Below are 114,346 nucleotides of genomic sequence, written 5' to 3' on the forward strand. Positions count from 1 at the left end.
AGTAAGTAGCTGATGCTGTTGCTGTTTACAAACGTAAAACCCATAATTCTTTGCTCACACCAATGAAATTAAATATATAACTACCTTTCAAACATTTGGTCCAGGGTATACTGCTAGGTATTTTTCATAATGTATCTGCTTTACTTATAGCCTTAAGCACATCCTAATGATGAGTATGGTTGCAACGTGATCAGTTTAGCAATGACTGTAGGCTTCTACAAATAGCCCAAATGGAAAATGATCAGTTTCGTGAAGTCACACATGAGCATGCAGGTATATCAACCCTATTTTAAACATTTCTAATTGTAAAAAGTGAATACTGAAAAAAATTGACACCATTTTTGTGAATTTATTGGTTTATTCATTAAGTGAACACTTTGATTGAAAAACCATTTGCTTGGGAGTACTTACTGTTAGATAGATTTCTTCCTTTTGCATTCGGTGTGTGATAGCCATGGAAATCAGGAAGGTGAAAGTGATTTTGATTAATTATTGATCTCCTTCGAATATTACTCCTGTGTGGATCTCCTTCAAAGATTATTCCTGTATGATGGAGTAAACCTTTCACAGCAGGTAGCCAATGGTGGTCAATTAAAAATCTCCACTGGACCAATGCAAGATTACACCACACCAGGAAGTGCAGCTTATTACCTGTGTGTCACCAGAATTAAGTATATACAATATAAAGTACTCACACACACTGAACATGTCAGTTTTGCCTTCATTTTATTGTTCGTTTTTTATGTCATTTTTTGCATCACAGAAAGGCCATGATGAAGAGTGAAGCTTTCAGATGAACATGTGTTCTAGTTTCCATCTGGTTTCTCTTACCTCTTCCCAGAAATCCTGTACAATAAAATGAAATTGCAAATAAATTCTTCTGTACTGTTCTTATGTTCTTATTTTAACTGTGTGGTATTTCTGTCTCTCCATAGATATAAGCACCCTTTGGATAGATTCATGTTTGTCATTAATATGCTACCCTTCCACCTCCTGATGCATCATTCACATTTTCTCCTGTTGAGTTTTTCAAATATAAAGTTTTGGTGCCTTGACTGCCACAAATGTTGGCCCCGTTGAGGTCTGTTGTATCAGGATGAGCTGCAGGGGATATCTAGAAAACTTGTTTAATTAAAAATCATTTTATTTTTGAGTGAACTGCCCCCTTAACATGATGTAACTTACCTGTCTGAAATGAATCTAATATAAGTGTTACTGCAGCTCTGTTGATGTACAATAAAACTGAAATGCAGTATAACCCATGATCAAAGGATCATAATCATGCATTTAACAATCCTGCAGTCTACGACCTTCCAATGGAATTTCCATTACATTTTTTAAACTGAATCTATTAAGAAAAGCATGCCTTTTGCTGAAAGATTTGTGATCCTGAAATGCAGTCACACAGTTGAAGTGCAGTTATTTATATGTAACTACAGCACATCTTAATGGCAGTGTTTTATCCCTTAAAAAACAATTCATTGTCAAATTATTGAAACAATGTTGTATGATACTAAAAGAGATACTAAAAAAACATGCCATGCATATCTTGACAAATTCCTGTGTATTTTGTAACCAGTAAGAAAAATAAAATAGGACATACCTGGATAGCATTTATGCAATGACTGATTAGTACAAACAACAGGCCAGTGTTTAATGAGAGTGTATGCTGAGTGAGTCCTTACCTCCCCGTCTCTCCTGCTGCAATGATCTGGAGCTAAGCAGTGTCCCCTAGAGCAGGTCACCTTCAGGCCTCAGGGTGTCTTCCTGCAGTGGCAGAGCCTGTGTGAGCCAGCAGGAGCCACAGAGCGGAGGGGAGAGATGCTGGATACTAACCAGGGACTCAACGTGTCCTTTAGTCTCAATCTTCACACACCTCACTTACTTCTCACATTACACTCACCCTCAGCCTGGACTCTCCAGAGAAACAGACAGGTGTTCATTGCCACAGGGTAACAAGAACTGGACATAGCCACTAAATAGAGTGCTGGACCCTCCTGTGGAAACAAACAATTGACATTGAGAGACACGTGTTAAGGAGTGGACCACAACCTAACTATGCAGAATAGCTGGTTTGTTGGTTAACTACAGTGTTTTTTCTGTATTCTTCCTATATTACACTGATACCTCTTAAGAATATATCAAGCTTGGGAAAGACAACAGACATTGGGCATAAAAAGATAGGTCAATGAGAAGATGAGAAACATATTGTTTCCTTTCAATCAAGCAAGATGGAAAATAAGTCTAATAATAGGCTCCAGCCAGGGAAAGACAGAGATGGATCAGGTTTCAGCATCTGCCAAGTGCAAAGTCAAGTACCCTTGCATTAAGCTGGCAGATTACCCAACAGCAAAGTGTTGAACAGTGGAGGAACCTGGACAGCTGGGAATGGGACTGTTTTAAGTGTCACAGAAAAGCCAAGAAAGGAACGTAGCAGAGCTGTAAATAATTATGGTTCTCTGCTGGTCATTGAAAGGTTCAGTGCACCAACAGATCATTTAAGGCGTCATCAACTACTAACAACTTCACACTACTGGGTTACGATGCTAGAAATCTTTCAGCTTTCTTGACCTCCACTTAAAGCCCTGTCTCCTATATGACTTTTTGCCCTGTGTATTAACATTCCTTAGCAGCTCTCCTTCTCATGTTAAATGCTCATTAACAAAGGCATTATCACAGCTAAATCATTTCACAATTTCTTAGACCTGTGTTGGTCTTAAAGGGACAGTTCACCAAGCTATGTGTCTGTTTACCCAGAGTTATAACTATCCATCCAGACATTTTACTAAGTGTTCTAAATATTCACTGAAGCTCACCCAGATACAATGGACTTCCACGGGGAAGACACTATTTTCATTCGAAAAACTCAACAAAGCTCTTTTCAAATATATAATGACACGGTTACTCACAACCATCCACAGATCTTATTGTCTATGGCTTCATCAAAGACTAATTTCTTCCAAAGTGTACCAACTGTCATACTTACAAAGTATGCCAACTGTCCTCACAAATTCTCAGCCAAAGCACATGCATATTCTGTGGCGCAGTATCAACATTCGGATAATGTTGACACTGAGCTAAGAATACTATATGATTTGAGAGCACTTCACCTTAGTTTGACTAAGTATTTTAAAACTTTGCCAGCTGGGTCGTGCTAATTGAACATATTTTTCCAATGGTGTCTGAACAGAAACTGTTTCAATGTCAAACATTTATAGGCCCATATTTGCAAAGTTAATAATTCAAAGATCAATTTACCAACCTCGGCTGTTGAACAATATCTCAGACCAGATGTCGTAAAAACATAAAAATTTAGAGTTACAATTTATAGTTACCAGGACACAAAGACAACTGGTGGCTAATCATAAAGTTTACAGACAAATGGACATGTGTTTTATAATTAAAATGGCCAATGAAACTTTGAATACTTCAGCCCATTTCTTTCACAGTCATTATAAGCATTTAAATAATAGTGTCGAATTTTAAAGGTATCTGTCATAATTCTGGTGCACTGTCATACATCAAAAGAGAACACTGAAGCTATCATTAACTGATGGTTGGGACTGAATTGTTTACCTTAATTGGCTATGTAATATAAGTCCTTGATGCTTCAAAAACCTTGCGGTGTGGAAATATACCTCTGACTAAAGTCTTTATGTGCATTCAGACCTTTGCAAGCAGATGGCCTGTTGTAGTGATAATATGCTAGTGAAATGACTGGGGTCTAGACCTCACAGAGCCTCACAAGCTGTCCTTCTCAATCAGTGAGAGGCACTCACCAGGAATTTCACAGGGTTATCTTTGACTTCAAGGATAAAGGGAAGGAAACAATGCCGTGTCAACAAGATGGGGCTAAGGGTAGTTTTCACTGGCTGGAGGCAAACAGCTGGTGAGACCATTGTTGTCCTTTCATTTAGAGAGAGGGACAGCTTATGTCAACCCTTGCATTTTACTGTCTTTCAGTGAGTTTATATTTCTACTTTTGAACACTTATTTTTCTGATTTCAACACAAACTCTTCTACTTTTAAATGTAAGGCACCGAGCAATATGAAAAACCCACAGACTTTTTATGGGATGTGCATGAAACAAAAAAACGAAACATGATTTCTCTTTTACATTTAAAAAAATTCCCAGAATAACTTATTGACCACTCATACACAAAACCCTATTCTTTTTTCTATTTCCCATATGCACTGGGGAGTATACATTTAATTTTCACACATATATCACACTATGCTACATAAAGGAGAAAGATATACATGCAAGTTCAAATGCAAGAATGTAGTGCTCAAGTGGCCAGAAAAAAAGTGAAATTTTATTGTATGACAATGTATTACACACAGTGTACAGTATATTACTCATTCTGTACATTATATTATGCTTCCTGTATTCAAATACAATTTTGAAGGACAAATGATTATTTTTTAAGTTAGATTGCTTTATCTTTAAAGATTGTTTAAAGATTGCTTTATCTTTAAACATATTCATTTTAAAAAAATCAGTGAAGTTGAATTGGCTGCACTATCAATGGTTATCTACTCTATCAAACAGTTGAAAATAAATTACATTTTTCTCATTACCTTTGAAAATGCTGCATTTCCACAGTCACTGCCTGTCTGAAGTGTCAACTTCTCCATACACCATTCCAAAAAACGTATTCTGGTGTTCTGGCTCTGGTTATTCTTAAATGCTATATTGTACACATTTTGTTCTTTATAAAATAGCAAGTATAAATACAAACTCATTCACACATAATATGTTCCACTTCGAGGGAAGACAAATGTATTGAATGGAAAATCAATTTCTGAGGCAAAGGACAAATACAAGAATAACAACTGCACCAAGACAGAAAACCAGTGTGCATTATTGAAATGACTAGGAAGACAAAGGTGTCCATTTCCTTTGATGGACCATCTGCCATTCCCAAATAAAGACAGTGGCATTTCTGATTCCTGAAATGCCATCTCCACATTGGGGAGAGTTACTGTCTTTATAAACAGATCCAATACAGGCAGTCAGCTTAGTGCACTAAGGTAAGTGTAACGAGGTACAAGTGCCATTATACAGTTTAAGAAGCAAAGAATTATCTGAGGCACAATCTCAGCTGCAGCATTGAGGCTAACATATGGCAACATTAATACAGCTGAAATGATAATACATTTAGGCATTGATTTTTATTCTGCAAAATACATTACAGTTTATGTGGACAGTCTTGTGAACTGACAGTAGGTTTAAAAATAAGATTCATTTTTCATGTCAATGTTTTTGTGTGCTCTTTGTTTTTATAGATTCAAGAAGGTCAAGAGATCAAGCCTGTCCTCTCCACTGGGAAAATCCAAATCTGGTAGGAGTTGAAAATAATGTTAAAGAAAATGTCAAGTAAAAAATGTGTTACAGCCTGAGATTTATTGTAATGGTTTCAACATTCTCCAGTTTCACTGCAACAGCAGTGATTTCGGGGCATATTACAAAGTCTTACTGACATAGGATGCTTGGTTATGTATAATACACTGCACAATCATCTCAATACAGATATATGTGTTTGACAGATTGAAAGATGGGTGATGCACAGATGGCGGAGTTTGGGGTTGCTGCCTCGTACCTCCGCAAGTCAGACAAAGAACGTCTGGAGGCGCAGACTCGCATCTTCGACATGAAGAAGGAGTGCTTTGTGCCCGACCCCGTGGAGGAGTTTATCAAGGCTACCATCTCCAGCCGTGACGGAGACAAAGTCACCGCCACTACTTCGGATGGGAAGGTAGGTGGGGCTGGGACATGTGACCACTTAATGTCTTGAGGTTCACAAAGGTTGAGTTACGAATACATGTTAACAATACAGTACCAGTTTGTATGTTGTGTAACTCCATGTCTGAGCATGTCCAGATTTACTTACTGCCTGAAAGCTCTCTGTAGTGACAGAAAATTTTGCTGTTTAGCATAAAATATTGTACAACATTAAACCTTATTTTTTATCTGCTTTGGAAAGCACTTTGTGCTCTATGCTTGAAAGGTGCTATATAAACAAAAAATAGTATTATTATAAAACATGCACGCAAGCCCCAAGTGACAAGGTACCTAGCAGGCATAAACAGTACAACATCCAGTGTTCAACAACTTCAGAAGAGTATATTTCTCTCCGATAGAGTGCACATGATACCTGTTGAACTTGTGAGTTGGATTCTCAGGAAATGTGGATAATGTATAATGTAGATAATTTGTTTCTCAGACCGTAACAGTGAAGGAGGTGGACGTCCATCCTCAGAACCCACCAAAGTTTGATAAAATTGAAGACATGGCCATGTTCACCTTCCTGCATGAGCCCGCTGTTCTGTTTAACCTCAAAGAGCGTTATGCAGCCTGGATGATCTATGTGAGTACAGACCTGCCACACTCCCATTCATTTACACAGAAGTAGGGTAAGAAAATGTCCTGTTGACGTATGCTTCTTTCTTTCAGACCTACTCAGGGCTGTTCTGTGTAACTATCAACCCTTACAAGTGGCTGCCAGTGTATGATCCTAGTGTAGTTGCAGCTTACAGAGGAAAGAAGAGGACAGAAGCTCCTCCTCATATTTTCTCCATCTCTGACAATGCCTATCAGTACATGTTATCAGGTATGGTCTAATCATTTCTCTGTTATGGGGGCAATAGCCTAATTAAAAACCTGTTCCTAATTCTGCAAACAATCTCTTCACAGACAGAGAAAACCAATCCATCCTGATCACGTAAGATTCCTATCCTGTTACTTGTTATGGATCTGGGTCGCTTGTCCAGTCTTGTCTGAATGCAGTTCTTTGCTTCTTGAACTAGATATTAGCATGTTTAAATAGCATGTTAAATGCAAGTACATATTTGTAATTGGGAGTGAGCAGCCTAAGATCCTGGCTGTGACACAATAGCAAGTTCTTGTTTTCAGCTTAAGTGAGTGAGATGATTATGTACTTTATATACATACATATACTATGTGTGTGTGTGTGTGTGTGTGTGTGTGTGTGTGCGTGTGCGTATGTGCAGAAAGATGCAACCTATTTAAGTCTTGTGGGTATCATTTGTATGTAATCATTAGAGGTGAATCTGGTGCTGGGAAGACTGTGAACACCAAAAGAGTCATCCAGTACTTTGCCAGCATTGCTGCTGGAGGAGGGAAGAAAGATACAACTTCTGAGAAAAAGGTCAGTGTGCCCTGGTACAAAAATTAATTAATAAATAAGTTAGAAAATTAGTATTGAATTTTTAAAATCACATTATGCATGCTATAGTACACAGTAAAATTATCATATTGATATTAATTTCTTGTGTATGTGTAAATAAGAAATTATTTGGAAATTGGATCTTACAAATATATCATTACAAAGAGCAGCATTATTGGTAACTTGTGGCTAAAATACATTTTCTAGGAAAGCCCATAAACATATGCGTCTATCAACCAAATATTGTTATCCACATATGTCAACCTACACACCACTCAGTCTGTTAAATCCTATCAGCTGCAGAATGGATGCATATGTGGACAGAAGCATTGTGAACAACTCGCAGATTGCACTCCACAGTTTCTATAATTAAAGAAATAACCACAACACTGATTGTAGGTGTACTTACAATTAAAATATTTGTTTATAATAAATGTTTGCACAACTCATTCTCAGGGCACTCTGGAGGATCAAATCATCCAGGCCAACCCAGCTTTGGAAGCCTTTGGTAATGCCAAGACCATCAGAAATGACAACTCCTCAAGATTTGTGAGTCTCTGCTGCCACAACAGACTAAACTTGAGCAAAAAACTACCATAATAAGATGCAACAGCATTGATATATTTTTTAATTGATTATCAGGGCAAGTTCATTCGAATCCACTTCGCGGCCAGTGGGAAATTAGCTTCTGCTGATATTGAGACATGTAAGTAAATGCACAAATATATATTCACTTTATCTTTTAAAAAGTCTGTATAAGATTCTAAAACATGCAAAATTTTAATTGCGACTGTTTTGTGCAGACCTTCTGGAGAAGTCTCGTGTGACTTTCCAGCTCAAGGCTGAGAGAGACTATCACATCTTCTACCAGATCTTGTCCCAAAAGAAACCAGAGCTGCTGGGTGAGCACTGGTGCCTGCATTGCACTAAATATATACTACAATTGTATTTGCAAGGAAGAAATGAATGTCAACTATATTTATTTTTTATTAGAAATGATGCTCATCACCAACAACCCCTATGACTACGCCTTCATCTCCCAAGGAGAGACGACCGTAGCTTCCATTGATGATGCTGAAGAGCTTGTGGCCACAGACGTGAGTGAATTATCATGGTTAATATTAGATGATAATGATGTAACCCACTGCAACAGAGTTGCCTTTTGTCTCTCTCTTCTCTCTCCTGTAGGATGCCTTTGATGTGCTGGGCTTCACCCAGGAGGAGAAGAATGGCATTTACAAGCTGACTGGGGCCATCATGCACTATGGCAACATGAGGTTCAAGCAGAAGCAGCGTGAGGAGCAGGCAGAAGCTGATGGCACTGAGGGTGAGTCTTATGCCTGGCCCTCCTGATCTATACTGAAAGCACAGTATACAATTGGGAAGGCAGGTATGCCATCCACCAAGTTGCGGCTTGGTGGGGCATGCCTCATACCTATACAGCACCTATAGTTTGGTATTTTTCACGGTTTCAAACAGAAATAACCACAATAACCCCAGACCTTCAGCCCTTAGAACATTAACTTCTGTACCTTCTGTCCTCATGTAAACACACAGAATTCAGAAACAACTTCACATATCTTCACAATGATGCCGCAAACTTGGGTTATTTTGCCCCAAACTTTTCCTGCCAATTTCATCATCACAAATGCTCTAGTCCCACAATCTATAATTTTTTTCCTTGGACAATTAGTTAAATCTTCTGTCAATAAGAACATCTGATCAAAGTAGTCTGATCAAAGTAGCCAATTGCAAGATCCTCGGATACACAGGTAAAATGGACAAACAGTTCTTGCCCTGAAGTGGTACTCTTCCTTCTTTCAAATAAAGAGCAAACGATGACATTACAGAATGTCTTTTATTGCAAAAGCAAGCCCCTTTTTTTGAATCCTTTTGGGGGGGGGAAAAACAGCCACACTTCAGACAGTTTTGCTTTTGGCATTTTGACTGAGTTTAATTGAAGCTAGCTAGGTGCTAATAGTACCTGCTGTCACTTACTTTCTGGCCAAGTAAAATAATATAATTTATTTCAAAATGTAAAATGATAATATTGGGTAGTATTGCTTAGTAATAGAGCTTGTTTATTTGGGTGAGCTAAGATAGGCAATTTTGTTTGTTGTAACTCAGCCTTTTGGTATCAGAGCTTTTAATGGCAGACCTAGATTTAGCAAGTTTTAAGACTTATAGACAGCACTTTGTAGCCTTGAATAACTTGGCATATTTGTATGTTGGCAACACTTTTGTTGAGATAATATATACAATATGCCTGTATCATTGAATGTAGAAGTGGTCGGACTCACTGTTTTGACAGGAGTTTTCCTTTACTCTCTTAGATGCTGATAAGGTTGCTTATCTAATGGGCCTGAACTCTGCTGACCTCATCAAGGGTCTCTGTCATCCAAGGGTCAAAGTAGGAAACGAGTGGGTAACCAAGGGACAAAATGTCCAGCAGGTGAGACAAGTGGGCAGTAATTTAGATTTGATGGTGTATGTTGTATTTTACTTGTATCCTCACAATTCCACAGAATCCCACAACAGGGCTGACATTTTAAGCCTTATCTTCAGACTTATCTTAAAATGGTATCCATCTTTATTTTCACAGGTATCCTACTCCGTTGGTGCTCTGTCAAAGTCAGTGTATGAGAAAATGTTCCTCTGGATGGTGGTGAGAATCAACCAATCACTGGACACCAAGCAGCCTCGCCAGTATTTCATAGGTGTCCTGGACATTGCTGGTTTTGAGATCTTTGATGTGAGTTTCTAGGATTTGTTAACAGCTATATTTTCTAATGATATTTTTGTACTAAACCTGAAAAGATGTTCATATGAGGGTATTAATCCAAAATATATTTCTCTATTGCAGTTCAACACCTTTGAGCAGATGTGCATCAACTTCACCAATGAGAAGCTGCAACAGTTTTTCAACCACCACATGTTCGTGCTGGAGCAGGAGGAGTACAAGAAGGAGGGAATTGAGTGGGAGTTCATTGACTTTGGGATGGATTTACAGGCTTGCATTGACCTGATTGAGAAGGTGGGTCAGAGATATTAAACACATTCACACCTAGGGTAGTCAGAGGCATCTCATGAGCAAGTCGTTACATAGATAATAGCTGATTATCTGCCAAATAAATTTTTTGGGGGGGAAATGACACATCCTTAGAAGTAAATTGTAAAGGCAAAATTGCAATAGAAATACCAATAGTCTGCAAACTATAGTGCTTTTATGATAACATAGTTTCCCTCCACATCAGCCTATGGGCATCATGTCCATCCTTGAAGAGGAGTGCATGTTCCCTAAGGCCAGTGACGCAACATTCAAAGCTAAGCTCTATGACAACCATCTGGGAAAATCCAACAACTTCCAGAAGCCCAGGATTGTCAAGGGGAAACCAGAGGCCCATTTTGCCCTGGTTCATTATGCTGGTACTGTGGACTACAACATCTGCAACTGGCTGGTCAAGAACAAAGACCCCCTGAATGAGACCGTTGTGGGGCTATTCCAGAAGTCTACTCTCAAGATACTAGGAAACCTATTTGCAAACTATGCTAGTGCTGATGCAGGTAACAACTTTCCTGCCAGATTAACTGCTTCCTGTTTTAAGTTAGACATACTTTTCAATTATTTACTTAAATTTTCATTTTGATTATTTTAATTAAATGTAACAAGTTAGACATCGCCTGTTTCATACAAGTTTGTTTTGTATTATTTATTTTATATTCACCAGATACCAAAGGCAAGGGAACAAAGAAAAAAGGGTCTTCCTTCCAGACTGTATCTGCTCTCCATAGGGTGGGTATGAAGGGGCTTCCCTACACTTCTATATCTTTTAATGAAAATATGTTATAGCCTAGGGTGTGAGTATTCAGTCCATATGCATGCAAAACATATGGCTGATAATTTTATTTATTTTTCTACAGGAGAATCTGAATAAGCTAATGACCAATTTGAGATCCACTCACCCTCACTTTGTCCGCTGCATCATCCCCAATGAGACCAAGACTCCTGGGGCCATGGAGAACCCTCTGGTCATGCACCAGCTGCGCTGTAATGGTGTGCTGGAAGGCATCAGGATCTGCAGAAAGGGCTTTCCCAACAGGATCCTGTATGCTGACTTCAAACAGAGGTAAATCTTATATTGTATTTATTATATTATATATCTTCTAAACAGATACCCAGCCTGATCATTTAACAATCTGTCCTTATGTAGATACCGTATCCTGAACCCTGCTGCTATTCCAGAGGGACAGTTTATAGACAACAAGAAGGGATCAGAGAAACTGCTGGGATCTTTAGATGTTGATCACCAGCAATATAGATTTGGACACACCAAAGTAAGAATTCATACGTCTCATGATTCTGGTCAGTTTTACATGCAGTTTTTTGAAGGCAAAAACGATGTCATTTTTAAATCTGTATCAGGTGTTCTTCAAAGCTGGTCTACTGGGTCAGCTGGAGGAGATGAGAGATGACCGTTTAGCTCTCATTTTAACTGGGATCCAGGCAAGGTCTCGTGGTATTCTTGCAAGAATTGAGTTCCAGAAGATTGTTGAGCGCAGGTACTGACTCTTATGACTGAACTTGCAGAAAACTTTTATACATCAATGCCACAAATTAACTCTCATTTTGTATTAACAGGGACTCTTTGCTTGTGATCCAATGGAATGTGCGTGCCTTCATGGGTGTGAAAAACTGGCCCTGGATGAAACTCTACTTTAAGATCAAGCCTCTGCTAAAGAGTGCAGAATCTGAGAAGGAGATGGCCAACATGAAAGAGGAGTTCCTGAAGCTGAAAGAAGCCTACGCCAAGTCTGAAGCACGGAGAAAGGAGCTTGAGGAGAAGATGGTCTCTCTTCTCCAAGAGAAGAATGACCTGCAGCTTCAAGTTCAGACTGTGAGTTCACAGTTACATGTCTGTTGACAAAATGTATGTCGTCACAGGGTCAATGATAATTTTTCTTTCATTGCTTTATCTTTGCAAATATACATGACGATGATTTGCAGTGTGCTAGTCATAACATTTTTACTGCAAAATGTGTGCTATAACAGGAGCAGGATAACCTCTCAGATGCTGAGGAGAGATGTGAAGGATTGATAAAGAACAAGATTCAGCAGGAGGCCAAACTCAAAGAGCTGACAGAGAGACTGGATGATGAGGAGGAGATGAACTCAGAACTTACTGCCAAGAAGAGGAAGCTGGAAGATGAGTGTTCTGAACTCAAGAAAGACATTGATGATCTGGAGCTCACTCTGGCTAAAGTGGAGAAGGAGAAGCATGCCACTGAGAACAAGGTCAGGGTTCACCTGACTTCTAGTCTTTAACACTCACAAACACTGACTTTGTATGGTAGTTTACTGACTCTCTTTGTGTTTACAGGTGAAAAACCTGACTGAGGAAATGGCGGCTCTGGATGAAATAATTGCCAAGCTGACCAAGGAGAAGAAGGCTCTACAGGAGGCTCACCAGCAAACCCTGGATGACCTGCAGAGTGAGGAAGACAAAGTCAACACTCTGACAAAGGCCAAAGCCAAGTTGGAGCAACAAGTGGATGATGTAAGTAACAGGGATACAATTATTTCTTAGAAGAAAAGACAATAACTTATGAACAAAGTTCATGTCCTTACTTTTCTAGTACAGTCAACATGTATGACAGTGAAACCTACAGAATGGAAATACATTTACAATCATTTGGATATATAACTGTAACACAGGTGTGTAAAAACTAAAATGCTGAAACATGTCTCAACACAGTCCTTGTAAATAGTTGCAGAAAAATCTCATGATTTATCCAATTTCCAGCTTGAAGGATCCCTGGAACAGGAGAAGAAGATCCGAATGGATCTTGAGAGAGCCAAGAGGAAGCTGGAAGGAGACCTGAAGCTGACTCAGGAGAATGTAATGGACCTGGAGAATGACAAACAGCAGCTGGAGGAGAAGCTGAAGAAGTAAGACCATTCTTTTTAGAAATAAACCCATTCTTTATTGTCGTACTGATTAATCAAACATACATTCCCTTCCACAGGAAGGACTTTGAAATGAGTCAGCTAACCAGCAAAATTGAAGATGAACAAACAATGGGTGCTCAGCTACAAAAGAAGCTGAAGGAGCTGCAGGTATTAAACCTTCAATAAACTTCACAGTCACAGTTTGAGTAGTTATATGTCTGTATGAGAATTTCCAGACACTGTGCTCCATTTTGTGTGCAGTTAAAAAAGAAAATGATTTTGCATGTGTAGAATTCCTAAAACATACAACTGTTGCCTTGCTAAAAGCTCAAAACTGGAAGTTATGTCACTGATGTAAATCTACTAAATTGTTCAACCTACTACCAGACATGAAATACAATATAAACACACTAATTCTTCCAGTTTGTATTGAGTTTGTAATGATCTATGCTTTATTATGTCTTGCTGCATGTGATTTTAATATGAACGCATTGGTTTGCTCTTTTACTAGGCCCGAATTGAGGAGCTGGAGGAGGAGCTGGAGGCTGAGAGAGCTGCCCGTGCCAAGGTGGAGAAACAGAGGGCAGACTTGTCTAGAGAGCTGGAGGAGATCAGTGAGAGACTGGAGGAGGCAGGTGGGGCCACTGCTGCCCAGATTGAGATGAACAAGAAGAGGGAGGCTGAGTTCCAAAAATTGCGCAGAGACCTTGAAGAGGCCACACTGCAGCATGAGTCCACAGCAGCTACACTGAGGAAGAAGCAAGCTGATAGTGTGGCTGACCTTGGAGAGCAGATCGACAACCTGCAGAGAGTGAAGCAGAAGCTGGAGAAGGAGAAGAGTGAGCTCAGACTAGAGCTGGACGATGTGGTCTCCAATATGGAGCAGATCATTAAGGCAAAGGTAAATGGCAGATAGAATTTTCAGCAAAGAGTGCAAGCAAATGTGTTCTGGGAGACAATATACACACAGCATTGTCCAGATTATATTTTATAGTCATCAATACAACTCACTTTTGTAAATGAAAAAGGTTTTGTAGCCTGACAGTCAAATTTAAATCTGTATTCCAGACTAATTTAGAAAAAATGTGCCGAACTCTGGAGGACCAGATGAATGAATACCGTGCAAAGGCAGAAGAGGGCCAGCGCACGATCAATGACTTCACTATGCAGAGAGCAAAGCTCCAGACTGAAAATGGTACATATGTTCACTTTGAATACATTTCCAGAAAACTTGCATAAATAAACAAGAGGATGATACTGAATTCTCTGTGACATTCTAGGTGAGCTTTCAAGACTCCTGGAGGAGAAGGAGTCTCTAGTTTCTCAGCTGACCAGAAGCAAGCAGTCCTACACCCAACAGATTGAGGACCTCAAACGACAGCTAGAGGAAGAAGTCAAGGTAATGCATTGACAGTGTCACTTTGTAATTAATTGAAAGTACCAAGGCTGTTTATCCATAATCATTTCTGTCGTGTGCTCCATCACTCTCTCTCAGGCAAAAAATGCACTGGCCCATGCGGTGCAGTCTGCTCGCCATGACTCTGACCTGCTGAGGGAGCAGTATGAGGAAGAGCAGGAAGCAAAGGGTGAGCTGCAGCGCAGTCTCTCCAAAGCCAATGCTGAGGTGGCTCAGTGGAGAACTAAATATGAGACTGATGCCATCCAGAGGACTGAAGAACTGGAGGAGGCAAAGTAAGGAATTAGAAAATAAAAATATCACCTTCTTGACCTTGTTATGTTTTCATTTGAAAATATTGTATATTGGAAATTGCAACTATTAAAATGTTCTATAAGCCATTCCTTTGATATAAAGCATAAACCTTTAGTTTGTGTCATTCTCTAAGATGAATCATGAAGCTACTATTGCCAAAGAATTATATGTCAGTCAAGTGTTACCCGTATCACACCAACTATATCAACCATGTTGAATTAACCACCTCTTCATTCCAGGAAGAAACTGGCTCAGAGACTGCAGGAAGCAGAAGAGGCTGTGGAAGCTGTAAATGCTAAGTGTTCCTCCCTAGAGAAGACCAAACACAGGCTGCAAAATGAGATTGAAGATCTCATGGTGGATGTGGAGAGATCCAATGCAGCTGCTGCAGCTCTGGATAAAAAGCAAAGAAACTTTGACAAGGTAATGAGAATGACATTTACTTACAATTATGTCTTTAGATTTCTGAAGAGCTTGAGGTAAATAACTTCACTTTTACAATCAACTCAGGTCCTGGCAGAGTGGAAGCAGAAATATGAGGAGTCACAGAGTGAGTTAGAAAGTTCCCAGAAGGAGGCCAGATCTCTGAGCACTGAGCTCTTCAAGCTGAAGAACTCCTATGAGGAGTCCTTGGATCATCTGGAAACAACAAAGAGAGAGAACAAGAATCTGCAAGGTTAGCCCTCTACTTTTAAGTCACGTAAAGTGAACATCTAAGTCATACATGAATTGGAATTGACTGGTACTGTTGCTAAAAGTCTGAACATCTTATTACCTCAGAGGAAATCTCTGATCTCACTGAGCAACTTGGTGAGGGGGGCAAGAGCATCCATGAGCTGGAGAAGATCCGTAAGCAGCTGGAACAGGAGAAGGCAGAGATTCAGTCTGCTTTAGAGGAAGCTGAAGTGAGTATGGACAGCACTGAATTAATTATATACTATTATTCTATGGAGTGGTCCAGGGTCAAGGCTGAATGTGCTGTGTGTAGATTGTAGTGTAAAGGCAGTTTATTGATAATTTTGGTTTCCTATAGGCTACTCTAGAGCATGAAGAAGGCAAAATCCTGAGAGCCCAGCTGGAGTTTAACCAGGTGAAAGCTGATATTGAGCGCAAGCTCGCTGAAAAGGATGAAGAGATGGAGCAGGCCAAGAGGAACCAGCAAAGAATGGTGGATACTCTGCAAAGCTCCTTGGAAGCAGAGACCCGCAGTAGAAATGAGGCCCTCAGGCTGAAGAAGAAGATGGAGGGAGATCTCAATGAGATGGAGATCCAACTCAGCCAGGCCAACAGACAGGCCGCTGAGGCTCAGAAGCAGCTCAAAGGCCTCCATGCACACATGAAGGTAAATCAGATCTTTCTGCATTTCAATGCAATTAATTCATTTTCACACAAACAGTAGAAGGAATTGAAACCCACACACTAAAATAATAATATTCTTCCTTCCCATCTCATTTAGGATGCTCAGTTGCAGCTGGATGAAGCCCTTCGTGCCAATGATGATCTGAAAGAAAACATTGCCATTGTGGAGAGACGCAACAATCTCCTGCAGGCAGAGCTGGAGGAGCTGAGGGCCATGCTGGAGCAGACAGAAAGAGGCCGGAAACTGGCTGAACAAGAGCTGCTGGATGTCAGTGAGAGAGTGCAGCTGCTGCACTCACAGGTAAGGTAGCAAAGTACCACCTCTCCTTGGGGTGCTTTCATTAACTGTGAAAGTGTGTTCAGCTCCAGTATCTGCAACCTCTTTATTGCTATAGAACACCAGCCTGCTCAACCAGAAGAAGAAGCTGGAAGGTGACACAGCCCAGCTTCAGACAGAGGTGGAGGAGGCTGTACAGGAGTGCAGAAATGCAGAAGAAAAAGCAAAGAAGGCCATTACTGATGCTGCCATGATGGCAGAAGAGCTCAAGAAGGAGCAGGACACCAGTGCTCACCTGGAGCGCATGAAGAAGAACATGGAGCAGACTATCAAGGACCTGCAGCACCGTCTGGACGAAGCTGAGCAAATCGCCATGAAAGGTGGCAAGAAGCAAGTGCAGAAACTGGAAGCCAGGGTGGGTGTCTAATGTAACACTGTGCCAAAATGTGAATGTGAGATTCCTTAATGTCATTCATTTTATTTTTTTAATATGTCATGTCAGTTTTTTTAACAAATATATTAATAATAATAACTTTCTCCACAAACAATGCTTTGCAGAAATATTACAGCATTTATAAATAATACAAATATTGATTAAGTGGATTTTAATAGTTTTCTCTTGTTCTCTTTATTGAAATTTGTTTCAATAGGTCAGGGAACTAGAAACTGAGGTGGAATTAGAGCAGAGAAAGAGCAGTGATGCTGTAAAGGGAATTCGTAAATATGAGAGACGCATCAAGGAGCTCACCTACCAGGTGATTTCATTTTCCTTTATGTGGCATTATATGGTTCAATATCTCATACGAGCACACATACATTTACTGTGCGGTCATAAATGTGTGGCTTTGTGTACATACAGACTGAAGAGGACCGTAAGAATTTGGCCCGTCTGCAGGATCTGGTGGATAAGCTGCAGTTGAAGGTCAAGTCCTACAAGAGAACTTCAGAGGAGGCTGTAAGTATCAATCTATATTCTTAACATGGAGGTAACTGTGGCCTATATTACCAGCTATATCACAAAACTTTGTTTCTTATGTCAGGCTTTAATGATTTGCTGTGTGTTTGTGTGACACAGGAGGAACAGGCCAACTCTAATCTGACCAAGTTCCGCAAGCTGCAACATGAGCTGGACGAGGCAGAGGAGAGGGCCGACATTGCAGAGTCCCAGGTCAACAAGCTGCGGGCCAAGACCCGTGATGTGGGCTCAAAGGTCAGTGAAAGTCTTTTGAAGGTCATCAAAATATCTGCAGAATGAGCATCTGTGCATTCAAGTCGAACAGGCACAGGCACAACAGGCACAGGCACAACAAAGGGGAAAACAAAGAAAAACAAAGAAAAACACTACTGCTTACTGGGAAGAACGGCAAGTTTTTGTGTGCTAAGTGTGCTAAGCTTTCAGCCAGTCAAGTTCAGTCAACTTTAATTTCAGCCTAGATTAATTTACTATCTTACATATGTCACTGATAATTATCCAGTTAAGGAAACAGATAGATTAATGTCCAGATACAATTCAATTCTATGCATATGCATATGCATATGCTGGTAACATGCACTAGTTGTGAAAGCACATACAGTACAGCGTAATGGTGCAATATCAGTGTGTAATATTTTTATATTTATAATGTTAAAGTATTAACCACAAGTCTAGGGTACAGTAAGTGTTTTCCTCTTATAAGGCTTACAGTTTGTCGTAGTATAGTAGGTGTTTTATGCCAAAATAATTACATTTGCGTGCTCTGGCCGCAATAGATTCTTCACCTTGCACTTCTGTCCACTTACTCATTCAGCTCTCGACCAGTCATATGATAGCTAGCTCAACACTTTGCACCCCTTAACTTGTCATCCCCTAATTTCTATTTCTCAAAATTACACACATGTAGGTAATGTTTTTTTTTTTTTTTACATTGGGTAAGAATACAAAAAATTAGGAACCATAAATTTTGGAAGTTTATTTTAGTGCTAGTGTGATAGGAGCAGCTTTGTCAGCTTGACTATTTCTTCACTAATTCAGTTTTCACTGTTGCGCTTCCTTAGCAGTCATTGAAAAGTGTCACATGATGAAGGTGTTCCTCAGTTCAAGTGGAGAGCATACAATCTCACTCAGCAAATATGTACCATTGTTTCCTTTCCCTTTTTTGTCTTTCTCATCACAGAAAGGGCATGATGAAGAGTAAAGCTCTCAGATGGACCTTTCTAAAAAAATCTGCTGTGTGCTGTGCTTTATTTTCCCCCGTTTTACTTCCTGTAATTATGTAGAATAAAATGAATATTCATTTGAATACTTTCCACTCCTGTTTCCTTGGTATGGTGATATATTTTCAATATGATCACAGTTCTACATCAGTTTCCTTGTACTGCCGGCCAACTTGTAATTTATTATTGAATTGTTTTGCCCAAATCCCAAGCAAGCACCTTTATGTGTGCAACACTTTGCTGACTCCCAATAATACATCACACTTGAGTGAACCTATTGTGTTTACCCTATCCAGGAACCAGCTTTATCAGCTGGATGTAAAAAAAAAGTCAGTGTTGAATCTTAAATTTGTAGGTCTGACTTTCTTATCAAATTTCATATCAGTTGCTTAGCTCTAATTTTTTTTAATGCAGCAGCTATATTCTATATTTCTGCTCTTCAATTATCCATTTTCTTCAATCATGTGCCCACTGTAGCCTCTTCTTCCAGTTCTTAGCTGAAAGCAGTGGAATTGGAAATGTCTTCTGCTACCATTGTTGTAAACAGCTGTACACTCAGATTGCTTAGCCTCATCGATGGTGGCAAAGTGGAATCAATGACAATTGATGGAAATTCAGAAAATATATAACTTTTAATGATGTAATTCCATCTTATACAGGGATTTTTGTCTTTTTTTGAAGATTTGACAGACATTTTCAGTGCCTCTGACCTGGAACACTTTCACATTTAACATTTTACTGAACAAGTTAAAAATCTAATTTTATGGGTTAGTGCGCTTGGCTAATGCTAGCTACATCATACTAGCCACATACGGGTCGGTGATCAATAAGAGCAAGTTTTATTTGTTTTTTTGAGAAATGTCAAGCTCACATACACACACTGCTGTCCACATTCTAGAGAGCTCCATTTGCTGTCCTTTATAAATGTGCTTGTAATGCTAGCTTGCTAAGGTTAGGTGTGGATATAGCTAGCTGTACACGAGTGAAATCCTCAATACGGGCTAGCTACAACATATTTAGTTATTTAATATGACGCAGAAACATTAACTTTTACTCAACCATTCATTGCATACATTATTGAAAAACATTTGAGAAATAATTTATTTTGAACTGAAGGCCACAACTCATGGAACATAACCATTTTCTTATTAAATGTGGATTTTAAGAAAATGTAAAAAAATAAAATAAAATAAAATTGCTGTGCTTCGAAAGATTGATTTGAACGGTGGGAAACTGAGGTAGGCCTAGTCTTAGAGTGCCAACTTTTCCGACCTCAAGGTCAGTGAGCTCACATCATCTAATAAACACAACAGCATTCTAGCTCAGATACATGTTTTACCTGAGTAAGGGTATTGGAACTTTTAAAAATGCAGGCTACAGCTAAAACTACTGAAACTATTGCACTGAATACAAACTTCCAATAGCCTACAACTAACCTTACCACTAGCAATAATCGAAAAACATTGGGAAAAGCATTACAAAACACAGAACACATAAGCACAAGAATTTTCCATAATATTGGAAAACAATAACAAAACAAATTCTACAAAATGGGGGATTCTGGGGGAAGGGGATTGAAGTGCTTACTGTCCTCTTGACATTTTAATGCATATAAATCTTACCATTTGCGTACACCCATCCATCTGCTGTCATCAAATACAGATAGATGTCCATGGAAATAGGTCAAGGTCTGCTGTCTGCCTAAAAGTTCTTGCTTCACATTACAACCATTTTGCTCAGGTAAGCAGTGATTTTCATCTGTAGTCCCTGGGCTACATGCTTTGGCTATGGGAGGAAATCCACGTGAACATGGGGAGAACAGGAAAACTCTACACTGAGAGGATCTAGGCTGGCTGGGACTTAAACCCAGAACCTCGTTACTGTGCGGTGACAGTGCTAACCACTGTGCTACCTTGTGCAGATCTCATGTTGCTGTGCAAACTGAACTCCTCCCAGTCACCAGTGAACTACGATGGTGCCAGTCGGAGAGAACAATGACTCATGAACTCACCATGAAGGCGAAGACAGGGACCAAACTGTAAGTTTGAGCACTCTAACAATTGTCCTGCATGACAAGAAAGGAGGGGAACTGAGTTATAGTAAGCCAGTCAGCTACCCTTAAGACACAGCATGAATAATTTGGACAGGTAATTATTCAGGCAATTAATAAGTTTGGACTCCAACTGACAAACAGTTTCAGGGCCATGCTTCCATTGGAGAGATGAAGGCAACTTAAAAATGAAAGCAGCATATAATTAGAAAATGCCCACGCTTTCTCAATTAACCTTTTTTGGTGCAAGATTACAAATACATGATTAGATTGTTCTTAACTGAACATTCTAACATGGATGAAACTGCCACTACTGGTAATTAAATCAATGGAGTTCTAGAACACAGACTTTTGAATTTTGAAAAAGAATTCCACACTCTTCAAAGAGCACAACATTAAGTCAGAGATAAACTCCCATTGTAAACAGGGAACGTATGGTTTTATAATCTATTTCTGCAAAGTGTAGCATACCTTTCCTGGCTGTCACCTGTTGTCACAGATCTTCTAGAAACCCTGTGATGTGGTCTAAAATGGCATGCGGCTCACAATCTGTCCTAAATAATTAGTGATTGACACTTAGCTGGAATTTCACAGGGCTATTTTTGTCCTGAAGGACAAAGAAAACTAAGACCCAATCCATGAGAAGCAGAAGCGGTGAAGACTGCTGCTGTTGGTTATTGAGGGAAGACCTAGCTTTGGTCAACAATAGGTGAGAATGAGATCATAAGCCGCGTTTCCACCGCAGGAACTATACCCCGGAACTAGGAACCTTTTGAGGAACTCAGTGCGTTTCCACCGCAGGAACTAGGGTCTAAATTTAGTTCTGGGGGCTTTGTTTTACCCCCCAAAACGTTCCTGCTCGCGGGGTAGTACTTTCCGAAAGTACAGGAACCTTTTGGGTGGAGCTTGCAGCGCTGAACATTTCTGATTGGTCGAGTACTCGTAGCATTTTGTGTTGTATTTATTTTCCGCCATTACCCGCCATGTTTGAAAATATGCAGCGGCAAACCAATTTATTTTCATAATAACTTTAAATCAAACTTGTATATTATGCGGCGCAGTAGCCTACTTTTGGTTATAGCCTGTCAACGTCTTGGAATTATAACGTGTGCTCTTCTGTTCTTTTCTTGCTTTAGTATTCGTTTTATAAAATGCTAAGCATTCGTGCTGGGACAGCATATTACGTAGCTACCAAAACATTCAACGGATTAATTCGGTTGCTGAATATTTTCTTCCGGATTTTCTTTGTTAGCCCGTTGTAATTGACTCAAAACGTTTGATACAGTTATGTGAGGTATGCGGTAGTTCTGCATAATTAACATTGGTGATACAGTACAAGCAAACTGGAAATCACCTTCCGCACTTTTTATCCGGGTAAAATAACAGGTTAATTCTAGTAATCTTCCCTTTAGCTTTTCAGACTGCCGTAATTTTACTCAATTTTACTGCCATTTTTCAATTCCACGAAAAGACCAGGAAGACTATGGACTCATTTATGGTGCATGGTTCGCATCTGGAGGGCACACTTCGCTGCTCGGGTAGCAGTAACTTCGAAGGAAAGCAAACGGTGGCTGTACCACTACTAATTTACATTTTCACGCAAGTCCGAGTTTTCGTTCTATTCTTGTCATTTTGCGATTAGCCTATATGGAATTGACGACGAGAAAGTAATAAAACAGTAAATTGTTTACAACGTGTGCATGTTTTCTGCTGTTAATGAATGTGTTTGAGAGGATGTATGAAAATCAATAAATACAAAAGTAACCATATATAGTCATTGTTGGTAACCCGTTGTATATAAGTGGAATAAACCCCTCCGGGCTGGTTATTAGAAAATAATGTAGGCGGAGTAGTGGTAGTATGGGGTTACAGAAGAAATCATATGACAGATGGACCGACGACAACGTCAGTGGGCTAATTTGCCTAATCTTCGCGGTACTTTAGACCCCGGTGGAAACGCAGACAACCATTGGCTGAAGGAACCTTTTAGTTCCTGGTAAAGTAGTTCCTGGGACTGAAAGTTCCGGGTAATTTTGGTGGAAACGCGGCTATATTCTCTTTCCGAGGGTGGCTCAGACATATTTCATATCCATATTTTGTTCCACAGCTGGGACTTCACCTGGTCTTCAACTTGAAGGTTAATCCCTAATTATTAACAGTCTACAATGAAGTTGTTTTGCCATGGCAAACTAAAAATTCATGCCCAGGGCAAATGGCAAAAATGAGAACAGATCAAGGAAACAACCATTCTGACAGACTTAACGCATTACAGTGATCTCCACTGAAAGGTTCTGAATATTGATGCACATGGTGGCCAACTGTCTATTTGTCACCTTGTCAGGATAGAGAGTAAATCACACCCTTACAGAAACGGAATAAACTGAAATAGAATATACTGTTAATATGAGAACATGCATTTAAAAAATATTACAATATCTGAGGGCAGCAATAACTTCTATATTTGTCTATATTGTGAAGTGTTCCAATATCTTGATAATTTTATTTAAATATAACTAACTGTATAGGTATCTTATTGTGCTATATTTGTTTATTTGACTCAAAATAAGCTTAACAGAACTTACGGTTAATGTAAAGAACTACACAAACACACTTTTCCCCTTTTATTACATGAGTAATAGCACATCACTAGTTAACAATTAACTATAACGAACATCTCTTTCAAGCCAGACAATAAAGGTTCCACATCAAAAGAAAAAGAACCTGCATGACAGAATATACCTTACAAATCCATTGTCTTCTACATGCTCTTCTTATTTGTTCTATAAGTGTGTGTACGCACTGTCGTGCTGTAGTACCAACGGTATGAAAGGGATTCTCCTTACTGCTTTTTCAGGAACACATTGTATAACAGGAGATCCTCTATATAAACACTGGCAAACTGACAGAGGTTGTGAAAGGGCGTTCGTCTCAGACACATGAGAGCTACTGTGCATGTGTGTGTGTGTGTGCGTGGGGGAGGGGGGGTAAAATAACAAATACATCAAATCTAACCCCTGACCCATCTGGCCACATAATGTCCAAGGGGTCCTCAACTCTCACATGGCACACTGATATTATGAACTAATATCTATGTAAATTTAATTTAAAATGGGGTGTGAGGGGAACAGACTGTGGTGTGTTGCCAAAGCAGAGAGACAGAACACTCTGTCTGTTAGCCTCTACAATGAAACCTCACTCACATGTCCACCCTGTAGTGGCTGGGGAAAAAAATACATTACACATATATACTGTAGTGTATATCTACCTTGTTTCTCTAATACATTTTATTTTAAAAACATTCTTTTACTTCAGCCCTTTTTCAAAAAGGCAAACACTGATTTTCACTACACTCTCAAGAGTACAGAAGTAGTTAAAAATGAATGTTACAGCTGTACTTAACATACATATGGCCCAAAAAAGGTTTCTTTTTCCATTGTGATATAGTGTATAAATAAGACATACATTTATATACAACTGTGTGAAGTCAGTAAGAAGTGTGTAAGTCATTAGTAAAAATCAGGGAAGATAAATGAGAATGAAAATGGCCTGAGACAAGCATAAAGACAGACTTAGCACCAGGAGAACAAAGCTAAGTAACTGCTGCAGTGAGCACACCCACCACAAGGGAGAGCTACACCATACATTCAGCAACTACTCATGTTGTACTTGACATACTGCAGATATCTAAAAGCCTTCCCTGTCAAAGTATATATGAAAACATATAGTTTAAATAGGTTTTTAAATGTCCCTAATGTACTTTGTGCAGGCATGAATGAATACTTTACTACTCTGAAACAGTTTGGATTCTATTTTGTCGGTCACAAATGATCACCTTTACTGTATGTTGCTTTACAGACAAAAATGCATAACATTAAAACCTAAACAAAATTGAGATTTGTGTTGCAACAATTTTTCAGCATGTCCACCAGCTTTTGTTTCACTGACATGGTGACAAGGGGCCCACTACTATTATACCACTCTGTGTAAACAGGGATACACATTCTCCCAACAAAAGGAAAGCTCTTCATCATAACATACTATATGTCATATATTAGGTGCTTCTTTGTGATGATTTCAGGCACTAGCTCTGCATTATAAGCACTACTCTGTATAATGGTGATAATGGGGTCAACTGCTGATCTGGAGTGATTAAGGTGGGTTAAGTATGCAAACAATAGAGTATGCTGAAGTGTATTTTAAGGTTACTCTTTTACACTTTACTACACTTAAATATTACAAATTAAAGTGTATATAGCGATATACTTAGAGCATGCTGGCATATACTGTCATTTACTTTAGTATACTTAAATATGATTAAAGTGCACATCGTTATACTTAGAGCAAGCTAAAGTATGCCATATGGTCTCAGCAGCTACAGTAGCAGTCAGAATCAGTGGGAACAGGAGAGAGCAGGAGTCACGCATGCTCACGTGTACATGCACAGGCACGCACACACACACACACACACACACACACCCGCATGTTTAATCAGACAGTCCTGGGCTCCACCCCTTCCTCAGCCACTCCACCTTGTTTCAGCTTCACAGCCGGATATACTCTCTGTTGCTAGGTAGGCCAGTTTCTTTCTTGCTCTCGCTCTACTGTTCCTCAGTCTCTCTCAGTAGTTTTCCACAGCCTCTTTCCCCCTCTCCTCCTGTCTGTATTCCCCTGCCTGCTCATTTTTACTTCCCCCAGTTAGGCCCACATCCTCCCTCCCTCTCTCTGCCCCCAGCCAACCAAAGCACCCTCTCTCTCTCTCTCTCTCTCTCTCTCCCCCTCCCTCTCTTTCTCTCTCTCTCTCCCCCCCTCGAGGCAGCCAAGGTGGTGTATGCAAAAAAATGTTTTTTTAATATTAATACATGTGAATTTCAGATGAGAAAGTTCTTGCATACAGTCCATAATTAGTGTTCATTTACACACTGTGGCACATTTAGGTTATACAAAGGTGTCCCACCCTACTCCTTCCACAGTTGCAGGGTTACATCAATGACTAGAGGTTTCACCACTTTGCTACAGATATTCAAAGAGTACATAGGTCTGACTACTGGAACAAGACATGTGCAGGATACTGTAGATGAGGCAGCCCCCTTCAGCTTTATGGAAGTTATGTACCCATTGCTGCTCCCCACACACATACATCATTTTGCCTATTTTTCCCATAAGTTGATTCATTCAAAGAAAGGCTGAGCCCTAAAGCTTGGGCAAGAGAACCAATGCAATAGGTTAATACAGTTAATTAATTTAAATATTAAGCCTCAAAGGGTTATGAGTCTGCTAGGCCACTAAACGATAATATTGGCCTTCTGTCTGTTTGTCTTTTTAAGGACAGTCCCTTTATCTGTACAAGGAGGCCACACAGATCCCTTCATTTCTGCATTGGCATGGGACCAGTTCACTTTTTTCATTCAGTTACAAATATACATCACAAGCAGAATTAATCACTTTCTCAGAATTCTCATCCCCCCCCCCCCCCCCCCCCATTCACATCCCTCTCCATCCTGCTTCGAAGCTCACAGTGGAGGTAAGTCAGTCTGTGTAACTACACCACGGTGTCTGAGGCAGTGATGGGGAAAAGGCCATCCCTCCCGCTTTCTACTTACAATAAGGTCTTGGGAAAAGTCGGAGACATTTGACCGATGAGCTTACGCCAGGTCAGGTGGCCGTTTTCCCAGCATTCCTTCATGACACCGCAGTGTGTGTATGACTTTGTGTGCCCTCACGGCAAGGACTGATTTCCTTCATTAAAAAATAAAAGCAAAGTGCAAAAAAAAAGAGGTAAAGATATTAGAACACGGTTCATCTGTTACATTAATTATGCGAACATGGTCACCAAGCACACCAGATTTATGTGAGTCATACAGTCTACTGCTCAGATAATATAAACCTTTATATTATACGTTTGTGTATGCGCGTGTTCGTATGTATGCGTGTGTCAGTGTGTGTATGTGCATGTTTGTGTGTTGTCTGCATTTAGGTATGTGTATATCTTTGTGTGTGTGTGTGTGTGTGGGAGCCTGGGAAGACTGAGATTGATTCCTTGCTAGTGTGTTGTTGCACACCCCTGGCAGGTGCAGAGAAGGAGGCGATATGGGAATGGGATGGGGGGGTGGGGTGGGGTGGGGGTGGAGAAGCCGGTGGACCCAAGAGAATCATTGCAGGCGGGCGGGGCCAGGTTGTCTGAGCTAAAGCACAGCTTCTGTGCCTCAATCTACAGAGAGAAGACAGAGGCAGAAAACAGAGAGGGAAGAAAAGGAAAAAGAAGAAGAACACAGAGAAAAAAGGGGGAGAGAGACATGAATGGTAAGACTGATAACATGCAGATGCCTTTATCGTCTGAAAATGAAAAGCCAAAGCTTATCACTTAAGGAATTTGCAGTGGAACATTTGTAAAACCCATAGGAAATATTTTCAAGAGTATATAATTTACTCATTCAGGCTACAACCCTCTGTCACTCTTCTAATGATCAAACTTAGAGAAATTGTGGAAAGGAAAATACCAAGGAAAATTCAAAACACCTGCGGTATGCAACGGCTCTCTCCCTACTCTATAAAAGTGTAATAGGTGTCCCTTATTGTTTACGCCCAGTGAAGACAGAGCTCTGAGGGTGGGGCGTATTAAAATTGGGGAAGGAATCGGGGGGTGGGGCAAGGTTCACGTACTTGTCTCAGGAATGCGTGTGTCCAGGGCCTGGGGGTCCCAAAACCCATCACCCAGGTTGGCTGTCAGCTTCAGGCCGTTGTCCTGGACTGTGCTTTCTGGTTCAGTGTCCAGGGCACCACTAGAGGGAGCTACATCTCCCTGTTAGTAAACAGAAGAACCGCAGAGTGTTTTACTGCTTTCACACACAAAACCCGGGCTTGACGCAAGATATTGAACAGGGGTTCAACCCGCGTTTCACCCATTCATACCACACTACGGTCTCAGGTAAGTACCGGGTCCTCACCGTTAACACAATACCCAGGTCGGCAAGTTTAGTCTTCTACACACGTTCGGTTTTTTTCCTGGCTGGAATTACACCGGACACGGAGAGGTCGCTTAGCGCAAGCGGTGCAGAGCTTGCTTCCTTTCGCCACCCACGCTAGTGGGTTACAGCTGTCACACAAGCCGTGGTCAAGCTCAGAGTGGGCGCTATATGTAGCATATCTGACAAACATGCTTGGCTTCCACCACACAAACTCTCTGCGTCTAGAGTAATTCCGGCCTATACAGCTTGGTAGCCTGCTGGCTAGCGGATACACCGTAATTTTACATTACTCTGGCTTAACCCAGTATATTAACTCCTGAAAGAATAGCCCAATTATGTGCTCTGAAATAATGCTTTGCAAAAACAGTCACATGCTTGAATCACAACAGTACTCCTCAACTGTACAGCGCTACCTAAACAGTGGACTCTGTGTACATTCCGGTCCAGCTGTACAACTGTCTAACTGGACAGTGTAGCCCAACTAAACAGTGCTGTGAAGTGCACCTGACAGATGCATCCACAAGGAATGTTACACATCTCTGTTCCCTCTTTACTGGCCACTGCCCAATCTTGATGCTTTTATGCATCCAAGAACAGGAGCAGTATGTAACCCTGAGGACCTAACCCCATGACCTCACCTTCGCAAGGTTGTCCTTTGACTCATGGTTCATGTTATCCATTGACCCCACTTTGGATGAAACTTTGGAGTTGACCTTGTGGGACTGGATTTTCACATCACCACCTCCTACAGGAGACATTCGGTCATTACAACAGCAATAAAGCATCATACAGAAACACTAAAGGGCCTTTAATATATGTCTTTAAAACCTAACCACAGATTAATGTCATTCATATACAGTAAGAAGCCAGATCACCGATAGCCAGTAGCTTATTTTGTTGTTAGAAAAAACTGTGCAAGCCAATGTCATACTGTTCAGTGCAGTTACAACCCTTCACAGTTAGTCCTGAATGTCATGAGCTGCAAGTCAGTTCAAGAGAATTTCACCTGGTTTATGTTTGATATTGTCCTTGGAGCCACACTTGGAGGAAACTTTGCTCAGGTCAGCTTTCTTGTTGAGAATTTGGATCTGTGACACAAAAAAATAAATGAAATACTGCTGTGCTATAAAAGGTGCAGCGTATGTGAATAAATGAGCAAATAGAGAGTATCTGACAAATTGTTATGGTTGGTGTTAGATATGCATTCTGTGCATACTGATGAATAATGACCAAGAAGGCCGTTTCCGGCACCCTAATTTTAAACAGAATAGGAAGAAAACTTCTCTAAAATTTGAAAATGTGACGATTATCACAATTATATTATATAAAACTAATTTACGGCTGAGCTCCATAATGTTTGGGACAAAGACATACAACTTTTTTATTTTAAAAAAAAAAAACAAGTTTGTGAGTTAATTCTGCAGTTCGCTGTACAGTTTATGAAGAAAAAGTCTCACCATAATGAAGAAAAACCCCCAAACAGCTGTCCAATAGATCAGAAACACTTCAGGAGGCAGGTGTAGATGTGTCAGTGATTACTGTCCACAGAAGACTTCACAAACAGAATTACAGAGGCTACACTACAAAGTGCAAACCACTAGTCTGCCACAAAAACAGGATGGCCAGGTTACAGTTTGCCACGAAGCACCTAAAAGAACCTGCAGATTACTGGAAAAGGGTCTTGTTGAGACAAATATTCACTTGTATCAGAGTGATGGCAAGAGCTAAGTGTGGAGGCCAATAGGAACTGCCCAAGATCCCAAGCACCCCCAGCATCTGTGAAATGTGGTGGTGCGGGTGTTATGGTATGGACATGTACAGTATGGCTGCCACAGACTCTGGCACACATCTTCATTGATGATGTAACTACTGCTAGCAGCAGCAGAATGAGTTCTGAATTGTACAGAAGCATCATATCTGCTCAAACAAATTCTCTCAAGTTCAACCAAATGCATTGTATTCACTGTTGAGGTCTTGGCTCACTAGAACTGGCTTTCTTCTTAATGGTGTTCCAAACAGTTGATTTTGGTTGGCCTAAGGTTTGGCCAATGTTTTTTCTCAGCCTCATAATGGCTTCCTTGACTTTCACTGGTACTGTACAACTCAGGCCCTCATAGCGACAAACACCAATAACAGACTTCAAATGGCAATCAAAAGGCTAAAATCAAAAATAGATACTGAAAGCTGCACTAAGGAAGCAATTGAACACACCTGACAAATCACAAACACCTGTGATACCATTTGCCCCAAACATTATGATGCCCTGAAATGGGGGGACTATTTATAAAGTTGTAATTTCTACATGGTGAAACCAAAATGTATAAAAATTCTGTTAAATAAAATCAGAGAATGTGCATTTTAACCACATGTGAATGGTTTGATTACAAATCTAAAATTGCACCAAATCAAGAAAAAATATGTCCCAAGTGTTACAGAGCTCAAATTTCAAATTTCCCTCCCTGACAGGTAAACAAAAGCTGTAAGTCATTTCAGGGGAAGGACCAACATGAAATGAGAAGACTAACTATAACAGTCATATAACAGTACTAGTTATATAATTATATTTTTGTATCATGCTTGTTTGCTTTTATATTTTCTTCTTATTTGATCAGTTAATTGTCACTTAATTCTGTTAATAACTGTTATTCTTTGGCAATATAAACAATGTATATACATGCCAATAAACTGAACAATAACATTTACTAGCCAATAACTAACTGCGATTAAACTGCAATTATTTATGCTGTTGTTATTGTTGCTGCTGTTGCGTTTTTATATTTTTATTATGACTGATTGCTGTTATCATGTGCAAAATGTATTTTGAAACATGTCATCCAAATAAAGCATTTCAGTTGAAAATTGAGAAAGGGAGAGACTAAGAGAGAGGGAGAGAGCAGGGGAAAGGGAGAGAGACTGAGTGAGAGAAAGAAAGAAAGAAAGAGGTAGAGAGACCGAGACAGAGGGCAAAATGAAAGCACTGGACAGAGGGACAAAAATCTGATCTCTGCTGCATTGCAGATTACAGTACACTGTAATTGCTCTATGGGATTGATCTCTGTTGTGTTACAGATTACCGTATAATGGGATTTAGTATATGTGTTTAGTATATCAGTGAGAGGAGTACCACAGTCTGCCATGTACTTACATTCCCCCCCCCAGGAACATGCTTGATATTGTCCTTGGAGCCACAGCGTGAGGTGATATGGCTGAAGTCCACCTTTTTGTTGACTATCTGAACCTATAACACAGCATAGCAGGGGAGAGGGCAGGATCACCAGGGGACCCCGGGTTAGAGGGGAGGGGAGGATGGGTGCTGGGACAGGTTAGCAGAAGCTTCTATGACATGCACCGTTATACATGCACTCGCAAAATCCCAATCACACACTCCTCCCTGTGAGCTGAGATCAATCCCAATCACACACTCCTCCCTGTGAGCTGAGATCAATCCCAATCACACACTCCTCCCTGTGAGCTGAGATCAATCCCAATCACACACTCCTCCCTGTGAGCTGAGATCAATCCCAATCACACACTCCTCCCTGTGAGCTGAGATCAATCCCAATCACACACTCCTCCCTGTGAGCTGAGATCAATCCCACACATGCACTCCTCCTTGTGAAGTGAGATCCATCCCAATCACACACTCCTCCCTGTGAGCTGAGATCAATCCCAATCATACACTGCTCCCTGTGAGCTGAGATCAATCCCAATCACACACTCCTCCCTGTGAGCTGAGATCAATTCCAATCACACACTCCTCCCTGTGAGCTGAGATCAATCCCAATCACACACTCCTCCCTGTGAGCTGAGATCAATCCCAATCACACACTCCTCCCTGTGAGCTGAGATCAATCCCAATCACACACTCCTCCCTGTGAGTTGAGATCAATCCCAATCACACACTCCTCCCTGTGAGCTGAGATCAATCCCAATCACACACTCCTCACTGTGAGCTGAGATCAATCCCACACATGCACTCCTCCCTGTGAAGTGAGATCAATCCCAATCACACACTCCTCCCTGTGACCTGAGATAAATCCCAATCACACACTCATCACTGTGACCCCAGATCAAACCCAAACACACACTCTTCACTGGGACCTGACAGCAATCCCTATTTACAGTTGGCTCCTGACTTAAAGTCACATGTACAGCCATCAACATGTGAGTTAACTCAATAAATATACTGATAACATAAACATATGAGATAACTTAATACACTCACAGCATCAACATAAGATAATTCAATAAATCCACTCTTAAAAAATAAAATAATAATGATAAAGGCTATTTCAGTCAGGATGACTACTGAACTCAGGTTAAACACACTTCAGTCAGGAATTCCCACCATAACACAGGATTATGCACTGAGATTTCATGTTTGGTCACAGAACTGATTTCTGCTATTTATTTCTTTGAGGTGCTTGTAAAATACAGGGCAGATGTTTTGTAGCAGATGTCTGTTGGCAGAGAGGGAGCAGAGAAAGACGGACAGGCTGTGGAAGCAGAGGAGAGGAAGGGTGGAAAGTGAGAGGGAGGCAAAGAGCGAGGACGGACTGATAGGAGTCTACAGAAGGAGAGAAAACAACAGAATAAAATAAAGTGAGAGAGGGAGGGAGAGAGAACGAGAGATGGAATGGACTCACTTTGCCCTGGCTGGTCTCTTTGGAGAGGGAGGATTGTGCCAGGGCGTCAGTCCTGCCCTGTGCTGATGAACCCTGGGGAGACAACCACCCCCAGTCAATACCACACAGGAGAGGGGAGCGCTTTGGGGGCCGAGAGAGGGGGGGAGGCAGGGGTGAAGGGGGAGGCAAGAAGGAGCAGGCGGGGGAACGCAGATAGGAAGAGTAGAGAGAGAAAGAGACCGAAGAAGAGGAGAGAGAGAAGCACTGAGGAAAAGTGGAGAAAGAGAGAGACAATAAGGAAGAGCAGAAAAAGAGACTGAGGAGGGTAATTGTCTCTTCCTGGGTGAAGTGAAGCGTTGTTAATGTTTAATGTGGTGGAGAAATCCATCAAAATACACACACCTAACACTTCAGTTCTGTAACATTCCTATTGTATTCAAAGACAATATTGTATTTCGAACATGGAGAACCCAGTGTAACAGCTGCAGAAAGCATTGGCCTTTACATAGAGGAGTCTGGCTGACAGTTTAGACATTGGACATGAAGACAACAAGATGAGCCAAAGCCGCTGCCAGTCTAAAGAGAAGCAGAGACAGAGAAAGCAGAGAGGGAGCTAGCGAATGAGTAACAGCAGGAAGTAAAGGCCTGATGAATGTGAGTGAGTAAGACAGGGTCCAGCTGAAGACTACAGGTAAACCATGTGGTGTTCAGGTAAGACCTGGGTCAGGGAAGAGTGAGTTACTCAGGTCATCCGTTATCACAGCTACAGCTACAGCAAAGAAGAGGAAAATATAGAAGGCATGGCTATAATATGGAGCCAACACGGTGACAGCAAGCAGCCAACATGGCTACAGCACGAAGCCAAAATGGCTACAGCACAGAGCCAAAACAGGATGAAGCCAAAATGGTTACAGTATGGATCCAACATGGCTACAGCATGGAGCCAACATGGCCACAGTACAGACATAAATAAGTAATGTGCCAGCACTGCTCCTTCCCAATAGTGCTCATATTTCACACACGCACACACACATATGCACATGCACACACACACACACACACGCACACGCAGACGCACCCACACACACACACACACACACTCTCTCTGCCCTCATCCACCTTTCCCCACCTTGCCCCCACCAGGTTGGTGCTTCATATTGTCCGTGGAGCCGACCTTGGAGCGGATGTTCTTGATGTCGGGCGACGGGGCGGTGCTGGGGCGGGCTGAGGACCGCGGGGCCCGCGGGACGAGGGGCTTCCGATCGGGCGCGGCGGAGGTGGGCGTGGGGGGTTTAGTGGGGCGGGTGCGTGCCGTGCTGCTGACCCCAGTGCCAGGGCTGGTCCTGGGACGATTACTGTCTGCTGTGGGGAGGAGACCAGAGAGGGGGAGGGAGAGAGAGAGCGAGAGAGGGCGGGACATTGATATTAGTTAAGGGGTAGCACACAGTAACCAGTCAATCTGCCACACAGCAAAAGTTTAAAAGTGAAATCTACATTATGATACACAGTATTTGTAAATTCTAAGCACTCTTCATCCCCTTTGCACATTTTTACACTCATACTGTTAATGCTATGTATGCTATGCATCAATACTTTATGATTATTTCTTCAGTAGATTGATTTCTTCAATCTTCAGTAGATTTAACAGCAGGATCACAGAGAAGTGAGCAGAAGAGGAAACCAGCATCAGGCAAGAGGAATCAGAGTAGAGGCAGACAGACAGACAGATAGATAGATAGGCAGACAGAAAAACAGAGGAAGGGATAGAGAGACAGACAGACAGGCAGACAGACAGACAGAGAGCTGAGGAAGGGATAAGGGCTCTACCTGTTGTGCTCTTTAGAGTGCTGAGCTTCTTGGTCTCGCTTGCTTTGTTCTCTGTCTTGGGGACTGTGAAGCAGAGCACATTTTGGGGGGGGGGGGTGCATAATATGTCATTTCAATGACCCCACTGAGAATAATAATAATATTAGTAATAATAATTATAATAATCCTTATTTCACTGTACAAAAAGCAGCCCAAAGTGCTTTACACAAACATTGAAACATCAAACCTCTCCCATCTCCAACTCATCTCTTCAGAATATACCTGGACGAACTACCACCACTCCGTATATTTCACTTTAAACCCCCCTCCCCCCCTTTCATGACACTTGTTGCATGTACCCCCATTCCAGTACTTCTTGGTAATTTGTATTTGTCCTAATATTGTAGCTTGTTCTTCTGACTAGTTGGCTTGGCAGAGGTTAGGTCAGAATATTGTTCACTGTGTGAACTAAACTGTGTTCTTGGCTAGAAATAGCTGTACAAAATAAGTATTGTATCTTATTGAACCTGTGTTTAGTAGTTTTCTATGACCATGAAATTCACTTTTGTACGTCGTTTTGGGTAAAAGCGTCTGCCAAAGAAATGTAATGTAATGAAAAGAACAAGTAAAAACTTACAATTTTAAATAAAACCTTTTAGAAATAAAATATAAGTAGTGGTCAGCAGCATGAAATGCCACTGTTCCCACATCCAATGAGAGCACTGATCACTAAATAGACTAAACTGTGCTGGTCACCCTGAGCCCAAACGCTGGGCCAGTACGTTGAGTCGTTCCTTGCCACGTTCACCTCTCGCGAGGTTTGCGTTTGTGAGGGCTTCAGGCTGGGGTACACCGTGAATGTGCTTCACAAACGCATGTTGATTCGATGACTTTCTCACACACAATCCGGCGAGTACACCGTGGGCAGCACAGGGGGCCGGAGGGGGCAGGACACTCACGGGTGGAGCGCCGCAGAGAGGGGGCGCTGCCGGACGTGCGGTTGGACAGGGGCACGCGGGGGGCGCCAGGTGCTTTGGAGGCGGTGGTGCTGGAGGACCCGTTCCTAGGGGCTGAGGATTTCGCCGTGTTGGCCTTCGGCGCAGGGGGGAGTCTTTCAGTCTGTAAAAAAAAAAAGCAAAGTCAGAAAGAGGTGGAGGAAGGAATGCAGAGGGAAAGATGAGAGGTCATTGGGAAATGAGACAGTTAACGAGAGACAAAGAAAGCACCCCCCCCCCCCCCACTGCTCTCCTCACCGCAGGATCAAACTGAGACCGTAGCAACAAACTGGCCATGGGACATTTCTAATAGAGTCCTCAAACCATTATCCATGAAGCCTTGTTTTTCTGGTGTAGCTGACTCAGCCTTTCACACTAGGGCTTGCCTACCCTGTCTGAAGCCATGTGCAGCAATGCCACCGAACATGAAAACTACCTGTTGTTACAAATGTTCACCACCAGAGAGAGCCACAGCTTTATTTATCCAGTACCACTGATTCCATGCAATGTGCCTGAACATGAACAGATCAATGAGGTGGATTGCAGCACTTACTACAACATTAGGCTAATACAAGTGAAACACAATTTAAGCTCATCGTGTTTTCCTAGCATACATCGAGGAGGTCGTCGTTCTCTCTGCAGAACTAACCACGCCATGTTTTTTGCATCTTGAACTGTTCAAATATTCAGTAACTGGAACATGTTAGCACTGACACAAATCTAGGGGGGGGACCTATTTTTAAAGGTCTGCATTCACAGCAGGGTTTCATGAGAAATGTCACACGTCACCCCCCTGAGAGAACCTCCTCTGCGCCTCCCGCACGTGCACAAGCCCCACCTCCACCCTACACCTCCCCACATGCAGCCTCCATGTCTCAAGCTCCTCTCAGCAGCAACGGTTCCTTTCCTATGGTTGCCCGCGGTTACAGTTATAACACCATCATGTGCGTTAGTTTTTATTGTCAGAAAGGCCCCTTAAAGGTGAGATCCCTGGGTGAGCAGGACTGGCTCAGAAGGTCTTAATGGGGTGTTAAGCAGGGATTAATCGGGGGGGGGGTGTCAGAAACAGGACAGGGGCCACGACACAAGCATTGGCCCAAGGACCGCAGCAGGGGGGCAGGGTGCTATCAGAGTGAGGAAGAGAAAACGGAGAGTGAACTCCTGCACCCCAGCACTGACTGTGGGGGTGTGGCAGGACTCACCTTGGGCTTGGCTTCACGGGCGGAGGCAGTTGGGTGGCTGGCAACAGGCAAGGGCCGCTTGGTAACAGCGGTGGGGGTGGTGGCCTTGGTGGGGGCGGGGATTTTTTTGCTGGGGGCCGAGAGGGAGTTGGTGGAGGTAGGGGGTGGGCGTTTGGACGCGGGGGCCCCGGAGGGCAGCGAGGCTGGCCGCGTTTTGGCGGAGCTCGCCTTGGCCGGCGCAACAGAGGGCTGAGGCATGGACACCGTCGCCAAAAACAACAAACAATCAAACAAACAAACGGAGAAACAAAACAGAGTAAAAATGGAAAACAAAAATGCAAACACAGGTGATAATGGCAGCAACACAAGGCAGTAAAGCGGTTTGAGTCACAATCAGAGCACTGAGCAGCCAAATAAGAAAGCGCAATCACAGATTCACTTCAAAGCAGCACTTACACGCACATACACTCTCAAAGCTTCTGTGCTAGCAGAAGGAAATCCAGCTGCAATTTTTCAAAACAGATAACAGTATCCTTTTTCAATTTATTTTTAAAATTAATTTGGCATGTCCAATTCCCTCCCTAATTTGAAATGTCCAATTAACTATTTACAGTTGCATCCATGCTGCAATACCCCAGGCTGGGGGTGGGGGCAATCTGTGACTGTGGGGCTAATCCATGTACAGGTGCCTCAACTGGATGAGCAGCAGACCCTCAGTGTCTTTTTAAAAAACATGTAGCACTGGCGTTGGATTGCTTATATTTTTCAGGATCAAAGAGGTCTATGGTCATATCTGCAGCAAACACACACGTGTCTCACAGAAATCCACACGCACACACACGCACACAGAGCAAAGCGCACAGCACAGCACTGAATGGTAAGGCCCTCATTCTCCGCCTCCTTTCTCTGGCTCACCTTTGTCTTCTTATCAGAGCTGGGCAGGTCCTTGCCTGGCGCTGCTCTGGTCCCAGCAGCTGCTGCAGGTTTTCCAGCTGCTTTTGCAGTCACCTTCTCCGGTGCTTTGGAAGTCTTCAGGCCATTCTCCTTCTTAAGGGGCTTCTCAGTCGCTTTGCCCATCTTCTGCTGATCCACTTTCTCAGGCTTGTCTTTCTTGGGCTCACCTTTCTCAGTCTTGCCTTTCTCAGCCTTTTCTTTCTCAGTCTTGTCTTTCTCCGTCTTTTCGTTTTCAATCTTGTCTTTCTCCGTCTTTTCATTTTCAGTCTTGTCTTTCTCAGTTTTTTCTTTCTCAGCCTTGTCTTTCTCAATATTTTCTTTCTCAGTCTTGTCTTTCTCAGTCGTGTCTTTTTCGGCCTTGTCTTTCTCAGCCTTTTCTTTCTCCCACTTCCCTTCCTTATCTTCCTTTTGAAACTCACGCGCTTTATCCACCTTTTCCCACTCGCCTCTCTTCTCAAACACATCGACCTTCTCCATCATCGGGGAGCCGCTCATCTTTTCTGCCTTTTCTGGCGTGTCCATCTTCTCTGGCTCGTCTGTCTTCTCAGGCATGTCCAGCTTCTCCGTCTTCGGGAAGCTGTCCATCTTTTCCACATTTTCTGGCTTGTCGGCCTTCTCGGTTTTCACTGCGGGATGAAGCGAAACCATAAATGAACTCCCTACATGTGATATTCCATGAGAGCAAAACCACAGCTGAGAAAGCTATGAACAACCCTTTCATGTATACAGCGCAGTATCCAAAATATGAAGCAAATGGCGACCCATGTGAGCGACTAATTCAGTGAATGTGTGACTGAGTAAGTAAGCAAGCCACTGAGAGCAAGCAGGTGGGTGAGTGACCAAGAGACGGACCGACTGACAGAGTGAATGAGTGCCTGAACAAGCACCCGAATGAGTAACTGACTGACTGAGCATGCGATAACCTGACTGAGCATGAGTGAGGGAGGGAGTGACTGGCGGTAGCAGAGTCCAGGCCCGCGGTCAGACGTGAAGTGAAAATGGAGGCTGCAGGATATCACATGAGACAGGAGGGCCGCTTGTTCCACACAGAACTGCTGGACCAATCAGAGGGCCGCCACATGCGCGCACAGCCATGAGCTGCACAGCGTGGGAATCACAGGCTAGTAATGAATGAATGCTGAAGAACTGGCCCAATCCCCTGGCCACAAGGCAAGCCCCGCCCACAAGCAGCGCTATTGGTATGTCCCCATAGTACTGCTGCCCCCGCCTCCTGACAACACAGCTGTATCCTGCCACCTGGAGCACTCTCTCCATCCTGACGCTGCATGGACTATAGAGGGCTCTCCGGTGTCCACAGCTGAGCTGCATGCCACATCTTTGACTTGACCTTCTATAACTTTCCCAGAATTCCCTTCCTGTATCCTGTACCATGCTTATTGTGACACAGCCAAATGTAAATTAGATGTAAATACAAGACTCAAAAACAGCCAATGGCAATGCTTCAAGGGAAAAAACAAAATCAATTCAAAAAAGATAATGAGGAGATGTGACTATTGGAAGATCATGCTCTGATTGAACACTGCAATTCAGTGACTCTCTGATTGAGCACTGTCATTCGGTGACTCTCCAATTCAGTGCGTGATTCAATAACTCTCTGATTCAGCTGTGACTCTGTGACTCTCTGATTCAATGCTGTGATTGAGTGACTCTCTGGTTGGGGGTGTGGTGCATCCTTCCCTGGAGCCAAGGTATGTGGACACTGGGCACAAGCACAGCTGCCATTCAGACATGAGAGGGAGGGAGAGGGAAAGAGGGGGAGCAAGAGTGAGTGAGAGAGAGAGAGGAAGAGAGAGAGATAGGTGAAAGATAAAGAGAAAATTGAGAGAGAGACAGAGAGATGGAGAGAGTGGAGGATGAGAGAGAGTGAGCAAGAGACAGGAAGAGAGAGATAGGAAGAAGATATTGAAAAATAAAGGGAGAAAAATGAGATAGAGAGAGGGAGGGAGAGGAGGGTGAGAGAGAGAGAGAGAGAGAGATAAATCCAGACTGCTTCCACACAAAGTCTCTGTTGATGCCTGTCATTTCTGCTCTTGTCAGGGTGACAACTGCTGCGCATGCATGAGTGGGCAGTAATCCTGAGCTCACAGAAACACAGACACAGGCACACACATTCATAAGGAGCAGTCCCGCCGCAGGAACACAACTAGCTGAACTCCATTCGCTCTGAAGGAGGAGCAGAAGCCGCATTCTGCAGACCTAAGAGGGCGGAGCAACAATCTAGTTCCATTATGACATCACCTCAGAGCCACTGTCAGTCAGCTCATAAGACACCTCATCTAGACCACCAGCGAGAGGTGAACTAGACCCTGAGGCCAATGGCAAACACCAGACTGACTCCAGCCATTCAGTTCCTTAATGAATAAAGTAAAAAATTCCAAATATATTAAAAACAAAGCAATATTCCAGTTTCCAGACATAAAACATACTGATTGGAAAGGCAAAAACCAAACTAGTCATAAGACAAAAAACAAAGCAGTGATAAGCTCCTAATGGCGAAGCCACTATTTTTCATCCAGAAAGTAAGTGCCGTGTTAAATCCTGCATTAAGATTTACAGTTTAGTGCTCCATGTTCAGCCACATACACCGAGAAGCAGGCAGGCCTGTTGCCATAGAAACAACACAGAACATGGCAGAAAGGAGAGAACATGTGCATTTCAATCAGGGGAAGATTATCTTGCTTCATTTCAGGAAAACTGCTGTTATCATTACTGCATGCACTGTACACACAATGTGACTTGTATTATAGCATATTCTGTCACAGCATTTATAATGCAAGATTTCCCAATGAGGTATTGTAAGAGAATGACAGGTTTTGAATCAACAACCTCAGGTCCACAATAAATTGAAAATATACAGCAGTTTCGATCCATCGGATGAATGGTGATGGACTAAACATTAACCAGTTGCATGTGGAATAATTAAAAACACTAGAAAAAGAGGAATTCAACCTGTGCAAATACAGATAAAGAGTTACAACAGATGCTTTGGTTAAAAAAAAGAACCTAAGACTGGCTGTTAAAAACAGAACCCACACACTGTTTCATCTGAGGTATTCAACTCCAAAAAAATCAATGAAGCTTACTTGAAGAATATTATCATAACAAAAAGTAGTCCACTTCAAAGGATCGGTTCATCTCTGTCTCTGAAACCACAGTACACTTGGTACTGTAACCCAACACATTCCGTACTGTAGCTGGCGAACTCCATACTTAACGCAGAACTACTGAACTAAACATTTTATCTGCGGGAGTTCAATAGTTTGAATAGAGACTGAAACTGGTGCTGAACCAGTTGAAGCCCAATGGAAATGTGTTTCAAACTGGGGACACTGCAGAGGCTCTAGTGACCAGCTGAGCGTGTTTGGATCCGTCTCCGCGTGTGTGTGTGTGTGTGTGTGTGTGTGTGTGTGTAGCAGCGCACATGTACCTGTATGTGTGTATGTAAGAACGTGTGACGGTGTGAGAATACATGTCTATATTCTGCAGCTCACATGTCTTGCCTTCCCCTTGCCATTTCATGCTTGCTGCTCCACAAAACTATTTCAAATTTTTTTATTGGGCATCTCCAGTCCCACCCGAATTTGGAATGTCCAATTTGCAAACTATGTACAGGCAGGCTCATTCACAGCCCCTGCTGCTGGCTCTGGAGAGTGAAGGCAATCCGCGATTCTCTTCCAAAACACAAGCCTGCCAGCCAGCTGCTTCATTTCACATAGCAGCCGCAAGCCGCGCACACAGAGTGAGCTAGCCAGCAGCACTGATCTCCGAAACTTTAATGAGCACACATTAGACAACTGGTCAGCCAGTGGGCAGGGCAAGGAGTCTGTAACTTTAAAAAATCACTGAGCACAGCAAGGGCCTGGAAATGACAAATGCTTTTGTATATTTGCATCTGCTTCATTCTGGTCAAAGATGCTCCTACTTTTCACAGAAAACAATTAATGACACAATGAAAAACAGGTGTGATAATTTTTACTGTCCCAGAATCAGCTACCAATTGTTTCTCTGCTCAGAAACCCCATACCTGCCATCAACTAAAAGAGTATTGCTTTATTTAATATAATCCCTCTGCAATTATAAATTAAATAATTAAATAAATTATCTTGTGTGCATGCATGTGTTTCTGCGTGCCAGTATCAGTGTTGTGCATGTGTTTGTGCGTGTGAGTGTTTGTGTGCATATGTATGTGCGTGTGTGCTTGCGTATAGCAGGTATGTTTACATGTACGCGTGTATGACAAAGGCTAGACGCAGAGGGCAAAAATGCTGAGACACCACCAGCCAATCAGATTGGGTCACAGGGACAGACACAGCACATTCTCTGGCTTACAGTGCTGCCTCTTTCCCACTGTGAACAGAAAATAGAGCCGTTTCTCCCAAGTTACTGTGACATCACCGCAAAACCCTTCTCAATGGGCCTTATTACATAAGAGCGGTGGACAACAGATTCCCCTGTTTTACGCCAGACAATGCACACATTCTGCCTGAATAAAGCATGAGCTTACAGTACAACTGAGAAGTTATATTAAGAGATTAATTAAACAAACCATGTCACTCATGTATTACTTTTTATTGTGACTGAGCCTTTGAAATGGACTGATTCCAGTCACACACATGGACGGATCCCTTATGAGTGAGAGTGCAAAACCAGTGCAATTATAGAAAGTTCTCGCTGGCTGTGAACCAATATTCCCTGGCAAACCTAAACATAATCCTCAGCAGTCCATCTGCTATCTTTATGGGTAAATCCTCGTTCGGGGGACTTAAAGCACCATAATAACAACACCGAAAAAAAAATAAACTTATCATAATTTAACAACTAGAGAATAACTGTTCAGTTTTCTCATCATTCTTACAGGTAGACTCTTCATTGTAGACAGGCCTAGTGGCCGATGTAAATGGTGCAAATACAGTAAAATTAGTTTTACTGAAGGAATGAATGTGACAACTTTGCCTTAGTAGTGCACCAACTGAGGTAGAACTACTCTACTCTAATTACAATGTGCTTCCTCTTCAGCTTTGAGGATTGAGGAAGCATTTAAGGGGTTCTTTTATTTTTATTTTTGGGCAGGGTTTACAGCTTTATGTAGGCAGTCCCTGACATAAAACACACATATAAATTAAGTATGTGTTGCTTTCATAAGCCAAAACAAATCACACGCCCAGCTTAACTGTGTTAGTCAAAGTGAAGAACGAAGGACCCTGGATAATGATAGATCAATGCTATGGTTGATCGGTGTTGAGAGATCTACTGAGATAGTGAAGCTGGGGCACAGAGCAGATTCATGGATGGAGAGTCTGTCATTGCATTTGAATTCTAATCTCCCCCAATGTCACATCCCGTTGTTTTCCTGACAGCCCCTAGTCCTTATATATCCACAGCAACCCCCTCCCATTTCTGGAGCAACAGGATGGCTATGACAGGGGCTGCATCACTGGAACAACAGGCACAAACTGAGGAAATGGAAGGAGAGAGATGAGAGGGAGGGCTGGACAGAAAAGAAAAGGGGATCTGACAGCATGAAGGGAGCAGGAGTGCGGAGAAGGAGGAGCCAGGGCAGAAGCTCCGTGTTCCACACACCACAGCTACAACAATGAGCCAAAGCCATCAAGCTGCTGATCAATATGAGACTGCAGTCAGGCTCTACCAAGTGCTAAGAGCCTGAATTCTCCAGGTCCAACCTATCCCACAATCCTCTATGTGTGTGTGCGTGCGCGTGTGTTTGTGTGTACACATGCAAAGAAAATAAAAAAAAATTTTAAGAAGAGCTTACCTGTTTCCAAGAATCACCAGACGTTCAGTTACCATGACAGGCAGCAAAGAAAGAAGAAATGATCATGTCATCAATTCAGCATTATATTGGGTGACATAAATACAACAATTTGGATTAGCATTTGCTGTGTGCACTGGTGGCTTTGACGTTTAAGTAGTAAACATTTACCTGCAAGAAAAACAAGAATTATCAAAACAAATTATCATTAAATGATAATGTGTGAATGAATTGCTGATGAGAAACAGACAATCTGCAGCTAGCCCATGTAGAAAGAATGTTAAAAAAGAGAAGAATGTTAGCAAATGGTTAACAGGAATAAAGAGGAACATGTAATGACAAAAGACAGCACAGGTCCAGACAGAGGGACCTAACAATGGCCCCATAGACACACAGCTTGGATTAGTAAGTCTCTTTCGCCCACACATGCTTAATTACAGACCAGCAGGTCCCTTTAGCCTAAACATGCTTAATTACAGACCAGCAGATCACATGAGGCCATCATACTGCACTAACCAGAAATGCATTCTGGGATGGGAAGTGGGAGCAAGAGAGAGAGAAATCCCACCCAAAGCCTTCCCAGACCCAGAGACTCAGCCAGCCAGAGATGCAGTGTGGCCCGAGAGTCCAGCACCACCCTCTTTTAAACTGCCATGCAGTGTGCAGTCACTGCCCCCTGCCCTGACCGCCCCAGGACCCTGTATCAACTCTCACCAACCTTCAGTCACTGAGGGGTCTGCCGGCCCCTCATCCTCCCTCCAGCCCTCCAGCTGGGGCTCCTGGTACTCTGACTGGCTGGGAAAAAAGGGTGGGGCTGCAGGGTTCAGGGCGGAGCTCACCATGGGGAAGGAACCAGAAGGTGCGCAGGAAGAGCTGGTAATGGGAGGGGTCTGGGAATAGGGGGGTGGAGTATGGGAGGGGCTTACAGGAACAGGCTCGTTGTGATTAGCGGACGCAACAAGATCACCTTTGGGAACTGGAGCCTCTGCAGTGGTTGAGGGAGGGGAATATCCAACCAGTGGTTCCAAATGGGGGCTGTCCTTGCAGGGTGTTGGAGATGGGGGTGGGATAGGGGCAGGGACTGGTGTTTCAGCAGGTGAGGGAACCTGGAAAGGATTAGGTGACTGGGAGAGGGGAGGGGCAGAGGGCACAGGGGCATCCTTTGTGGAAGACTTTTGCAGAGAGCTGGAATTGGAGGGGTCCTCCACAGACACAGCTTTCTCAACAAGCCCCTTCTCCTGCAGGGAATCTGGGGGGACGGCAAGGTCCGAGCGGAGGGGGGCGATCTCCGTCTCCATGCTGGGGTCACAGGAATCTGCCCCTGCAGCCAGGTAACTGTCCAGGCTGGCAAGTACAGAGGGGGGGGCTTCAGAGCTCAGGGTGGAGGGGGTGGTGGGCGATTCCTCGGCCCCTGCAGGCGTGGGGCTGTTCAGCGGGCTGAGGGCTTCATGGGTGGAGCTCTCCTGGGACTGGGTGCTCATGGACCAGGGGTCCCCGGCAGGTCCCTGGGGCGGGGCTGTCAGGGGCGGCTCCTGGAGGGCACTCCACTCCTCTGGGATTCTCTTTCGGCTCTTGCCCTTCTTGCCCCTGGCCCCAATTCTGCCCCCATCATCGAACTCCCATTCCATGCCTGGGTAGACTCCGGTGGGGCTGTGGTTTTCACCCTGGGGTCCCTGAGACTCCAGGACGTCATACATCTCCTCCCTCTGCCTTCTCTTCTTCTTCTTTTTCTGCCTCCTGCCTCCTCCTCCCTCGCTCCCCCTCTCCTCCTCAACCCCGCCGCTCTGCTGGTGGCACTCGTCTGCACCCGGGGGTTCAGGGGAGCAATCTGCCATCTCATCGGCATGGCAACTGATCGCCGCAGAGTCACTGGGTGTGAAGGAAAGGTCCGTCTGTAGCCCACCCTCGCCCGCCCAGGGGCCACCCGGGACTCCTCGAGCACAGAGGGAGAGAGAGAGTCACGCTCTGTGCAGGCTTGCACCTCCTAAAGCCAACACTTGGCCCCTGCAACACTACAAATCCCACAATGCACTATCCAAAAAGAGCCCCAATATAAAAACTAAATACACCAATAGCATATTGCACATCTTACATCCAAAATATGAAAAGCACATATTTAAATAGGAAATTAAACAGTCATGGCATAGATTATTCCCACTTTAATATTCTGTATACGATTTTACGAGCATATTATTGATGATATTTTAAAATGTATTATTTCAATATATTAACCAACTCAGGCATAATGTTGACACAATGTTTTAAAACAATATTGACGCTGCACCCCAGAATACTTCCGAGCTTTGGTTGACACTTTGGGCAGACACACACAGATGGCTGTTGCTGTTGAATTTTTCGAATGTAAATTTTTTGGTGCTTTGAGCGACACAAATGTTGGCATTGTTGAAGTCCACTGTGCCAGGGTGAGCTGCAGTGGATATCTAGAAAACTCATCAAATCTCAGCGAAACTATCTGGATGGATAGATAGCACTCTGGATAAGTGTAAATACAGCTTTATTAGATTTTTGGGAGAACTGCCCCTTTAAAGGATCTACCCCCAACAGAAAGGGCGACTCCCACTGGTGGATGAAAGCCTATGAAATCATAGTTCACTATGGAGGTTGGGAGGTTTTCCTATTGGGAGTGTCCAGCTGTAATCCCCAATCCTCTGTGAAAGCTGGAAAGGAGGGGCGGGAATGTTATGACATCATGTTGTGACATCATGTTTATCTACAGACAGGGCGGCCTGGTCCTGCTCACAGCTCTCAGGGGAGGTGCCTGCTTGCAGACTCAAGACCACTGCCTTTTGCCATGCAGTTTACCAAAGCAGTTTACACACATGAAGTCATTGCAGAGGTCATCCTGGTGAAGAGAGCAACTGATCATTTCAGGCACTGTGAAGGTTTAACCCCTGATGTTAAATCAAAATTAAATAAAACTCTCACAGTCACCCAAAATACAGTGCACAAGAATATATGCTGATTGGTCAAAATGTGACTACGGGGGGTAGGCTAGTACTGACTCAACCAGCTCTGAAGACCAAGAAGCCTGCCCAGTTCCCCCCTTACCTGCAGTGTTGTCGGGGGCACTGAGGATGTCCAACGGGCTCTCAAAGGGATTCAGATCATTGGGCTTGTTGGGCATCTGGGCCAGTTTTGGGGGTACGGAGGCAATGAGAGGCGATGGCTGCTGGGGCTCTGCCATGCTGGGGGGCCTCGCAGTGGAAAGGGGGGCCATGCCCACATCCATATTCATTATGTCCATCCCCTGCTGGGTGAATCCTGTGAGCACACGGACACTGTTACTGTGGAGGTACTTAAAGACACTCAACACTGACACAAACTTATGACCACTTATCACTGCCTCAAACTTACAGACACTCAACACCGACTCAAACTTACAGCCACTCAACACTGCCACAAACTTATAGCCACTCAAAACAGACTTAAGCTGCATCATCACCAATTCCAGCGAGGATGCATTGGGATGCAACGGACCCCCAAACTTGGCAGAATGCAAACAAATGACATAGCCCACCATGGAACACTGCCAGCACCTGATTCGACAGACAAACCCTGTTCTCCAAACCGGAACAATATGGCACATCATTTACAAACTTTCTCCACCTAAACAGTCCACTAAAATATGTTTCTGAAAATGCTTGAGGCGGGAAATAGGAAATACAGTTGCCGAATCTTGTTATGCGATACCGGATTGATTTGCATAGAATAAGGTACATCCAATGTAAACACAGGCCGATACATAGAAAATGAACAGAATGCGCAGAGTGCCTGAATTGTTGAGAATGCCCCATCACAGGGCTATACTGCAGCAGTCAGGTAACTCACACTCATAATTATGACAGATAGAATTTCAGTTAAACACTGTGCAGCAGTGTACAGCAGGAACATGTGATATTCTGGCTTCAAGGTCAGTTAACCAAAAAGTATCCATATGCTGGGCAGACACTGCCTTGTCCTGGAGTGAAGGAGGCTAACAGAGGCAGACCTGTGAAGGGGTCTGTGAGGCTGCTGGCCTTCACCTCAGGGACCATGGGCTGGGTACCCCACTGGCCTGGGAATCCACCCACGGAGACTGGGCCTGCAGAAAGAGAGAGAGAGGTGCATGACATTACATTACATTTATTTAGCAGATGCTTTTATCCAAAGCAACATACAAAAGTGCATATCAAGGTTATTGGAACAACTACAAATCACAGGTTCGATAAGGTACAGTACTCATTTTGCACAGTTCTTTATAGCCAAAAACAGAGGAGAGAGAGAGACACATGAGTGAATGAGAGTGAGAGAGAGAGAATCTTTCTGAGAGTGAGAGAGAGGAGAGAGACAGGTGAGTGAGAGAGAGAGGCACGTGATAGAGAAAGAGAGAGAGAGAGAGAGTGAGGGATCAAATCTCTGATAATCCCTGCAACTGTGCCCATGAACAAGGTGTTTAATCAGATTGGGTTTAACACAAATAATCTGCAAATAATTTGTGTCAACACCAATAAAGTGTGTTTTTAAACTCATAAACAAGAAAAAGTTTCTGTTCCATACAGTGGAGGGAATTAGGGAGCATAGTTTATATTACACATAGGCATTTAGTAGATGCTGTTATCGAGAGAGATTTACAAACTTTATGATGGCAGTGCCCCACCTGAGATTAGAACCTGCAACCTCTGAGTTACAAGTCTATTTTCCTCACTGTTTTAACATTACACTGCCACCCCCATTAGAGGGGTATCAAGCCCAGCACAGCATAGGGGTATGAAGATACAGACCCCAAGCGAGCTCACCTGACAGGAAGTCTGCGTTCATGACCTGCTGTTCGGCCTGGAAGGACCACATGTCCCCCTGCATATCCTGGTTCTGTGGTGTCTGTCCCGATGGCATCATCCCAGAGCCTGCCAGGCAGGGAAACACACCGTGTCATATTAGGATATCCCATCATCCCCCTCTCTCGCTCAGACCAACCACTGCCCAAAGGGCCCACAAGTTGACAGGATATCAACGTAAGCGCAATGGACACACACCTTTTCAGCAGGGCTGGGCAATATATCGATATTATATCGATATCGTGATATGAGACTACATATCGTCTGGGATTTTATATATCATGATATGGCATAAGTGTTGTCTTTTCCTGGTTTTAAAGGCAGAATTACAGTAAAGTGATGTAATTTTCTGAACTTACCTGACTGTTCTAGCTGTTCTATTATTTGCCTTTACCCACTTAGTTATTACATAGGCATTACTGACGATTATTTATCAAAAATCTCATTTTGTAATTTTGAAAGTACCAATAGTCATCCCCAAAATATCATCACAATATCGATATCAAGGTTTTTGGTCAAAAATATCCTGATATTTGATTTTGTCCATATCGCCCAGCCATACTTTCCAGTGCAACTTTAGAGCCTCTGACATTGTCTGAGTCAGTGGACTGTGACAGGTTCCCTTTTCTCCCGTCTGTTCCAGCCTGTGATTGACAGGAGGTTTGTGAACCAAATAAAATGATTCACTCCCTGGCTGCTGGTGATAACTTGTGACAGCTTTCTCTTCAGAATAACTAATGGATGTGCAAGATCCAGGCCTCTGCTTGATCTAATGAGGTAGGGGGGTATGTAAATCACACACCCTCAGTCACACTGTCAGACACACACCCTCACACAAACGGTCACTCTCAACCTCAGTCACATGGTCAGAGTGACAGTGAATCTCACACTGTTTCTCTTTGGCTTGAGCCATGAACTCCCTGACCTACTTACTTCCTCTGCTGGCTCTGTTCTCCTGTCAAATGCTCACTGCACTGAGGATGAATGGATTCAATTCATACGAACTGTGCACACATGCACACACCTTCACACACTTACACACGCTCTCGCACTTACAGACAGCCCTCAGCAGCTCCTCCATCACAGTGAAAATGAAGCTAAATTTGACAGCAGACACACTGGCACCCTCTGAAGCATGCGTTACACCTGCCATCATCAGGGGCATCCGACAAGTCTCAGGTGGAGATGTGTTACACAAACACAGACTCCCCATTGTTCAGTGATGTTTTATTTTGTATATAAAAACGCTAAAGTAAAAGTTTCCCTAGAACAGCACTCAGTGTTATTCACACTGCTATGTGAAGCCATTCAGCCCTGGTGAAAGTTCTGCCTTTATTTTATTCCCATAACCGATCATTATTTATGCAGAGCTACGTCGATTTCTCTTTTTCTAGAAGAGCAAATCTGTACGAGCGGCCTGCAGGGACCTCGCCTCATCACTGCAGAAGCTGCAGCCTGGTCTGAGCGAGAGATTGCAGGGCTCCACCCACTTTTAGCATGCTGTCAAATCAGCAGGCAGAGAGGAATTCTGCTGACATCAGCGTGTACACCCACACACAGAGAAACACGGTTATGCGGCACGCGGAGAAGCACGCACTTGCATAAAAACACGCACACGTGCGCGCGCACGCACACACACACACACGCACGCACACATGCATACTGCAGATGTTTCCCCATGACATCACAACCTCTTTCTCACCAGCCTGTTATGGGGGAACCAACATTCAGCAGTCACCCCGTAATGCAGAGCTCCCATCATGCACTGCAGATGAGTCCGGCTGCCTCCGTACACAGCGCTGTGCTATTATGAAAGGAACAGCTCTCAGCCATAGGGCACAGAGCTGCACTGTGTACTTTAGCAACAGCGACGCTGAACTCCTCCCATCAAACCCACGTCTGCGGATGCAGGCTCAGGAGACATCTTACACAGCCAGGCACAGGCACACAGCACTGTTTGGTGTAAGGGTTATGGTTTGGTTTAAAAATAATATAATTTTAATTTATGATAAATTTAAACCTTTAAATTGACCCTTTTTTATTACTAATTCAGTGTCTGCACTGAAGCTTTGAGTTTGGAGCGCACACAGCACTGAGATCACTTAGATACAGTATGTGTAAAACAGAATAAAAGTAAATTCATCAATTTGATCATGAATCAATATCAAGCTCTTTGTGTTCCGTCTTATGATTTTTTGACGTAGTACAGCCTAAGAAAGATACCATTGTAAGTTTTTGCTTCATATGCATTTACTGTATGACAGCTAGACAGCCTATTCCAATTCACATTAGTTGAGCAGTGTGCTCACAGGGGAAACCTGTTATCCTTCAGTCACTTGGCCCAAATCTGTTTACTTGGGCACAGAGACGTGACACCATGCAACAGCTGTGTAATGTGGTTTTAAATGGCTCGTTAGAAAATTCAAGGACATTTACTTGAGCAGTACAGTACTGTGCAAAAGTCTTAGGCAACTGTAAAAAAAAATGCTGTACAGCTAAGATGCTTTCAAAAATAATGAAATGAAAGGATATAAATATCGAAAAAATAATATAAAGAGCAGTAAATAGTTAAAAACTAAAATAAAATCAATGTTTGGTGTGACCACCCTTCACCTTTAAAACTACATCAATTCTCTTAGGTACACTGTCCTGCAGTTTTATAAGAAAATCGGCTGGTCGGTTGTCCCAACCATTTTGGAGTTCTTCTGCAGATTTTGGCTGTTTCGCTGGCTTCTGGTTCTCCAGGTAATCCCAGAGACCCTTGATCAAGTTGTTATCCCAAAAGTAGCCTATTACTTAAAATAGTACTTCATTTAACAAAATACAAAAATGTATCTGTAAAATTTCATTTTTTGGAAAATTCATGTTTGGAAATCTCAAATTTGAGCTTTTCTACTGACACACTAATTCAGAAAACAAAAAAAATAAACATCTAAGGCCAAATATATACTATATATCATATTTAAAAATCTAGGGTGCCTAAGACTTTTGCACAGTACTGTACTTGAGACGGACAAGGAAGTTACGAGCCGTGTGTGCTGACTGTGTCCGATTAGCAATGGGAGAATGAGGATTCCTTAATCTGAGAACAGATGAAGCTACCATGTGTTGTCAGTAGCAGACATTTTGTTTTTTTTATTGATAGCACAGCCTCACCCATTATGAGGTCATAAGGCTTCATACTCAATTACTACTTGTCTTAACAAAAAATGCTCTATCCACTGAAATTTCATTGGCACTTTCATTGGCTAGTCATACTCCGCAGATTAGCAATCCACTACGATACTAGAGAGTTGAATATATCACATTGGGTTTGCTCTGCTAACATTTATTTAACCAAACATGAAGTATTATTTGCATATCATGTCAATCAGTATGCGCCATGCATGTTAAAGTACTAAAATGCAAAACTTGAGTAACGTTAGCTAATCACCTCAGATGACCCTAATTTGCACTCATGTTATTGTTACTATTGGCATTAGTAATCTAGCGTTAGGAGAACCAGACTAAGGCCCAAATTCAGACAAACATACAGCTGCTAAACTGCTACTGGACTGGGTGACCCTACCACACTAACACTCTTTAGACTTCCCCCTCCACCTCTACCTCACATTCTTACCTGGCAGAACCTCACTCAGGTCAGATAAAGTTGAATGCTCCTACCGGCCCACTACACTGCTGTTCTCCTTACAGCACAAACAGGTGGGGATTAACTGCCAACCAGCTGCACACATCCTCTTAAGAAAGCCATCAGAAACCCGATATAGGCGGCTCAGTTCACTTGAATGCATCTGAGAAGCTCGCTCACAGAGCAGAGAAAGGGTTGGGTGTCACACTCACGCCCAGCGAATGGTGGGTAGTGAAAGTGGAGATTTAGTTAACTCTCGCACTGCACAGGCCCTAAATGAAATTCCTGGACCTGTAAGGTGTAATCTTGTCTAAGCGGTTAGAGGTGAGCAAAACTCATCAAACCACTCACAGTGATGGGGGCCACAGTCTGCATCCCCTCTTTCTACTCTTCAACATATTTCACCACTCTTCATTCACAGTATCATTGACGGAGACTAAGTCACCTAAGTCATTACCTGCTCTGGGATCACCCAGGGAGTGAGGGTTTTGACTTGGTGCTGTTTTTCTACATCCTTCACACACCAGCAACTCCTCCAGGCAACCAGGCAGCAGCAGTATCCCAACACACTGTCTGCGCAGCTGAACAGGCATCAGAAGTTTGAAGACATGCTGTCTGCGCAGCTGAACCGGCACCAGCAGTCTGCTGACACGCTGTCTGCACAGCTGAACAGGCACCAGCAGTCTGCCAACATGCTGTCTGCGCAGCTGAACCGGCACCAGCAGTCTGCCAACACACTGTCTGTGCAGCTGAACAGGCACCAGAAGTCTGAAGACAGGCTGTCTGCGCAGCTGAACTGGCACCAGCAGTCTACTGACACACTGTCTGCGCAGCTGAACTGGTACTAGCAGTCTGCCAACATGCTGTCTGCGCAGCTGAACTGGCACCAGCAGTCTACTGACACACTGTCTGTGCAGCTGAACCGACACCAGCAGTATGCCAACATGCTGTCTGCGCAGCTGAACTGGTACCAGCAGTCTGCGAACACACTGTCTGCGCAGCTGAACCGGCACCAGCAGTCTGCTGACACACTGTCTGCGCAGCTGAACTGGCACCAGCAGTCTGCTGACAGGCTTTCGGCGTGATGGGAAATAGTGGGGGGCCGGGTCAGGGTTATCGGCGCTAAAAGCACAAGTGTCAGACAGAATGGACAAGAGCATGAGCTCATCTCTGTTCTCCAAGAATGAATTAGAGACGGGAACAGAGTAACCGACTTACAAATACAAATAGGACATCGAAAAATAGGAGAAAAGAGAAAAATTGCTCAAAAGCTGCCCAAAACACAACCTTTCCAACTCCCAGAATCCTGTCCTGCCTCCCGTGTGCATGCCCCCTATAACCCACCAGCTTACCTTCCTTTTTCCCATCATTGTCCAGCAGGGGGTGGTACTCTGTCTTCCCAATGGTCTCCCCCACTTTGTCATCGTAGCTCTCTGCCTCTAGAGCTGCAACAAAGTCCCTCTGCAGCAGGTTCTCTGAGCCAGTCTGGGGCACGACGCCATCGGTCAGAGCATCGGTCAAACTCAGATCCATTGTCCTACAGAGAGAGGGAGGGGGACGGGGGAGAGGTGGATAGGTACATTAAAGGTGGAGAGAGGGAGAGGTAGAGAGGAGGAGAGGTGGATCAGTAAAGGTAGAGAGGTGGAGAGGAGCAGAAGTGGAGAGGGAAGAGTTAAGATCTCCTAGGCAAACCCAGTTACTGTAAGCTGGTAGACATCGGACCGAACACGCCGAGGCCTGGGCGGGCCTTTAACATCACGTTTCATCTTCAGGATCTTTGGACGTTCAAGACGAAACCAGCCTCCTTCAGACTGCTGGGGAAGTCAATAAATATTTTCAGGGTATTTTTTGTCGTATCTCAACCGAAGTGGAAAAAACCAGTCCACAGAATTCAGTGGAAGCTGTCCAGCTTGGTGAGGCCCAGGAGTGGCTGGAGGAAAGCCAGAGGCACTGCCTGCCTCAGATTTTGGGGACAGAGCCAAGGTGCGTGTCTACAGGGCTTGGGGTGGGTCCCGATGGGGACGGGGACAGGGCGCACCTCCGGAGCTCGGTCTGGGTCCCGATGGGAACGGGGACAGTGACAGGGGGCGTGGAGGAGGAGGACGAGGGGGTGCGAAGGGTTAGGCGGCACCTCGGGTTGCCAGGAGTAGGTGTCTGGTTGGATGGAGCACCATCGCTAATTACTATCCACTGAACAGCCAGCTCAAGCACAATGTCAGACCACAGCCCCGCCCCTCCATCCTGTTTATTTAAACATCCAGGCCTATTCTTATGCAGTCATGTAGGGTGGGGTTCCAACCGTATCCTGGAGCTGGTCCATTAGGAGAATGAAACCACAGTGCTATACAATAAGTGCCATAATATATGCCCTCTCATGCCAGCCAAGTGATGTGGTTTAGGGAAATGGACGTACAGCTAGAAGGTTGAAGGAATCCTTGATGTACTTAACTCAAATGGCTTTAGTAAGCATCTCCCTTCATAAATGTAAGAAACTATACACAATTCTCAGCAAAAGGGTTTTTTTATGACTGTACAAGTAATCTAGCAACTGCACCTTAAAGGGCTAGTGATCATATGCTGTAAAGCTAGAACATGAAGTAATGCATACAGGTGTGTGCGCGCATGTGTGTGTGGGCGAGGGAGGAAGGCAGGGAGGGAAAGAGACAGAAACTACGATAAGGGGATGTGTTAGGGCAGAGGACAGACGTCACATGTTTAGGTAAGTGACGATCATAAACAGCATTTCTCTCTCTCACGCACACACACACACACACACACATCGCTGCACTCAAAATGTACTGGGCTGAGAGCAAAAGCCCCCGATTCAACACATGAATACACCCACTGAAACATTCCCAAACATCTGCCCCTGCAAAACTTACACTCCAACAAGTGCATCTCTGTGTGAGGAGCTGTTGGGTGTGGGGCAGAGAAGACTTGGGGACAGGCACGGTCAAACCCCCCCCCCCCACTCTCCCCATGTGTTAAAGTTCACCATATAATGAATCACCACGCTAAGAGCAGCCATCTTACATCATTTACGTTCCATTAATTAAGCTTTCCAAAGTTTCAAATCAAAGAACACGCTGTACAGATCATTACAAATCGAAAGAAAACTCCACACACAATGAATCAATGAATGAATCATAAAATGAAAGCAGTTAAAAACCAGTAAGCATGGATATTTGAGAAAGAACACTGCTCATTATGGAAGAATCCAGACTGCAAACCTACCACAGGTCATTACGTTTATAATTAGTAACAGCATGCACAAAAGAACCAAAGGTCAGGGAGAGGTGCAGTGAATGGGTAGCGAGAAACCCATTTACACAGCCGGATATTTACTGAAGCAATTCAGGACAGGTGCTTTGCACAAGGGCACAACGGCAGTGCCCCACCAGGGACTCGAGCCTAAAACCTCAGAGCTACAAGCTCAGTACGCTAACCATTATACTGTCCTCCAGAAAACAAAACAAGGCTGAACGTTCAGTCAAGTTCACGCCAAGTAAAATGTCACTATTTGCAGAGATTTTTACCATACGGAGGAACCCAGTGCTGTTAATCAGAAACGTGGATTCTGAAAGAGGAGGGGAAGTGAGTGTAAGGTAAGGAAATGGCCAGATGAAGCTGAGTAAGGATTCTATAAGAGGTCATATTTCTACTCTTATCCTCTGAACATACTCATTCCTATGCAGCTGTGTTGTAGATGTAGAGAGCAATTAGTACAAAATGCCTATACCTATGAAGTGAGAGGAAATGTGGCAGCGGTTACGCAATTAAAGCAACAGGTTGAAGTATCAGACTGCTAACAAGGCCACACAGGAGCAAACAGACTGTACTTCAGTGAATATCTAAAGAGATGAGGGTGCGTCAGGATCTCTGTACACATTCACAGTCTCAAGAGAAGAAAACACAGGTATGGCTAGAAAACTCTAAGCGTGTGCTGCTTTATTCCACCACTAGGGGTCGAGGTAAGGGGAGAGGCCAGCTAAGGGGAGAGGCCGACCCAGCAAAAGTTGTTACTGTCAATGGCAGTATATAAATGAACGACGGGACGTTGCTGTTTTCAACAGACGAGATTGGAGGCCAATCATATCACATGATCAGCTTCTCGTGCAATGGATACTGGGAACACACAAGATTGTGCAGTCACCAAGTCTCTGGTTTGTAATACAAAAGATGTAGTCCTTGTAGTGGCTGCTCTGTAAAATTAGATTAGAGCATTGACGTTAGAGCACAAAGTCATCCCGATTTTCAAATCATCCTAGACATTTTGATGCATGAAATTATTCCTCATATTCTCTAAATAACTCGCTATAATATGTAGTGTGGATGATAGTTTTCCACTTTCCACACAGCAAGCCTCCATTGCAGTTTCAGGATTTTTATAGAGCTTCTTCAAACAATACAGCACAGTCCTTTGAGGTTGCAGGTTTATGATGTCATTATTTGTACTGAGAAGCTAGGAGACAAATCCAGGCCCCCTGGCTACTGCTGGGTTGCAGGTGGGAATACGGCAATAGATGAGGTTATTTCTCACACTCACAAATTCTAAACCATCTGACCACAGCAACCTATCTGTGCTTCTGAATTCTCATCAGAATTTTCTGGAAACAAAACGCGCACACATATAAGAAAAGATACTGTCAGGGCACAGGAATTTGAAATGTTTAGCAGAGGGTTCAGTGTCCTGCGACACTGCGAGCAACACAGGCCTCCTCAGCAGTTTTGATTGGTGGCGTCACAGTGGCCTCTTGTGAAATACCTTTCAGATGAGCACACTCCAGCTAATGGAATGCTGACAAAGCTCGAACTGTCTTGTCCAATGAATCACAAGCTCGCATTGTAAAGCCACACAAGCATACATGTCACAGAAATCACTGATTGACATTTTTGTGCAAAGCCGCTGGTCCAAAACAAACTGATTTCTTCAGAACTCCTTCATTTTGAAAAGATGTACAATTTAAAAGAGCTAAGCAAGAGAAAAAGAAAATCCATCATGATATACGGATACAGAGAAAACAAGAAACAGATTTTCTATCTCACAGTGTTGTTCCAGCCTGGTTATAGTCACTTGAAAGTCCCTCTGGAAAAGTGTATACCTAAATGTAAATGAAAAGTGAGCTGATCTATGAACGTCTTCAGAGGAAACTACTGCCAGCAATCCTTTTTGGGTTGTTGGCAAATACACGAACAAGGTCCCTCATCAAATCTGTTCATTTGCCAACAAGCTTACGTCAGACAGAGAAGTGCTGAAGCTTGTGCTTTGGTTCTTCCCATTTTGGCCAGGCCACAAGAGAAAGATTAGAATGAAGCACGTTGATTATGTACGGGAACAGAGTGCAACACGAGGGCGAAAATATGTTTTATAAATGATGACATCTTCCAGCAGCCATGTGCAAACTCAGGCAGGAGCTGGGGGTTCCCAGCCCCAAAGCGAGGCTGATGCGTAAAGCATAAAGACGCATTCCGACCGCCACGTTCGACACGTGACAAACAGGCCTCTCTGCGGACAACGTCCCAGCCGGGAACTCCCAGAATTCAACAGGGGGGTGGGAGGGGGTGGGCAGGGCTGGCTGCTTATAGGTCACAAAGGAACTGGAGGCTGAAAAACCGCCTGTCATTCTGGAGGGGCAGCAGCTACAGGCTAACGTGCTGTTGAATGGCTGCTACTCGTTAAGCCAGCTGGGGAGAGGACATTTCAAGCAGGCCTGGTGCACCTACAGTGACTCACCCAGGGGGAGGTCACTGAAGCACAACAAAATAAACCTTGTCATAAGATCTGGAACAACAGCATACTGATCATAAAAGCTGGTTATAAAGTGTTGTGAACTGAGATTTATGACTTGTCAATCATGTGACAACTGAAAGATAACACAACAAGATTACAGTAGTGTTGAAATTAATACTTAAACCGTCAGTACAGCCAGTTGAACTCGTACACACAAGTGAAAGTAAAACAGAGGCCATGCTGTAGAGTATTTTCACACAGCAGGTGATACAAACAATGAACAGGTTTCTTAGACCAGCACTGGAAAGTGCCAACTTCAGTTGACTGAAAGCACTGGCAATACACAAAGAAAGGGTAGAAACAGGAAGTCTGGTGTTTGTTTTTGGTGTTAGCCATCTCTGGGATCGACCAGCCGTGAAGCCATGCACTGCACAGTAGCACAGTACACCAGGAGTAAGGGGCTCTGTAGTGTTTTGAGATGTGGTCGAGGTAGAGGTTCATGATTGATGACTGAAGTCTTCGGCACTCTCAGATTTCAGCACGGTAAGTGGCAGGGGACAATGGAGCCACCCGCACACCTGCGGATAACAGAGCTCTCCCTCAGGGCTCTCCCTCACTCACCTCCAGGAGCAGCAGCTGAAGCCGCTTTGGACTCTTTAGCATAGCCGCTGCTGCAGGGTACAGCAGGGTGCTACTGGTTTGTTATTCACAACAACTGCTCTTCTCTGATTGGCCTAAGACCCTGAGGGACAGGTCATAAACAGGTGTGCACTGTGTGTAGTTCCACCCCCGACCCTCAAATATATACCTCCTCATTCGGCATTTCATTAGCTTAGTTGGTCACCTTACCGAGGAGTGGTTCCAGTTACATTTCAGTCCCCCCAGAGAGATGCTCACCCCATTGTGAAGCAAGTTCCAAACAAGTAGTGCCTGATACTGGCTGATCTCCATCTGTTACTGTTGTTATTGCAAGAGCAGTGACATTCCACACAGTCTTGACCTTGAAGGAGTGGCCCTGCCCAGACATATGATCTCATCTCCTGTGTAGGTGGATGATTACACAAGCCAATGAGACTGATGCACTGCAGAGGTGATGTCCAATGGGGGTGCCAGTATTACACAGAGTACTGTTTTATGCGTCTGCATTGTGCGTGGAGGGAAACAGATACATGCAGTGAAAGTAATAAGTGTTAGCGTGTTTAAGTGTGCCTTTGTGTACTTCAGTTTGTGACGATTTGTGTGTGTTTATGTGTATACACTTGCATATCTCGCCTTTTGCACATTTGCTTACCATGTGAAATACACTTTTATAAGTCACTTTAGCTAAAAGTGTCTGCTGACTGAACAGTAAAACGTAAGTGCATGTGTATGTACCGGTTAATGTGAACGAGCGTGCGGGCATGTGGTTGTGTGTGTGTACGTGTGTATGCGTGTATGTATGTGTTTGTGTTGGGAGTGTATGTTCTGCAGCCAGTCAGCCCACATTCCCTTACCGCACTGCTCACGACAGCCTCTCCTCACGTTCACTCCCGCCCCCCCCCCCCACCTTCTCTGTACCTCTGTCAGAACCACTCTGCGGTTAGTGGATAAAACAGGAGGGCGTGGCCAAAGGAGTGTGTATCATAATATGCAGCTAGATGCATAAATGTTCGATGCCAAACGCAGGCAACACATACAAATGCAAGCTCGTGCACACACAAACACACACACACACACACACACACAATCACAAACACACACACACAGAAGGGGAAAATAAATCTAGGCTCAGCTTTTATTTTTATCTGATCTCCACCATAAATCCCATCATAGCATAAGGTTATGTAATAGCATTCCGAGAAGCGCTTATGCCACTGTCTGTAACTCCTCCAGGTCTCTCTTTCTCTCTACACCTCTCCCTCGCTCTTGCTTTTGTCCCTTTCTCTTATGCATGCCCAAGGATACAAGCACTCAAAGCAGTTGTTTTATAATGACCGAAGTTAGACTATTCAGCTTATGCAAGGCATTACGGACATTTCAAAAAACAAGATGGCATAAGAAGCAGACTGAAAAAAATTAATTAAGGTCATTTTTTAAAAATACCTCATCTTTCTCTCTTTCTCCCCAGTCTCCTTCTAGTCAGAGATCTCCTTTCCATTTAAATCTTGAATGATTCTTCATACCCTCCTTCAACCATCTTCCCTTCCCATCCTGCACTCCTCTCTCACACACTCCACCTTCCTCTCATTTTTTCCTCTCCCTCCATCTCACTTTCTCCAATATTATTTACATGTGACTCCACTCTGTCTCTTGCTCTCCCTCCTGCCGCCTCTCTCTCCTCTCTTGTCTCTCCTCCCCCTCATTCCCTCTCCACCCCTCTCTCATAGTGCAGATATTGTGATACTGGATGCTTACGAGTCAATGTATAACTCTAATGTGGCCTGGTTGTCAGTAATGCCCTGCAATCCATATGATATTGTTGGCGATTACAGAGCCAACTCTTCCTTTTCCCCAGAGCCTGGTCACTCCCTCCCATCAGGCAACTGCAACACTAAAAACAGCCACCGTGACCTTGGCCAACGGTTCGCCAAGGTCACGATCACATAGTGCCACTTTGCCAGCATTACATGGGTCCAGTTCTCTTCCACACAAATCCACCCCCCCCCCCCCCCAAATTTCAAACTTTTTTTTAAAAAAGTGCACAGTCCTCATCTGCCCACAGCTGCCTTTTTAATCCATTTGTTTCTCCAGGTGGTTTTGCCATTACCCATAATTCCATGCAGAGGAGGAACAGAGGCCCGTATTCACAAAGCATCTAGCAGCAGGGTCTAGGATCAGCTGAGCCTTTTGGCTCCAAATGGATAAGGGTCGGATGTGGACAAGGGAAGCCTGACTCCAGATCAGCGGTCCGACCCAGAGGCGCTTTGTGAATACAGGCCTGAGTTCCATAAACGCGCATCCAAATGATTGCCAATGGGCTGACAGAACAGGGCCAGGTAATTCCAGTCCAGGAAGCATCTTAGCAGGTTTCAGAGTTACTGAATTCAGGTAACGGGACAGGGGACAGAGTGAGTGCATGCCGCAGGCGGTATGCTAGATCTGGAATATTTGGATCAATGCATACTGGCACAAAACAACACCACATTATGAGTTATGACCACTGCAGTAACAATACCAACAGGCATAGCAGTGTACCATCTGAAACCACCATTTAACTATTGCAGGCTGGAGGTGTGTGTGTGTGTGTCTGTGTGTGTGTGTGTGTGTGTGTCTGTTTGTGTGTGTCTGTTTGTCTGTATGTGTGCATGTGTGTGTGTGTGTGTGCCAGCTAAGAGGAGACTGAATGCAGAATATCAGAAATATGTATAAATAGAGGGGACTGCCATGGGAGATACTGGTCCCTTAAATTTAGTGACATAAAAGAAAACAGAGATGACAAATCCCATCAGTCCATCTGCCGACAGATATTGCACTGGATGGTCCTGCATTTCAGCTTCCCAAGACCTTCCAGACATATTTGTCTTTTCTGACTATCAAGCTGAGAACAAAATTGTCCCCCCTTCAAAGCTGACATTTAAGGTGACTTCAAAGGACTTTTATAGGTTTCTCAGTAAAAAGCACTAGTGTGTGTGGCCTGTAACACGCCCTCCAATGGTGGAAGACTCCACCATTACGCTGCTCTGATTCCACGCGTTATGACACAATGTTCTCCCCACTATCGCTGTAACACTGACAGGACAACAACTTAAAAATCACCATTTTCAGTTACAGATCGTTTTCATATCAAATCTTTAAATTTGCAGTCTGTCTGACAACGTCTTCGAGACCAAACTCTGTTGGATGCTTTTGTAGAGTTTTGTAAGGCTTCATTAAAGAGTTGCAGTCACTGGTTGAGAGGAACTTTTGTTGAACAACTGTTTCAAGGCAAGTTCATTGCCATGTCATCATTTGGTCATTCTTATTTTTATTACTTTTATATTCATTTCTGGTATTTTAAGCCTGTTGGTCAACTGTGGTTGTTGTAAATGAGCTATATAAATAAACTTGTGACTTGACTTGCCATGTGACTACTGCATGTAACTCCATTCTAATTTATTCCAGCTTGAGACAGTTTAACTGAGCAGGTTACACATCAGTCCTACTGGAAGTCAACCTCAGCTCCACACATCTCATGCTTTGAACACAAGGAATTGATGCTACTCTTTTGTTGCTCTTAGGGTTAATATGCCTTATTAAAAATTCAGAAACACAGAAAGCAAAATGGGATAAAATAAAATAAAGCATCATCTAAAATGTGTGGATCAGTTAGTTTACAACTGGTGTTCTGTGTAATTATTCAATCTCTTTGACTGTGTATTTTAGGCCTACTTCCTGTACAGTAAGTATGGTACTTACGCAGGACAATATGTTTATTACAGTACTATTTTTTCAATGATGCTTTGCTTTGATAGTTTGAGTCAACATGTGTGCGTACTTTTATTCCTCTGACCTTTCTGCACTGCGCTTTAAGTGGCTCTGCTAAACAGTGTTATGAGTAAGCTGGGCTGGCAGGTGGTTAGCACTGACATTACCTATTATTACTCCTACTGATGACTGGCAGTGCAGTGAATGGGGTCAGTATTTCAGGGCGCCATATGTATTTGCACGAGTACACAAACAATAGCCACAAAGGAACAATGAAGCCCAAAGCCACAACCCACACACTCCTGGTCTTAACAGGACCGTCAGTCTGCCTGTCTGGAGAAGCACCCTGGCCTTGGTTACGGTGAAAAGGCAGGGGAGAGGACAAGCGAGAGGACGGAGGGAGAGAGGAAATGGGGCAAGGCGAGAGAACGTCTCCGCTGATCAGAATCCGCTCGCGTCTCTGGCGGCAGTGCAGATTGTGTGATACGGGCTAGACGTGAACTCCATACCCAGACGACACAGAGGATTAACATGGCGCACGCTAAATCTCTGCCGATTTACACCTGGATTCCAGGGTCTCTGCAAAGGACTCCTCGCCTACACCTGCTCACCACAAACAGCTCTCCATTTCATAAAGAGTGGTCACTGCCCATAAACTGACCAAAGAAGACCTATATTACGATCAAAGCAGACTTTCCACTTGTGACAGAAATGGTGGAGAAAAAATGTTTTCACCACACTTAAACTCCGTCCCTGATGTCTTTACATGCACCAATGCAGACATGGACACACACACACACACACACACACACACAAAACTAATATTCAGTCAGAAAATAAATATTTGTAGCCTTTTTTTATTGGCAAGACAAGCACATGAGAATGGTAAATAAATACAAAACATTCCACAACTGCTGCTTCTGTTTTATCCGAGCAGCATGGCTATGAATGGCATCTCCCAGGCCTTGGAGGGACACACAGTGCCCCCTACCTCAGGGCATCCTCAGAGGTGGATGGGTTAGTTTAAGCTGCTAGCCTGCAGATGTGTTTCCCAGGGTCGCTCACACAGGGCAGAACACATGGAGCTACGCTAGAGGCTCTGCATCGTTTGGCACAACATCCGTAATACTAATTAAGTATTAGTAATTAGTAATTCTTTAAAACCCACAATTTTTTTTTCTCAAAGGGGAACATTAATACATGTTCAGGAAACCAAAGCTAACCATTTGTTACTTATAAGAACTACATTTCTTTGCTTTTTTCCAAAGTAACTTGATGCTTAATTTCTTTCCATTTTGAAGAGGTCTGAAGGTGACTGAATTCAGCACAGCCATAGCTGGAACATTTCACATAAAATCTGCGCTTGTTCAATGCTTCGAAATACTCTGCGCACCTGGAGTTAAGCAGCCTTGCAAATAGGCAGACAAGTGTTCCTGTTGTCCCCTAGTTTAGACAAGGTAACAGGACAGTATCATTTGAAATGGACCCCAGGGAGTGATCCCGCTAAGGATGCCTGGCCCAGGCCCGCTGTAGATGCTGGACAGGGTACTAGCAAGCAGACGGTAGGAGGACAGTGCTCCCAGCTTCCTTACTCTCACATCACATGACAAGGATTTCACATAAATGGAAAAGAATGAAAAAGACACAGAGTGAGAGACAGTTGTACATTAAAATAATCCTTGTTCAGCAACTCCAGTTACTCTCATCATCATACGTTTATATTCATAAATGCCATTAACCAGGTGTGTAAAGATTCACCGCTTCGAACAGATGCATTGATTTAAGTGCTGAACTTGCATAAATGCCACACAAGTACAAATTAAGAGAGAAACTGGTCAAAAACTTTTGCCAAAATAACATGAATCAAAGTTTCTTTAGTGTGACACTGTGTGTGCACAGCATTGTGTAATTCTCTCGTTTATAATGAGTAACGTCATTAGACTACCCCGATAGGAAAAAGAGAGAAAGAGAGTAAGCAAGCACATCTTTCAGCTAGCGGAAGCTATTTGCACCAGCTACTACCAAAAAACGAACAAAAATTTTTTTAAAATGTTAACTGCATTTTTATTAAATTGAACATAATATTCTGTCTTTTGTTTTTTTTTTTGTTTAGGCTTACGTTTTGTTTCATTCCAACATTTTACTAGAAGTTGCCTCACCTCCATTACGTGCACTCCCACAGAACAAAAAAAAAACAAAAACAAAACATCTTGGCTGTCAGAAATATTCAATGCTCCCACCAACTTTGATTCTATGGTTTGGAAAAACTGGCTTTTACAATGCTTTTTAAAAGTGACTTAACTGATTAACATTTTGACCTTTATTTCATCATCTAGAATAAATAATTTCAACTGATAGCAAAGGCAACACAAGTTAATTTAAACTGAATTGCATCACATCTAAATTTAACAGGAGCTAAAATGAACTGACTCAGAGCTGAATCAAATCAAATCAAATCAAATAAAATCATTGCATTTGTAAATGTAGGCGTTTAGCAGACATCAAGATGTGTATCAAATATCCTGAGAGGGAAAGATTCACACTCCCAGTATCTTCCTTGCTTTAAAGTGGCTAAAAAGTTGTTGTAATGTTGTACTGTGATACGATTTGTGGCATCTCGTCATTTCATCACTGATTAACCAAACATGGGAGTAAACTAGAAAGCCATTGGATTCTGTTAATAACACTGCGGAGATCTAGTGTGGCAGAGAGCAATTATGATTATGAAAGCAGACTGAATAAGTGGACAGAGTGCACTGAAAACCGAACGTAGACTGAACGGCTCACAGACTAGTGTTCACATTACAGCATGACTGCGTACAGTAAAATAACAAAGCAAGCGCACTGCTTAGAGTACCAACAGAAAGGAGAATTACTCACTGCGTTTAGACTGCGTATTGGGCGTATATCAGAGGCTCCAACTCTTTGCCACAATGGCAGTTGTACATTGTGTCCACAGCCAGACGTGTAGCCGACCAGTGATAATTTGACAACCTTATCAATAGCATAAATAATCGTCTAAATCTGTCAGTCACACGCGTTGCTGCGGCCCCGAAACTAAATCTCAGATACGCGACTGGGACAACAATTCGCCAGTTAGCTCTACAAATACGACAAAATCACAGCAGGACACTGAAATTATTAGCAGCAGACACAACACGTAGGCTACTGCTGTACCATCGTGTCGACTTCGCCCTGGAGTTATCGTTTCCACACGCGCACAATGAACGTAATGTAAAATGCAGGTCACTTCATTGTCTGGTAAACCTCTGGGCCGCTACTATCAAGAGTGATTATAAGTCCTTGATACCCTCTCCACGTGTCCATAATAAACAGCAGAATTCCAGTTACACTTACCTTTCTCTGTCTATTTATTTGACAGTTTTCAAGGGAGTCGGGAGCGTCGCTGACTTTGCTATGATCCGCCCTCCCGTGCGTACTACACACACTGACCGCATCTCACCCCCGCCCCCCGAAAATTTTCACCACTCACAGATCAAACAGGCCATCTGACTGTTGCTTTATCCAATGGTTTTGTAGAAGCAATAGTCAAGCACAACCATATTCCAATCATTACACAGAATTTGGTCCTGAGAAACGCCTTTTCCTTCTTGTCCACACGGACCGTACAGTCCCAATAATTGACGGACAGACACAGTGCACTATAACAGGTTGCGCTCCTTCAACGGGACAGGGTATACGCCCAATGGGTGTGAGGCAGTTGGCAGTCTGGAAACTACGACAATGAACCAATGATGAATGACAGTTCTATCTTGAAATGTATAAATAAATAAATAAATAAATAAATAACATTTCACCTCACACGAAGTGGAAAACGCCCCGGGGCTGACCCTAAGGCTTTGGGCGATCACTGTGGCGTCCGTGCATCAAAATGCTCGAAGAACATTACATTACGTTAAGTTGCAATCAATACGCAGACGGTCTTATCCAGAAGCGGAGAACTCCAGGGTAACTGTCTGGAATACAAAAAATGCGATATCACCATAACGAAAATTAGATCCGTTTTACAAATTTAATTTGACAGGATAACACTAATCGGATTGGATTAAATCTGAAAATTGGGCTTTCCAAAACGAATAAATTACATTTGATCTCTCAGATTAGGATGTGATCCAATCCTACCTGTAATTGATCTTAATTGTTCTTTTTGGGTTTTTTAAAGCTCAAAGGCAAAATTAAGATTTCATGCTAAAAATTTGGATAATCTTGATCCAAATTGATTCAGGTTTGATTTAGAGAAATTATGGCCCTCATTGTTCAAGAAACTGTGTTCTAACTGGTAATACTTTGGGGGAAATACAGCTAATGTGCCTTAAAAATGATAAAGAGCGAAAATCGAAACCTTAAAGACCAAAAAATATCCTTTTTTATAAGCAAAGTATACTTTACTGTACATCAAATAATGATTCACTATGATTCGATTATCCTCAGAAAGGTTTCTATTTGAACATTTATTTTCAATGTTTCTTGAATAAGACTAAGCAGCATGATCGGGAATGCTGTTTGGATTTATTTTCCAGACTCTGATTTGTATTTTTAAAATTCTATGGATTGTATACTTGTGCAAATAAATAAATGATAAAAGTAACACATTTTAATGTGGTTCTTTTATTTTTCCTTCAACAAGCATGCTATTAAAGCTTGAACAAGCTTTTTTTCTGTGTCATTTGGTCCCAGGGCCCTAAGATAAACATTGGAGCGTTTATGCCACGGGCCAGCCCTGTTTGGTCCAACAGAAGGCAACAGGTTTTTCAGTGTTTAACCACTGCTAGCTGTTCGGAGGCACCTTGTGTGTTTTTAAGTTATGGTCTTGGTTCTCTCAGCAGTAACTTACTCTGTTGAGACTTAGGGAGAGATAGTGAGATAGTTACAGAGTTAAAAAAAAAAAAACCTGTATGAGGGTTACAGGATGATTACACTTCTGAAAAGAGTTCATCTGGCACTGTTGCCGGCTTGTCGAGCACCTCCAGAGCAAGATTCTTGATCTTGAGGGCCAGCTTGCTGGACTTCACAGGTCAGAACTGATAGAGTTCCAGGACCTAAGTAGTACATCCTTTAAAGAGCTGGTGTGCACACCACAGCTGGTAAGGGGGGACACTCCAGAGCACACAGGGAGAGAGAACTGGATGACAGTAAGGCGCAAGTACAGAAAAAGGCATGCATACCACACAGGGGCGGCATCTCCAGAGGTTGTGCTGTCCAAGTGATTCCTGCTGGAATTGGATCTTGCCCCTCACCCTGAGATTGGGAGGACTGATGAGTCTCAGGGTGATCTCCTAGAGTGTGCGGACAAGCTCCTGGCCAAAGCAGGCAAGGATGGCAGTGGTCATGGTTCATGTAGGAGCCAATGACATTGGTAAGACTAGGTTTGAGGTTCTGCAGGACAAATCTGTGGAGTTAGCAGAAATGATTAGGAGCAGAACCTCCACAGTAGTCTTCTCTGGAATTCTACGGGTACCACATGCAAGCAGAGGGATGCAAAGCTTTATTACACATGGCTACAAACCTAGTGTGGAAAAGAGGGGTATATGGAGCACTGGGGCTCCTTTTGGTACAGGGGTGACCTGTACAAGCATGACAGGCTGCACCTGAACCAGAGGGGTACTACTACACTGGGCCAGCGTATGCTTAGTGTAGCACAGGATTATTTAATAATGCACCCTTTCTCCCTCAAATTTAAATAAAGCCTTATAATTTTGAGGCAACACACCCCAGAGACAATTATGTTCCCGACCGTCAGCTTCAGACTGTAGTATGTTCTTTGGAAATATAAAATAAGCTCATCAAGAAGGTTAGACTATTATTATGGGTGACATTAATTACCCCACTATTAATTGGGAATTGATGACAGGACAAGGAAAAAGTAAGGAAGAATTTTTAAATGTTATAAATGACCATTTTTAGCACAGTAAATTGGTCAGTCTACAAGAAGCAAATTGATTCTGGATCTCGCGCTATGTAATGATCCTAACAGAATTTGCAGCATCAAGGTAGTGGAGCCACTTGGGACAAGTGATCCTTCCTCACTTAGTTTTGATATATTTTGGCAAATGAAGGTAGCCACCACTAAGTCCATAAGTTTTACACATGCCAACCTTAACGAGATGCAAGCAAATTTAAGTAATATAGACTGGGTACAGCTTCTTGATTGCAAGACTGTGAATGAAAAGTGGTGGTCTAAAAGCTGGAAAGGTCCAGTAGGATTAGAACGCAATAGCTGAGTGCTCCCCAAAAGTAAACACATGGTTAGGAGAATGCTCATCAGATGAGTACTTAAAATGTAAAATATGCTTGCCAAAATTAAATGTGAATGCAGGACTGAGAACTTGGGCTTCATGTATGAATGTGGCAATGGGACCAAAACTTCCTAGGTAGATGTTTATTTTTTATGAGAAAGTGCTCTTTGCCTGGTAGATGTTTAACTCGAAAATGAATGGATTTTCTAGTCTGTGAAATACCTAGAATTCCACAGATTTTTATTCCACATACCAGTGATCCTCCATTCCAAGTTTCAGATACCTAAACATTGACTGCATGAACAAAAGGATTAAAAAATATGGACTATTCTTTGAGAACACATAACATGTGCTTCTACTGCTAGCATAACTTTAGCATGGGAAGGTAGCTTAGGAGCTTTTCAAAGAGGTGGAAGGATATAATACGTTACTATGCATGTCATAAATGTCATATATTGTCAACTATGCAAATCATACATGGTATATATTATCTTCCCAGGATTTTAAAGTCAACTAATGCTTTAATTTAATGAGCTGTATGGAAAAGGGTTCCTAACGGTACAAATATTTTATTCTTTATTAGAATATAAGGAAAAGTGACAAGTTCCTTCCTTACTTCTCTCTAAACTGGCCAATGGAATCTTGTACCATGGTCCTATTAGGGTATGGATTGGGTCTCATGAACAATACGTACATTGCATTTATCTAAGTCTAGGTAGATTGCCTTCAACATGTATGGAATGATAATGTGTGCTAGATGTGTGGAAATGCCTGCTGTACATCACTGTGTCGGGTGTTGCCTCCTGTGTTGAATGGTAGCAGAAGTGCTCTGAATCCGGGTACTTCCCGTCTTTCTTCTGTGGGTGTGTCTCACTTCCCAGTACAGTGCTGCTCACGCAGCAGTGGCTGTGGCTAGTAAACATTTTCCTCTATTTTCTTCCAGACACCTGTACCAATAAATCAGTCATTTCAACAAATGCATGGATATATAACATCCACCCAACCACACACATCATGTATATGCATACACGTTACACAACCACACACACGTATGCTAATGGATACACAAATCATGCACTCAAATGCATGCATGTACTCGATATAGGCCTGATGCCTTCGCCCAGCTAAAAAGACTTCCTTTAAGTCGTTAGCCTCCTGAAGATTCCACTGTGGATTTGTTAACGGTGATGGGTGACGCAGGATTTATTTCAGATTTGTATTACTTGGCAGCTTGTAAATGGAACAGGCTCTCCATTGTAATGGGACAGCTGGTCAGCTCCTGATAGCCAACACAGCAAGACATATACTCTCTCCGCTGCCAGAGCCACTTTGGATGTTTTACTTTTTTCAGCACAGAACAGTAAATTCAGAAAATAAGATCAAAATGATCTCTTTCCTACTGATATTTATAAGCATTATCTAACTGAACAGAAAATAATATTTACATTTTTAAAAAATGTAGTTTTAGTTTACACAATTGCTTAACTGTACTGTATGTATGGGAAAGAGGAGAGAACAGCCTATCTGCTGAGAGGATTCTGCTATTAGGTAACCAGAACATGCTGAATGATGCTCCCTTCTGCCTATGGCTCCAGTTGCTGAAGAGTACAACCTCCTCAGTAAACTGGCGCCACCTGCTGGACACACAGAGAGATTCCACATGGGAGCCCAGAGAAAATAAAGGAAGTACTTTATTTGAGACTTGATGTGAGAAATATTATGAATGAGGTTGGACTGCAGACTGGGAGAAGCACAGACCGACAAGTAACGCAGACGCCATGAACCATGCACAAACCAGGGGCTGCAGGTGGATGTGTGATAACTAGCTGTTAAGCTACTAAGAAACTATGAATAAAGTAGAAAAAATATTTGTTTGACATTTCATAAACATCTGTGTGTTGTATTGCCATTTATTGTGTTGGAAAGTTCAATATGACCAAAAAAGCTACATCATCCTACATCAGAATGATAAGCCATATGTAATGTAATCTAAAGACAAATTCCATAAACCTATCAGCCTGTGATAATATATTAGCCCAAATAATGAAGAATGCGCAGAAATGACGTCAGCTACAGGCCTACACCAGCACTTGTCAAAATGTGAATCCAAGTCTGCTATGCACCAGATTGGGTAATACTTTTGCCTAACATGAGATCCAAGCACAGCTTAGCAATGATAAACTACAAGTGTGATTACTCCAATTAACATTTTGGTGATAAACCCTATCTGAATGGAATTAGTTTTACTGGGGAATGGGTAGTAAATGTAGTCTTTAATGGATCAAATGAGTAATTTCTGTTCCAATTTCACAGACTGCACACACCATATTCCAGACTGATTTACCAATAATCATTAAGAGCCTAATATATATTGACCCCAGTTGATTTTCAGTCCACATTGGAATCCTGGTTATGAGCATATTCTCCACTGTCACATCAGAAATGGATTGTAGATTGTCTCGATGTGATCTTTCTTTTGTAGTGGTTCTACATGAACGTAAACTGCAAACTTTATACGATGGTTTTGGTTGCATTTTCCATTTAGCCTACAACCATTATCACGGTGGTCTACATACAAGACAATGGCTGGCTCTTAGCCTAAAACATGATCAAGTGTGTTCATTAGCTGTAATTATGTATTTAAAATGCTGATATTTTTGCACCGGCAAAAACTGCCAAGTGCACAGTGGCCTATGACAGTTCCCCTCATCTTCATCTTCTCTTGGTGTTTTTTAATGGTTTGCGAAAAACTGATGTTACAAAACTTAAAATCTTAACAAACTTCTGACTTTCGCAGCATATTCTGTGTCTCGCCTAAGGTTTTTAAGCAGTTTGGCTGCCAGTCCACTAGAGGGCAGGCGGGTCACACAAACTCTGCAGTGACATTATCACCATATTAGTGATTTGCCCATAAATTCGCTCTACTGAGCTGCGCATGAGTCTTCCAACAATCAAGAATAGGAAATATCACTTTAGAAAAGGTAAAATTATTTACTTTGTAAAAATGGATTATGTGAGAATGCTGTCAAGGGGAAGCTGCAGACTGCTCACAGAAAACATAGACAAACTTAATGTATATTATACAAGCTATAGGTGCAGCAGCTGTAGCTATAGCCTGTATAACCATATGAGAGAAAAGCATCCAATCATAACCAATACAGAAATGGTGCTCAACAGTCATCACTGACCTCATTTGTACAGAGGAGACAGGGTCCATTCCACAGTGTTCTGAGCTAATTACAGACAGGGTCGGCAGTATGACTGCCAAATATACAGGGCCATGAAGAGGTATTTCCTGATATCCCCTATTACTGCATATTTGTTACACTGAATGGTTTCAGATCTTTAGACAAAATGTAATATCAAACAAAGGGAAACTGAATAAACACAAAACATATTTTTTAAGCGATTTAATTTATTAATGAAAAAAGTTATCAAACACCCATATCACCCACATGAAAATGCAACTGTCCCCTTAATTACTCAACCAATTAACCAAATTTAATTTATAATTAGATTCTGATGATTGAACACAGCCAGGCTTGATTGCAGCCAGCCCTATTGAATCTGAACCTTACTCATATTGACCTTTTCAATCAGTAAAGTAGTTACCACAAAGTTTCTTCAAGCACATTTTGTCATGATCAAAGGAAATTTCAGAAGAGATTTTAAAAAAGTTGTTGAAATATATAATCCTGAAAAGAGTTACAAAGACATTTCTAAGGCTTGGTGACTCCACCAAACCACAGTGAGAGCCATTATCTCCAAATGGAGAACACTTGGAACTGCGGTGAAACTTTCCAGTTCAGCCTGTAAAAAAATTCTCCAAGGGCACAGTAACAACTCACCTAGGAAGTCACAAAAGATCCCGGATGAACATCCAAAGAACCACAGGCCTCTCTAGCCTCAACTAAGGTCCAAGTTCATGACTTCACCGTAAGAAAGAGACTGGGTAAAAATAGAATTATTGGGAGAGTAGCAAGACAGAGACCATTGCTAACCAAGAGAAACATCAATGCTCTTCGCACATTTGAAAAAAAGTACGTAGGTGATCCTTAGGCATTTTAGGATACTGTTCAAAGGACAGATGAGTCAAAAGTAGAACTTTTTAGATGACACAGGTCCCACTATGTCTAGTGTAAAGCACATACAGCATTTCACAGTAAAAATATCATACCAACAGTCAAACGTGGTGGTGGTGATGTAATGGTGTGAGGATGCTTTGCTGCCTAGCATAGCATCATCATGTAAATATAATTAAACATTAAATGTAGACCCTGGGGGATGTGCGTAGAAGCAAAACCAGCAGGGTGATGCCAGAAATAGTTAAAAACTGAGGGTGCATTGACAGGAAACCCTGCCGAGAACGCAGCAGGTTGCATTTTGCCATAGATTTGCATTTCCTGCAGAATCTTTCTTACGTTTTCTGTTGTGCTCATTGCCTGCGAGACAAATTCCCTTTGGAGCAATAAGTTTCGTTTACTCATTAGCTAGTTATTAGCATTGTTAATTGAGTAAATTAAGCTATAGCTTCCTGGCTAGCTGGTCCAAAGTAGAACTGAAAAAGATGTTAACTATAGCTAGCTAGCTAGATACAAAACTATTTTTATATACTGATGTATAAGTTTTACCAGAAAAGAAACTAATTACTTATTTAGTTTACTTATGACAACATTGTGCTGATGCCTCTGTGAATAACATCTGTATTTTCTTCCACAAGATACTACGATATACATAAAACAAGTGAAATTTTATTTTGTTTCCTCAGCGCAGAAGTTTGCTATAACCTGCAGCAAATCGTTGCAGCAAAGGAAGGGAGTAAAGATTCACCCTTGAGTGGCGATGCTCTGTCAGACAGATGAAGGAGAGCTATGAAAATGGCGTAATTCTCATTCTCAGTTTATCACTACACAATCTTTTGAACAACTTTGAACAAGTAGGAATGAGTGCAGAAGTGGGTTCTGCAGTAGTATTAGTGGGAATTGCAGCCATTACAGAAATAACGGGCAATATGGGGCAGGAGGGGAATTAGTGGGAATTGCAACCATTCTAAAAAGAAGAGGCAATGGGCCAGTGGAATTTAGGGTTATGGTTATTTCTGCATAATGTGTCTGGCACCGTGTTAGTCTAATCACTAGCACAAATACAAAACATCCTGTTTATGACTGATACATGCCTACCTTTTTGCACCTATGTATCATAATTTCGTGACGCTTCTATTATGTTTTGCATGATTATGGTAAGCTAAAATGTAGGGTATTCGTAACCGCTTCAAATCATTAGACAACATTTGTCTACATAAGGGATCACCAAATTCACGATTGGTTTCACAACTCCATATAACACTAAACCAGAAGGAGCCGACCCAAAACTCGCCTACTACCATATTGACCATATAATTTCGGGGGAAGTATCAGTGGGGAACTTAACTTAGCCAGATAATGACCTGTTACGCGGATAATGACGGCTTTTTGGTGGGAAATGTTCGGTGTTATTTACAAATGAGGTTAGGCCTGTTTTGCGCTTGTAGACAAAAACTGTCAACAGGTGGACTGGTGTCTAAAGAAGTAGAAGAAGAAAACAACGAAACCACAAAGCCTCATATCTTAAGTGGGCCTGGTAATAATTGCACCATTTATTTCTGCCAACCACATAACCGTCAGGAGATCCGGACTCCGCCTTTAAAATGCAGCGTACTAGAATTGTCAGACATTTGAGTGAGTTGAAAGGACGCTTGCTGCAGGCATGTTTAAGGACGCAGCGGTTCACGTATGCGTGTTGTACCATGTGCTCGGTGAGATTATATTTATATACCTTTATACAATAATAATAACAAAAAGAATACGTTTGTTTACAATATTTAAAGTTTATGAGACATGGATATTTCACCAAAAATGCAAACAATTCGCCTTTTCTTCCATTTTAGGTTGTACATTGGCGCAGATTACACACCCTAAATCGTGGCTGATGGCTAAAAAAGCAAGGAGTGCACGAATTGAATGTGTAGTGGATAAAAATGTTGATTTGGCAACTACACCTATCCACTGGTACCAACATAGAGAGGGAGACGCTTTTCGGCGTGTTTTGTATATACCAGCTGGGATAGCGCGTGGGAAGAATGACGAAGGCTTTTCAAGGTTTACAGGATCTATGATTTCAAAGGACAGAAAAAGTGTTCTCACCATAACAAACGTGAATACGAATGACGCTGCATCATACCACTGCGCTTACTACGACGGCCACTGTGATGATTTTAAGCGGAAATGTATACCAAAACTTCCATTACACATACATATCAGTATCGGGCACGTAAAATATGATAAATAAACTACAGATGTTCTCATTATGAATTAAATTTAGCCTAGATTGAAGCCTGCGAGGAAATAAAGTTTACTAAAGTTAACGTTTCTGTGTTTGTAGCAGATTTCCAAGTTACCAAGTGTCAATCACTGTAAAAAAAAAAAAAAGTTGGCAGTTTTTTATTTTAGCTTTCAAAAAGGATTTTAAAAAAAACTTTTATGTTCTGTATGAATAATGGCAGTCGTTCAAAATACACTCTAACCACTAAAGCACAGTCTAACTAACAACAAAAATGCGAGTTCCCTCATTGCATACAGTAGCACAAATTCAGGTTTTGTTGTGTATAAAGAGGATTTGCTGTTTAATCCATAAAAAATGGAACTACGAAACAGGCACCATGATCAACATTCAGTAGACACAATAGTTTTTTCTGCTGTAGATTATTATTTATTTATTTTACAATGTTCAAATATTGTACTGTTGTTGTTCTACAGTTTAAACTAACAAAAATAGTCGAATACATTCACTGACAAACAGAATATTTAGTTGTGAAAACACTACTGTGTGCCAGCACTCACCATGGAAAATTCAAGAGTAAACACAATGATGTGTACCTGTACACCAAAGGGTTCATTACCTTTAGACTTCAAAAATATTTAAATCTGTTAAAAACTGCTATATATTTTGTTGTGCAAAACTCCTTGCTCCATCTTTTGCAGAAAAAGCAAAAAATAAAAATCAACATTTATAATTACTGCCTTGCTGCTCTTTTTTTTTGTTAACCCTACCAGCTGTTCCTGTTTTACTGTTTCACAAAAAATATTTTGGTTATACATATCAGCAGGTACTTGAGTTTAGTATTTTTACTCATTCCAGGTTAGTGAAGGTTAATACATCTCTGAATTAATCAAAATTTTTCTTGAATACAGTGTTTTTCATGATGTTGCTGCATGGTATACATGCTGGTTTTCTAAAGTTTTAATGTACTTCCACATTTTTAATAGGCTGGACTCTTCACCAAGAAAAAACATGGGACCAACTCTCTGATCTTATATTACAGAACTGCCTTGCTGTTCATCGATGGGAACCTCTCTAAATCAAGGCCCAAATTCATGAAATAAATAAATATACCAGCCATTTCAATGTGACTCTTGGAAACAGACTGGTGCTTGAGACACCCTGAGACATGCATGGCTGTGCTGCATTACCAAGTACAGTGGAAGTTTGTCACTCTGAGAAGCACAGGTACCTCCAGAACAGAAGAAAGATGAGCATTACATCTGTATCAGTGCATCCAAAGTACTGTTCAAAAGACAATTACAATCCCAGAATTTTAACAAGCTGTTATTTTTTCAGGTATATATGAGGTTTCATATTTAGAGGGATTATTTACCCTCTTAAGCTACACTATGTCAGAAATAGCTATGCATACTATGAAAAATAAAAGTCCCATATTCACATTGTGCTATATTGCAAATTATTACATAAAGATAATTTTTGATCAGTTAAAAAAATGTTTTAACTGGTCAAATTAAAGACTGAAGCGAATCAGCAGGCTCTAGACAATCATCACAGCTCTTTTATGAAGACTGTACTCCCTAACAGAAAGATGGGCAAACCTGTTACTGTAATGGACACTTCATACACTGCAAAATGAGCTATAGTGCTATGTATAACTCTCAATATATACCAGCAATAGAGCTCTGAGGTACAAAGGAAAGTTTTTTGAGTCCTTCAGGAGTCACTGATTCATAACACGATGCAGTGTGTTGTTAGGGGTTCCTGTAGCCTGCGTCCCTGCTCTGTGTTTCAGTACATACTTGCTGGCTCACATTCCCCTTATAAAATCTGATCTCTCTTTGGAACATATTTTTCTGACATAAGCTACAGAGACTGAGAAATCCAGTTTCTCTGACCTCAAATTTATCCTCACTGTAAGCAGACCCCTTGGCATCCTGCTGCTGGTTTGTAAGTTTGTTATGCACCCAGCTGTCAGAGGGAAACTCCAGAGGTTTTTTTTTTTTATCCCTCTGGTTCAAGGTAAACCTGATATTCGTATTGGAGTTGGCAACACCATTTCCTCTGGAATAAAATGCATCTCTGTGTTAACCGAGATTGCATTCTGTAATAAATGAAAAACTCCTACACATTAAAATGTCTACCGTTAATTCAACAGATAACATCTGGTCCCACTTGGTCCCACATTTTAAATATTTGAATATTGATTCCAACTTTTTAAAAAATCTATTTTTAAAAAAGCAAGTAAAGATGGTCTACAATAATGTGAAACTCAATTTGAATACCTTTAAGTTATTTTTTACATTCTATGATTTTCTCATATTTGTCATATTGCATAACCAGTTAGTCCCAGGCAGTCACTCAAAGCACTGTATAACCTTTATAATAAAACACTGAAAATTGCTATTTTATCTTTCTGTTGTATTACATTGTTGTTTTGTATTGTACTTGATTGTACTTTCTGCCCAGGGGCTGCACATGTAAGTTAGCTTGAAGCAATCTCTTATGCAAGGTCTCAACTAAATAATAAACTAAATTATACTAAACTAGCAAGTGCTTAAATCATAATATATCATTATCAGTCATTTTATTATTATATCCATGAATTAAGATCTTACTGGAGCATTGGTTTTGATTTCTCCCAGTTTTCCTTTAGATATTGTTCAACTTGTTTTGCTTGAAATTTCTATGTTGAAAAAACTGAATAAAAACCTAAAGGTATTTGCAATTTCCTCAGCATTTATATAGTATTCATAGTCTTCACCCAGCAGACACTGTGGTTTCACAGTCCAAAATCAGTTTCATAAATATTTTCTTTTTAGTAGAGTAAATTCTCATCTTGAGCCAGGAAGGAACATTCAGTTCAAGCATAGCCAAGAATCGCTATATTTGGCCTGTAAAACATTTTGAAATACATCTTAATTGTCCAGTATTCAGAGGGCGCAAATGGCTTTTTTGTTTCTTTCTTGTGCTGGTTTCCTGGTCCATAATTGCGGATGTCCAGTGTTAAAACAACTCTGGACTCATATGTACTTTTGTTAGACTTGAATTATCACTGGACATTGTACTGTGTACCTGTTCTAAAGACCAATCACTCTGGCACCTACTATTGCGCCTGCTGGGTTTTCCACAGTAACAATGATGCCACAAATTTTCAACAAATAAACTGAGAAAGCAACTTTTTTATGAAGGGTTTTATCAAAACCATTGAGAAACCTTTACATGTGTGTCCCAGTAAACTGCAGTACCAAGCAGTATAAAATAAGTTACTGACCACACGTGAGGTGAGGTGACAGGAAAAGAAAAAAATTTCAATGCCTCATAATGTTCATGGCAACATGAATTGTTACAGAGGACTGCAGTACTGGGGGAGACGTGTGTTGCTAGCCATAGGGCAGCCAACTGTCTTTTCAATCAGTAAAGTAGTTACCACAAAGTTTCTTCAAGCACATTTTGTCATGATCAAAGGAAATTTCAGAAGAGATTAAAAAAAAAGTTGTTGAAATATATAATCCTGAAAAGGGTTACAAAGACATTTCTAAGGCTTGGTGACTCCACCAAACCACAGTGAGAGCCATTATCTCCAAATGGAGAACACTTGGAACTGCGGTGAAACTTCCCAGTTCAGCCTGTAAAAAAATTCTCCAAGGGCACAGTAGCAACTCACCTAGGAAGTCACAAAAGATCCCGGATGAACATCCAAAGAACCACAGGCCTCTCTAGCCTCAACTAAGGTCCAAGTTCATGACTTCACCATAAGAAAGAGACTGGGTAAAAGTAGAATTCTTGGGAGAGTAGCAAGACAAGGACCACTGCTAACCAAGAGAAACATCAATGCTCTTCGCACATTTGAAAAAAAGTACGTAGGTGATCCATAGGCATTTTAGGATACTGTTCAAAGGACAGATGAGTCAAAAGTAGAACTTTTTAGATGACACAGGTCCCACTATGTCTAGTGTAAAGCACATACAGCATTTCACAGTAAAAATATCATACCAACAGTCAAACGTGGTGCTGGTGATGTAATGGTGTGAGGATGCTTTGCTGCCTAGCATAGCATCATCATGTAAATATAATTAAATATTAAATGTAGACCCTGGGAGATGTGTGTAGAAGCAAAACCAGCAGGGCGATGCCAGAAATAGTTAAAAACTGAGGGTGCATTGACAGGAAACCCTGCCGAGAACGCAGCAGGTTGCATTTTGCCATAGATTTTCATTTGCTGCAGAATCTTTCTTACGTTTTTGTGCTCATTGCCTGCAAGACAAATTCCCTCTGGAGCAATAAGTTTCGTTCACTCATTAGCTAGTTATTAGCATTGTTAATTGAGTAAATTAAGCTATAGCTTCCTGGCTAGCTGGTCCAAAGTAGAACTGACAAAGATGTTAACTATAGCTAGCTAGCTAGATACAAAACTATTTTTATATACTGAGGTATAAGTTTTACCAGAAAAGAAACTAATTACTTATTTAGTTTACTTATGACAACATTGTGCTGATGCCTCTGTGAATAACATCTGTATTTTCTTCCACAAGATACTACGATATACACAAAACAAGTGAAATTTTATTTTGTTTCCTCAGCGCAGAAGTTTGCTATAACCTGCAGCAAATCGTTGCAGCAAAGGAAGGGAGTAAAGATTCACCCTTGAGTGGTGATGCTCTGTCAGACAGATGAAGGAGAGCTATGAAAATGGCGTAATTCTCATTCTCAGTTTATCACTACACAATCTTTGAACAACTTTGAACAAGTAGGAATGAGTGCAGAAGTGGGTTCTGCAGTAGTATTAGTGGGAATTGCTGCCATTACAGAAATAACGGGCAATATGGGGCAGCAGGGGAATTAGTGGGAATTGCAACCATTCTAAAAAGAAGAGGCAATGGGCCAGTGGAATTTAGGGTTATGGTTATTTCTACATAATGTGTCTGGCACCGTGTTAGTCTAATCACTAGCACAAATACAAAACATCCTGTTTATGACTGATACATGCCTACCTTTTTGCACCCATGTATCATAATTTCGTGACGCTTCTATTATGTTCTGCATGATTATGGTAAGCTAAAATGTAGGCTATTCGTAACCGCTTCAAATCATTAGACAACATCTGTCTACATAACGGATCACCAAATTCACGATTGGTTTCACAACTCCATATAACACTAAACCGATAACACTAAACCAGAAGGAGCCGACCCAAAACTCGCCTACTACCATATTGACTGTATGATTTCGGGGAAAGTATCTTTGGGGAACTTCACTTAGCCAGATAACGACCTGTTACGTGGACAATGACGGCTTTTCTGGTGGGAAATGTTCGGTGTTATTTACAAATGAGGGTAGGCCTATTTTGCGCTTAGAGACAAAAACTGTCAACAGGTGGACTGGTGTCTAAAGAAGTAGAAGAAAAAGAAAACAACGAAACAACAAAGTCTCATATCTTAAGTGGGCCTGGTAATAATTGCACCATTTATTTCCGCCAACCACATAACCGTCAGGAGATCCGGACTCCGCCTTTTAAAATGCAGCGTACTAGAATTGTCAGACATTGAGTGAGTTGAAAGGACGCTTGCTGCAGGCATGTTCAACGACGCAGCGGTTCACGTATGCGTGTTGTACCTTGTGCTCGGTGAGATTATATTTATATACCATTATACAATAATAATAACAAAAAGAATACGTTTGTTTACTATATTTAAAGTTTATGAGACATGGATATTTCACCAAAAATGCAAACAATTCGCCTTTTCTTCCATTTTAGGTTGTACATTGGCGCAGATTACACACCCTAAATCGTGGCTGATGGCTAAAACAACAAGGAGTGCACGAATTGAATGTGTAGTGGGTCAAAATGTTAAATTGACAGAAACACATATCCACTGGTACCAACATAAGGGAGACGCTTTTCGGCGTGTTTTGTATATACCAGCTGGGTTAGCGGTTGGGAAGCCTGACGACGGCTTTCAAGGCAAGTTTATAGGAGCTTTGAATTCAAAGGACAGAAAAAGTACTCTCACCATAAGAAACGTGAATACGAATGACGCTGCATCATACTACTGCGCTTACTACGACGGCCACTGTGATGATCTTAAGCGGAAATTAATACCAAAACTTCCATTACACATAGCCTACATATCAGTATCGGGCACGTAAAATATGATAAATAAACTACAGATGTTCTCAGTATGAATTAAATTTAGCCTGCGAGGAAATAAAGTTTTGGCTACTAAAGTTAACGTTTCTGTCTTTGCTGCAGATTTCCAAGTTACCAAGCGTCGGTCACTGTAAAAAAAAAAAAAAAATTATTGAATACAGTGTTTTTCGTGATGATGCTGTATGATATACATGCTGGTTTTGTAAAGTTTTACTGTACTTCTACATTTTTAATAGGCTGGACTCTTCACCAAGAAGAAACATGGGACCAACTCTCTGATCTCATGTTACAGAACTGCCTCGCTGTTCATCGATGGGAACCTCGAATGCGAAATCAACGCCCGAATTCATGAAATAAATAAAGATACCAGCCATTTCAAGATATTACTCAGTTAAGAATAAAACTAATTAGTTTATAGTTGTAGCTACAGCCACCATTATTTAATATGTGTCTCTTGGAAACAGGCTGGTGCTTGAGACACCCTGAGACATGCATGGCTGTGCTGCATTGCCAAGTACAGTGGAAGTTTGTCACTCTGAGAAGCACAGGTACCCCCAGAACAGAAGAAAAATGAGCGTTACATTTGTATCAGTGCATCCAAAGTACTGTTCAAAAGACAATTACAATCCCAGAATTTTAACAAGCTGTTATTTTTTCTTAATGAGGTTTCATATTTAGAGGGATTATTTACCCTCTTAAGCTACATTATGTCAGAAATAGCTATGCATACTATGAAAAATAAAAGTCCCATATTCACATTGTGCTATATTGCAAATTATTACATAAAGATAATTTTTGATCAGTTAAAAAAATGTTTTAACTGGTCAAATTAAAGACTGAAGCAAATCAGCAGGCTCTAGACAATCATCACAGCTCTTTTATGAAGACTGTACTCCCTAACAGAAAGATGGGCAAACCTGTTACTGTAATGGACACTTCATACACTACAAAATGAGCTATTGTGCTATGTATAACTCTCAATATATAACAGCAATAGAGCTCTGAGGTACAAAGGAAAGTTTTTTGAGTCCTTCAGGAGTCACTGATTCATAACACGATGCAGTGTGTTGATAGGGGTTCCTGTAACCTGCGTCCCTGCTCTGTGTTTCAGTACATACTTGCTGGCTCGCATTCCCCTTATAAAATCTGATCTCTCTTTGGAACATATTTTTCTGACATAAGCTACAGAGACTGAGAAATCCAGTTTATCTGACCTCAAATTTATCCTCACTGTAAACAGACCCCTTGGCATCCTGCTGCTGGTTTGTAAGTTTGTTATGCACCCAGCTGTCAGAGGGAAACTCCAGAGGTTTTTTTTTTATCCCTCTGGTTCAAGGTAAACCTGATATTCTTATTGGAGTTGGCAACACCATTTCCTCTGGAATAAAATGCATCTCTGTGTTAACCAAGATTGCATTCTGTAATAAATGAAAAACTCCTACACAGTAAAATGTCTACCGTTAATTCAACAGATAACATTTGGTCCCACTTGGTCCCACATTTTAAATATTTGAATATTGATTCCAACTTTTAAAAAAATCTATTTTTAAAAAAGCAAGTAAAAATGGTCTACAATAATGTGAAACTCAATTTGAATATCTTTAAGTTATTTTTTACATTCTATGATTTTCTCATATTTGTCATATTGCATAACCAGTTAGTCCCAGGGAGTCACTCAAATCACTGTATAACCTTTATAATAAAACACTGAAAATTGCTATTTTATCTTTGTGTTGTATTACATTGTTGTTTTGTATTGTACTTGATTGTACTTTCTGCCCAGGGGCTGCACATGTAAATTAGCTTGAAGCAATCTCTGGAATTTTATTTTATTTTATTTTATTTTATTTGATTTATGCAAGGTCTCAACTAAATAATAAACTAAATTATACTAAACTAGCAAGTGCTTAAATCATAATATATCATTACATTTTATTATTATATCCATTAATTAAGGTCTTACTGGAGCATTGGTTTTAATTTCTCCCAGTTTTCCTTTAGATATTGTTCAATTTGTTCAATTTTAGGATACTGTTCAAAGGACAGATGAGTCAAAAGTAGAACTTTTTAGATGACACAGGTCCCACTATGTCTAGTGTAAAGCACATACAGCATTTCACAGTAAAAATATCATACCAACAGTCAAACGTGGTGGTGGTGATGTAATGGTGTGAGGATGCTTTGCTGCCTAGCATAGCATCATCATGTAAATATAATTAAACATTAAATGTAGACCCTGGGAGATGTGTGTAGAAGCAAAACCAGCAGGGCGATGCCAGAAATAGTTAAAAACTGAGGGTGCATTGACAGGAAACCCTGCCGAGAACGCAGCAGGTTGCATTTTGCCATAGATTTGCATTTGCTGCAGAATCTTTCTTACATTTTCTGTTGTGCTCATTGCCTGCAAGACAAATTCCCTCTGGAGCAATAGGTTTAGTTCACTCATTAGCTAGTTATTAGCATTGTTAATTGAGTAAATTAAGCTATAGCTTCCTGGCTAGCTGGTCCAAAGTAGAACTGACAAAGATGTTAATTAGCTAGCTAGCTAGATACAAAACTATTTTTATATACTGATGTATAAGTTTTACCAGAAAAGAAACTAATTACTTATTTAGTTTACTTATGACAACATTGTGCTGATGCCTCTGTGAATAACATCTGTATTTTCTTCCACAAGATACTACGATATACACAAAACAAGTGAAATTTTATTTTGTTTCTTCAGCGCAGAAGTTTGCTATAACCTGCAGCAAATCATTGCAGCGAAGGAAGGGAGTAAAGATTCACCCTTGAGTGGTGATGCTCTGTCAGACAGATGAAGGAGAGCTATGAAAATGGCGTAATTCTCATTAGACAACATCTGTCTACATAAGGGATCACCAAATTCACGATTGGTTTCACAACTCCATATAACACTAAACCGATAACACTAAACCAGAAGGAGCCGACCCAAAACTCGCCTACTACCATATTGACCATATGATTTCGGGGGAAGTATCCGTGGGGAACTTAACTTAGCCAGATAATGACCTGTTACGCGGATAATGACGGCTTTTTGGTGGGAAATGTTCGGTGTTATTTACAAATGAGGGTAGGCCTATTTTGCGCTTGGAGACAAAAACTGTCAACAGGTGGACTGGTGTCTAAAGAAGTAGAAGAAGAAAACAACGAAACCACAAAGTCTCATATCTTAAGTGGGCCTGGTAATAATTGCACCATTTATTTCTGCCAACCACATAACCGTCAGGAGATCCGGACTCCGCCTTTAAAATGCAGCGTACTAGAATTGTCAGACATTGAGTGAGTTGAAAGGACGCTTGCTGCAGGCATGTTTAAGGACGCAGCGGTTCACGTATGCGTGTTGTACCATGTGCTCGGTGAGATTATATTTAAATACCTTTATACAATAATAATAACAAAAAGAATACGTTTGTTTACAATATTTAAAGTTTATGAGACATGGATATTTCACCAAAAATGCAAACAATTCGCCTTTTCTTCCATTTTAGGTTGTACATTGGCGCAGATTACACACCCTAAATCGTGGCTGATGGCTAAAACAGCAAGGAGTGCACGAATTGAATGTGTAGTGGATAAAAATGTTAATTTGGCAAGTACACATATCCACTGGTACCAACATAGAGAGGGAGACGCTTTTCGCCGTGTTTTGTATATACCAGCTGGGTCAGCGGCTGGGAAGAATGACGACGGCTTTTCAGGGTTTATAGGATCTTTGATTTCAAAAGACAGAAAAAGTATTCTCACCATATCAAACGTGAATACGAATGACGCTGCATCATACCACTGCGCTTACTACAAAGGCCACTGTGATGATCTTAAGCGGAAATGTATACCAAAACTTCCATTACACATACATATCAGTATCGGGCACGTAAAATATGATAAATAAACTACAGATGTTCTCATTATGAATTAAATTTAGCCTAGATTGAAGCCTGCGAGGAAATAAAGTTTACTAAAGTTAACGTTTCTGTCTTTGTAGCAGATTTCCAAGTTACCAAGTGTCAATCACTGTAAAAAAAAAAAAAGTTGGCAGTTTTTTATTTTAGCTTTCAAAAAGGATTTTAAAAAAACTTTTATGTTCTATATGAATAATGGCAGTCGTTTAAAATACACTCTAACCACTAAAGCACAGTCTAACTAACAACAACAATGTGAGTTCCCTCATTGCATACAGTAGCACAAATTCAGGTTTTGCTGTGTATAAAGAGGATTAGCAGTTTAATCCATAAAAAACGAATGGAACTACGAAACAGGCACCATGATCAACATTCAGTAGACACAATAGTTTTTTCTGCTGTAGATTATTATTATTTTTTTTACAATGTTCAAATATTGTACTGTTGTTGTTCTACAGTTTAAACGAACAAAAATAGTCGAATACATTCACTGACAAACAGAATATTTAGTTGTGAAAACACTATTGTGTGCCAGCACTCACCATGGAAAATTCAAGAGTAAACACAATGATGTGTACCTGTACACCAAAGGGTTCATTACCTTTAGACTTCAAAAATATTTAAATCTGTTAAAAACTGCTATATATTTTGTTGTGCAAAACTCCTTGCTCCATCTTTTGCAGAAAAAGCAAAAAATAAAAATCAACATTTATAATTACTGCCTTGCTGCTCTTTTTTTTTGTTAGCTGTTCCTGTTTTACTGTTTCACAAAAAATATTTTGGTTATACATATCAGCAGGTACTTGAGTTTAGTATTTTAACTCATTCCAGGTTAGTGAAGGTTAATACATCTCTGAATTAATGAAAGTTTTTCTTGAATACAGTGTTTTTCATGATGTTGCTGCATGGTATACATGCTGGTTTTCTAAAGTTTTAATGTACTTCCACATTTTTAATAGGCTGGACTCCCCACCAAGAAAAAACATGGGACCAACTCTCTGATCTCATATTACAGAACTGCCTTGCTGTTCATCGATGGGAACCTCTCTAAATCAAGGCCCGAATTCATGAAATAAATAAATATACCAGCCATTTCAATGTGACTCTTGGAAACAGACTGGTGCTTGAGACACCCTGAGACATGCATGGCTGTGCTGCATTACCAAGTACAGTGGAAGTTTGTCACTCTGAGAAGCACAGGTACCTCCAGAACAGAAGAAAGATGAGCATTACATCTGTATCAGTGCATCCAAAGTACTGTTCAAAAGACAATTACAATCCCAGAATTTTAACAAGCTGTTATTTTTTCTTAATGAGGTTTCATATTTAGAGGTATTATTTACCCTCTTAAGCTGCATTATGTCAGAAATAGCTATGCATACTATGAAAAATAAAAGTCCCATATTCACATTGTGCTATATTGCAAATTATTACATAAAGATAATTTTTGATCAGTTAAAAAAATGTTTTAACTGGTCAAATTAAAGACTGAAGCAAATCAGCAGGCTCTAGACAATCATCACAGCTCTTTTATGAAGACTGTACTCCCTAACAGAAAGATTAGGGGCAAACCTGTTACTGTAATGGACACTTCATACACTGCAAAATGAGCTATTGTGCTATGTATAACTCTCAATATATACCAGCAATAGAGCTCTGAGGTACAAAGGAAAGTTTTTTGAGTCCTTCAGGAGTCACTGATTCATAACACGATGCAGTGTGTTGATAGGGGTTCCTGTAGCCTGCGTCCCTGCTCTGTGTTTCAGTACATACTTGCTGGCTCGCATTCCCCTTATAAAATCTGATCTCTCTTTGGAACATATTTTTCTGACATAAGCTACAGAGACTGAGAAATCCAGTTTATCTGACCTCAAATTTATCCTCACTGTAAGCAGACCCCTTGGCATCCTGCTGCTGGTTTGTAAGTTTGTTATGCACCCAGCTGTCAGAGGGAAACTCCAGAGGTTTTTTTTTTTATCCCTCTGGTTCAAGGTAAACCTGATATTCTTATTGGAGTTGGCAACACAATTTCCTCTGGAATAAAATGCATCTCTGTGTTAACCGAGATTGCATTCTGTAATAAATGAAAAACTCCTACACAGTAAAATGTCCACCGTTAATTCAACAGATAACATTTGGTCCCACTTGGTCCCACATTTTAAATATTTGAATACTGATTCCAACTTTTAAAAAAATCTATTTTTAAAAAAGCAAGTAAAAATGGTCTACAATAATGTGAAACTCAATTTGAATACCTTTAAGTTATTTTTTACATTCTATGATTTTCTCATATTTGTCATATTGCATAACCAGTTAGTCCCAGGGAGTCACTCAAAGCACTGTATAACCTTTATAATAAAACACTGAAAATTGCTATTTTATCTTTGTGTTGTATTACATTGTTGTTTTGTATTGTACTTGATTGTACTTTCTGCCCAGGGGCTGCACATGTAAGTTAGCTTGAAGCAATCTCTGGAATTTTATTTTATTTTATTAAATTTTATTTGATTTATGCAAGGTCTCAACTAAATAATAAACTAAATTATACTAAACTAGCAAGTGCTTAAATCATAATATATCATTACATTTTATTATTATATCCATGAATTAAGATCTTACTGGAGCATTGGTTCTAATTTCTCCCAGTTTTCCTTTAGATATTGTTAGGGGTCCAAGCATCGAAGCTGGTGGAACCCTATTGTATCTGTTAGGATTATTATTATTCTTATTTTTTTCCGCTAAAAGTGTCTGAGGCTCAGCAACCATAGGTCCTGGAGCAACCAAATTTGGCAGGTGGGTTCCTATGAGCCCCCACTACTCAGGCACTAAAAATCACGTACGTCGGCCAGATGGTGGCGCTATAACAAAGGGTTTTGCGTAAAAGGCCATAACTCCCACACCATAAGTTAGATGAACACAAAACTTCATCGACCTATGCATCTGAACGTGCTCTACAACTCTGCCATTGGCACTACCTATGTCCGCCATATTGTTTTCCCGCCATTTTAACTTTATCGTTGGGGCGTGGCAGCTTTCTCGGCTAAAATGTCTGAGGCTCAGCAACCATAAGTCCTAGAGCAACCAAATTTGGCAGGTGAGTTCCTATGGCCCCCCACTACTCAAGCACGAAAAATCACCCATGTCGGCCAGATGGTGGCGCTATAACAAAGGGTCATACTTTTAAAGGCCATAACTGCCACACCGTAAGTCCGATCAACACAAAACTTCATCGTAATGTAAGCGTTAGTGTAATAGTTTTTGTGACCCATGGAACAGTGATGACGAGAGTGTTGGAACGTTGCTAAAAATGGTGGACGGTTGAAAATTATTTTCGTCCCATCTCCATCCGTCATTAGGCTATGCTGAGAAATAGCTAAACCATTTTTATTGATAGTAATTGCGTTTCTCTGCAAACGCGCGAAAACACGCTGGTATAATAAAACAATGACGGTAAATATAGCCTATATATGTACTCCGCCTCGTTCCGTTGTTACCATAATATAACAAACTTTCTTGTGTCTACAGCTGCAGTTTCTCGCTGCAATTACTATTGAATATAAACAAAAGACGCAAATGCTGTAGTCTGTCAATGTCTAAATAAATAATAAGGGATTCTTCGCGCAGCACGCATGCTAGCAGGAATGTCCAGTTGATTTTTCGTTTCGTTTTTTTTAATGTCGTATTTATAAGGCTATATGAAATATGTATTATTATCCTATCTGTCTCTGAGGCGCTCTGAAATGTGCATTCTCTGCTAAGCTGAGCAATGGATTGGTATATGTGTCTGACGTAGTGTTGCACAGTACACCGACACTTCAGCACTTTTTCGGTACTTAAAAAAAAAAGAAAAAAAAAAAGAAACGGTTCGGTATTAGAATTTTCCGACGTTCGGTAGTTTTGCGTCAAATGTAAAAGCCAGGGACATGTGTCTCCCGCATTACCGATTGAGAGGATGAAAAGTTATGATCTTCGCTAGATGGCAGTAGCAACTAAGGTTGGCAAGTGAGGTGACCTGTGCTTGTTCATTTTTTCGTGGTTGATACAGCGCAAGCTTAAACTCAGTTCACTTCAGTAGCAATAGCTGTTCTAATTTGTAAATATTTTATTATAGGAAGATGCTGTATTGTTATTGAAATGTGCTGTTTTTAGATATATTTTAAAGTGAAAGACCTGTTTACAGATAATTTACTTTACAATTGTTTAATTTTTGAAATATATTTAATATAGTTTTCTATGGTTTAGTGCTGTAACACTCTAGTCCTATGCTTATTGATATGTTGAACAGGCTTCAACTTAAAGGTTGTTAATAAACCGGGTTTTTAATAAACCGTGAATTCGAAAATGAGGTCATCCCTTGTGGACATTAAGGTAATCTATTAAGGTAATTTCAGTATCGTTAGGTACCGAGTATTGAATCAGTATCATTTCAGTATCAATTATCGTGATACTACACCTGGTATCGGTATCAAAGTCAAAATTTTGGTATCGTGACAACACTAGTGTGACGCCTTTTTTAGTTGCGGCACAGAAACACTGCAGCTGTGCATACACGCTGGACCATCTAAGTGTTACGACATGCCATCTAAGTGTTACGAGTTTAACAAGTGTAAAAGTGTAAAAGCCTTTACGGGAAGCGGCCAGGACACATCCATGGCGACGTAACTAAGTCATCCGACAGCGTCTCTTAGCACAAAATTGGCCATAAGTCATCAATATTTTATACGATCATCATGATATTCAGTAGATATGTTGGGTGAAGGCATATGATCATGAGGACAAAGCCATTTTAAACTCGTTCCATAGGGGGCGCGATGGTGCCAATGCTTGGACCCCTCCCAACGCCGCTTGCGGCTTTAATTCAATTTGTTTTGCTTGAAATTTCTATGTTGAAAAAACTGAATAAAAACCTAAAGGTATTTGCAATTTCCTCAGCATTTATATAGTATTCATAGTCTTCACCCAGCAGACACTGTGGTTTCACAGTCCACAATCAGTTTCATAAATATTTTCTTTTTAGTAGTGTAAATTCTCATCTTGAGCCAGGAAGGAACATTCAGTCCAAGCATAGCCAAGGATCTCTATATTTGGCCTGTAAAACTTTTTGAAAGACATCTTAATTGTCCAGTATTCAGAGGGCGCAAATGGCTTTTTTGTTTCTTTCTTGTGCTGGTTTCCCGGTCCATAATTGCGGATGTTCAGTGTTAAAACAACTCTGGACTCATATGTACTTTTGTTAGACTTGAATTATCACTGGACATTTTACTGTGTACCTGTTCTAAAGACCAATCACTCTGGCACCTACTATTGCACCTGCTGGGTTTTCCACAGTAACAATGATGCCACAAATTTTCAACAAAAAAACTGAGAAAGCAACTTTTTTATGAAGGGTTTTATCAAAACCATTGAGAAACCTTTACATGTGTGTCCCAGTAAACTGCAGTACCAAGCAGTGTAAAATAAGTTACTGACCACACGTGAGGTGAGGTGACAGGAAAAGAAAAAAATTTAAACGCCTCATAATGTTCATGGCAACATTCATTGTTACAGAGGACTGCAGTACTGGGGGAGACGTGTGTTGCTAGCCATAGGGCAGCCAACTGTCTTTTCAATCAGTAAAGTAGTTACCACAAAGTTTCTTCAAGCACATTTTGTCATGATCAAAGGAAATTTCAGAAGAGATTTTAAAAAAAGTTGTTGAAATATATAATCCTGAAAAGGGTTACAAAGACATTTCTAAGGCTTGGTGACTCCACCAAACCACAGTGAGAGCCATTATCTCCAAATGGAGAACACTTGGAACTGCGGTGAAACTTCCCAGTTCAGCCTGTAAAAAAATTCTCCAAGGGCACAGTAACAACTCACCTAGGAAGTCACAAAAGATCCCGGATGAACATCCAAAGAACCATAGGCCTCTCTAGCCTCAACTAAGGTCCAAGTTCATGACTTCAGCATAAGAAAGAGACTGGGTAAAAATAGAATTCTTGGGAGAGTAGCAAGACAAGGACCACTGCTAACCAAGAGAAACATCAATGCTCTTCGCACATTTGAAAAAAAGTACGTACACCTACGTCCTTAGGCATTTTAGGATACTGTTCAAAGGACAGATGAGTCAAAAGTAGAACTTTTTAGATGACACAGGTCCCACTATGTCTAGTGTAAAGCACATACAGCATTTCACAGTAAAAATATCATAACAACAGTCAAACGTGGTGGTGGTGATGTAATGGTGTGAGGATGCTTTGCTGCCTAGCATAGCATCATCATGTAAATATAATTAAACATTAAATGTAGACCCTGGGAGATGTGTGTAGAAGCAAAACCAGCAGGGCGATGCCAGAAATAGTTAAAAACTGAGGGTCCATTGACAGGAAACCCTGCCGAGAATGCAGCAGGTTGCATTTTGCCATAGATTTGCATTTGCTGCAGAATCTTTCTTACGTTTTCTGTTGTGCTCATTGCCTGCAAGACAAATTCCCTCTGGAGCAATAAGTTTAGTTCACTCATTAGCTAGTTATTAGCATTGTTAATTGAGTAAATTAAGCTATAGCTTCCTGGCTAGCTGGTCCAAAGTAGAACTGAAAAAGATGTTAACTATAGCTAGCTAGCTAGATACAAAACTATTTTTATATACTGATGTATACGTTTTACCATAAACAAATTACTTATTTAGTTTACTTATGACAACATTGTGCTGATGCCTCTGTGAATAACATCTGTATTTTCTTCCACAAGATACTACGATATACATAAAACAAGTGAAATTTTATTTTGTTTCCTCAGCGCAGAAGTTTGCTATAACCTGCTTCACAGCTCAGTTCATCACTACACAATCCTTTGAACAACTTTGAACAAGTAGGAATGAGTGCAGAAGTGGGTTCTGCAGTAGTATTAGTGGGAATTGCAGCCATTACAGAAATAACGGGCAATATGGGGCAGGAGGGGAATTAGTGGGAATTGCAACCATTCTAAAAAGAAGAGGCAATGGGCCAGTGGAATTTAGGGTTATGGTTATTTCTGCATAATGTGTCTGGCACCGTGTTAGTCTAATCACTAGCACAAATACAAAACATCCTGTTTATGACTGACATATGCCTACCTTTTTGCACCTATGTATCATAATTTCGTGACGCTTCTATTATGTTTTGCATGATTATGGTAAGCTAAAATGTAGGCTATTCGTAACCGCTTCAAATCATTAGACAACATCTGTCTACATAAGGGATCACCAAATTCACGATAGGTTTCACAACTCCATATAACACTAAACCGATAACACTAAACCAGAAGGAGCCGACCCAAAACTCGCCTACTACCATATTGACCATATGATTTCGGGGGAAGTATCAGTGGGGAACTTAACTTAGCCAGATAATGACCTGTTACGCGGATAATGACGGCTTTTTGGTGGGAAATGTTCGGTGTTATTTACAAATGAGGGTAGGCCTATTTTGCGCTTGGAGACAAAAACTGTCAACAGGTGGACTGGTGTCTAAAGAAGTAGAAGAAGAAAACAACGAAACCACAAAGCCTCATATCTTAAGTGGGCCTGGTAATAATTGCACCATTTATTTCTTCCAACCACATAACCGTCAGGAGATCCGGACTCCGCCTTTAAAATGCAGCGTACTAGAATTGTCAGACATTTGAGTGAGTTGAAAAGACGCTTGCTGCAGGCATGTTTAAGGACGCAGCGGTTCACGTATGCGTGTTGTACCATGTGCTCGGTGAGATTATATTTATATACCTTTATACAATAATAATAACAAAAAGAATACGTTTGTTTACAATATTTAAAGTTTATGAGACATGGATATTTCACCAAAAATGCAAACAATTCGCCTTTTCTTCCATTTTAGGTTGTACATTGGCGCAGATTACACACCCTAAATCGTGGCTGATGGCTAAAAAAGCAAGGAGTGCACGAATTGAATGTGTAGTGGATAAAAATGTTGATTTGGCAACTACACCTATCCACTGGTACCAACATAGAGAGGGAGACGCTTTTCGGCGTGTTTTGTATATACCAGCTGGGTTAGCGGCTGGGAAGAATGACGACGGCTTTTCAAGGTTTATAGGATCTTTGATTTCAAAAGACAGAAAAAGTATTCTCACCATATCAAACGTGAATACGAATGACGCTGCATCATACCACTGCGCTTACTACGACGGCCACTGTGATGATTTTAAGCGGAAATGTATACCAAAACTTCCATTACACATACATATCAGTATCGGGCACGTAAAATATGATAAATAAACTACAGATGTTCTCATTATGAATTAAATTTAACCTAGATTGAAGCCTGCGAGGAAATAAAGTTTACTAAAGTTAACGTTTCTGTCTTTGTAGCAGATTTCCAAGTTACCAAGTGTCAATCACTGTAAAAAAAAAAAAAAGTTGGCAGCTTTATATTTTAGCTTTCAAAAAGGATTAAAAAAAAACTTTTATGTTCTATATGAATAATGGCAGTCGTTTAAAATACACTCTAACAACTAAAGCACAGTCTAACTAACAACAACAATGTGAGTTCCCTCATTGCATACAGTAGCACAAATTCAGGTTTTGTTGTGTATAAAGAGGATTAGCAGTTTAATCCATAAAAAACGAATGGAACTACGAAACAGGCACCATGATCAACATTCAGTAGACACAATAGTTTTTTCTGCTGTAGATTATTATTATTTTTTTTACAATGTTCAAATATTGTACTGTTGTTGTTCTACAGTTTAAACTAACAAAAATAGTCGAATACATTCACTGACAAACAGAATATTTAGTTGTGAAAACACTACTGTGTGCCAGCACTCACCATGGATAATTCAAGAGTAAACACAATGATGTGTACCTGTACACCAAAGGGTTCATTGCCTTTAGACTTCAAAAATATTTAAATCTGTTAAAAACTGCTATATATTTTGTTGTGCAAAACTCCTTGCTCCATCTTTTGCAGAAAAAGCAAAAAATAAAAATCAACATTTATAATTACTGCCATAACACTGCAATCTCTGTGTTAACCGAGATTGCATTCTGTAATAAATGAAAAACTCCTACACAGTAAAATGTCTACCGTTAATTCAACAGATAACATTTCGTCCCACTTGGTCCCACATTTTAAATATTTGAATATTGATTCCAACTTTTTTTTAAATCTATTTTTAAAAAAGCAAGTAAAAATGGTCTACAATAATGTGAAACTCAATTTGAATACCTTTCAGTTATTTTTACATTCTATGATTTTCTCATATTTGTCATATTGCATAACCAGTTAGTCCCAGGCAGTCACTCAAAGCACTGTATAACCTTTATAATAAAACACTGAAATTTGCTATTTTATCTTTGTGTTGTATTACATTGTTGTTTTGTATTGTACTTGATTGTACTTTCTGCCCAGGGGCTGCACATGTAAGTTAGCTTGAAGCAATCTCTGGAATTTGATTAGATTTTATTAAATTTTATTTGATTTATGCAAGGTCTCAACTAAATAATAAAATAAATTATACTAAACTAGCAAGTGCTTAAATCATAATATCATATCATTACATTTTATTATTATTTACATTAATTAAGATCTTACGAAAAAACTGAATAAAAACCTAAAGGTATTTTCAATTTCCTCAGCATTTAATATAGTATTCATAGTCTTCACCCAGCAGACACTGTGGTTTCACAGTCCACAATCAGTTTCATAAATAGTTTCTTTTTAGTACTGTAAATTCTTATCTTGAACCAGTCCAAGCATAGCCAAGGATCTCTAAATTTGGCCTGTAAAACTTTTTGAAAGACATCTTAATTGTCCAGTATTCAGAGGGCGCAAATGGATTTTTTGTTTCTTTATTGTGCTGGTTTCCCGGTCCATAATTGCGGATGTTCAGTGCTAAAACAACTCTGGACTCATATGTACTTTTGTTAGACTTGAATTATCACTGGAGATTTTACTGTGTACCTGTCCTAAAGACCAGTCACTCTGGCACCTACTATTGTGCCTGCTGGGTTTTCCACAGTAACGATGATGCCACAAATTTTCAACAAAAAAACAGAGATAGCAACTTTTTTATGAAGGGTTTTATCAAAACCATTGAGAAACTTTTACATTTGTGTCCCAGGAAACTGTAGTACCAAGCAGTGTAAAATAAGTTACTGACCACATGTGAGGTGAGGTGACAGGAAAAGAAAAAAATTAAAATGCCTCATAATGTTCATGGCAACATGAATTGTTACAGAGGACTGCAGTCCTGGGGGAGACATGCGTTGCTAGCCATAGGGCAGCCAACTGTCTACCTATACATGAATCCCCCAATGCAGCAGTTTCTCTGCTGTGGCACTTTCTGCACTGTGACTGCAGCTCTATTTTTAACCCCCTCTGTTTCCCACTGTCTGAGTAAAGTGCAAAAGGCATAAAAATGGCAGGGTGTCCGCTCGTCTTTCAAAAAAAGTGCTTCCAACTTGGAATTAATTATTTAAGCATGCCACAATCTGTATGTGACAATCTGAGTTCAGCATATGATTTACCAGACTGTTGCCACTATCATTTTGTTAGTCTCCAACATTAATTCAGACTATTCCTACATGATCTTTCAACCACAAAATAAATACAGCAAATTGTAGTGAAAACGCTTTCTCTCTCCTTGAGGTGCATGTGTGTATGTGTGTGTGTGTGTGTGTGTGTGTGTGTGTACGCGTGTATTCTGACATCTGTAATTAAGTCAGGGTAGCATGCAGTATGCCAGAAGCTCTGTGATTGGTTAACTGATCACAGGCACTTCCACTTTACGCTCTGGCAAATCATCCTAACAGACACCCTCTACCCTGAGGGGGCAGAGTGCACAAAACTATCAACTGGAGAAAAGATGTTCTTGGGCTTTGGGATCATTCTTCTCTCCGTTTTTGTAGGTAAGTGCCAATGTGTTTCATGGATGTGTGTGTGCGTAAATGTAAAATTGCAGATGAGCAGAAATATGGATGTGTTTTTCTCATTTCTTCTTGACTTCAGTGGCTGACGCAAAGAGGAGATTGCAACAGAAGACTATATCTGTGACAGCAACTGTGGGCGATACTGCTGTCCTTACCTGCGAAGCCTCTGGGCTGAGCTCGGGTGAATATGTCCATTGGTACCAGAAGAAAGACGGGGAACCTTTCAAAAGAGTGCTCTACATTAACTTTGGTAGCCATAGTAAAGTACTTGACCCCTCTCATGCACAAAAAGATTCTTTCTCTACTGAAAAATCTAACCCTCCTTATGATCTGAGGATTGACTCTGTAGAAATGGCCCATGCCGCCACCTACTACTGTGCCTGCTGGGACAGCCACAGTGATAATGATGCCACTAACTGATGTGCACAAACTTCAGCCCCACCTGCATCACATATTTTCAGAGAATCAAAAACAGAATCTAGAAAGCTGCTTTTTTCCTGTATCATACCATGGCTCAGCTCAGAATTTAAATGTACATTTACCAAAACAAAACAACTGGTTCTTTTATTTTCTGAATATCACATACACAATCACATTGATCCCGTTGAGCACCCTCCATGATACAGAATCTCCAGATGTAATTTTATTATAGATTATTCATTTAGTTTTTTTATACTGAAATATGACTTTTCAGTTGGCCAAATTAGAGTTCAACATCTTGTAGTAATTTCAGTTTCATCAATTATTTTATTAATTAAGCATATGGTTTCTGAACATGAATCACAGTGTAAAAATACATGAAAATAAAAACACATTCCCACAATTGCAATAGAATTACCTGAGTTCTTTTCAGTTTCTTCTTGTATCAGAACATCAGTCATGCCTTTTTAAAAGTCTTTTTAGAATTCCAGATGGGAAACAATTGGTTAAAAGAAATGTTGATAGATTTAGCCAAGCAAGAAAGACATGGTGCACTCATGGCACGGATCTTACTAGTGCTATGGATATATTTCTTCATTCCCTATTGCCCATGCTTTTTACTATAGTATTATACCATGATATTTACCAAACCACGGTCAGCTCAATATCATGTACATTGTAAGTTCTACACCTGACTGTTCATATAAGTGAAGCTACTGCATAGCTCAAACACATAACTTCCTGGTGCCAATTTTAATCTCAGATAAAAAATGAGCACAAAGTGCCTATGCTTGTCATATCTGTTTCATATCTCATACTGCGAATACCACAGTCTACCTGCATCATAATTTGTATTTAGCTGCATCCTTAATGCATTCTCGAGTCTAGAGCATACATATGATGCAGTTATGTCTGTTCAATTGCAATTGGTCATTCACTGATTTTGATGAAGCATGAAATTCATGAATAAACTCATGTTAAAACAAATATTTTCTTTATAAACTGTAACTTAGGGGCAATTGGCTAATAGCACTCACTCACTCAGAAATATAAATTAAAGGCAATATTAACACAGCATGAAAGCTGAAATATGATGTAATTATTGTACTGTGTTGTATGCTATTGTACGTTGTGTGGTGCAACCCTCTTGCCAGGGCTCCCTTAAAAAAGATGATTATTATCTCATTGGAAGTCATCTTAATAAATAAAGGATCGATACAAATAAAACATCAGATGTCAGTTAGCTTGAAGTTAACTCTGGAATTTTATTTTATTAAATTTTATTTGAATTATGGAAGCTCTCTCCCAAATAATAAACAAAATTAAACAAAAAGTGCTTAAATCTTAATTAGTGGTTATCATAATAATAATAATAATAATAATAATAATAATAATAATAATAATAATAATAATTTTTTATTATATCCATTAATTAAGATCTTACCGGAGCATTTGTTTTAATTTCTCCCAGTTTTCCCATATTGTAAAAAATATATATATTTTGCTTGAAATTTCTACGTTGAAAATTTTTTATAAAAACATGAAGGTATTTAAAATTTCATCAACATTTACATAGATTATTCATAGTCTTCACCCTGCAGGCACTGTGGTTTTAGAGTCCATCTGGATTCACAATCAATTTCATGAATATTTTCTTTTTAGTAAATTCTCATCTTCAGCCAGGAAGATACTTTCAGTCCAAGCATAGCCAAGTATCTCCGTGATTGGCTTGTAAAAAATTTTCAAAGACATTTTAATTGTCCAGTATTCAGAGGGCGCGAACATCTTGTTCGTTGCTTTCTTATGCTGGTTCCCAGTCCGTAATTGCGGATGTTCAGTATTAAAACAACTCTGGACTCGTATGTACTTTTGTTAGACTTGAATTATCACTGGACATTTTACTGTGTACATGTCCTAAAGACCAGTCACTCTGGCACCTACTATTGTGCCTGCTGGGTTTTCCACAGTAACGATGATGCCACACATTTTCAACAAAAAAACCGAGAAAGCAACTTTTTTTATGAAGGGTTTTATCAAAACCATTGAGAAACCTTTACATTTGTGTCCCAGGAAACTGCAGTACCAAGCAGTGTAAAATAAGTTACTGACCACATGTGAGGTGAGGTGACAGGAAAATAAAAAAATTAAAATGCCTCATAATGTTCATGGCAACATGAATTGTTACAGAGGACTGCAGTCCTGGGGAGATGTGTGTTGCTAGCCATAGGGCAGCCAACTGTCTACCTATACATGAATCCCCCAATGCAGCAGTTTCTCTGCTGTGGCTCTTTCTGCACTGTGACTGCAGCTCTATTTTTAACCCCCTCTGCTTTCTCACTGTCTGAATAAAGTGCAAAAGGCATAAAAATGGCAGGGTGTCCGCTCGTCTTTCAAAAAAAGTGCTTCCAACTTGGAATTAATTATTTAAGCATGCCACAATCTGCATGTGACAATCTGAGTCCAGCATATGATTTACCAGACTGTTGCCACTATCATTTTGTTAGTCTCCAACATGATCTTTCAACCACAAAATAAATACAGAAAATTATAGTGATAATAATTATATAATTACAGCTTTCTCTCTCCTTGAGGTGCATGTGTGTATGTGTGTGTGTGTGTGTACGCGTGTATTCTGACATCTGTAATTAAGTCAGGGTAGCATGCAGTATGCCAGCAGCTCTGTGATTGGTTAACTGATCACAGGCACTTCCACTTTCAGCTCTGCCAAATCATCCTAACAGACACCCTCTACCCTAAGGGGACAGAGTGCACAGAACTATCAACTGGAGAAAAGATGTTCTTGGGCTCTGGGATCATTCTTTTCTCAGTTGTTATAGGTAAGTGCCAACGTGTTTCATGGATGTGTGTGTGCTTAAATGTAAAATTGCAGGTGAGCAGAACTGTAAATGTTTATTTCTTATTTCTTCTTGACTTTAGTGGCTGATGCACTAAGTTTGGTACAGAAGACTATATCTGTGACAGCAACTGTGGGCGATACTGCTGTCCTCACCTGCGAAGCCACTGGGCTGAGCTCGAGTAACTATGTCCATTGGTACCAGAAGAAAGAAGGGGGACCTTTCGAAAGAGTGCTCTACATTAGCTATGGTGGCAATAGTAAAGTACGTGATTCCACTCATGCACAAAAAAATTCTTTCTCTGTTGAAAAATCTAACCCTCCTTATGATCTGAGGATTGACTCTGTAGAAATGGCCCATGCCGCCACCTACTACTGTGCCAGCTGGGACACCCACAGTGATAATGATGCCACTAACTGATGTGCACAAACTTCAGCCCCACCTGCATCACATATTTTCAGAGAATCAAAAACCGAATTTAGAAAGCTGCTTTTTTCCTGTATCATACCATGGCTCAGCTCAGAATTTAAATGTACATTTACCAAAACAAAACAACTGGTTCTTTTATTTTCTGAATATCACATACACAATCACATTGATCCCGTTGAGCACCCTCCATGATACAGAATCTCCAGATGTAATTTTATTATAGATTATTCATTTAGTTTTTTTATACTGAAATACGACTTTTCAGTTGGCCAAATTAGAGTTCAGCATCTTGTAATAATTTCAATTTCATCAATTATTTTATTAATTAAGCACATGGTTTCTGAACATGAATCACAGTGTAAAAATACATGAAAATAAAAACACATTCCCACAATTGCAATAGAATTACCTGAGTTCTTTTCAGTTTCTTCTTGTATCAGAACATCAGTCATGCCTTTTTAAAATTCCAGCTTGTTCGTTGCTTTCTTATGCTGGTTCCCAGTCCGTAATTGCGGATGTTCAGTGTTAAAACAACTCTGGACTCGTATGTACTTTTGTTAGACTTGAATTATCACTGGACATTTTACTGTGTACCTGTCCTAAAGACCAGTCACTCTGGCACCTACTATTGTGCCTGCTGGGTTTTCCACAGTAACGATGATGCCACACATTTTCAACAAAAAAACCGAGAAAGCAACTTTTTTATGAAGGGTTTTATCAAAACCATTGAGAAACCTTTACATTTGTGTCCCAGGAACCTGCAGTACCAAGCAGTGTAAAATAAGTTACTGACCACATGTGAGGTGAGGTGACAGGAAAATAAAAAAATTAAAATGCCTCATAGTGTTCATGGCAACATGAATTGTTACAGAGGACTGCAGTCCTGGGGGAGACATGCGTTGCTAGCCATAGGGCAGCCAACTGTCTACCTATACATGAATCCCCCAATGCAGCAGTTTCTCTGCTGTGGCACTTTCTGCACTGTGACTGCAGCTCTATTTTTAACCCCTTCTGCTTTCCCACTGTCTGAATAAAGTGCAAAAGGCATAAAAATGGCAGGGTGTCCGCTGGTCTTTCAAAAAAAGTGCTTCCAACTTGGAATTAATTATTTAAGCATGCCACAATCTGCATGTGACAATCTGAGTCCAGCATATGATTTACCAGACTGTTGCCACTATCATTTTGTTAGTCTCCAACATTAATTCAGACTATTCCTACATGATCTTTCAACCACAAAATAAATACAGCAAATTGTAGTGAAAACGCTTTCTCTCTCCTTGAGGTGCATGTGTGTATGTGTGTGTGTGTGTGTGTACGCGTGTATTCTGACATCTGTAATTAAGTCAGGGTAGCATGCAGTATGCCAGAAGCTCTGTGATTGGTTAACTGATCACAGGCACTTCCACTTTACGCTCTGGCAAATCATCCTAACAGACACCCTCTACCCTAAGGGGACAGAATGCACAGAACTATCAACTGGAGAAAAGATGTTCTTGGGCTCTGGGATCATTCTTTTCTCAGTTGTTATAGGTAAGTGCCAAAGTGTTTCATGGATGTGTGTGTGCTTAAATGTAAAATTGCAGGTGAGCAGAACTGTAAATGTTTATTTCTTATTTCTTCTTGACTTTAGTGGCTGATGCACTAAGTTTGGTACAGAAGACTATATCTGTGACAGCAACTGTGGGCGATACTGCTGTCCTCACCTGCGAAGCCACTGGGCTGAGCTCGAGTGACTATGTCCATTGGTACCAGAAGAAAGAAGGGGAACCTTTCAAAAGAGTGCTCTACATTGACTTTGGTGGTCGTAAAGTACATGATTCCACTCATGCACAAAAAAATTCTTTCTCTGTTGAAAAATCTAACCCTCCTTATGATCTGAGGATTGACTCTGTAGAAATGGCCCATGCCGCCACCTACTACTGTGCCAGCTGGGTCTGGGACAGCCACAGTGATAATGATGCCACTAACTGATGTGCACAAACTTCAGCCCCACCTGCATCACATATTTTCAGAGAATCAAAAACAGAATCTAGAAAGCTGCTTTTTTCCTGTATCATACCATGGCTCAGCTCAGAATTTAAATGTACATTTACCAAAACAAAACAACTGGTTCTTTTATTTTCTGAATATCACATACACCATCTCATTGATCCCGTTGAGCACCCTCCATGATACAGAATCTCCAGATGTAATTTTATTATAGATTATTCATTTAGTTTTTTTATACTGAAATACGACTTTTCAGTTGGCCAAATTAGAGTTCAGCATCTTGTAATAATTTCAATTTCATCAATTATTTTATTAATTAAGCACATGGTTTCTGAACATGAATCACAGTGTAAAAATACATGAAAATAAAAACACATTCCCACAATTGCAATAGAATTACCTGAGTTCTTTTCAGTTTCTTCTTGTATCAGAACATCAGCCATGCCTTTTTAAAATTCCAGATGGGAAACAGTTAGTTAAAAGAAAATGTTGATAGATTTAGACAAGCAAGAAAGACATGGTGCACTCATGGCACTGATCTTACTAGTGCTATGGATGTATTTCTTCATTCTGTATTGCCCATGCTTTTTACTATAATATTATACCATGATATTGATCAAAACACATGGTCAGCTCAATATCATGTACATTGTAAGTTCTACACCTGACTGTTCATGTAAGTGAAGCTACTGCATAGCTCAAACATATAACTTCCTGGAGCCAATTTGAATCTCAGATAAAAAAGAGCACAAAGTGCCTATGCTTGTCATATCTGTTTGATATCTCATACTGCGAATACCACAGTCTACCTGCATCATAATTTGTATTTAGCTGCATCCTTAATGCATTCTCGAGTCTAGAGCATGCATATGATGCAGTTATGTCTGTTCAATTGCAGTTGGTCATTCACTGATTTTGACGAAGCATGAAATTCATGAATAAACTCATGTTAAAACAAATATATTCTTCATAAGCTGTAACTTAGGGGCAATTGGCTAATCTCACTTAGCAATACAAATTAAAGGCAATATTAACACAGCATGAAAGCTGAAATATGATATCATAATTGTACTGTGTTGTATGGTATTGTATGCTGTGCGGTGTAACCCTCTTTCCAGGGCTCCCTTGAAAAAAAAAATTATTATCTCATTGGAAGTCATCTGGATAAATAAAGGATCAATACAAATAAAATTGGGGAATTGGGGGATTGATCAAAAATGGAGAATACAAGAAGGATATTATATAAATTGGGTTCCCCCTGTAAAATTATTTACCCAGTCAATGACCCCACTATTTTAAGCCCTGTGTACTGATTACTTATTAGGACCTGTGGCACTGTTAGCCTGGCTCAAATATCCAGGCCATTATTCAAATTTTAAAGCAATACAGAAATTTTCTTTTTTGCTAAAAATGCTCAGTATTCATCATCTTTATCTCAATTCTCAAGATATAAACAATATACAGGTACTGTGCACTGTGCAAGTCTTAGGCACCCTAGATTTTAAAATATAATATACAGTATATATTTGGTCTTAGACGTTTATTTTTTGTTTTCTGCATTAGTGTGTCAGTAGAAAAGAGCAAATTTGAGATATCCAAACATGAATTTTCCAAAAAATGAAATTTTACAGATACATTTTTGTATTTTGTTAAATAAAGTAATATTTTAAGTAATAAAGGGTCTCTGGGATTACATAGAGAGCCATAAGCAAGCGAAACAGCCGAAATCTGCAGAATCTGTGACAAGTTCTCCGAAATGCTTGGAACAACCTACCAGCCGATTTTCTTATATAACTGCCAGACAGTGTACCTAAGAGAATTGATGTAGTTTTAAAGGCGAAGGGTGGTCACACCAAACATTGATTTTATTTTGTTTTTAACTATTTACTGCTCTTTATATTATTTTTTCGATATTTATAACCTTTCATTTCATTATTTTTGAAAGCATCTTAGCTGTACAGCGTTTTTTTACAGGTGCCTTTACAGTTTGCACAATACTGTACATTTAACAATAAATATGTAATTTATTTTTTCCGAAAAAGATGTGATTTATATAAACCCATTATAATACAGATTTTTAATTCATCATTCAATTCTTATTTTTTCTAGTGGCTGAAAGGCAGGTGACACTCCTCCAGGACGAGGCATCATTAACAAAAACGTGACAAGAAAAGTATTTTGCAATGATTAGAACAACTGTCCTTCCTGTCTTATATTTTGAGTGTATGTTTTCAACACAGTGGGATATGGCAAATTCTTGGGATCGGGGACGAAACTCACATCATAGGTAAGCATAGAACAGGTAAGCGTCCTTCTTTCAGTACTGAAAGCTAACAGGATGTTACATACACAACACATGTAGGGAAAATGTGAGATAGAAATGAACTGAAAATGTCTGAGGACGAAGGAGATATTGTTTTTGATCATGGGGTTGTTGTGCCCTGTCGATTCGAGCCGGAATACACAGAAGAAGAGCTGGCTAATTTGTGAGATAGAAATGAGCCAAGAACATAAGCCTTTCACTTAACTTGGTCCAATGTTCTTAATACTTAATGTTTTTGCTCTCATAATGCAGCATTACATCTGTGTTCTTGTAACGCTCCATTATTTTTATGTTCTTGTAATGCTACACAATGTCTGTGTTCTTGTAATGCTGCATTATGTCTATGTTTTGTAATGCTGCACTATATCTATGTTCTTGTAATGCTGCATTATGTCTGTTATTGTAATGTTGCACAATGACTATGTTTTTGGAATGCTTTAGGTCTAGGTTCTTGTACTGTTGCAGTATGTCTGTTTTTGCAATGCTATGAGCAGCAGTGGGATGATGATTTTAAGATTTTTGGAACTGGTACAAAACTCATTGTAACAGGTATGTTTTATTTTGACTTTAACTGCAATGGTCTGTTATTAAATAGTTAAATGAGCTATTTACAATCTAGCTTCCCACATTTCTAGGACACTGGTAAACTTTTTTAAAGCTAAAAGTCAAAATAGGAATGGGAGATAATAAAAATATAAATCCATGCCTATAAAACATAGTTATACTCATGATTGGGCATAAACCAAGGATTAATATCATTCATTAATATGACTGTTATTTCTCATTATGATCATCAGTTTTGAATATGTCATTTGAGGGTGGAAGAGAATGTGTGTAGAACCTTTTATGAGAAATAAGGTGTAAGTGTCTGGGTCAAGCTTGAGATCCTGTTATTGTATGAGCTTTTCTGACAGTGTGATGCAGGCTACGCGTATAAACTTTTTGCATCTGGAACAAAACTCATTGTTTTGTCAACAAGTAAGTCATGAAAATTATGTAAATCTGCCATTAGACCTAATATATAGCTCAATATTAAATATTTCTTAATAATACTTATTGTAGGGCCAAAATACTGTAGCATTTAAAATTGAATTGAATTGAATTGAATTGAATTAATCATGACATTTGACACAACCTCAAGATGTATATTATATCAAATATACAGTTTATATAATTATACATTTGTTTAGTACTTTACTAGCAGAAAAAATAGGATATACTGCGAAAATGGAGCAGTCCCTCTCCTGACAGTTGAAACTGTTCAGTCACAAACTTGCTCATTTATCTTTCAAAGCTGTTTAACCCACAATACACAGCTGCAGCTCCTATAATCCTCAGAAATCAGTAAATATATCAGACTGGCAATGCTTTCTGGACTGTTGAACTGCAGGATTAGAAGTATCAGTTATTGTGATATTGTGTTTTTTAATAAGCATATTGTTGTTGAAGGTTATTTGCATTGAAAAGTCATGAATTTAAAGTTTAAGAAGTTATTCTAAAATGAATTAATGGTAGGTTATTTTCACACATACATCCATTCGTTGTTTGTTTACAAAATTAAACTGTAGAATACTGAACTGAACTTAAAATGCATCCTGAATATGCTTCTTATGTGCAATGTTTTGATTTAAAAAACTTGGCTATTTAAGGCCATACGTTTGATTGGTCAATTATTTTGGTTTTTAACGATGGCAAATACACAATTTGTTGATCTAACCCTCAACGTAGAATACTTAATCTCACACCTATGTCGCTTAAGCATGGGCAAAAAAGTAAAATAAAAGATAGGCTAACAGAGTGAGTTAAAATTCAGTTTTAATATAATGTTGCCAAAACATATTATTCCGTTTGACACAGCTGAATAATGCATTTAAGTTATTTTAATGCTGCTTTACTAAGGCAAAAAAATAAAATAAAATAATAAATTTAAAAATCGATTTGAGGATTAAAGACTACCTGTTCAGTACACTTGAATGAAAAATGTCGGTTAAACCTAAAGTATGACAACAAGCACATGCTTAAGTTTACTGAAACAGTTTTTTAACAGAAAACACTGGTTATTATACCCTTAAGTTTTTGTTATTTCGGGACGCACTGTGGGTGCTGTCAAAATATTTGGGTCGGGGACAGAATTGTTTGTTACAGGTAAGTAATTACTATCATATAAACATTATGTCAACGGTAATCGCAACTGGTTAAAAATGCTAATAATTCACAGGATCATCCCGAATACTTTGCCCATGTAATTATATGTTTTACTTTCGTGAATATGCATTTAATAGTGAAATGCTTCGCCCATATTACTGATCAGCATGATTATTTTTACTTGTGTATTAACAGAGGGATTTTTTTTCTGATGTCAGGCTGAGTGATCTTTAGGCTAAATGTCTGAAATACTCTACTCTGATTAAAGTGTTTCAGTGAGCCCGCTCAAGCACAAAATTAATAAATAAATAATAATATCGACAAAGGATATGAATACATATTTAAGCATGGAACAGAATATGGGCTCACAGTATTATTTGTAGATGGAGCTTTGTTTTGAATTGAACAATATAAAGAAACCATGCCTAAATACCTAAAAAAATGCCTTAAAAAAGCCTACATACAACGACAGAGTACTTTTGTATGAGTTAATTGGCTTTTACAGTGTAGCCTATTACTGTCATTATGGCCGACTGCTATTTGTGAATATGTTGTGATGGTAGGTTATCTTCTAAAAACCTGAAATGGCGATCAAAACTCGAAATAATATTGATTCTTAAATATGCTAATTCCATCATGACAGCGATACAGTGGGAAATAATTTGCATATTTGGGAAAATCGGGAACACTTGGCCGACTGCAGTCCGTGAAGCAGTCATTTAAACGCTTCATTATTAAATGGGATGAAATATAACGCATGCCCCGCTATGTTTATTCGCCTCGAAGCCATGTCAGCATATGTGCAGCCTCGTTGTCTCTTAGTTAATATGCAATGATCCTTCAATGTGACTTCACAGAGGAGACCAAGCCGTTGAAAGCCCCGACAGTGATCGCTTACCCACCGTCTAAGCCGCAAAATGGAAAGACAACTTTGCTATGTGTCGCCATGGACATGTTTCCCGACATTGCCAGATTCAAGTGGAAAGAAGGAGACAATGACGTTGCCAGCGCGAATCAAAAGGTTCTGGAGCAGAAAATGGAGAGTGGTACCGCCAGTATGTTGATAATCGATGAAATTAATGCTGAGTCGAAACACACGTGTACGGTGGAACACGAAGGAACCACAAAGACAATACAGAAAGAAATACCAGCAGGTAGGCTACATTATTTTAATAGGTTTTACATTATCGTAAAATCACTCACAAAAAAAAAATCAGATGCAAATCCAAGGGGATTGCACACTGACCCTGGCACATAAATATAGGCTACACACTTGCTCACGCGCACGCACAATCTGAAGAAATATCATGCAGAAATTAATAATAGTCAATTCTGTCAAAAATAAGACGTACCTTGTACGGTTTTCGATGATTTCATGTGCTGTTTTTCATTATATCCTATTTTCTCTTTAGGTCCCATCATAGAAGTAGACCCTGGAGCTAACTCAAGGGTGGAGACGGAGGTGACAGTTTGCAATGGTACACAACCGAAGCAGATAGACCTACACCGGATCTCTGATGGTTAGACTGCATTTTAATAATTCCAGTCTCGTCTAATTCTAAACAGATGGAATGCGCTTTAAAAAATATCACCTACAGTGGTGCGCGCGATTGTATTATGGTGATGTGTGGTGTGCTGAGAAAGCACACAAAAAACAAGGAACTAACACTCATAAATCGATGTTTGCTTGCAAATGCACTTTTATGGCACCTATGTTTTATATGTCACAACCATCCAAACAAACGAGTTCATATAGGTAAATGTGAGGTGATTTGGAAATATAAAAACTAAGGCCTATGAACTAAATCTATGAACATCGTAGCGTTATGTACATTTCCCAATATGCTACGTAAATATCATCGCTGATTTCGAAGTGATCAAACCACCCGACAGCGAGGAGCAACTTCATAGTCAAGGAGTTCAGCTTGAGTACTCTCAAATTGCTTCAGGAACAATTTCAATAAAGGACAATAGACTCCCACTATAATTTATGACCACCTATGGTTCACCACATTTATGATTCACGTGCCTACGAAATAAATTGTTAATATGTGTGTTCGAGCTATATAAACAAACCAGTCTCTGTTTTCACTTCCAGAATCTTTTGGGCTCTCGAGGAGTCTGTATCTGGCGAGCCTCACCTACACCTTGATGATTCTGAAGAGCGTTGGGTACTTCGGTGTTGCGTGCCTCATTATGTTCAAGAGGTCCACCAACCGGCCCGTAAAAAGAATCTAATCCCTGTTTTCTGGTCTCCATCCATTCTTGTAGGCCTAAAATAATCATTAGTTTGTCGTTTTCTAGTCTTTCCAAATATATGGCTACCTGATATACACCTATTGGTTTTGTTCACATAGTTCATTCATCTGCTTGTTTAAATTATGAACCGTAACAAAACCAGCCTGTATCTATTGCATGCATATTCAATGTTTTGGATGTGTCTGGTATACGTAAACTGTAGGCTATTCTACTGTTTCCAGATTTAGCGTTATTAGTGCCTGTTGCCTTCGCGATCGTGGTCAAAGGAAACTTCGCTTGTTTAGTCTGCTGGGATTAATTACACAATTAATTAAAAGTTTATGTATTTTCGAAAATGCACTTATACTTGTTCATGTTAATGATTTTCTTTCTGTTTTTATTTTATAACACAACATTTATTTACATTTTCTATTATTAGGCCTATATGAAAATTTCCAATGGGAGCTTTGACATGAAGGCCATTATGGATTCCATTAGTACAAAAAGGGTTTCATTTTGATTAGCCTATTTTTTCGTCTTTTCTAATTGACTAATAAAATTTATTTGCTGCATCCATTTATGTCTGATTATTTTATTTGTATCGTGTTTAGTGAAATGACACGGATGGTCTGGAACGATACAGTTCGGCCGGCATTGTATTACAATTGTTCAAAAGGGGAAATACGCCATAATAATGTAACGCTTGAATAATGTAACACGGTCAATAACTGAATGTACAATGCGCCTACTCGTAGCCATTTCATGTTTGTAGGCTACATGTGGAGTTCAGTCCTCTACCGCTTCCCAAAGGAACGGGGCAGTGTGATTACTTTTGAAGGAAATACCCCCCCAAAAAAAAAAAAAAAACAATTTTTAAGCGAGCCACGTAGAAAACTGTCCCCGAAGTAATTTTCTGGTGTAAGGCTTCATTTTTGTTTACAATATATCAAAGCATGCATTATTTAAAAGTTACCCGTCCTTGAAAAGTTAGTATGGGTCTCAGAGTGCATGGTAGCTGGATGCAAGGTAACCAAAAAACATGATGTCCCAGTCTGTATAAATGGATCAGCTGTTACAGTTGTGCCGCCTCTGTGTTGCTATAGCCTACTTAAAATAAAATAAATGTTTTTAAATTATTATTATTATTATTATTATTATTATTTTGCTGTTAAATGTTTACAGAATTCCATCTAAAGAGAAAACGAGAGGGTTGGTAACCGGGGAGGTCATGGAGAGGGCCTCCATAGGCGACTCTCATTTATGGCGACTCTCCCCTATTTAACGAATAATGAGCCCAGTTCGATATCAGTAGGATAGAGTTTTACACATGAAGTCAAATTTCCTTGTCAGAAATGGCCATCCTGATTTCCTGAACTACACCACCCCGATGTGAAATTAAGCGATATTCGTACCTTCGATCAATGTTCTTGTTCGTTGCATTAATGAATGTTTTAAAGTTTATTAAAGGGGCGCACTTAATTCTTTGTTTTATGACTTTACTTTACAAACATACGACTTTTTAAAATAAGGCAACCTTTATATATTTGATGATACAAGTGACGGAATAGGCTATACGTAAAAACTTTTTTGGCCGTTCACTCACACCTTTGCTGTTTGTATTGGTGTAATAATAATGTAAAAAATAAAGTGAACATTGTTGGTGCAACGTTTGCAAAAGCAGAATCTGAATGCACAAGTTTCTGTGGCCGGAAACATGGTACATTTGTTCCGGCGGTTATTTACGCTTGCTGAAAAACGACGCGGAACACCTAGCCGCAGTATGACTATGTGGTTTTTTCAGTAGCTGAAATGTGCTTCTCATTCGCATTAGCGCTGTTATTTGTGGTTGAGTTGGTCTCAGCTAGTCGTGAGAAGTTTCCAACTGTTAGCGCACTTAATTTCTCCTCGTTTAAATAAATAAAAATCTCCTCATTAATCGCATCATTTATTTATTTATTTATTTATTTACTGTATATTGTGACACTTTTTGTGGCTGCTAGCTTGGAAACCTTTGTTTGAAGAAAAAGTTCAATTAAATTCTTCCAAAGTTATACTACATCAAATCCTTCCAAAGTTATGTTACCTCCATTGTTTACTTCAACTTTCTTGTTTTTAGTCCTGAGATCTTTCATATAGGGAAGAGTTGGCATAAATGTAACGCTTGATAAACGTAACACGGACATTAACTAATTGTACAATGCGACTCCCGGAGCTATTTCAGGTTTGTACATGTAGCTACAGTTAGTCTTCACACCATCAGAACAAGCATGTGAAACTTGAATATTTCAAACTGTTTTTAGCGAGCAACTAAAACCTGATCCGGAGATATGTTTCGGCTATAATACTTTATATTTATTTACAATTTAACAAAGCATACATTAATTTTAAAAGTTTACTGTCCGTGAAAAGTTATTAAAGTTTTTGGAGTATATTGCAGCTGGAATTGAACGCCAGGCGACCAAAAAACAACAACAACAAAAAAAAAAAACATGATGTTCCCGTCTGTACAAGTGTAACAGCTATTACAGTTCTGCCGCCTCTGAGTTGCTGTTACAAAGTGCTATTTTTGCTGTTATGTGTTTACAGAATGCCACCTAGGGGCATTTTATAAACACATAATAGAGAGGGTTGGTACCCAGGGAGGTCACGGGAAAGACTTCAGATTTCGAGATTAGGGACGCTAGATGGTGTTGAAAACCATCTACGTGTAGTGTCCTTTTGGGGAGACCTTAGGCATTATAGATGGTGTTTAGTATTTATTTATGAAATTAATTATACTCATCAACGTGTTCGACTTTTATGAGTTAGTTCAGTGTTTAATGTTAAATATTCATAATTGAACATAATTAAATGGCATAATTCAAATGTCATCGATGACAAACCACTTGTTCCAATGAAAATATTTTCAAAAATATTATTTATTTTTTATTGAATGTTCCATGTAGTTTACAGATGTTTCAGTATAGTAGAATATATGGTTCTCGTGATTAAGACCAGAGACTCGAATGAGTCTCAGGAGGCTGATGGGACAAGCCTGGACCCTGTGCATGTTGCAGACTCAAGTCGCCTTAGTTTTAAATTATTTGATATAAACATGACTCACATAGACACAATGAAATGTACAATGGCAATAATTATTTCAACAACTGACCAGAAATAAGAAATTAACACATGCTATTAATTTACATTTCTTTAAAAATGAAGAAAAAGAAAAAAAAAATCCTGTGATAGTATAAGAAAAAAATAATTTATAGTTCTTAAAAAATCCCGTGTTACGTTCTGTAACAGAGGTTCTGAATAACTGTACTATAATGTGCATACGCATGCACAAAATAATGTTAATCAAGAAAACACACTTCCAATGTTAACCTGCGACCAGCCACACCACATCAGATTATGAAGCATGGGGATTTATTCATGAAAAAATAATAAACACTGACGCACAAACAAGTTTGTAATTTACTGTGAAGTTAGTTGTAGTGGCATTGTCCATATCGATGAGGTGAGGTGCTTTTGTTTGTTTCTTAATGCCCAGGTAAACTTTTTTATTGTAAAAGATTCAACAGCAATGCGAGAGAAGCATCAACTGTTGTCTCAGCCACTAGTAGCTAAATGCCTATTTATTGACATTTCATGGAAAGGTACAATTCTTTCCAAAAGCTACTCTTACTGCATTTATGTGACACGTTAACACAGGGAATAAGAGGCACTTTCTTATTCACGACTAAAAAGATAACAGGTATCATTATGTAGGGCAAATAAAGCAAAGCATAATTTTTCTTATGCACACTACAGAAATTCACTCCAGCCACTCGACCGCCTGTCCGTAGGTTTTGACATGAAAATAAAGCTACTGTTACTTTTTCTTTCTTTTTTTCCTTGAAGCTACCATTACATTACATTGCATGCATTTAGCAGATGCTCTTATCCAGAACGACATACGCAACAACATACACCACCACACTCATTGGGCCTCATTCACAAAACTTTTCTTTAATTATTCTTACTCTTTTTCTTAAAAATGTTCCTAAGGAAAAACAATATGAGATTTATGAGACATGTGCAGACCTTTGTCTTTGTGCATATCCCAGGTGTATGAAATGATGAATGCTGGCTGTTCGTAAGTTTTATGTACAATCCTGTTCATATGATTTAAGGAAATCATAAGGAAACAGCTATGAACAAATACAGATAAGAAAAAAATGATGAATGTCGAAATGTTCTTGGAAACATTCTTACATGCAGTTCACGATCAAATGTGATCGTACACATGTTTCATGAATGAGGCCCATTGTGTTAAGAGGTGAAGACAGTGGTTCTTGCCTCAGGTATAATTCAACAGTTAAAGGATTAAAGAAAGAGCTTTAAATAACCCATCAGCGAACAGAACTAACCACATACTCTAACTTAGGCACTCTTTATATTACATAAGTGCTATTTTGTGTCTAGTTCATTTTTACCTAGAATATAAAGCACGAGCCAGAAAAATACAGCTCAAAAGTAGACCTGTCACATTTGGCTGACTATTATTTTCAATATATTTACATAATATCGATGTTTCAAGGATCCTGGGAAGATTTTTTAATGCTTGATCCATTTTCAACAACGAAAAGTCATGGTCATGCACCTGGTCTCTGTACTGATAATGCACCCACCTCCAAGAGAACATTTGTCACATGCTCGTGGTTTAACAGTTACTCCATACAGTACATCAACTTTGCAGCGACAAAAAAACAATTTCATGGAAACTAAAAGACAGACCGCAGACTGGCTTGGTCCCAATCCAAGTGAAGTAATATCAGTTGATAGGAACACATGCACTTCCTTTCCATAATGTAACACATACTGTCTTCAGTCAACTGCCATTTGCCAAATCCACGGAAATCAACTGAAAGCATGAAACATGAAAGAGGTGGGCGTGAAGCATTCTAAGTATTGATTTGAAAAAAACTACAGTGCTGCAAATGGGGTGAGACATTGTGCAATCTGTAGAGCGGCCACCTTTAGAGCCATATACATATCTTTCCATGTGGGTGGGGGAACACAATTTTTGCTAAAAGAAGACGTCAGTTCTTTTAAGTGATCTGTGACTTGTTTTCTGATTGTTATTTGTTTGACCTGTGAAAACTAATAATCAACAACATAGAAAACATAACAGAGAAAAAATAAATGTTTATTCATACTTTTGCAGTAAACTAGGCTATTGTAGCCTGCCCAGTAACAGGCATGGGTTTTACTTCTACAAGTCTACTGATCACTGATGATATCTATGCATAGCAGCATAGACTAAAATGTCCTAATTATAGAGCTATGACTCACTTTGTATTTTGATATTTAATAAGCTACTTGTAAAAGAATAAAATAAATGATTAGCTTATAATTATTGAAGTTTGGTAGTTGATACTATCAGAAGTGAAACAGTGAATTCTCAATGATTTGAAGCATGAATATGCAATCAGAATTCTTTTCAGTAGGCAACACTAGATATGTTCCTTACATGTTAGGATTAAGGCAACCAACTTGCACTTTTGCTGGATTTCACCAATGAGTTATTTATTTATTCTGAGAATGGACTTCAAGCGATTGCTTTAATTTGCACAATACCATGTGTACTGTATGTACCTGTCAAATGGACACCAGGATCAAGCAAACCTAAGCATGCATGTGCACACACACAGACACAGACACACACACTCAAACACACCAGATACTGACCTGCCACAGTTTCCGGAGGGGAGTAAAATTTTCCTTCAGACTGGAGGTCTGTGTACACAAAGGGCCGTCCCACTGGGACATCTAATACCAATAGCAACCGTGAACCACAGACAGAAACAGGAAGAGAGACATACGTGATTGCCCTTTGCAAAAATATGCAGAACAACAAAAAGTAATCAATAGCAACAATCCATACAACCACTCAGTCAAGCAGTAGTAGTAAGCCCAAATTTAAAATAAAAAACTTCCAACAATATGTTGCAGTGCTCGCAATTTGGTGTATAGATCACTAAACTACTAGTCGTGTTCTGACCAGTAGAAGTACCAATATACAGGTATAATTATTATAGTGAAGATGTGTGTAAGCATGTGCATGTGATACTAGTAGCTTTGTATGCTGATGTGTTCATGTTTCTTTTTTTGGGTGACAGTGTAGCATAACTGTTAGGGAAATTGGCTTGAATATTTAAGGTTATAGGTTGGATTCCCAGGTAGGACACTGCACCATTGAGCAAGGTACTTATATAAGCAAATATCCAGCTGTATAAATGGATTGTATGTAAAAATAAAAAACAAACAAATAAAAAGAGTATGTATGTTTATTAGCTTATCTGGATAAGAATGTCTGAAATGTGTGTGTGGCTAGTGACAAAGCTAGTATGCTCCCTTGAGGTGTTAATTTACCACCAGGCATTTAACTCTAAAGAAAATAGGATCTACTAGATCTATACACAGAGTGTGTTACTATTGTCCTGGATGGGAAGCCAAATACATCTCGGTTATCCACTCACTATCTGGTTCCTTCACACAGGAACAGTGGCTGTAATGTAACACAATGTTACTAATCTCATTTAAAGGGACACTATCATAAAAACGACAGTTACAGTGTATATGTGTAGTAACTTCCTGCACTCATCCTCAGCCTCTCCTGGCAAAACCAGCACCCAGGTCCCCACCCAGGCTTACTTGTCAGAAAAAATATACAATGCAGGAGGAAAAGCTTTCTGGAAATAAGAAGTATCATTGTACTTTCAGCCCAGGTGAGTCAGTCAT

General features: G+C 40.5%; 4 protein-coding genes across 17 annotated transcripts in view; 3 read left to right on the forward strand and 1 right to left on the reverse strand.

The window, feature by feature from the left end:
• Positions 1-875, forward strand: part of LOC135260321 (myosin heavy chain, skeletal muscle-like) — a 15,050-nt gene extending 14,175 nt beyond the window's left edge. The window contains exon 37 of the mRNA XM_064345565.1: positions 764-875. Within this exon, the coding sequence (XP_064201635.1) occupies positions 764-784 (21 nt within the window). The 3' untranslated portion in view covers positions 785-875. The remainder of the gene's footprint in view (positions 1-763) is intronic.
• A 4,366-nt stretch (positions 876-5,241) lies between these two features.
• Positions 5,242-18,763, forward strand: LOC135261005 (myosin-7-like). 2 transcript variants are annotated; one of them, XM_064346824.1, is made up of 38 exons: positions 5,242-5,345; positions 5,551-5,759; positions 6,228-6,371; positions 6,458-6,614; positions 6,698-6,725; positions 7,067-7,172; positions 7,647-7,739; positions 7,833-7,896; positions 7,994-8,092; positions 8,184-8,287; positions 8,379-8,517; positions 9,524-9,642; positions 9,793-9,942; positions 10,054-10,224; positions 10,445-10,761; positions 10,923-10,983; positions 11,112-11,317; positions 11,402-11,525; positions 11,614-11,750; positions 11,830-12,085; positions 12,241-12,483; positions 12,569-12,745; positions 12,992-13,137; positions 13,215-13,305; positions 13,649-14,038; positions 14,206-14,332; positions 14,418-14,536; positions 14,633-14,829; positions 15,088-15,271; positions 15,359-15,524; positions 15,629-15,753; positions 15,882-16,190; positions 16,305-16,508; positions 16,603-16,899; positions 17,135-17,239; positions 17,344-17,439; positions 17,560-17,694; positions 18,638-18,763. In XM_064346824.1, exons 2-38 carry the CDS (start codon positions 5,559-5,561, stop codon positions 18,656-18,658), a joined length of 5,808 nt encoding a protein of 1,935 aa, XP_064202894.1. In that variant the 5' UTR covers positions 5,242-5,345; positions 5,551-5,558; the 3' UTR covers positions 18,659-18,763. The 2 variants fall into 2 exon arrangements, with proteins under 2 accessions (XP_064202894.1, XP_064202895.1); XM_064346825.1 differs by having other exon boundaries at positions 10,445-10,754; positions 10,919-10,983.
• Positions 18,764-23,335: 4,572 nt separating this feature from the next.
• LOC135261008 (microtubule-associated protein 4-like) lies at positions 23,336-65,125 on the reverse strand. 10 transcript variants are annotated; one of them, XM_064346832.1, is made up of 17 exons: positions 64,979-65,125; positions 52,860-53,044; positions 47,841-47,948; positions 47,054-47,146; positions 46,114-46,326; positions 43,763-44,977; positions 37,215-37,879; positions 36,321-36,548; positions 35,083-35,242; positions 34,145-34,207; positions 33,447-33,679; positions 32,339-32,410; positions 30,838-30,930; positions 28,699-28,780; positions 28,331-28,437; positions 27,388-27,526; positions 23,336-26,935 (listed from the first exon to the last, which is right to left on the reverse strand). In XM_064346832.1, exons 2-17 carry the CDS (start codon positions 53,038-53,040, stop codon positions 26,931-26,933), a joined length of 3,657 nt encoding a protein of 1,218 aa, XP_064202902.1. In that variant the 5' UTR covers positions 53,041-53,044; positions 64,979-65,125; the 3' UTR covers positions 23,336-26,930. The 10 variants fall into 10 exon arrangements, with proteins under 10 accessions (XP_064202902.1, XP_064202903.1, XP_064202900.1 ...); XM_064346833.1 differs by lacking the exon at positions 64,979-65,125 and adding an exon at positions 64,502-64,937; XM_064346830.1 differs by lacking the exon at positions 64,979-65,125 and adding an exon at positions 59,321-59,340 and having other exon boundaries at positions 43,763-44,974.
• Positions 65,126-100,278: 35,153 nt separating this feature from the next.
• Positions 100,279-108,154, forward strand: LOC135261010 (immunoglobulin kappa light chain-like). Of its 4 annotated transcripts, none has more exons than XM_064346839.1 (6): positions 100,279-100,413; positions 100,514-100,815; positions 103,687-103,744; positions 106,198-106,494; positions 106,753-106,860; positions 107,439-108,154. In XM_064346839.1, the coding sequence occupies exons 1-6, from the start codon at positions 100,371-100,373 to the stop codon at positions 107,576-107,578; spliced, it is 948 nt and encodes a 315-aa protein (XP_064202909.1). In that variant the 5' UTR covers positions 100,279-100,370; the 3' UTR covers positions 107,579-108,154. The 4 variants fall into 4 exon arrangements, with proteins under 4 accessions (XP_064202909.1, XP_064202910.1, XP_064202911.1 ...); XM_064346840.1 differs by having other exon boundaries at positions 103,690-103,744; XM_064346841.1 differs by having other exon boundaries at positions 103,693-103,744.
• Positions 108,155-114,346: the final 6,192 nt, after the last annotated feature.

This window comes from Anguilla rostrata, chromosome 8 (assembly GCF_018555375.3).
Source record: "Anguilla rostrata isolate EN2019 chromosome 8, ASM1855537v3, whole genome shotgun sequence".
Taxonomy (NCBI): domain Eukaryota; kingdom Metazoa; phylum Chordata; class Actinopteri; order Anguilliformes; family Anguillidae; genus Anguilla; species Anguilla rostrata.

Coding starts and splice junctions, on each gene's coding strand:
- LOC135261005 (XM_064346824.1), top strand. CDS start 5,559: ATGGGTGATGCACAGATGGCGGAGTTTGGGGTTGCTGCCTCGTACCTC. Junction 10,762..10,922: donor AGTGCTGATGCAGGTAACAA/CTTTCCTGCCAG, acceptor TTCACCAGATAC/CAAAGGCAAGGGAACAAAGA. Junction 13,138..13,214: donor CTGGAGGAGAAGCTGAAGAA/GTAAGACCATTC, acceptor TCCCTTCCACAG/GAAGGACTTTGAAATGAGTC.
- LOC135261008 (XM_064346829.1), bottom strand. Junction 32,411..33,446: donor ACCAACCTGGTGGGGGCAAG/GTGGGGAAAGGT, acceptor TTGTCTCCCCAG/GGTTCATCAGCACAGGGCAG. Junction 28,781..30,837: donor ATGTTCCTGGGGGGGGGAAT/GTAAGTACATGG, acceptor TTTGTGTCACAG/ATCCAAATTCTCAACAAGAA.
- LOC135261010 (XM_064346842.1), top strand. CDS start 100,371: ATGTTCTTGGGCTCTGGGATCATTCTTTTCTCAGTTGTTATAG. Junction 100,414..100,513: donor TCTTTTCTCAGTTGTTATAG/GTAAGTGCCAAA, acceptor TCTTGACTTTAG/TGGCTGATGCACTAAGTTTG. Junction 106,861..107,438: donor CCTACACCGGATCTCTGATG/GTTAGACTGCAT, acceptor TTTCACTTCCAG/AATCTTTTGGGCTCTCGAGG.